Source organism: Solanum dulcamara, chromosome 2 (genome assembly GCF_947179165.1).
Source record: "Solanum dulcamara chromosome 2, daSolDulc1.2, whole genome shotgun sequence".
Classification (NCBI taxonomy): domain Eukaryota; kingdom Viridiplantae; phylum Streptophyta; class Magnoliopsida; order Solanales; family Solanaceae; genus Solanum; species Solanum dulcamara.
The window spans coordinates 70444403-70588581 of NC_077238.1; the positions used below are offsets into that span (position 1 = coordinate 70444403).

Here is a 144179-nt window from a genome sequence, read left to right on the forward strand (position 1 = left end):
TTAGAATGAAAATCCCTATTTTTCTCTTCTCCTTTATTTTTCTTTTCTCCCTTTCTTTTCTTTCTTTCTCCGTATTTTTTTTCCCCAATTTTTCTTCTTCTTCTTTTTTTCGCTGCGCCGCTGTTCTGTCTTTTTGTTTTCGTTATATCTGATGGCATTAGGCCATCAGATTATATATAAAAAAACTTTTCTTTTATTATTTTTTTTTTCTTTTTCCAAACTAATTATGTATTAAAATTTACAAACCCTACTAACCTATTTTAATAAATATAAGAAAAGTGGTATAGGATATTAAATAAATTAACACTTTAGCCCATTAATTAAATTAATTATTTAAAATCACCCATCAATTAATTAAATGAAGTTATCGAATAGTCTAAAATTTACAATTTAAATGTACGGAATGAGTCTTTTATGAAGGGAAGAAGACTCGTTCTCAAAATGACCTAACGGGTCATTACATTATCCACCACTAAAAATCATGTTCGTCTTCGAACATAAAGAAGGAAAAGGAAGAATAGTTGACGTTACCTAAAGCTTGAGTTATTATATTCTAGAGTCGGTGTTCATCCCTCCAAGTGAGCTCCTCCTTAAGACCATTCCATCAAGATCAACTAGTAAGAATTGAATTTTTGAATCAAACCTTGGTAGATTTACAAATCAGGAGTGATTACCAAGCCATAAACTAACCCATGAATTCAATTTGAATCGAAACATATTGAATCATAGCACAACCACCAAGGAGAGTCTTTTCTCACATACTTACGATGAAGTTCTTAATACCGGCTACAACCAGAAGTGAACTTGAACAACCACCATATACTCATAATGTGCAAACCATCACAGGTTTTGTCAAGATTCCATTCTCACTACCAAAGCTTTCCACGATCTTAAGTTATACAAATCTGATCTTTAGGCATTAGGTACTCATTACTGGAGATTATGATTTATCTAACCCAAAGAATGAAATGATTGAATACCCTCCTAGCGAGCGATACACCCAAGCATACAAAACTTCTAATAACACTATCGAAAATGGTAGATCAGTAGTTGTGATTGTAAACAACCCTTAAGAGCGGTAACACTAGACCCATTGGCCCCCCCACATTCTACCATACATAGCCAGAACGAGATCCCGACGAGAGTTAAATCTTAAGACTGTTGGACAATTGTAAATATCCATGGTAGCTCTTCTACAAATTCTTATAAAAAGAATTGTGCATGTAAAATTACTATTATACTTCAACAATCCCTAACAACACCAAATCTATCACAATTGAGATGACCAAGTTTGCAAAAGAATCCTACCCTACCAAAAGGATATCGCAGGATCGGTACACCGATCAACCACTGGGGATCCATCCATTGAAGTAGAAACACGTGTAGGCATAGGCAGCGAATCATATTTCAAATCATGTCCAAAACAAAATAGGTAGTTACATAAGAATATACGAAATCAAGATCGAATAACACAAGATACTTCTCCCATAGTGCTTATATAACACATTTTCATTCATCTGACTCCATCACTTTGATTTATTTTTATTTTTTTTTGCTACCCACAATCAACCAGTCTGTTCTCTATACCAAAACTTCGAGAAGTTCTTGGTCACCTGAATAATCCTATATAATATGAGCACATAGCCTCTATTTACCCTCTAGTGCCTATGTAATGCATCACAATAGTTCGTATAACCCATCAACAGAGTAGTATCAACCCAATTCGATATCCTTAATAACCATGAAGAACTATATCCCATCTTGTCGTGCATCTATAAGTCACCTACCATAATTTGAGAGTCTAACCTTACATAAAACACCTAATCTTCGACACCTCACTATTTGTCATTCAAACCAAAAAAAACCTTCAAAAAGGTCGTTGTTACATCCCTCATAAGTATGTGTCGAACCAATTAACATTGTATAGTCATATCTGAACACAAGGGCAAAAATTCATACAATCTTCAACTTTGAACTAAGGATCTACACATAGTGTCTTATTTCTTATCATTTCTTAGATGCTTCCCATGAAGCAAATTTCAAATACCTTGAATTGTTTAATATATCAGACTCTTATTCCTTTTGCTAACTCATTTACCAACCTTATTCTTTTGAATCAAAATTTTAAGTGAAGCCCTTTCTTAGGCCTTTTAATGATCAAAAGTAACAACCTGTAAGACCCAAACTCTACACAAGTATTTTCAATTGCTCAAGATCTGATGTGATCGATCATTTCTCAGCTTACTAATCTATACCTTGACGAAATCTACTGCCATAATGTAGACTTAAAATGAACAGCTTAAATTTCGAATTCCATCCATGTAATCCAATCCCATTATCTATCAACATTAGCTCATATATTGAAGACCTTTATGAATTCACATATCTTAGCTATCATTGATCGCCTCTCCATTGATCTTATTGTATCCTTCGTTAAAATTTAATTATATCAGTTACCAAACTCGAAACCACAAAAGAACTTATTACCATACTCGAGTCAAACGCCTATAGAGTTATTTCTCAAATCTTATCCAATAATTGGTAACCCATATGAATAACACATAACACTGCCACCATAAACAGAACAAAATAAATAGAACCACGTGTCACTAAATTTAATTCTCCACTCTCTCTGAAGATACATTCGGCCCTTACAACCAGAGAAAATATCATTGTTCTCGCCTTGTTTCGAAGGCTATACTACATTCCACTAATTATTTTTATTTATGGATTTAGATTCTTTCAAATCTATTAGAGCGGTGTCTAAACACATTCTACGACTCTCCATACAACCATGCCACTCATCAAATAGTAGAAAACCAGAAATTTAGATACCTACAAGTCATTATTATCATATCGAATCTATTTAACCAAAAATCCTTAAAGTATGGTTGTGTCCTGATCATAATACATCACAAATTCTTATTACCGTTATGCTCAATAACCATTGCCATCATCTCGAAGTAAACCTTCTCAATCGACAAGACACCTTAAACCCAGTTATACCAATGAAATCCAATGGAATAAGCCAATTTTATGCGCACCCTCACTAAAATTCTTAATTTCCCTCACACAAGTATACTCACTGCTACTTTCTTTAACCATAAGCTTATCATTCTGATATCCATCCACTCCCTTGGAGTTTACGGTTAAATTACAAGTCCTCACTTAGAATTCTCGGGATAATTTCACAACCTAAATGCATTAATCATACCAAAATCCACCACTAAGATCTTCCTTATAACCAATGCTTACTCCAAGCATCCGTAGTAACAAACTAGTTAATTTTTCAAATGTGAATGCAACATCAAATCTCATCATATGAGAAGATGATACAACTGATAACTCTTTAAATAGTCTGTAATCACACTTAATAATCGATGTATTTGTTTTTGTATACCAATAGTAACACACCGTTAAAGTTGGATAGATCCACCACTACAATAAATCATACCCACCATAAAGATCATACCTAGATAGTTTACATCTTCCTAAACATTACGTAACTGTCATACATTACCAACACATTTCAGTTTCCAGTCAAAATCGATATCACTCTTCAATAGGTAAGGTCAATAGCAGAAGCAACACAACCCATAACCCTAACCAAATAATCACAAGTACCGCGGTAGTAGACTTATAATAACCCTTCCTGATATACATCCACCTTATCAAACCGTTGTAGAAATTCTGACCTCGATTAGCGTAAAATCATCCTTATCACACACTATGTAACTCATTCACTCACAACAAACTTCACGGTCTGTAGTCTCCAAGGGCACAATGCTCACAACATAGTCATTCCCCCAATTATACCATTCTCAATTGTAGAACCACTTCAAATATCGGATAGACCAAACAAGCGTCATTCTCGATGCTTAACCACTATCCAGAAATATAAGACGTTTATATAATCCTCCAAACCATTGTTCCTCTTTCTATACCATATCCTCAAAGTACATTATTGAACCATAACCTTACTTACTCCTTTAAAATCGTTGTGCATTACAAGTCTCACCATACATCCTTTCCATAAGTTTATTACTTCCACCTCCAAATTAAATCTAGACCACGTGATGACATTTCAACTACACGCACATAGAATTAGGCAAGAGTCACGACTATATATAAGAGAACGGAGTGAGGCAATAGATAGATCGGATCAAGGACGCACGATAGAGAATCAAAAGGTGAAGATATTTCCTAAAAGTCCTCATAGCCTCTCGAAGATAAGTACAGACGTCTCCGTACCGATCCTCAAGACTCTACTTAGACTCGGCTTGTATACACGTGAGACCTATGAATCTGGGGCTATGATACCATTTTGTCATGACCCGAATCCAGGTGTGATGGCACTCATCTCAACCCACCGAGATAAGTCAGCCTAAAACTCAACGGAAAGTAAATGCGGAAGTAATTGAGATAAAGAAAGGTTTAACTTAGTCAAAAATAAATAAATAATCTCAAAATCTTCCAAGACTGGTTGTCACGTGTACAAGCCACTAATACCTTACCGAAGTACGAAAAAGAATACAGTCACAATGTCTTTGTCTCTAGAATAGGACTAAAACATAATAAAAGAGTAAGAGGTGTCCGCTAGATGGATGTAACAGCTACCTCAACACTCGAGATGATAGCCTCAGATGTGGTAGAGAATACTAAGAGATCAAGAAGGTCCGGGCTCATAACCTACACAAGTGTAGAAGCAAGGGGTGAGTACCAAATAACACGGTACTCAGCAAGTGAATAACTAAAACTAAGCCAAACTTGATAGACACAAGTACTCCTGTCCTCCCAAACGAACCTCCTTAACTACAACCTGCATAAAACCAGTCCAACTCTATACTTGTACAATAACAACAGCAACATAGTCCACGAATACTCATCAATAACCTCATCAATGAATCATCTCCAGTCAAGTTCAGCATATACAGAGCAATAAAGGGGTAAACACGAATTCATAAATATCAACAAAATGCGATGCAATGCAATGACATGATGCATGTCTGTCTTATCGGTACACATCCGCTGAATTAGAGTTCGGAACCCATGGGGGACATTTCTGTCCATGTAACCTGCCACGGAGCGCGTGGCCCGACCCCTTTGTTTCATAATACCTGTCACGAAGCGTATGGCCCGACCCCTTTGTTTCATAATACCTGCACGGAGCGTGTGGCCCGACCCCTTTTGTTTCATATCATTTTCAATGTCAACACAATATGTCAGAACCAATGCAATCAATTCATGTTCATATAATTCACGATAATAATATGACAACAACCATAATTTTTCCTATCTCACATCAACATAGTCACTTCACATGCCCAAAATAAATCCATAATCACAACATATCAATTCCACCAATACATGTCATTAGATCACAATTTTCTACTACTCATCTCTATTTTTAAGGTTAATCATATAGTCAATAACCCATTCTAATTCTCATTACTCCCTAGTACACATAACACGGAAATACAAGCATCTACAAGCTTAAACTGAGGTTTAGAAATTCACTTGCCTTAATTAATCAAGCAATTACACCGGTACTTGAGCCTTCCCTTTTCGTTGGGTCTCCAAATCAATGTAATCTAGTCAAATAAATAACCACAATAAGATTTTGAAACTAACAACACCCATATTATTATATGTCTAGCCTAGACCCAAAACCTACCCAAATCTATAATCAAGTTCTTAATGTTGACGTCAAATAACATGTCAACTCTCATATTTCCAAATTTTAAGCCTAGGGTTAGGTTCTAATTTCCCAAATATTATAAATTTAATGTAATTCATAAAATATAATATACCTAATATTTAATTATCTATTTTAATATATCAAAATTCAGGAACTAACTCATTCTATGTCATTGAAGTCAAATCTGAAATTTTCTTTCCGATTATGTTCACTCATGATAAAATAAACTCACATGTCAAATTTTAGCTAAAACGGATCGTTATTCGACCCTCAAATCAAGATTTTATATGAAGAACCCTAGGGTCATATTTTCTTATTTCAACATTGTTTCTCCACCAATATACCCTAAAAATATGTTCATAATCACATGAAAATTTAATGGAAAGGATGAGAATAATTACCTTGACGCTTTAGAATGAAAATCCCTATTTTTCTCTTCTCCTTTATTTTTCTTTTATCCCTTTCTTTTCTTTCTTTCTCCGTATTTTTTTTCCCCAATTTTTCTTCTTCTTCTTTTTTTCACTGCGCCGCTGTTCTGTCTTTTTGTTTTCGTTATATCTGATGGCATTAGGCCATCAGATTATATATATATAAAAAAACTTTTCTTTTATTCTTTTTTTTTCTTTTTCCAAACTAATTATGTATTAAAATTTACAAACCCTACTAACCTATTTTAATAAATATAAGAAAAATGGTATAGGATATTAAATAAATTAACACTTTAGCCCATCAATTAAATTAATTATTTAAAATCACCCATCAATTAATTAAATGAAGTTATCGAATAGTCTAAAATTTACAATTTAAATGTACGGAATGAGTCTTTTATTAAGGAAAGAAGACTCGTTCTCAAAATGACCTAACGGGTCATTACAAACCATCTCCAACAATATAAACTAAAAGATAATCATCTTTATACTGATTTTAATGAAAAACGACATGAAATAACAAACATGATAGAAACCATTTTAAAATTCAAAGATAACACTATACCTATAAGACTATTGGTTGAACCAGAAGAAAATAATGATATGTTGGAAATACTACTAGGAACCACTTTCCTAGATAGTGTAAAATCATGTGATATACTTGATCATTGTATCAAGATTACTTACGACGATAAGATAATTTTCATATCAAAATGACAAGTCCATATAGTATCTATATCCCAATAGGAATAACTTATAAAGATTACAAAGCAGAATATTTTGCTGCCTATATAGATAACGAATCAGGAATATGTTGTTGTAGACCAGAAGTATTCTCCAAAGAATATCATCAAGAATTACCCATCACTAAGGAAAAAGATATATGTAATAATATCATAACAATGTCTAAAGGTATACTAATAGGATATTTTCTAATAAAATGTCCTCCATTTTATTTCCATAATACTGGACAAGATGTTCTACTAGGAAACAACTTTTTAGAAATATTTCATATTGTTTTATATGATAGAGTTTTATTTCGAATAAAATTCAAAACATCTTGCCAACATATTATTGTGGTAAAACGATTAAAAACTAATTACTCTAAAAGATTACCTATTCACTTTAAATCCCGCACAACCCAGTGTGGTGATATAGGATATCAAAATAGATAATAATTATCTATGGAAGGTTAGAAAATATTTAAAAGATACCCGCTTGTCGAGCCGATCAAGCTATCGAATTTTTGCAAGACGGTAAAGAAAAATGCAAAAAATTGCTATGTTTACTTCTAAAAGATAATAACGAAAACATGAAAGATTCTATTATTAGAACAAAATAAATATTAGATGACTATGACACAGTCATAGAAAATTGCTGGTTCGATAAGTCAAGTATTCGGGTAGGTATATTTTCATATATAATAACATGTTTAACAAGTAAAATAAAGCCTCCTGAGGAGGAATATGTTATGTCTAAAATTAACATAATTTTTTAATTAGAATAATTTTCCAGAGCAACATGATATTATAACAGCATAATATCTTAACTTGAATAAAAAAATAAGGGTCCAACACGCTTCCATACCTGTTCCATTTTGAAAAAAATTACACCAGGTATCCGTCGAGACTTTTATCGGATATTGCAATCCCAACCTGAAAACATGTAACTTCTCTGACGTTCCTTCAGCATAACTCAGCACAACCTTAATTTATTTTCTACTCTAAGGTGTAAGGGTGATATGAAAGAGGAGACTATTCTTTTTATAAAAGAAAAGTAATTATAACAGAAATAATAAAATTTTACTTCAGAAAATACTCACAAACTTTTTAGTTATTATTCATAGTGAAGATATTTGTACAAAGAAAAAGAAGGCTGATGATTTCTTGATGCCCCCTTCGTTTACAGACTGTCTCCTTTTATAGGCAAAGGAGACGAATTTCAACTGCGGACTTCAAACTTACATTCACATATACTTAATAGTTACTTGACAATGACATTTTGTCTACTAGTAAAAGGAAAAAGAAGAAACGACTCTTCTTCCTCATTTTTTCAAAGTAAACAAACTAATTGTCAAACTAGTAGGACACCCTATACTATCACTATTTACAAAATGACAAAAGGGTCATTACCCTACCAAATGCATCCTTATCTTTTTTGAATCCTTATCTTCTATCTTACAAAATGACAAAATTAGCTACCAGTCGCTTTCATCTCCTTATCTTCTTGTCTTGCAATTCTTATCTTCTATGCATCTTCTCAAAAGACAAAATGTTAGCTATCAGTAGCTATCATCCTTTTCTTTCTTCTTCTGCCTTATCTTCTCATCCTTCGTCCATTTGTCTCGTTCCTACAAGGATGATGCCGGGACATCTAAATCAAGTTTACATCCTATACTAAGGCCAACATACCCCACAGTATCAACAATATGCTCATTCAACTCTCCTTATAATATAACAAATAACGACAAGATACATATGCTTCTAAATATCTTAAAACCCGATAATAAGCCTAAAGCATGATTTTCTACCACCTAAGATATACAATCAAACTACCCAACCCAAATTCCAACTATTTCAATATGCTTTCACACATTCCAGCTCAATCTAAAGATAAGGTAAACCGTAGCCTACCTGTAGGCTAAACATGCGAGCTTTAATTCATTTTTCTGGAGCTTTTCCCTTTCGAACGGCCTCGGAATGCTGCCAAGCTGTCAAAAATAGAACCACAATGTCGGTATGGTCGTTTAGATACTAATTTCATAATTTTTGGAGATGGACCAATTTCGGGGTCGAAAACGGGAATTGTGGGACCCACATATGAAATTCTGAATTTGACCCCCAAAACAGGTTCTAAACATCACCCCAAGCTCAAAAATCAGATTTATAACACAATTCGGGGTGAAAAATTACGTAAGACGATCAAACAATCAATTCCCACATTTTCAAACTAAGAAAACAATATAAGGCAGCCTCTTTACACGTCGATTTCTCAAAAACGAAAATCTTTCAATCAAAACATATTACACCATGATGTTCCTTGTGAAAAACACCACAATCTAGCCTCAAGAATCACTCAAAACGGAGATATATTGACCAAGATACACTCTTCCAAAATTCCACAAAATTTCATTCCGAAAATGACTAAATCAGTAACTAAAAACAAATTTATACCTCAAACAAAGATTCTCCTCGCGTTTCTGATATTACCAAGAGATTCCTCACGAAATTATCTTGAATTTAGACCCTTGAATCACCAAAATTGGGTTTATATAGGTCAAGAAACAATTACTCAAAGTTCTTCAAAAACTCAATACGAAAATGGACACAGCTGCAATTAAAATTGCAATTTTTACCTGAATCGAATACTTCAAATCAGTTTTCAATCTCTCCAATGTATTCTCCACGAAAAACCTCATAATTTTGCCTTTTGAATCACCCAATTTGGAGTCCTAATACTCAAGTTATGGGGTTTTAAAGTTGAAGAAAAATCCCAAAAGTGGGACTGCTGCTTGCTGTCATTTTCAGATTTTGGATTTTCCAAAATCTCCGATGGGGTGCTTGGATTCATTCGGAATATGATAAAAATAAACCAAATAGGCTACCCCACTAAATTTGATGTTTCGGACTCAATGACGCATTCATAATTCCCATACGAGATCATTTTAATAAAAAGTGGATCCCACACCCACGAGTCATTTTAAGTCATATTCCACAATGGGCCTCGATATTAGTCCGGAAGCCTTGAAAAGTGAACGAAGGGTCGTTCTAGACCAAAATCAACATCCCGGAACTAACCACACTGTCAGAATTTTCATTCAAGCGCATTTTTCGAGAATGTTGACCAAAGTCAATCATAGACTAAGTTTCATAGTCAAAAGCGCCAAATGGCCCCAAACTCGTATCGATGGCCTCGATAGTCATTCCAATAGTGTTACTAGCCTAATTTGGTCATTCTAGAGCTGATGGAAACATCAGAATTTGAATTCGAGATTTTGTTGACCCAAAATTTGAAAAGTCGTAACTAAACCAACTTAGGTCTTCAAAATACCAAAACTGACTCGGGACCTCTAAAAATTCAACCAACACTTCTTCTAGACCAAAAACCATCACCCGAATCTAACACAGTCATCGGAATTCCATTCCGAGTATCGAAATTCCAAAAGTTGACCAAAGTCAAACCTTGACTTAAAGTTCCTCAAATTCTCAATTCAAGGCCTCAAATCTTCGTTACAACTCCAAAACTGATTCTGTACAGTCTCCTAAGCCTATTTTGACATTTCGGAGCTATTGGAATGGATGGAATTCCATTCCGAGACGCGTAGCTCCAATTGATCTGAAATACCACTTTTTAATACTTAAAGCTTATGAAACTCAAAATTTCCAAGGACTTAACTTTTCATGGGATTTTCTAAAAATCAACACCTGGTAGCAATTAAAAATGTCTCGGGGCATCTAAAGGGAGTGGTAAATGGTCATTTTATAAAAATTCCAAAAAATGACCTTTAGGGTCATTACAACATCCACTACTAAAAGAACTTTCGTCCACAAAAGTAAGGACAAGAGTATACCTGAAGGGTCAAATAAGTTGGGGAACTGCTCCCGCATCTTCTGCTCGGTCTCCCATATAGCCTCCTCAATAGGACGATGGCGCCACTGGACCTTAATCACAGGTATGAACTTAGAACAAAGCTGGCAAACATCTCTAGCTAGAATAGCAACTGACTCCTCAACAAAAGTCAGGCGATCATCCAACTCAACAGAGTCATACTGAAGCACGTGAGACTCATCTGGAATGTACTGGCGCAGCATAGAAACATGAAAAACAGGGTGTATAGCTGAAAATGTTGGTGGCAAAGCCAACTCATAAGCAACCTCTCCAACTCTCCTCAGAATCTCAAACGGCCCGATATACCTGGGGCTAAGCTTACCCCGCCTGCCGAATATCATCACACCCTTCAAGAGAGATACCCGTAAGAACACCTGATCTCCCACCTCAAAGCGTAAGGGCTGACGCTTGCGATCAACATAACTCTGGTGCCAACTCTGAGCTGTCCTCAACCTCTCCTGAATAACCTGAACTCTGGCTATGGCATCCTGAAGTAAATCGGTACTGTGTGGCCCAGGTTTTGAAGACTCAAACCAACCAACTGGAGTACGACAACGCCTACCATATAAGGCTTCAAATGGGGCTATCTGAATACAAGAGTGGTAGCTGTTTGTAACACCCTATATTTTTTTCACCAAGACTCGAACCGTTCTTATTATGCGCATAGGATCGAACTCGATGGTTTAATATCATAATACATCTCTAACACCAAGTTGAGTCCAAAGAATTAGTCTCGGCTAAGTTTTCGAATGAGTTCGTATAAGGTTCAACTTACAACGACCATATCTCTTTAAATATATCGAACTGGGTAACACATGACCTACCAAATTAAAGGTCGTTGAGTCTTCTTTCCAATGCCACTAAGATTTAAATTTTTGGAGTTCAGAGTCAAAAGTTATGATCATTTTACTATAGACTAGTACTGTAGGAATTTCCGGCCAGGGCGACCACTGCAGGAATTTAGGCTTGGCGCTCCAGTGGCGCCCGGCGCACTATAGCGCCAAAAAACAGCCTCAATAGTTTGGTCCTTGGAGCGGCGCGCCACTATTAGGTGTGCAGGGTTTTAAGCCTATTTCGGTTTGGTGCTGCAGTGGCGCGATGGACCATTATTGCGCCAGCAAGATTTTTGCCCAATTTTCTAGATTTTGAAGAAGGGCAAATTTGACTTTTTCCCTAATTATATATACCCGCACTTGGAACATTTTGGGATCATTTTTTCAGTCCCCTCACCTCCCAAAAACCCTAATCTTTATCCCCTCTTCTCTTCCAAACATCTCCAACAAAAAATCCTCTCAAAAGCTCAAGGATTCAAGATCTTCAAGTCATGTCTTTGATTTTCGGTGGGATGTTCTTCATTCCTAGGTATGTAAGGCTTACCTAAAATATGGATTGAGTTCTTCCATATGCCCATAGATGTGATGGATGGAAGTTATGAAATATTTGAACCTTCTATGAATGTTTCTTGAATTTTTTTGTATATAAATCCATATATTAATAATGTTCTTGAGTTGAGTTTGTTGAGATTATGGATTCATGTATTCATTCACATGAAACCAAGATTAGATTTTCTTTTGGGTCATAATTTGTCTTGAGGTTGAGATTGATGGTTTTTATGTATAATAAAAACAATATTTTTTACATAGTGAAATGAGGTATTCTTTTACATGAGTTTGATAAAAATTGATTTTTAGTTATATGAGAATTTTGAGATAGTTATGAATGTTAAGGGCATAAAAAGAAATGAAACTTTGATAGAGTTAGAATGTCCTTTTGTCTCTATAAATTGAACATAGAATTAAATAAGGATTTTGGAGTAGATGTTTGATGATGATGTGATGATGATGTGAATGATGATGTTTGATGATGATGTGAATGATGATATTTGACAATGATGTGAATGAAGAGGTTATGTTGATGAGGATATTATGTGATGAAGTGGATTGGAGTCTAATGTGATTATGTGATATGTGATTTGCATAATTTGATTTGATTGTTGTCTTATGAACATTTTGAAAATAAATGATCTTTTGAGAAGGAGTTTTAAATAAATGATTTGTGAACATTTTTGCATAAACTATTTATACACTATTTTGAGTTTAAAGAGTGATTATTTTCATTCTTGATTTAGAAAGAGTTTAAGCATAAATGGAGTTTGAAAAAGTCTCTTAATTTCTCATTTTTGAACATGAGTATTTGGAGTATAAATGAGTTGAACATTTTTACTTTAAAATGTTGATTTTTGTGATTGAGTTGAGATTGTATAAATTTTAAAGAGAAGAGTTTGATGATTTGAGATGAATCGATTTGAAAGAAGGTCCAATGAGGCCAGATTTGATTTGAGTTTTGAAAAGAGTCCAATGAGACTAAATGAGTTGATTTGAAAGAGTCCGATGAGACTAAGTGAGTATTTTGAGTATTTTTACTCATCTAATAGATATGAGCATATTGAGTCTTGGGAGGAGTATCGAGCATCGAATTGGGTAAGAGTATAGTCCATACTCGAACCAATAAACTACGTCGCCAAACATAGGAGAGGATTGAACCGTTAAAGTAGGATGATTCCTAAATTATTGTCCTGACATGATAGGACTTGGTTGGATTGGATCCATGATTGGTTGATTCGTTCATACCTTGGCAAAGTATGAACGGACGTGGCAACAACGTCGGCTTGTTGTACTATCACTCGCTCATATGGTGATAGTTGTCGGTTAGAGAAACTCCCAATTGAATAGATTGTGCTTGATATGATTGGTTTGATTGTGATTGTAGATGATTGAATTGAATTGTAAAACATTGCATAACTTAATTTGCATATCTATTGAATGGAGTCCTTTGAATTTATGGTGGAGTTGATTTCATATGCTTGGATTGGATTGAATCGGAATATACATAGTTGGATTGGATTGGATGATATGTGATTGGATTATGTATGATTGGATTGGATTAAGTGATATGTGATGGATTGGATTAAATGATATGTGATCAGATAGTGTACGATTGGATTGGATTGAATCGGATTGTATATGATTTGATTGAACTGTATTGTACATGATTGGATTGGATTGTATGGTATATGATTGGTCTTTGTCTAAAAATTATATTCTTACTTTAGACTTATGACACTCTGATTGAGTCTCTCTTATCTTTCTGATTTGAGATATTTGAACCAACGTTATTCTTCCTTGAGGTATGTTTCATTCTGCCATATTACATACTCGTACATTCCATGTACTGACGTCCATTTGGACCTGCATCATTTCATGATGCAGAGATAGGTTTAGGAGATCATCAATAGGAGCACCATTGAGGATCTATACACACTCAGCGTATTGGTGAGTCCTTTCCTTCATTCGGAGGACACCGCTTATGTTATTCTTGCATCGAGTTAGCCCTTTTCATTTTGATTTGAGGTAGCTATGAACATGTTATTGGCACCAATTGGATAGTAGTGATAGAGGCTTCATAGACTAGATAGTGATGGGTCAATTGAGTTTTCTCTTTCCTTGAATTATTCTTGTCAAACTATTTCTAATAAAAAAGATTGGAGTTTGATTTGTTGGCCCACGGCCTTTCTTTCTTGAGTAAGATCGTTGATTTGGATTTCCCACTAGATTATTTCTTTATTTTAAACTTTTCGCTGATTGATTGATATTAACGGATGTGTGATTGGACTAAGTGGTTCCCTTGGGGACCAGCAATAGTCTTCGAGTGCCGGTCACGTCTAGGGTACCCTCTCGGGGTGTGACACTGTTATTGTACCCAAACTCTGCCAAAGCTAAGTACTGCTCCCAATGACCCTTGAACTCTAATACACAAGATCGCAACATATCCTCCAGAACCTGAATAGTACGCTCTGACTGACCATCGGTTTGTGGATGAAATGTCGTACTAAGATCAACCCGGGTGCCCAACTCTCTCTGATAGGCCCTCCAAAAACTGGAAGTAAATTGAGATCCCCTATCTGATATAATGGATATTGGTACCCCGTGCAGATGGACCACCTTCTGAATATAGATTCAAGCTAGATGATCTGCAGTAAAAGTGGACCATACTGGCAAAATATCCAATGACTTGGTCAATCGATCAATGATGACCCAAATACCATCATTATCTTTGGATGATCAAGGCAATCCCATCACGAAGTCCATGGTAATTCATTCCCATTTCCACTCGGGAATGGGTAATCTCTGAAAGACTCCACCAGGCCTCTGATGCTCTGCCTTAACCTGCTGGCAACTTAAACAATGGGATACATACTCAGCTATATCTCTCTTCATACCACTCCACCAGTAATGCTATCTCAAATCCCGATACATCTTCACGGTGCCCGGATGGATAGAATATTTAGAATTGTGGGCCTCGTGAAGGATCAACTGAATGAAGTCTCCAATTCTAGGATCACAAAGGAGACCATTGAACCATAGTATGCCATCCGAATCTATAGAAGCCTGGCCACCCTCACCTCGCAATACTAATTCTCGAAGCTCTACCAATGCTCTATCCTCAAACTGCCGGCCACTAATCTGGTCCAGTAGAGATGATTGAGCTCCCACAAAAGTCAAAATCGGTCCAGAATCTGAGATTTCCAACCTGACCATCCGATTAGCCAAATACTGGATGTCCAAGTCTAGGGGTCGCTTTGCAGCAGATAAGTAAGCTAAACTACCCATACTCCCCATCTTCCGGCTCAAGGCATCCACTACTACATTTGCCTTGCCTGGGTGGTAAAGAATAAAGATGTCATAATCGGCCAGTAGCTCAATCCAATGTCGCTGTCTAGAATTAAGATCTTTTGACTCATAATGTACTGTAAGCTGCGGTGATCTATATATATCTCGCAATGGACTCCGTATAAGTAGTGCCTCCACATCTTGAGCGTGAAAACTACCGCCGCCAATTCTAAGTCATGGGTGGGGCAGTTGCGCTCGTGCACTCTCAACTGTCTGGAAGCATAAGCAATAACTCGGCCACGCTGCATCAGTACACACCCAAGGCCTACACCAGAAGCGTCACAATATACCAAAAAGATCTCTCTCTCAACTAGTAGAGTCAGAATAGGAGCGGTGATAAGAAACTCCTTAAGCTTTCGAAAGCTCGACTCATACTCCTCAAACCACACAAAGGGAACATCTTGGCAGGTCAAATGGGTCAATGGGGCTGCAATGGTAGAGAAACCTTGAATGAATCATCTATAATACCCAGCCAATCGAATGAAACTCCGAATCTCCATAACAGATGTGGGCCTAGCCCAACCACGAATAGCCTCAATCTTCGCTGGATCTACTTTGATACCCTATCTGGACACCACATGTCCCAGAAATTCCACAGACTCCAACCAAAACTCGCATTTTGAGAATTTAGCATAAAGCTGCTGATCTCTCAAAGTCTAGTGCACAACCCTCAAGTGTTGCTCGTGCTCCTCCCTACTTCGCGAGTATACCAGTATGTTATCGATGAATACAATCACGAAGGAGCCAAGATAAGGTCTGAATACTCGAGTCATAAGGTCCAAAAAAGCTGCGGGGGCATTGGTAAGCCCAAAAGACATCACAAGAAACTCATAGTGGCCATAGCAAGTCCAAAAAGCAGTCTTAGGAATGTTGGCTGCTCTAATACGCAACTGATGGTAGCCAGACCTTAAGTCAATCTTAGAAAATATGATCGCACCCTGAAGCTGATCGAATAGATCATCGATATGAGGCATGGGGTAATGGTTTTTCACCGTTACCTTGTTTAATTAGCTGCCTGTAATCAACACACATCTGCATAGTCCCATCCTTCTTCTTTACAATTAAGATGGGCAAACCCCATGGTGACACACTAGGGCGAATAAATCTCTTACCTAGAAGATCCTCAAGCTGCACGCTGAGCTCCTTGAGCTCTGCATGGGCCATACGATAAGGTGGTATAGAAATAGGCTTAGTTCCCAACTCCAAATCTATGGCAAAGTCAATATCTCTCTCTGGGGGTAGACCAGGTAGGTCAGTAGGGAAGACATCACTATACTCCCTAACTATAGGAACTGAATCAATAGTAGGGGCCTCGCTGGACACATTACGGACATAATCTAAGTACGCCAAGCACCCGGATACAACTAGCCATTGGGCCCGTATAAAGGATATGATCCCAGTTGGTGAGCGACTATAAAAACCCTGCCACAAGACCAGGGGAATACCAGGCATGGCTAATGTAAAGGTCTTGGCATAACAGTCCAAAACCACATGATGAGGGGATAGCCAATCCATGCCCAGAATAACATCGAAGTCCAGCATATCAAGTAAAATAAGATCTGCTCGAGTCTCATGCCCCTAAATAGTCACCGCATAGGATCTACAAACCTGATCCACTACTAAAGAATCCTCTACCGGGGTCGAAACATGTAACGGGACCTCAAGCGACTCATAAGGAATACCCAAACGTGGATCAAAACATATAGACACATAGGAATACATGGAACCTAGATCAAATAAAGCTGAAGCAGTCTGCTGACAAATAAGGATATTACCTGTGATAACATCATCTGATGCCTCAGCCTCTGCCCTCGTCGGAGCAGCATAGAAGTGGCCCTGTCGGCCTCTCCCATGAACATTCACCCTACCACCTGACCTGCCTCCCCGGGAACCCCTAATGCCTGGGTCTTTTATCGCTGCCCCCTTGGGCCTGGCGATGAATAATTTCAATCGTGCGGGCATGATCCACCATATCCAGAAAAGAACAGCCCACAAAAATAAGGTGTTTGGTCCCCAACCTCAGGTAAGGTCTCAATCCATGCACAAAACATCGTACCTGCTCCTCCTTAGTGGGTAGAATCATAGTGGCATATCAGGAAAGCTGATGAAATCTAGCCTCGTACCCTACAATCGTCATGTGGCCCTACTCCAACCAAGTAAACTAATCCTAAAGTTAGTCCTGAACACTCCTTAGGATGTATCGAGCCAAGTAAGCCTCTAAGAACTGGGCCCATGTCAATGGTGGTGACCCAACTTGTCTGGACTACAAATAAGAGTGCCACCACTATCTGGCTGCCCCTCTAAGCTGGTGAGCAGTGAAGTCGGCGCCTCTGGACTCCATAAGACTTAAGGAATGGAGCTTCTCTTGACAGGTAGTCAAGAACTCCATGGCATCCTCGCTAGTGGCTCCAAAAAATATCGGGGGTGACAGCCTCTAAAATACCCCTTACATCTTCTGATCTTTTAATGACATCATACCCTCTAGAATTGTTGGCGGGGGTGCAACAACTGGTGGAGGCAGTTGAACTTCAGTTGCCGGCTGAACAAGAGGATCCTGCGGTGTTGGTATGCCCGATACTAGGGTCGGGGCCTATGGTACAACTCCAATAGTCGTGAGGAGCTGCACAATCGCTGCCTGTAGTGCTGGGGTCATAACTGGTGCAGTTGGAGGTTGTGCTGGTGGTGGTGGTCCCTCTGGCTAAGTAGGAATAGGAGCATCTTGATGCTCCTCTACCAGCTCTGGCTCTATCTTTGGGTCGAGAGGTGGGGATGCTCCCCTACCTATCCCATGAGGATGACCTCTAGGCATGCCAGACCTTGGTGCATTATCACGACTGGTGGTACCGCACGTACCAACCATTCCTGCGAAAGACTGGAATAAATGAGATTTCACAAAATCAATAAGACACAACACTGCATGAAATGACACAACATAGAAAATATTCCTAATGACATCATGTAGCCTCCTAAAGATAAGTTACAGACATCTCCGCACCCATCCGCGAGACTCTACTAGACGTTAGTTCTGTACAAGTGAGACCAATAAACCTGGCTCTGATACCAACTTGTCATGACCCAATTCCTTAGGTCATGATGGCACCTACAATAACCCTCTAGTAGGTAAGCCAACCAATCAACCCGTAACTTCAAGTAATGGGTTTGAGGGCAGAAACTAAATAAGAGTATCAAATTGTAAAAGTAAACAGAATGAATAAGAGGAAGTAAACCAAAACATGTTTTAAATAACTAAAGATCCCTCCTAAAACCTAGAAGTCACAAGTACAGAGCTGCTACAAAATAAAATACGAGTACAAGTCCCGAAAGTGGACTGAAAATATATATAACAAATGGATAGTCTCAGAAGGCAAAAGATGGGCCATCCATACTGATGGAGATAGGAATGATCCAAAAATGCCAAATGGCCCCAAACTCATATCGATTGCCTTGATAGTCATTCCAACAATGCTAATATCCTAATTTGGTCATTCCGGAGATGATGGAACCATCGGAATTTGAATTTGAGATTTTGTTGACCCAAAACTCAAAAAATCGCAACTAAACCAACTTAGGCCTTCAAAATACCAAAACGGACTCGGGACCTCTAAAAATTCAACCAACACTTCTTCTAGACCAAAACCCATCTCCCAAATCCAATGGAGTCATCAAAATTCCATTCCGAGCATCAGAACTCCAAAAGTTGACTAGAGTCAAACCTTGGCTTAAAGTTCCTCAAATTCTCTACTCAAGGCCTCAAATCTTCGTTACAACTCCAAAACTGATTCCGTAAATTCTCCAAGCCTATTTCAACATTTTGGAGTTGCTGTAATCAATGGAATTCCATTCCGAGACCCGTAGCTCCAATTGACCCCAAATACCACTTTTTAATACTTAAAGCTTATGAAACCCAAAATTTCCAAGGACTTAACTTTTCATGGGATTTTCTAAAAATCAACACCCGGTAACAATTAGAAATGACTAGGGGCATCTAAAGGGAGGGATAAAATGGTTATTTTATAAAAATTCCAAGAAAATGACCTTTAGGGTCATTACAAAAATAGAGGAATGTATTTTGGTTCCTCCATAAGTTCTAAATCCTTTCTTGAAACTGTGTTCCATATTTTGCAACACAATTCTTAATCCAATAGCAAGTCTATAATAGACATCTTTGTTATTGAACCTTTGAAATATCTTTTCTTGAAAATTATTTACAATATTTAAATCATCAGCCTTTTCAATTTGCATAAAATGGTAGGCAGGATATCTTTCTTCTTTGCAGAAATCTGGTCCGGCAGAAATAAACTTAAGGACCAAAATATCTTTTATAGTAATCGTTGGGTTATTGAGATAACAATCTTTTACTCCGTCTTGTACCTATGACGGTAATCTACTAATTTCTGGAAAATTTGGAGAAGTAAGATAAATAGAATTTATCGCTCCAAAATTATACCAGTATCTAATTTCTTGAGGGGATGAATCTTGCAAGTAATTAAATCAAGGATATATCCCCGTAAAATCGATGTATCTGTTGGGAGTAATTTTAAGAGAAAATAAATCTCTTATTATCTGTTCTTGATCTCCAATGGCTTGAAGTAGCTTATCAAATTTTTTTTATATCCCAAAGTAATTCCTTTTTGAGGCAATTGGGGTCTAAGAGATATTTTTTCATATTTATCTTTTTCCTTCGTATTTGTCAAAGTATTATCATCTTTTTGCGCTTTTATCAAGCTATTAACAATATCATAAAAATAGATGTACTGTCAAATTTTGGACGTTATCTGGGCACATACGCTGATTAATTTATCAGCAATCAGTTGTTCACAATCGAAATTAGCAATTTCGATAATATCCAAAACTGTTGTTTGAATATCTTTAAATCTTTATCAATATCTTGAAGATGTTCTTTAATTCTTTCCATCTATGGTGAGAAAATCTGCTGCAATATTTTTGTCAGTTCGAATAATTTCAATATCAAAAGAGTATTCAGACAAAAGCATTTGACATCTGATAAATCGTTTGTATTCCGATTTTGACGAAAGATTATTATGAACAAAAGTCTTTACTTGAGTATTATCAGTTCTAAGAGTAAATCGTTTTGGTAGTAAGAAGTAATATAATTTTTGACAACTTTTTACTACGGCTAACAATTCTTTTTCATTAATATGATATCTAGTTTGTGTATCTGAAAAGGTTCCGAAACAATATCTGCATAAATTTTCTCCTATCTTAGTTTTATTAAGATCATAATCTATCTTTTTTATTACTCCGCTCTAGCACTGTTTTGAAGCATCTATTTCTAAAATTAAATCATCATTATCTTTTGGTAATTGTAATTTTGGTATATTTTTACAAATAGATTTAATACCTTTTACTTTTTTCATTAAGACTTCATTAAATTCAAAGCTCTTATCTTTTTTTAATAATCCTGAAATGGCCTTCTTAGTTCAGCCAAATTCTAGATATAATTCGAAGCATAGTTAAGTATTCCTAAAAAGCTTTGTACTTGCTTTTTATCGACTAATTTATCTGAGAAAACAGATATCTTTTCGACGATATGGCTTTGTAATTTTATGCCATTTCCATCAATTATCATTCCTAAAAATTCTATCTCATTTTTTAATAAGTTTGCTTTCTTTTTAGAAAGTGTTAATCCATTTTCTAAGCATAAGTTAGTAAATTAATTTTAAGTATATTAAGTGTTCTTCGAGACTATCGGATAGAACTTAAATATCATCAACGTAAATAAACATATAGTCATAATCTTTAAAGATATTATCCATTTTTCTTTAAAATATCTGTGGGGCATTTTTTAATCCAAATGGCATGACTAACCATTCATATTGCCCTTGAGGGGTAGAAAATACAGTATAATGAATACTATCTTTATTCATTTTTATTTGCCAAAATCCGCTTTTACAATCAAACTTAAAAAATATCTTTTTGTTAGTAGTTCTATTAATTAGACTTTCTTTATGAGGAAAGAAATATCCATCAAATATAGTATTATCATTTAATTTTTTATAATTAATAATCATTCTTGGTTTATTTCGTACTATATCTGCATGGTTTCTAACCATGAAGGCTGGTGAACTGTGAGGGGAGTTACTAGGTCTTATTATTCTAAGACTTAATAATTCCTTAATCTGTTTTTGGAATTCTTCTTGGTCATCGGGGTTGTATCTCATAGGTTTTACCCTAATAACTTTATCTTTATCTTTTATTTTTAACTTGGCTTCTATCTTAATTTTATCCCAAAATTCTAAAGGATTTTCTAAAAAATATTGTTCTAGCTTTTTTTAATCATGTCTAAACTTTCTTCTAATTTATTAAAAGTTATTTGATATTCTAACAAGTTGTTAGATGCATTACTAGTTTACACGAGAAAATTTCAAAAAAACATTTTACCCAATATGTAAATTGGTTTGTTAGATTTTGAAGTGTAAGAGATCATTTTTGAAAATCATACTAACAACAACAATATTTCAATAACAATAGTAGTAAGAGCAAAATTAAATATTTCAGTATATAGTAAACATTAAAATAATTGTCCATAGATTTAATAAGTGAATGAAACAACAAAGTTTGAAACAAATAATAAAACACGACAAAAGGACACTCAAATGAGGACAAAGGAAAAGTGATAGAGATTGTTCTATGACATAATCTAGAAATGAAAAATATTAAAAGACATAAACAATTCCATGGACAACAAGGACATAGAATGCAATACTGATTGACAAGACACACATTGGTCCTTAGAAGTTATGGTGTGATTTGGATCTTATACATTAACATTTTTTTTAAAATGGGTCATCCAATAAAGTCATTACGTCATCATTCCAATTCAGTAACCCAGATAATGTAGGACTAGGTGTTAAGGCATCGGATTGTTATTCATTGATGTTGATACATCAATTGAAGGGATATCCTCTGTTGGGTTATTCATTGACGTTGCTACACCAATTAGAGAGATATTTGTTGAAGGTTCCATTTGTAGTGTCGTTGGAGAAAACACTGGAGAATACATTGGAGGAGCCATCACTGGTGAAGGAATCGGAGAATCCAGTATTGTTGATGGCGTTAGAGGGGTCGGTACAGGATTTTCTCTAATAGACATTTGTTGAAGCATTGGAGACAATAATTGTGGACCCACTGGAGGAAACATTTGTGCAAACAACAGAGGAGATGGATCCCTTAGCCCTCCAGAGTTGGTCCTACCTGTTACCATTGATTCAACAATGGGTTGAGAGGCATTCGATGTACAACCCTCTCCATCAACATTTTTCCTCATTAATTCACGAACCTCTTTGAGATTTCTCTTGATCACGCGACTCAGGTCATTCTGATCGTAAGAGTGCATGTTAGTAGAAACCTATTTTCCTTTCTTATTTTTTGTAGTTGTTCCTCCAACTTCTCGATCCTTTGCTCGGTGAACTCTTCTATTGGCACCATATTTTAGGATTTCTCCAACGTCGGCAACTCCTTAAACTTTGTAAAAGTGGTGCGTGCAGAATCATTATTTGGAAATATGTATGGTTCATTTCTATAAGGACCATAGACGACAACAGTCACTTCAACATCACAAAGTGTTTGAGCTCTTCACACTTTTTGAAGAGACCTTTTTGTCTTTTCTGGTATGAGACTTTTCTTTTACTCTCATCTTCAATGAAAGTGAAGTTAACTTTATTTCTTGGCATGATTAAAGGGCAGGAGAAATGTGTTTGTTTGGATATGTGGTATCCAATAGCTTTGTTGTAGTAGTAGTTGTTGTGCTTTTTCTTGCCTAGGATTAACTCCTATTTATATAAAAATATTTGCATTCTCTAAATTTTCGAATAGTTTGAATTTGAAATATTTTTCTTGATAGGAAGAACTATTTTGGAAGAACACTAACTGAGGGAATCTTAGACATACATCTAGATAAAATCAACTTGAAATATATGTATTTTATGGTTCCAGTCTAGTCTTATGTTGACCAAATTATTAGGAAAAATATTAATGATGTTTAATCTATGAAGTCTCCACAAAATATGGTCATCATTTACTCATTTCCTTCATCAGTTTTTTTTTTGAAAAGTATATCTTAATTGAAGGATGAACAAAAGTAAATATTGAAACAAGGTCATTTTAAATATTGGCTAGGAATTTTGAAATATAAATTTTGACAATATTTGAATATGAGAAAAAATAATCAATTTTTTAAAAACACAAATACTTTTTAAGTATCAAACGGCGATTTATGTATGATTGTAGGTGTTACAATGTCTGTAGAAGTACATTATTATTTTTATTAATTTTGGATAAACCATATTTAGTAAAATGTTTATGTTTCTTTCAAATATATTTGAAACTCAATCTTGTTTAAATATTTTTGTTAATGTCTGATACTCACCAACCTGTCACTCGATTCACATTATAATATTTCTAAATTAGTTTTGAGACAGATCAATCTGAAATATTTTCACACATCAAAATGATATGTTTACAATAGTGTAAAAATTAAAAGAAATTTTTTGTTCATTTTAAGAAAAATACTCAAGATTAAGGGAGATTAGTTTCAAAGCGAAGGTGATGTGCCTCCAAATTCTCTTCCCCTACTCTCTTCCAACTCTCTATCATATGGGCTAATTGCCAAATAAATTGCGTTATAATTTCTCTAGGGATTAACACAATGACCCTGTGACCAACTGAGACTATCCCCTAATTGTGAAATAGTGCTTAGATCTAAAAGTGACCCCAACCTAACCTTATGGCCTAGCATGACTCTAAGATATCCAAAACAACAATTGAAGATAATTAAATGAGGAAGATCAACTAGAATAGGTCTATTAAACAAAATTAAAATAGAAAACATATTTGATTTAAAGATATGTTGAATCAAACTGACTGTCTAAAGGCATCTACTAATATGAGTTTCTAGGACAAGCCTCTAGCTAGCTCCGGACGCTAAGAGCTCACTAAATCTCCGAATCCAAGTTTCTCTGTATGAAATACAAAAAAACAATAATAACCCTTACTATGATCTGGAGGGTGCAAAAGTCATAGGTCAACTGAGCTCCACAAATAATAAACAATGTAAATATAAGGTAAGTACCAAATAAGTAACTACACAAGAGATATAATAAGAAAGAAGAAGCAGTAAGAGTGAAGAAGTAGGATACAAGGAGAAAAGATGTTGAGTCAAAGAACGTACCTGAAGACCCAGTCCCAGTAATTCATAAATGACTTGGTGTTGCGAGCTCTAAACGCTGAAAAGATCAAAAAATGGAGGAAATGACCTGGAGGGGTCATTAAAATATATTGCATTGTTAAACACCGAAACTCAAATTTTGATTTAATAAAGGTGTAGACTATATTTTGTTTTAGAACTGCCGTATTGTAGTCTCTAATCTTTAAATTTCACGAGCAATATTACAAGAAAGGTGTATACTCCTAAAATTAAAAAAATAAAATGTTGACCTTCTCCTTGCAACCCTAGAGAGATTTTGAAAGAAATAGTTCCTTATAGAAGCTAATGAAATGTTATATTTAATGAAAATAGATTAATAAATAAACTAAAATTAAATAGAATATGCATTTTCTTCTATTGATCATAATTATCAACATTATTTTTTCAGATTATGACTACTTAAGGATATTATTTACTGCTTGTTAGTATGTATATATTATCATGCATAAAAATGATGATAATCAACTAAGTTTCTTGGAAAAAAGTTTTCTGTTTTCTTTATCAATAATTCTATCAAGGTGGTGTAGAAAGTATAAAAAATTGGAGAGAAGAATTTATTTGATCAGGTCAATTAATTTTGTGGCAATTACATTTTTATTAGTCTTAAGTCAAAACTCCTAAAATATTAATGTATTTTACATGAAAGAAATCTAAAAATAAAACATAAGAAAATTTTGAAAATTCATTTATTCTGTTGAAATCATAAAAGAGTTATGTCAACAATTTCCTCTATTTAAAGTTACATTGAGGTACAAATTGAAAGACGCATCTTTTAAGGCCATGCAAAAGTTTGATGCGATGAAATTTTTGGGATGCCCTTAGATGTTTTGGGCCATCACTATGTACATTATTATATATTAACAATTTTATAAGCTTCTCCGACATACTTTTGATAACCTTAGGGTATTTGTAAATCTATGTTTTAATATTAAATTTTAAGTATTATTAATTTCGTAGTTCAAATTTTACTTAGTAATATGTTATCAACTCCCCCACCTTAATTTTTGGTTTCTTAATCTGAATATTTGTGTCTTCCAATGTAGAAGTAAACATAAAATTCGATTTCTAATGCAAGGGATAAATTGATTTTGTCCAATAAACTTCAAACATGGGACGAATTTCTCGACTTCATAAAGGGAGAAAACAATTAGATAAATAAAAAGAAAAATATAAACATAATGATAAGTTATTAATTTTAAGTTTTTGGAGTGCAAACATCACTTCTATACAAGTACGTTAAAACAGAACAGTTGAAGTTTTTAACATACAAAAGCCAAGAAAGTAATAAATATTGCATTATTACCATATTTTAAAAAAATATGTTAATATTAAATAAGTTTTCTTGATAATATTTTCTTATTCTTTGATTCAATTTTAATTTTAGATGCATTACTAGTTTACTCTAGAAAGTTTCAAAATAAAAATTTACCCAATATGTAAATTGGTTTGTTAGATTTTGAAGTGTAAGAGATCATTTTTGAAAATCATACTAACAAAAACAATATTTCAATAACAATAGTAGTAAGAGCAAAATTAAATATTTCAGTATGTAGTAAACATTAAAATAATTGTCCATAGATTTAATAAATGAATGAAACAACAAAGTTTGAAACAAATAATAAAACACGACAAAAGGACACTCAAATGAGGACAAAGGAAAAGTGATAGAGATTGTTCTATGACACAATCTAGAAATGAAAAATATTAAAATACATAAACAATTCAATGGACAACATGGACATAGAAAACAATACTAATTGACAAGAAACACATTGGTCCTTAGAAGTTATGGTGTGATTTGGATCATGTAGAATAACATTTTTTAAAAAATAGGTCGTCCAGTAAAGTCATTACGTCATCATTCCAATTCAGTAACCCAGATAATGTAGGACTAGGTGATAAGGCACCGGAGTTATTCGAATTGTTATTCATTGACGTTGATACCTCAATTGAAGGGATATCCTCTGTCGGGTTATTCATTGACGTGGCTACACCATTTGGAGGGATATCTGTTGAAGGTTCCATTAGTTGTGTCATTGGAGGAAACACCGGAGAATACATTGGAGGAGCCATCACTAGTGAAGCAATCGGAGAATCCAGTATTGTCGACGGCGTTAGAGGGGTCGGTCCAGGATTTTCTCTAATAGCCATTTGTTGAAGCATTGGAGACAATAATTATGGACCCACTGGAGGAAACATTTGTGCAAACAATAGAGGAGATGGATCCCTTGGCCCTCCAGAGTTGGTCCTACCAGTTACCATTGATTCAACAATGGGTTGAGAGGCATTCGATGTACAACCCTCTCCATCAACATTTTTCCTCATTAATTCACGAACCTCTTTGAGATTTCTCTTGATCACGCAACTCAGGTCATTCTGATCGTAAGGGTGCATGTCAGAAGAAACCTTTTTTTCCCTTAACACCTCATACATATCATTTGTCATTTTCTTGACCCTATTTTCCATTCTTATTTTTTGTAGTTGTTCCTCCAACTTCTCGATCCTTTGCTCGGTCAACTCTTCAATTGTCACCATATTTTTGGATTTCTCCAATGTAGACAACTCCTTAAACTTTATAAAAGTGGTGCGTGCAGCGTCATTATTTGGAAATATGTATGGTTCATTTCTATAAGGACCATAGACAACAACAGCCACTTCAACATCACAAAGTGTTTTGAGCTCTTCACACTTTTTGAAGAGACCTTTTTGTCTTTTCTGGTATGAGACTTTTCTTTTACTCTCATCTTCAAAGAAAGTGAAGTTAACTTTGTTTCTTGGCATGATTAAAGGGCAGGAGAAATGTGTTTGTTTGGATATGTGGTATCCAATAGCTTTGTTGTTGTAGTAGTAGTTGTGCTTTTTCTTTCCTAGGATTAACTCCTATTTACATAAAAATATTTGCATTCTGTAAATTTTTGAATAGTTTGAATTTGACATATTTTTCTTGATAGGAAGAACTATTTTGGAAAAACACTAATTGAGGGGATCTTAGACAGACATCTAGATAAAATCAACTTGAAATATATGTATTTTCTGGTTCCATTCTTATGTTGACCAATTATTAGGAAAAATATTAATGATGTTTAATCTATGTAGTCTCCACAAATATGGTCATAATTTACTCATTTCCTTCATTAATTTTTTTTCAAAAAGGTATATTTTAATTGAAGGATGAACAAAAGTAAATATTGAAACAAGGTCATTTTAAATATTGGCTAGGAATTTGGAAATATCAATTTTGACAATATTTGAATATGGGCAAAAATAAACAATTTTTTTAAAAACACAAATACTTTTTAAGTATCAAACGACGATTTATGTATGATTGTAGATGTTACAATGTCTGTAGAAGCACATTATTATTTTTATTAATTTGGATAAACCATATTTTGTAAAATATTTATGTTGCTTTCAAATATATTTGAAACTCAATCTTGCTTAAATATTTTTGTTAATGTCTGATACTCACCAACCTGTCACTCGATTTACATTATAATATTTCTAAATTAGTTTTGAGACAAATCAATCTGAAATATTTTCACACATCAAAATGATGTGTTTACAATAGTGTGAAAATTAAAAGAATTTTTTTGTTCATTTTAAGAAAAATACTCAAGATGAAGGGAGATTAGTTTCAAATGTCTTTCAATATTTTTTTCAAATGAAGATGTAAATTTATTACTCACATAATTGTTTTTCTTTTTACGGTAAATATGAAAACTTTTAATAATATTAGGATTGATATATAAGTTTCTTTGATCCTTTCTAGCTAATGTCAATCTGTTTAAACCAGAGAGGAAGAAAGAACGACAAATTTATTAAGTTTATGTCATGATTAGTTTAACCCGTTTAAATGTAATGACCTATCCTGTCGTTATTAAAAATACCAGCGATAAAATGCTTGAGCTTAAAAATTTGTCTATCTAGTAGAGTTAGGCTAGGATCCACCCACCTTGGAAAAAAAGTATTTCTCTTACGCAGGAAAATCGGGAAGGATAATTTTTTTTACCAGTGAGACTATGTGGACATTCTCATTTTTGTATAGCTTTTGGACAAGCAGGGGAAAGGGAATATACCTTTTAACCTGCGAGTCCCTCTTAGTGATCATAGCAAAAATCAACTTGCCGATGTATATGAGAAAACCCACAACGATGCCGGCGATTATGATAATTTTTGACATCCCAATTAGTGTCTGATTCTGGGATGCCAGAATCCTATTTTTTACATACCCGAGCTAATCTTTGACCTCTATACTAAAACTATACTTCTTGATGGGCGCTCTGAGTGAGATCAAGACTGGCGTGGTACTAGTTGATGTAAGATGTTCCATAAGCGAAGTTGATGTGCCTCCAAATTCTCTTCCCCTATTCTCCTTCCAACTCTCTATCATATGGGCTAATTGCAAATTAAATTGCATTAATTTCTCTAGGGTTTAACACAATGACCCTATGACGACCAGAGACTATCCCCTAGTTGCGAAATGGTGCTTAGATCATAAAGTGACCCCAAGCTAACCTTATGGCCTTGCATGACTCTAAAATATCCAAAACAACAATTGAAGATAATTAAATGAGAAATATCAACTGGAATAGGTCTATTAAACAACATTGAAATAGAAAACATATTTGATTTAAAGATATGTTGAATCAAACTGACTGTCTAAAGGCATCTACTAATATGAGTTTCTAGGACAAGCCTCTAGCTAGCTCCGGATGCTACGAGCTCACTAAATCTCTGAATCCAAGTTTATCTATATGAAAAACAAATCAACAATGATAACCCTTACTATCATCTGCAGGGTGCAAAATTCATAAGTCAACTGAGTTCCACAAATAATAAACAACGTAAATATAAGGTAAGTACAAAACAAGTAACTACACAAGAGCTATAACAAGAAAGAAGAAGAAGTAAAAGTGAAGAAGTAGGATATAAGGAGAAAGGATGTTGAGTCAAAGAACGTACCTGAAGACCCAGTCCCAGTAAGTCATAAATGACTTGGTGTTGCTAGCTCTAAACCCCGAAAAGATTAAAAAATGAAGGAAATGACCTGGAGGGGTCATTAAAATATATTGAATTGTTAAACACCGAAACTCAAATTTTGATTTAATAAAGGTGTAGACTATATTTTGTTTTAGAACTCCCTTATTGTAGTCTCTAATCTTGAAATTTCACTAGCAATGTTACAATAAAAGTGTATACTTCTAAAATTAAAAAAATAAAATGTTGACCTTCTCCTTGCAACCCTAGAGAGATTTTGAAAGAAATAGTTCCTTATAGAAGCTTATTAAATGTTATATTTAATGAAAATAGATTAATAAATCAATTAAAAATAAACATAAAATGCATTTTCTTCTATTGATTATAATTATCAACATTATGTTTTCAGACTATGACTACTTAAGGATATTAATTACTGCTTGTTAGTATGTATATATTATCATGTTGTCACGACCCATTTCCTTAGGTCATGATAGCACCTACTATAATCCACCTGTAGATAAGCCAACCCGTCAACCCGAAACTTCAAGTAATGGGTTTGATGGAAGAAACTAAACAAGAGTTACGAATTATAAAGATAAGCAGAAAGAATAAGCGGAAGTAAACTAAAACATGATATAAACAACTAAAGATCCCTCCCAAAACCTGGAAGTCACAAGTACAGAGCTGCTACAAAACAAAAGATGAGTACAAGTCCCAAAAGTGGACCGAAAATATATATAAAAACTGACTAGTCTCAAAAGGCAAAAGACGGGTCATTCATACTGAAGGAGACAGGAATGATCCAAAAATGCCAAGTAATCACCCTAGTCTCCGAAGCTGACTGCAACAGGCTCGATCTATCCACGGCGGTAGCTGGTGCTCGGTCCTGCATCACGAAAGTAGATGCAGAGTGTAGTATGAGTACCAAAACAACAGGTACCCAATAGGCATTATAGGCCAACTAAGCAGAAAAGGTAAAAACAATATGAAAAAGAGGAATAACCTAAATAGGAGTCAACAGAAGCATCAAAAAGGGGAAAGAATACTATCTATGAGAACTATAGCTAATTATACCTAACTAGGGCTCCATAAGCCCAATTGGGACACTCGTGCGCAAGTTAAATAAAAACTCGGATGAACCCCCATAAGCCCGCCGAGTACACAGAATAGCTATAACTACCAAGGCTAGAAACCAAGAATCTGCGATGTTAGGAGCCGAAGTACTATATCATATCCAAACCCAAAATCTCCAAGAGTCAATCCATCTAGTGGTGACTTAGGGGTCGAGGCCGAGACTGGGATCCAGATGTTCACCTGAATGTTCAAAGTGGCCAAGGCCGGGGTTGGGTACTTGGATGCTTGCCATAATACATAAGTTCGGTCGAGGCCGGGACTGGGTACCCGGATGTTTGCCGTAATACATCGGTATGATCGAGGCCGAGACTAGGTACTCGGATGCTCTCCATACTAGCAAGCCAATAGAGCCCGAGACTGAGTACCCGGATGCTCCCCGATAATTCAAAATGGAGGCGGGACTTGATACCCAGATGCGCACAGATAATTTATCCCATGATGCCAAACATTCTATTCTCCAACAAGAATACAACAGTACCAAAAAAATCTTATCCCAAATGAGTCAGCCGATATGCCGCCAAAACTGGAACCGAAGCCAAAGTCAACAATCACAAAATCTAATATTTCTGATGCATCACGAAAGTTATGATTATATCGATTTATGGATGAAGATATTTTTAAGAGCAAGGGTAACGCCTAACTAAGGCCAAACTACCAGGCACTAGCCCGCTACACCATTCTACAAGGATCTAAGTCCACCGGAGCAACGCCGGGACATCTAAAGCAAGTTGACATCCTATACGAAGGCCAACATACCCCATAGTATCAACAACATGCTCATTTAACTCTCCTTATAATACTAACAAATAACGATAACAAACACATGCTTCTAAATATTCGAAAACCCGATAATAAGCCTAAAGCATGATTTCTAACACCTAAGATATACAATCAAACTACCCAACCCAAATTCCAACTATTTCAATTTGGTTTCACATATTTCAACTCAATCTAAAGAAAGGTAAACCGTAGTCTATCTGTAGGCTAAACACGCGGGCTCCAAATTACTGTATCGGAGCTTTTCCCTTCTGAACTACCTCGAAATACTATCACACTGTCAAAAACTAAACCACGATGTCAATACGGTCGTTTAGACACTAATTTCATAATTTTTGGAGACAGACTAATTTTGGGGTCTAAAATGGAAATTGTGGGACCCGCATATGAAATTTCAGATTTGACCCCCAAAATAGGTTCCAAACGTCACCCCAAGCTCAAATTTCAGATTTATAACACAATTGGGGGTAGAAAAATAACGCAAGACGATCAAACAATCAATTCCTACATTTTCAAACTAAGAAAACAAACAAGGCAGCCTCTTTACGCGTTGATTTCTCAAAAACCCAATCAAAAAAAATTACACCACAATGATCCTTGCGAAAAACCCCACAATCTAGACTAAACAATCACTCAAAACGGAGTTATATTGACCAAGATACACTCTTCCAAAATTCAACAAAATTTGATTCCGAAAAATACTAAATCTGCAGCTAAAAATTAGTTTATTACCTCTAACGACGTGCCAAAAGCAGATTTTGAAACTTCCAAGATTTTCTCCTCAAAATTCCATGCAAGATAGCCTCTGGAATCACCTAAATCGCATTTATATAGGTCAAGAAATAAATTGTCAAAGTTCTTCAAAAATTCATTCTAAAATTGGATACTGCTGCAAATAATATCACGAGTTTTACCACAATCGAATGCTCCAAATCAGTTTTCCATCTCTCCAATGTGTTCTCCACGAAAAATCTCACAAGTTTGCCTTTTGAATCACCCAATTTGGAGCCCTAATGCTCAAGTTATGGGGTTTTAAAGTTGGAGAACCCCCCCCCCCCCAAAAAAAAAAGGGCTGCTGCTGGCTCAAGCCTGCTGCTGCATTTTCTTTTCAGATTTTGGAATTTTCTGAAATCCCTGATGGGGTGCTCGGAATTCGTTCGGAATCCGATAAAAATAAATTGGATATGGTACCCCACTAAATTCGACGTTCTGGACTCAATGGCGCATTCAGAATTCCCATACGAAATCATTTTAATAAAAAATGGATCCTACATCCAAGAGCCCTTTTAAACCACATTCCACAACGGGCCTCGAGATTAGATCGGAAGCCTCAAAAAGTGAACAAAGGGTCGTTCTAGACCAAAATGACATTTTGAAACTAACTGCACTGTCAAAATTTTCATTCGAGCTTGTTTTCCAAGAATGTTGACCAAAGTCAACCATAGGCTAACTTTCAAAGTCAAAAGTACCAAATGGCCCCAAACTCGTATCGGTTGCCTCGATAGTCATTCCAAAAGTGCTACTAGCCTAATTTGGTCATTCCAAAGCTGATGGAACCATAAGAATTTGAATTCGACATTTCGTTGACCCAAAACTCAAAAAGTCGCAACTAAACCAACTTAGGCCTTCAAAATACCAAAACGGACTCGGGACCTCTAAAAATTCAACCAACACTTCTTCTAGATCAAAAACCATATCCTGAATCCAACGGAGTCCTCGAAATTCCATTCCGAGTATCAAAAATCCAAAAGTTGACCAAAGTCAAATTTTGGATAAAAATTCCTCAAATTCTCAACTCAAGGTCTCAAATCTTCGTTACAACTCCAAAACTGATTCCGTAAAGTCTCCTAACCCAATTTTGACATTTTGGAGCTGCTGGAATTGACGGAATTCCATTCTGAGATCTGTAGCTCTGATTAACCCAAATACCACTTTTTAATACTTAAAACTTATGAAAATTAAAATTTCCAAGGACAACTTTATATAGGATTCTCTAAAAATTAACACCTGGTAACATCAGAAACGACTCGGGGCATCTAAAGGATGGGGTAAAATGGTCATTTTAGAAAAATTCCAAAAATGACATTCATGGTCATTACAACATCCACTACTAAAAGAACTTTCTTCCGTGAAAGTAAGGACAAGAGTATACCTGGAGGGTCAAATAAGCTGGGGACTGCTCCCGCATCTCCTGCTCGGTCTCCCATGTAGGCTCCTCAATCGGATGATGGCGCCACTTGACCTTAATCACAGGGATGGACTTAGAACAAAGCTGGCGAACATCTCTGGCTAGAATAGCAATTGGCTCCTCAACGAAAGCCAAGCGATCATCCAACTCAACAGAGTCATACTGAAGCATGTGAGACTCATCTGAAATGTACCAGCGCAGCATAGAAACATGAAAAACAGGGTGTATAGCTGAAAATGTTGGTGGTAAAGCCAACTCATAAGTAACCCCTCCAACTCTCCTCAGAATCTCAAACGGCCTGATATACCTAGGGCTAAGCTTACCCCGCCTACCAAATCTAATCACGCCCTTCAAGGGTGACACCCGCAAAAACACCTAATCTCCTACCTCGAAGCGCAAGGGTCGACGCCTGCGATAAGCATAACTCTGGTGCCTACTATGAGTTGTCCTTAACCTATCCCGAATAACCCAAACTCTGGCTATGACATCCTGAAGTAAATCGGTACTGTGCGGCCTAGGCTCTGAAGACTCAAACCAACCAACCGGAGTGCGACAATGCCTACCATATAAGGCTTCAAATGGGGCCATCTGAATACTAGAGTGGTAGCTATTATTGTACGCAAACTCTGCCAAAGCTAAGTACTACTCCCAATGACCCTTGAACTCTAATACACAAGCTCGCAGCATATCCTCCAGAACCTGAATAGTACGCTCTGACTGGCCATCGGTCTATGGATGAAATATCGTACTAAGATCAACCCGGGTGCCCAACTCTCTCTGAAAGGCCCTCTAGAAACTGGAAGTAAATTGAGATATCCTATCTAATATAATGATATCAGTACCCCGTGCAGACACACCACCTCCTGAATATAGATTTGAGCTGGACGATCTACGGTAAAAGTGGATCGTACTGGCAAGAAATGTGCTGACTTGGTCAATCGATCAACGATGAACTAAATACCATCATTACCTTTAGATGTTTGAGGCAATCCCATCACGAAGTCCATGGTAATCCATTCCCATTTCCACTCGAGAATAGGTAATCTCTAAAAGACTCCACCAGACCGCTGATGCTCGGCCTTAACCTGCTGGCAACTTAAACAATGGGATATATACTCAGCTATATCTCTCTTTATACCACACCACCAGTAATGCTGTCTCAAATCTTGATACATCTTCGCGGTGCCTGGATGGATAGAATATCAAGAATCATGGGCCTCGTGAAGGATTAACTGAATGAAATCACCAACTTTGGGAACACAAAGGCGACCATCGGACCGTAGTATGCTATCTGAATCTAGAAAAGCCTGTCCACCCTCGCCTCGCAATACTAACTCTAAAAGCTCTACCAATGCTCCATCCTCAAACTGCTAGCCACGAATCTGGTCCAGTAGAGATGATCGAGCTCCACAAAAGTCAAAATCGGTTCGGAATCTAAGATTTCTAACCTGACCATCCGATTAGCCAACTACTGGATATCCAAGGCTAGGGGTTACTCTGCAGCAGACAAGTAAGCTAACCTACCTATACTCCCTATCTTTCGGCTCAAGGCGTCCGCTACTACATTCGCCCTGCCCGAGTGGTAGAGGATAGAGATGTTATAATCGGCTAGTAGCTCAATCCAACGTCGTTGTCTAGAATTAAGATCCTTATGACTCATAATGTATTATAAGCTGTGGTGATCTATATATATCTCGCAATGGACTTCATATAAGTAGTTCCTCCATATCTTGAGCGTGAAAACTACTGCTGCCAGCTCCAGGTCATGGGTGGGGTAGTTGCGCTCATGCACTCTCAAATGTCTGGAAGCATAAGCAATAACTCACCCATGCTGCATCAGGACACACCCAAGACCTACACCAGAAGAGTCATAATATACCGAAAAGATATCTCCCTCATCTGGTAAAGTCAGAATAGGAGCGGTGGTAAGCAACACCTTAAGCTTTCAAAAGCTCAACTCACACTCCTCGGACCACACAAAGGGAATATCCTGATGGGTCAAATGGGTCAATAAGTCTGCAATGGTAGAGAAACCCTCAATGAATCGTCTATAATACCCAACAAATCCAACGAAACTCTGAATCTCCATAACAGATGTGGGCCTAGCCCAACCATGAATAGCCTCAATCTTTATCGGATTTACTCTGTGTCACGACCTCAATCAACCCAGAATGTTCATGTAATGGGTTTGAGGTCAGATACTAAATAAGAGTATCGAATTATAAAAGTAAACAGAATGAATAAGCAGAAGTAAACCAAAAAATATTGTAAACTACTAAAGATCCCTCCCAGAACCTAGAAGTCACAAGTACAGAGCTGCTACAAAATAAAATACGAGTACAAGTCTCAAAAGTGGACTAAAAATATATATAACAACTGGCTAGTCTCAAAAGGCAAAAAATGGGCCATCCATGCTAAAGGAGGCATGAATGATCCAAAAATGCCAAGTACTCACCCTAGTCACCGAAGTTGACTGTAATAGACTCGATTTATCCACGGCGATAGATGGTGCTCGTTCCTGCATCATGAAAGTAGATACAGAGTGTAGTATGAGTACCAAGACAACAGGTACCCAGTAGGCATCATCGTCCGACTGAGCAGAAAAGGTAAAAATAATATAAAATAGGAGAATAGCCTAAATGGGAGTCAACATAAGCATCAAAAGGGAAAAGAGTACTACCTATGAGAACTACAGTTAACTATACCCCACTGAGCCCCCATAAGCCCAGCCGGGACACTCATGCGTAAGTTAAATAAAAAACCGGACGAACCCTCATAAGCCCGCCGAGTACACAGAATAGCTACAACTACCAAGGCTAAAAACCAAGAATCTAATATGTTAGGAGCCAAAGTACTATATCATTTCCAAATCCAGAATCTCTAAGAGTCAATCGATCTACTGGTTACTTAGGCGTCGAGGCCGGGACTGGGACCCAGATGCTCATCCGAATGTTCAAAGTGGCCAAGGCCGAGATTGGGTACCCGGATGCTTGCCATAATACATAAGTGGGGTCGAGGCCGGAACAGGGTACCCGGATGCTCGTCCTAATACATCGGTATGATCGAGGCCGAGACTGGGTACCCGGATGCTCATCATACTAGCAAGTCGGTAGAGGCCGGGTCTGAGTATCCGGATTCTCTCGATAATTCAGAATGGAGGCCGGGACTTGATACCCGGATGCTCATAGATAATTTATCCCATGATGCCAAACATTCTACTCCCAAACTAGAATACAACAGTACCAAAAAAATCTTTTCTCAAATGAGTCAACCGATATGCCGCCAAAGATGGAATCGGAACCAAAGTCAATGATCATGAAATCTAATATTGCCGATGCATCACAAAAGTCGCGATTGTATCGATTTATGGATGAAGATATTTTTAAGAGCAAGGGTAATGCCTAACTAAGGCCAAACTACCAGACACTAGCCCGCTACACCATTCTACAAGGATCTAAGTCCAACGGAGCGATGTCGGGACATCTAAAGCAAGTTTACATCTTATACTAAGGCCAACATAACCCACAGTATCAACAACTTGTTCATTCAACTCTCCTTATAATACTAACAAATAATGACAAGATACACATGCTTCTAAATATCCGAAAAACCGTTAATAAGCCTAAAGCATAATTTCTAACACCTAAGATATACAATCAAACTACCCAACCCAAATTCCAACTATTTCAATATGTTTTCACACATTCCAGCTCAATCTAAAGAAAGGTAAAACCATAGCCTACCTGTAGGCTAAACACGCGGGCTTCAAATCACTATGCCAGAGCTTTTTTCTTCCGAACTACCTTGGAATGTTTCCAAGCTGTCAAAAATAGAACCACAACATATGGTCGTTTAGACACTAATTTCATAATTTTTGGAGATGGACCAATTTTGGAGTCTAAAATGGAAAATGTGGGACCCACATATGAAATTCTGGATTTGACCCCCAAAATAGGTTCTAAACGTCATCCCAAGCTCACAAATTAGATTTACAACATAATTCAGAGTGGGAAATTACGCAAGACGATCAAATAATCAATTCCCATATTTTCAAACTAAGAAAACAAACAAAGCAGCCTCTTTAAACGTCGATTTCTCAAAGAAAAAATCTGTCAACCAAAAAAAATTACACCATGATGTTCTTTGCGAAAAAACCCACAATTTAGCCTTAAAATCACTCAAAACGGAGTTATATTGACCAAGATACACTCTTCCAAAATTTCACAAAATTTCATTCCAAAAAAGACTAAATCAGTAACTAAAAATGCATTTTTACCTCAAATAAAGCTTCTCCTCACATTTCTGAGATTACCACGAGATTCCTCACTAAATTCTCTTGAATTTAACCCTTGAATCACCAAAATTGGGTTTATATAGGTCAAGAAACAATTACTCAAAGTTCTTCAAAAACTCAATCCAAAAATGGACGCAGCTGCAATTAAAATCATGATTTTTACCTGAATCAAATACTCCCAATCAGTTTTCAATCTCTCCAATGCGTTCTTCACAAAAAATTTCACAAGTTTGCCTTTTGAATCGCCCAATTTGGAGCCCTAATGCTCAAGTTATGGGGTTTTAAAGTTGGAGGAAATATCCCCAAAACAAGGGCTGCTGCTGCTGTCTTTTTGCAGATTTTGGAAAATTCCAAAATCTCCGACAGGGTGCTCGGGATTCGTTCGGAATCCGATAAAAATAAACCCGATATGCTACCCCACTAAATTCGACATTCCAGACTCAATGGAGAATTTAGAATTCCCATACGAGATCATTTTAATAAAAAGTGGGTCCCAGATCCAAGAGCCCTTTTAAGCCATATTCCACAACGGGCCTCGATATTAGTCTGAAAATCTTGAAAAGCGAACAAAGGGTCGTTATAGACCAAAATCAACATTCCAAAACTAACCGCGCTGTCAGAATTTTCATTCGAGCGCGTTTTCCAAGAATGTTGACCAAAGTCAACAATAGGCTAACTTTAAAGTCAAAAGCGTCAAATGACCCCAAACTCATATCGATTGCCTCGGTAGTCATTCCGACAGCGCTACCAGCCTAATTTGGTCATTCTTGAGCTGATGGAACCATTAGAATTTGAATTCGAGATCTTGTTGACCCAAAACTTGAAAAGTCGCAACTAAACCAATTAAGGCCTTCAAAATACCAAAACGGACTCGGGACCTCTAAAAATTCAATCAACACTTTTTCTAGACCAAAATCAATCTCCCGAATCCAACAGAGTCATCAGAATTCCATTCCGAGCATCGGAACTACAAAAGTTGACCAAAGTCAAACCTTGGCTTAAAATTCCTCAATTTCTCAACTCAAGGCCTCAAAACTTCGTTACAACTTCAAAACTGATTCCGTAAAGTCTCCTAAGCCAATTTTGATGTTTTGGAGCTGCTGGAATCAAAGGAATCCCGTTCCAAGACCCGTAGCTCCGATTGACCCCAAATACCACTTTTTAATAATTAAATCTTATGAAACTCAATATTTCCAAGGACTTAACTTTTCATGGGATTTTCTAAAAATCAACATTCGGTAACAATCAGAAATGACTCGGGGCATCTAAAGGGAGGGGCAAAATGGTCATTTCACAAAAAATCCAAAAATAACCTTGAGACTTATTACAATATCCACTACTAAAAGAACTTTCGTCCGCGAAAGTAGGGACAAGAGTATACCTGGATGGCCAAATAAGCGGGGGAACTGCTCCTACATCTCTTGCTCAGTCTCCCATGTAGCCTCCTCAATCGCACGATGGCTCCACTGGACCTTAATCACAGGGATAAACTTAGAACGAAGCTGGCGAACATCTCTAGCTAGAATAGCAACTGTCTCCTCAACAAAAGTCAGGCGATCATCCAACTCAATAGAGTCATACTGAAGCACGTGATACTCAACTAGAATGTACCGGCGCAGTATAGAAACATGAAAAATAGGGTGTATAGCTGAAAATGCTGGTGGCAAAGCCAACTCATAAGCAACCTCTCCAACTCTCCTCAGAATCTCAAATGGCCCGATATACCTGGGGCTAAGCTTACCCCTCCTACCGAATCTCATCACACCCTTCAAGGGTGACACCCGCAAGAACACCTGATCTCCTACCTCAAAGCACAAGGGTCGATGCCTGTGATCAGCATAACTTTGGTGCCTACTCTGAGCTGTCCTTAACCTATCCTGAATAACCCAAACTCTGGCTATGACATCCTGAAGTAAATCAGTACTGTGCGGCCTAGGCTCTGAAGACTCATACCAACCAACCGGAGTACGACAATGCTTACCATATAAGGATTCAAACGGGGCAATCTGAATACTAGAGTGGTAGGTGTTGTTGTACACAGACTCTACCAAAGCTAAGTACTGCTCCCAATGACCCTTGAACTCCAATACATAAGCTCGCAGCATATCCTCCAGAACCTGAATAGTGCGCTTTGACTGACCGTCGGTCTATGGATGAAATATCGTACTATGATCAACCCGGGTGCCCAACTCTCTTTGAAAGACCCTTCAGAAACTAGAAGTAAATTGAGATACCCTATCTGATATGATGGATATCCGTATCCCGTGCAGACGGACCCCCTCCTGAATATAGATTCGAGCTAGATGATCTGCAGTAAAAATGGACCGTACAGGCAAGAAATGCGCTGACTTGGTCAATCAATGAACGATGACCCAAATACCATCATTACCTCTGGATAATCGAGGCGATCCCATCATGAAATCCATGGTAATCCATTCCCATTTCTAATCGGGAATGGGTAATCTCTGAAAGACTCCACCAGGTCGTTGATGCTCGGCCTTAACCTTCTAGCAACTTAAATAATGGGATACATACTCAGCTATATCTCTCTTCATACCACACCACCAGTAATGTTATCTTAAATCTCGATACATCTTTGCGGTGCCTGGATGGATAGAATATCTAGACTCGTGGGCCTCATGAAGGATCAACTTAATGAAGTCTCCAACTTTGGGAACACAAAGGCAACCATCAAACTGCAGTATGCCATCTGAATCTATGGAAGCCTAGCCACCCTCACCTCGCAATACTAACTCTCGAAGCTCTACCAATGCTCCATCCTCAAACTGCCGGCCTTGAATTTGATCCAATAAAGATGATCGATCTCCCACAAAAGAAAAAATCAGTCCAAAATCTGAGATTTCCAACCTGACCATCCGATTAGCCAAATACTGGATATCCAAGGCTAGGAGTCGCTTCGCAGCAAACAAGTAAGCTAAACTACCTATACTCCCATTTTTCCAGCTCAAGGCATCCGCTACTACATTCGCCTTGCCCGAGTGGTAGAGGATAGAGAGGTCATAATCGGCCAGTAGCTCAATCCAATGCTGCTGTCTAGTATTAAGATCCTTCTGACTCATAATGTATTGTAAGCTGCGGTGATCTGTATATATCTCACAATGGACTTCGTATAAGTAGTGCCTCCACATCTTGAGTGCAAAAACTACCACCGCCAGTTCCAAGTCATGGGTGGGGTAGTTGTGCTTGTGCACTCTCAACTGTCTGGAAGCATAAGCAATAACTCAGCAACGCTGCATCAGTACACACCCAAGCCCTACACCAGAAGCGTTACAATATACTGAAAAGTTCTCTCCCTCAACTAGAAGAGTCAGAATGGGAGCGGTGGTAAGCAACTTCTTAAGCTTTCGAAAGCTCAACTCACACTTCTCGTACCATACAAAGGGACATCTTGGCGGGTCAAATGGGTCAATGGGGCAGCAATGGTAGAGAAACCCTTAATGAATCGTCTATAATACCCAGCCAATCAAATGAAACTCCAAATCTCTGTAATAGATGTGGGCCTAGCCCAACCACGAATATCCTCAATCCTTGACGGATCCACTCTGATACCCTCTCTGGACACCACATGTCCCAGAAATTCCACTGACTCCAACCAAAACTCACATTTTGAGAATTTAGCATAAAGTTGCTGATCTCTCAAAATCTGGAGCACAACCCTCAAGTGCTTCTCGTGCTTATCCCCACTCCGCGAGTATACCAGTATGTCATTCATGAATACAATCATGAAGGAGTCAAGATAAGATCTGAATACCCAGGTCATAAGGTCCATAAAAGCTACAGAAGCATTGGTTAGCCCAAAAAACATCACAAAAAACTCATAGTGGCCATAGCGAGTCCAAAAACAGTCTTAGGAATGTCGGCTGCTCTAATCCGCAACTAATGGTAGCCAGACCTCAAGTCAATCTTAGAAAACACGATCGCACCCTAAAGCTGATCGAATAGATCATCAATACGAGGCATGGGGTAACTGTTTTTCACTGTCACCTTGTTCAGCTACCTGTAATTAACACACATCCGCATAGTCCCATTCTTCTTCTTAATAAATAAGATGGGCGCACCCCATGGCGACATACTAGGGCGAATAAATCCCTTACCTAGAAGATCCTCAAGCTGCACGCTGAGCTCCTTAAGCTCTGCAAGGGCCATACGATAAGGTGGTATAGAAATAGGCTTAGTTCCCGACTCTAAATCTATGGCAAAGTCAATATCTCTCTCTAGGGGTAGACCAAGTAGGTCAGTAGGAAAGACATTAGTATACTCCCTAACCACAGGAACTGAATCAATAGTAGGGGCCTCGGTAGACACATCATGGACATATGCTAAGTACGCCAAACACCCAGACACAACTAGCCATCGGGCCCGCATAAAGGATATGATCCCAGTCGGTGAGCGACTATAAACACCCTGCCACAAGATCGGGGGAATACCAGGCATGGCTAATGTAACGGTCTTGGCATAACAGTCCAAAACCGCATGATGAGGGAGGTGGTGCTACTACCAACAGTCTAGCCCGGTCGGGACACTCCCTAGCCCAATGCTCCAGTGAGCCATAAACGAAAAATCTTGAAGCTGAGCGACCCGTGATAACTCATTCACTGTAGGAAGAAAGCGAACTTGATCTTCTCGAGCTCTGCCCTGTGGTGGAACCCCCCAAATGGGGATGACTACCCTCAACTGCTGGTAGGGCAGCCTGAATTAGCCGGCTAGACTGACCATCCATGCTGAAGGAGATAGGAATGATCCAAAAATGCCAAGTACTCACCCTAGTCTCTGAAGTTGACTGCAATAGGCTCGATTTATTAATGATGATAGTTGGTGCTCGGTCCTGCATCACAAAAGTAGATGCAGAGTGTAGTATGAGTACCAAGATAATAGGTACCTAGTAGGCATCATAAGCCTACTGAGCAGAAAAGGTAAAAACAATATAAAATAGGAGAATAGCCTAAATAGGAGTCAACATAAGCATCAAAAGGGGAAAGAGTACTACCTATGAGAACTACAGCTAACTATACCCCACTGGGCCCCCATAAGCCCAGCCAGGACACTCGTGCGTAAGTTAAATAAAAACTCAAACGAACTCCTATAAGCACGCCGAGTACACAGAATAGCTACAACTTCCAAGGTTAGGAAACAAGAATCTGCGATGTTAGGAGCCGAAGTACTATATCATTTCCAAATCCAGAATCTCTAAGAGTCAATCGATCTAGTGGTGACTTAGGGGTCGACTCCGGGATTGGGACCCAGATGCTCACCCGAATGTTAAAAGTGGCCAAGGACGAGACTGGGTACCCGGATGCTTGCCATAATATATAAGTGCGGTCGAGGTCAGGACTGGGTACCCATATGCTAGCTGTAATACATCGGTATGATCAAGGCCAAGACTAGGTACCCGGATGCTCGTTATACTAGCAAGTCGGTAAAGGCCGGGGCTGAGTACCCGGATGCTCCCTGATAATTCAAAAAGAAGGCCGGGACTTGATACCCGGATGCTCACAGATAATTTATCCTATGATGCCGAACATTCTACTCCCCAACTAGAATACAATAGTACCAAAAAAATGTTTTCCTAAATGAGTCAACTAATATGCCGCCAAAGCTGGAATCAAAGCCAAAGTCAATGATCATGAAATCTAATATTGCCAACGCATCACAAAAGTCACGATTGTATCAATTTATGGATGAAGATATTTTTAAGAGTAAGGGTAACTCCTAACTAAGGCCAAACTATCAGGCACTAGCCCGCTACACCATTCTACAAGGATCTAAGTCCATTAGAACGACATCGGGACATCTAAATCAAGTTTACATCCTATGCTAAGGCCAACATACCCCACAGTATCAACAACATGCTCATTCAACTCTCCTTATAATACTAACAAATAACGACAAGATACACATGCTTCTAAATATCCAAAAACTTGATAATAAGCCTAAAGCATGATTTCTAACACCTAAGATATACAATCAAACTACCCAACCCCAATTCCAACTATTTCAATATGCTTTCACACATTCCAGCTCAATCTAAAGAAAGGTAAAACCCTAGCCTACTTGTAGGCTAAACACGCGGGCTCCAAATCACTATGCCGGAGCTTTTTCCTTCCGAACTACCATGGAATGTTTCCAAGTTGTCAAAAATAGAACCACAATGTCAATACGCTCGTTTAGACACTAATTTTATAATTTTTGGAGACGGATGAATTTTGGAGTCTAAAATAGAAAATGTGGGATCCATTTATGAAATTCTGGATTTGACCCCCAAAATAGGTTCTAAACGTCAACCCAAGCTCACAAATCAGATTTATAACATAATTCAGGGTGAGAAATTACGCAAGACGATCAAACAATCAATTCGCATATTTTCAAACTAAGAAAACAAACAAAGCAGCCTCTTTAAACGTCGATTTCTCAAAGAAAAACATCTGTCAACCAAAAAAAATTACACCATGATGTTCTTTGCGAAAAAACCCACAATTTAGCCTTAAAATCACTCAAAACGGAGTTATATTGACCAAGATACACTCTTCCAAAATTTCACAAAATTTCATTCCAAAAAAGACTAAATCAGTAACTAAAAATGCATTTTTACCTCAAATGAAGCTTCTCCTCACATTTCTGATATTACCACAAGATTCCTCATGAAATTCTCTTGAATTGAGACCCTTGAATCACCAAAATCGGGTTTATATAGGTCAAGAAACAATTACTCAAAGTTCTTCAAAAACTCAATCCGAAAATGGACACAGCTGCAATTAAAATTATGATTTTTACCTGAATCAAATACTCCAAATCAGTTTTCAATCTCTCCAATGCGTTCTCCACGAAAAATCTCATAAGTGTTCCTTTAGAATCACCTAATTTGGAGGTCTAATGCTCAAGTTATGGGGTTTTAAAGTTGGAGGAAATATCCCCAAAACAAGGACTGTTGCTGCTGTCTTTTTGCAGATTTTGGAAAATTCCAAAATCTCCGACGGGGTGCTCGGGATTCGTTCGAAATCCGATAAAAATAAACCTGATATGATACCCCACTAAATTCGATATTCTGGACTCAATGGCGAATTTAAAATTCCCATACGAGATCATTTTAATAAAAAGTGGGTCCCAGATCCAAGAGCCCTTTTAAACCATATTCCACAACGGGCCTCGATATTAGTCCGGAAGCCTTGAAAAGCGAACGAAGGGTCATTCTAGACCAGTATCAACATTTCAAAACTAAACGAGCTGTCAGAATTTTCATTCGAGTGCGTTTTCCAAGAATATTGACCAAAGTCAGTAATAGGCTAACTTTCAAAGTTAAAAGCACCAAATGGCCCCAAACTCGTATCGATTGCCTCGATAGTCATTCTGACAGCGCTACTAGCCTAATTTGGTCATTCCAGAGCTGATGGAACCATCAGAATTTGAATTTGAGATCTCATTGACCCAAAACTCAAAAAGTCACAACTAAACCAACTTAGGCCTTCAAAATACCAAAACGTTCTCGGGACCTCTAAAAATTCAACCAACACTTTTTCTAGACCAAAATCAATCTCCCGAATCCAACAGAGTCGTCGGAATTCCATTTCGAGCATCGTAACTTCAAAATTTGACCAAAGTCAAACCTTGGCTTAAAATTCTCCAATTTCTCAACTCAAAGCCTCAAAACTTCATTACAACACCAAAACTGATTCTGTAAAGTCTCCTAAGCCAATTTCGATGTTTTGGAGCTGCTGGAATTGAAGGAATTCCATTCCAAGACTCATAGCTCCGATTGACCCCAAATACCACTTTTTAATACTTAAAGCTTATGAAACTCAAAATTTCCAAGGACTTAACTTTTCATGGGATTTTCTAAAAATCAACACCGGGTAACAATCAGAAATGGCTAGGGGCATCTAAAGGGAGAGGGAAAATGGTCATTTTACAAAAATTCCAAAAATGACCTTGAGGGTCATTACACTCTAATACCCTCTCTGTACACCACATGTCTCAGAAATGCCACATACTCCAACCAAAACTCGCATTTTGAGAATTTAGCATAAAGCTGCTGATCTCTCAAAGTCTGGAGCACAACCCTTAAGTGTTGCGTGTGCTCCTACCTACTCTACGAGTATACCAGTATGTCATCGATGAATACAATCACGAAGGAATCAAGATAAGGCCTGAATACTCGAGTCATAAGGTCCATAAAAGCTGCAGGGGCATTAGTAAGCCCAAAAGACATGTCACGCCTCGAGAAGGTATCCTAGGTGTGGCCGACACTTGAAAGTCATTTCTGTCCACCAAGCGAACCACCTGGTCTAGTCACACATTTATTCAAACATATTCTCTCAGTGGAATACTCAATCAAATATGTACTATTCATAATTTAGGGCCAAAGGCCAAACACTATCAACTCATCAAGACAAGTACAATAAGACTCCTCAAATTAACAGTCCAACCTCCCCACACTCTAGTCAATGAAGACTCTATCAAGTCTAGGAGGGGACAATGACAAGCCCATAGCTACCAACAATCAAATAAAGGAAAACAACACAAAACTATACAAGGAGCTCAACATCCTCCGAAAACTAGGAGGACTTACCAAGTAGCTGGAAGTGTGTAGATCTTCAATGATACGCCGGTTGATGATCTCTGGTACCTGTCTCTGCATCATGAAATGATGCAGGCCAAATGGCGTCAGTACGTAGAATGTATGAGTATGTAAAATGGTCGAATGAAACGGACATCAAGAAAGAATCAAATCAACTCGAAATCTCAACTTAAGAGAAATAACAACTCAATCAAGTGTCCTAAGTCTAAACAAGAATATTATTTAGACGGGACCAATCATAGACAATTCAACTCAATCTGACTTAGAGTACTATCAAGACCTATTTGGGAGTTTCTCTTATCCGACAACCATCACTTATGAGCCAGTGAAAGTACAACAAACCGATGTTGTTGCCGCGTCCATTCATACTTTGCCAGGGTATGAATGAATAAACCAATCATGGATCTAATCCAACCAAGTCCTATAATGTCAGGACAATAAATTTGGGGAAACATCCGACTTTAATGGTTCAATCCCCTCCTACGTTTGGCAATGTAGTTTTTGGGTTCGAGTATGGACTATACTCTTGTCCAATTCGGTGCTCGATACTCCTCCCAAGACTCAATGCTCATAAAACTCCATCCAATCAACTCAATCAAATCGTATCGACAAGTCTCATTACAACCTTGTCAACTCATCAACTCTATCACAATCAAATCTCTCCCAACCATACTATCCGATCAATCTCAACCATATCTTTCAATAGTAGATTTAATGTGCATTTATGATAACATATAAACCTATCCAATCGTTCCTCTATTCATTGAATAAATCTTTTGGGACTCAACACAACTCCAAGGTTTTAACTCAACAATTTCAAGAATAGGCAACACATTTAAGAAGATAGACATTTCGTTATCATAATCAACATAGTTAAGAAATTAACAATATAAGTTCGACACCTCATCTCAATCAACTCATACTGATATAAAGGCTCTTTTTAGAAGTTTCTTGACTCAACCTCATCAATATAGAAGGAATCAATTTAATAGATAACAAAACACATTTGAACATAACCCTAGCAAGAAACTCATTCCTATGGACGTTTATTCTTAAAGAAGGTATAGGGCACATGGGTGGACTCAACCCATATTTTAGATAGACTTATATACCTTAGTGAAGACCTGAAGAAAACGTTGATGTTGGGTCTTCAATGGAGAACTCGAATCTTGAAGATCTTGGAGGCAAATCTTGTTGAAGGAGGATTTGGAGAAGAAGAGAGGAGAGGGAAATTTTCTAGGGCTTTTCTAAAGAGAGAGAGAGGCTAAAAATATGTTCCCAAAATGTTCAAGGATAATACATATTTAATTTGGGATGAATTCCCAAATTGCCCTTTCTCCAGAATTCTGAAAAAAAATAGGCTAAAACGCTTTTGGCGCGATAGTTGCGCATCGCGCCATTGCAGCGCCAGGTCGATTTGGACTAAAACCTACACATCTTTTAGTGGCGCGCCGCGCCAAGGACTAAACTACTGATGCATGTTCTTGGCGTGATAGTGGCGTGTCGCGCCCTTATAGCGCCAAGGCCATATTTTCTGGGTTCTAGAAATAGGCTTGAAAACCCTGCACACCTCGTAGTGGTGCACCCCGCCAGGGGCCAAACTACTGAGGCTTGTTCCTAGCGCGATAGTGGCGCATCGCGCCACTGTGACGCCAAGCCTAGATTCCCAGCAGTTGCACCCCAGGCCTGAAATTCCTGCCGTGCTAGTTCGTCTTAGGATCGTCATATCTTTTGACTCTGAACTCCAAAAATTACATTCTTGGTGGCGTTGGAAAGAAGACTCGACGACCTTTAATTTAATAGGTCGTGAGCCACCCAAATTGTCGTCTTTCAAAAGATAGGGTCGTTAGAAGCCGACCCTTTAAACGAACTCATCCAAAAACTTAGCCACGATGAACCTTTTGGACTTAGCTTGGTCCTAGGGGTCCTTTGTGACCCCACATCACCTCCAACACTTTCAATTACTCAGGGACTCATCTTAACTCAAGCATATACTTCACAATAATTGAGTTAGACCCTACATATATACAAGAAAGGTTCGAATCTTAGGGAAAAATTTTGAGGGGTGTTACAAGACATCACAAGGAATTCATAGTGGCCATAGTGAGTCCGAAAAGCAGTCTTAGGAATGTCAGCTACTCTAATCTGTAACTGGTGGTAGCCAGACCTCAAGTCAATATTAGAAAACACGGTCGCACACTGAAGTTGATCTAATAGATCATCGATATGAGGCATACGGTAACGGTTTTTCACCGTCACCTTGTTCAACTGCCTGTAATCAAATCATATCTGCATAGTACTATCCTTTTTCTAAACAAATAAGATGGTCACACCCCACGACAACATACTCGGGAAAATAAATCCCTTACCTAGAAGATCCTCAATCTGCACGCTGAGCTCCTTGAGGTCTAAAGGGGTTATACGATAAGGTGGTATAGAAATAGGCTTAGTTCCCGGCTCCAAATCAATGGCAAAGTCAATATCTCTATCTGGGGTAGACCAGGTAGGTCAGTGGGGAAGACATCAGTATACTCCCTAACCATAGGGACTGAATCAATAGTAGGGGCCTCGCTGGACACATCACGGATATATGTTAAGTATGCTAAGCACCCGAACGCAATTAGACATCGGGCCCGCATAAAGGATATGATCCCAATCGGTGAGCGACTATAAATACCCTACCATAAGACTGGGGGAATACCAAGCATGGCTAATGTAGCGGTCTTGGCATAACAGTCCAAAACTGCATGATGAGAGGATAGCCAATCCATGCCTAGAATAATATCAAAGTCCAGCATATCAAGTAAAATAAGATCTGCCCGAGTCTCATGCCTTTGAATAGTCACCGCATAGGATCTAAAAACTTGATCCACTATTAAAGAATCCCCTATCGGGGTTGAATCATATAATAGGACCTCAAGTGAGTCATAAGGAATATCTAAACGTGGAGCAAAATATATAGAGATATAGGAATATGTGGAACCTGGATCAAATAAAGCTGAAGTAGTCTATTGACAAATAAGGATAGTATCTGTGATAACATCATCTAATGCCTTAGCCTCTACCCTCGCCAAAGCAGCATAGAAGTGGCCTTGTCATCCTCCCCTATGAACATTTGCCCTACCACCTGACCTGCCTCCCTGAGAACCTTCCCGAATACCCTGCTGACCATCTCTACGACCATGACCCCAATCTATACATCTTGGTGGAGGTGGTGCTACTATCAATGGTTTAGCTCGACTGGGACACTTCCTAGCCCAGTGCTCCAATGAGCCATAATCGAAGCATCATAAAGTTGAATGACCCATGTTAACTCATCCGCAGTAGGAAGAAAGCAGACCTAATTCCCTTGAGCTCTGCCCTGTAGTGGAACCCCCTGAATGAGGTTGACTACCCTCAACTACTGATAGAGCAACCTAAATCGGCCGGCTAGATTGACCCTATTGGTACCTATCCTACTGGAACTGCTGGCGGGGCCTATTATAACTGTCATGGCCTCTAGAATGAGACCTACTGTAGCTACCCTGATGCCTGGGTCTCTTATCACTACCCCTTTGGGCCTGATGATGAATAATCTCAATCGTGTTGGCATGATCCACTACATCCAAAAAAGAGCGGCCCACAGAAATAAGATGCTCGATCCCCAACCTCAGGTAAGGTCTCAATCCATGCACAAATCATTATACCCGCTCCTCCTCGATAGGTAGAATCATAGCGGCATATTGGAAAAGCTGATAAAATCTAGCCTCGTACTTTGTAATCGTCTAGTGGCCCTACTCCAACTGAGTAAATTGATCTCGAAGTTAGTCCCGAACACTCCTAGGGATATATCGAGCCAAGTAAGCCTCCGAGAACTGGGCCCATGTCAATGGTGGTGATCCAGCTGGTCTGGACTATAAATAAGAGCGCCACCACTATCTGGTTGCCCTTCTGAACTAGTGAGAAGTAAAGTCAGCGCCTCTGGACTCCATAAGACCCAAGGAATGGAGCTGCTTTTGACAGGTAGTCAAGAACTCCATGGCATCCTCGCCAATGGCTCCAAAAAATGTCGGGGGTGACAGCCTCTAAAATACCCCTAACATCTTCTGATCCTATAATGACATCATGCCCTCTGGAACTGCTGGTGGGGGATCAATAACTGGTGGAGGCAGTTGAACCTCAGGTGCTAGCTGGACAGGAAGATCTTGCGGTGCTGATATGCCTTCTACTGGGGTTGGGTCCTGTGGTACAACCCCAATAGCCATGAGGAGCTGCAAAATCGCTGCCTATAGTGCTGGGGTCATAACTGGTGTAGTTGGGGGCTGTGCTGGTGGTGGTGGTCCCTCTGGCTGCATAGGAATAGGAGTATCCTGATGCTCCTCTACCAGCTCCAACTCTATCTTTGGGTTGGGAGCTGGTGCTGCTCCCCTCCCTGTCCCATAAGGATGACCTCTAGGCATGCCAAGCCTTGGGGCATTATCACGACTAGTGATACCGTGCATACGAACCATCCCTGCGAAAGAGTGGAACAAATCAGATTTCATGAAATCAATAAGACACAACACTACACAAAATAATACAACATAGAGGATGTTCCTAATGACATCCTGTAGCCTCCCGAAGATAAGTTACGGATGTCTCTGCACCCATTCGCGAGACTCTACTAAACGTTAGCTCTGTACAAGTGAGACCAATGAACCTGGACCTCTAATACCAACTTGTCATGACCCAATTCCTTAGGTCATGATGGCACCTACTATAACCCACTAATAGGTAAGCCAACCCGTCAATCCGGAACTTCAAGTAATGAGTTTGAGGACAGAAACTAAATAAGAGTTACGAATTATAAAGATAAGCAGAAAGAATAAGCGGAAGTAAACCAAAACATGATATAAAGAACTAAAGATCCCTCCCAAAACCTGGAAGTCACAAGTACAGAGCTGCTACAAAATAAAAGATGAGTATAAGTCCCAAAAGTGGACCAAAAATATATATAACAGCTGACTAGTCTCAAAAGGAAAAAGATGGGTCATTCATACTGAAGAAGACATGAATGATCCAAAATCACCAAGTACTCACCCTAGTCTCCGAAGCTGACTGCAACAAGCTCGATCTATTCATAGAGGTAGCTGGTGCTCGGTCCTGCATCACGAAAGTAGATGCAGAGTGTAATATGAGTACCAAAACAATAGATACCTAGTAGGCATCATAGGCTGACTAAGCAGAAAAGATAAAAACAATATGAAAAAGAGGAATAGGCTAAATAGGAGTCAACATAAGCATCAAAAAGGGGAAAGAGTACTATCTATGAGAACTATAGGTAACTATACCCAACTGGGCCCCCATAAGCCCAGCTGGGACACTCGTGCGCAAGTTAAATAAAAACCCGAACGAATCCCCATAAGCCCGCCGAGTACATAGAATAGCTACAACTACCAAGGCTAGGAACCAAGAATCTGCGATGCTAGGAGCCAAAGTACTATATCATTTCCAAACCCAGAATCTCCAAGAGTCAATCGATCTAGTGGTAACTTAGGGGTCGAGGTCAGAACTGGGACCCAGATGCTCACCTGAATGTTCAAAGTGGCCAAGGCCAGGACTGGGTACCTGGATGCTTGCCATAATACATAAGTGTAGTCGAGGCCGGGACTGGGTACCCGGATGCTCGCCGTAATATATCGGTATGATCGAGGCTGAGACAGGGTACCCGGATGCTCTTTATACTAGCAAGCCAGTAGAGGCCGGGACTGAGTACCTGGATGCTCCCCGATAATTCAGAACGGAGGCTGGGACTTGATACCAGGATGCTCACAGATAATTTATCCCATGATTCCAAACATTCTACTCTCCAACTAGAATACAACAGTACCAAAAACATCTTTTCCCAAATGATTTAACCGATATGCCGTCAAAACTGGAACCGAAGCCAATGTCAATGATCACGAAATCTAATATTGCCGACGTATCACGAAAGTCATGATTATATCGATTTATGGATGAAGATATTTTTAAGAGCAAGGGTAACGCCTAACTAAGGCCAAACTACCAAGCACTAGCCCGCTACACCATTCTACAAGGATCTAAGTCCACCGGAGCGACGTCGGGACATCTAAAGCAAGTTAACATCCTATAATAAGGCCAACATACCCCAAAGTATCAACAACATGCTCATTCAACTCTCCTTATAATACTAACAAATAACGACAAGATACACATGCTTCTAAATATCCGGAAACCCAATAATAAGCCTAAACCATGATTTCTAACACCTAAAATATACAATCAAACTACTCAACCCAAATTCCAACTATTTCAATATGCTTTCACACATTCCAGCTCAATCTAAAGAAAGGTAATCCGTAGCCTACCTGTAGGCTAAACACGCGGGCTCCAAATTATTGTATCGGAGCTTTTCCCTTCCGAACTACATCGGAATACTGTCATGTTGTCAAAAACTAAACCACGACGTCAATAAAGTCATTTAGACACTAATTTCATAATTTTTGGAGACAGTCCAAATTTAGGGTCTAAAATGGGAATTGTGGGATCCGCATACGAAATTTCAGATTTGACCCCCAAAATAGGTTCCAAACGTCACTCCAAGCTCCAAATTCAGATTTATAACATAATTTGGGGTGGAAAAATAACACAAGACGATCAAACAATCAATTCCCACATTTTCAAACTAAGAAAACAAACAAGGCAGCCTCTTTACGCGCTGATTTCTCAAAAATAAAAATCTCCCAATCAAAAAAAATTACACCATGATGATCCTTGCGAAAAACCCCATAATCTAGCCTCAAGAATCATGCAAAACAGAGTTATATTGACCAAGATACACTCTTCCAAAGTTCAACAAAATTTGATTTCGAAAAATACTAAATCTGCAGCTAAAAATCAGTTTATTACCTCTAACGACGTGCCAAAAGCAGATTTTGAAACTTCCAAGATTTTCTCCTCAAAATTCCATGCAAGATAGCCTCTGGAATCACCTAAATCGCATTTATATAGGTCAAGAAATAAATTGTCAAAGTTCTTCAAAAATTCATTCTAAAATTGGATACTGCTGCAAATAATATCACGAGTTTTACTACAATCGAATGCTCCAAATCAGTTTTCCATCTCTCCAATGTGTTCTCCACGAAAAATCTCACAAGTTTGCCTTTTGAATCACCCAATTTGGAGCCCTAATGCTCAAGTTATGGGGTTTTAAAGTTGGAGAAAAACGCAAAAAAGGGCTGCTGCTGGTTCAAGCCTGCTGCTACATTTTCTTTTCAGATTTTGGAATTTTCCAAAATCTCCAATGGGGTGCTCGGGATTCGTTCAAAATACGATAAAAATAAACCAGATATGATACCCAACTAAATTCAATGTTCTAGACTCAATGGCGCATTCAGAATTTCCATACGAAATCATTTTAATAAAAAATGGGTCCCACATCCAAGAGCCCTTTTAAACCACATTCCACAACGGGCCTCGAGATTAGACCGGAAGCCTTGGAAAGTGAACGAAGGGTCGTTCTAGACCAAAATCGACATTCCAAAACTAACCGCGCTGTCAGAATTTTCATTTGAGCTTGTTTTCCAAGAATATTGACCAAAGTCAACCATAGGCTAACTTTCAAAGTCAAAAACTCCAAATGGCCCCAAACTCGTATCGGTTGCCTCGATAGTCATTCCAAAAGTACTACTAGACTAATTTGGTCATTCCGAAGAAGATGGAACCATCAGAATTTGAATTCGAGATCTCATTGACTCAAAACTCAAAAAGTCGCAACTAAACCAACTTAGGTCTTCAAAATACCAAAATGGACTCGGGACCTCTAAATATTCAACCAACATTCTTTTAGACCAAAAACCATATCCCGAATCCAACGGAGTCCTCGAAATTCCATTCCGAGCATCAGAACTCCAAAAGTTGACCAAAGCCAAATCTTGGATAAAAATTCCTCAAATTCTCAACTCAAGGCCTCAAATCTTTGTTACAACTCCAAAACTGATTCCGTAAAGTCTCCTTACCCAATTTTGACATTTTAGAGCTGCTGCAATTGACGGAATTCCATTACGAGATCTGTAGCTCTGATTAACCCAAATACCACTTTTTAATTGTTAAAGCTTATGAAAATCAAAATTTCCAAGGACTTAACTTTTTATAGGATTCTCTAAAAATCAACACCCGACAACAATCAGCAATGACTCGAGGCATCTAAAGGGTGGGGTAAAATGGTCATTTTAAAAAAATTCCAAAAATGACCTCCAGCGTCATTACACATGTATAAACATGATGAGAATCACAAAGTTTCTTGGAAAAAAGTTTTTTGTTTTCTTTATCAATAATTCGATTAAGGTGGTGTTGAAAGTATAAAAAATTGGAGAGAAGAATTTATTTGATCAGATCAATTAATTTTGTGGAAATTACATTTTTATTAGTCTTAAGTCAAAACTCCTAAAATATTATTATATTTTACACATAAGAAATCTAAAAATAAAACAGAAGAAAATTTTGAAAATTCATTTATCCTATTGAAATCGTAAGAGAGTTATGTTAACAATTTCCTCTCTTTAAAGTTATATTGAGGTAAAAATTGAAAGACTCAGCTTTTAAGGCCATGCAAAAGTTTGATGCAATAAATTTTTTTTGATGCCCTTAGATGTTTTGGGCCATCACTAGGTACATTATAATATATCAACAATTTTATAACCTTCACCGACATGCTTCGATAACCTTAGGGTATTTGTAAATCTATGTTTTAATATTAAATTTTAAGTATTATTAATTTCATAGTTCAAATTTTACTTATTAATATGTTATCATCTCCCCCACCTTAATTTTTGATTTCTTAATCTGAATATTTGTGTCTTCCAATGTAGAAGTAAACATAAAATTCTATTTCTAATGCAAGGGATAAATTGATTTTATCCAATAAACTTCAAACATGGGACGAATTTCTCGACTTCATAAAGGGAGAAAAAATTTAGATAAATAAAAAGAAAAATATAAACATGATGATAAATTATTAATTTTAAGTTTTTGGAGTGCAAATATCACTTCTACACAAGTACGTTAAAACAGAACATACAAAAGCCAAGAAAGTAATAAATATTGCATTATTACCATATTTAAAAAAAATATGTTAATATTAAATAGGTCTTCTTGATAATATTTTTTGATTCTTTGATTCAATTTTAAATTTAGATGCATTACTAGTTTACACTAGAAAGTTTCAAAATAAAAATTTACCCAATATGTAAATTGGTTTGTTAGATTTTGAAGTGTAAGAGGTCATTTTTGAAAATCATACTAACAACAACAATATTTCAATAACAATAGTAGTAAGAGCAAAAATAAATATTTCAGTATGTTGTAAACATTAAAATAATTGTCCATAGATTTAATAAGTGAATGAAACAACAAAGTTTGAAACAAATAATAAAACACGACAGAAGGATACTCAAATGAGGACAAAGGAAAAGTGATAGAGATTGTTCTATGACACAATCTAGAAATGAAAAATATTAAAAGACAAACAATTCAATGGACAACATGGACATAGAAAACAATACTAATTGACAAGAAACATATTGGTCCTTAGAAGTTATGGTGGGATTTGGATCTTGTACATTAACATTTTAAAAAAAAATAGGTCATCCAGTAAATTCATTACGTCATCATTCTAATTCAGTAACCCAGATAATGTAGGACTAGGTGATAGGGCATCAGAGTTATTTGGATTGTTATTCATTGACGTTGATACATCAATTGAAGGGATATCCTCTGTAGGGTTATTCATTGACGTTGCTACACCAATTGGAGGAATATCTGTTGAAGGTTCCATTTGTTGTGTCGTTGGAGGAAACACTGGAGAATACATTGGAGGAGCCATCATTGGTGAAGGCATCGGGGAATCCACTATTGTTGACGGCGTTAGAGGGGAAATTCTAGGATTTTCTCTAATAGCCATTTGTTGAGGCATTGGAGAAAATAATATTGGACCCACTAGAGGAAACATTTATGCAAACAATAGAGGAGAAGGATTCGTAGGCCCTCCAGAGTTGGTCCTACCAGTTACCCTTGATTCAACAATGGGTTGAGAGGCATTCGATGTAGAACCCTCTCCATCAATAATTTTCCTCATTAATTCACGAACCTCTTTGAGATTTTTCTTGATCACGTGACTCAGGTCATTCTGATCGTAAGGGTGCATGTCAGCAGAAACTTTTTTTCCACTTAACACCTCATACATCTCATTTGTCATTTTCTTGACTCTATTTTCCTTTCTTATTTTTTGTAGTTGTTCCTCCAACTTCTCGATCCTTTGCTCGGTGAACTCTTCAATTGTCACCATATTTTTGGATTTCTCCAATGTAGACAACTCTTTAAACTTTATAAAAGTGGTGCGTGCAGCGTCATTATTTTGAAATATGTATAGTTCATTTCTATAAGGACCATAGACAACAGCAGCCACTTCAACATCACAAAGTGTTTTGAGCTCTTCACACTTTTTGAAGAGACCTTTTTGTCTTTTCTTGTATGAGACTTTTCTTTTACTCTCATCTTCAATCAAAGTGAAGTTAACTTTGTTTCTTGGCATGATTAAAGGGCATGAGATTTGTGTTTGTTTGGATATGTGGTATCCAATAGCTTTGTTGTTGTAGTAGTAGGTGTGCTTTTCTTGCCTAGGATTAACTCCTATTTTTATAAAAATATTTGCATACTCTAATTTTTGAATAGTTTGAATTTGACAGATTTTTCTTGATAGGAAGAACTATTTTGGAAAAACACTAATTGAGGGGATCTTAGACATACCGCTAGATTAAATCAACTTGAAATATATGTATTTTATGGTTTCAGTCTTATGTTGACCAACTTATTAGGAAAAATATTAATGATGTTTAATCTATGTAGTCTCCACAAAATATGGTCATAATTTACTCATTTCCTTCATTAATTTTTTTTCAAAAAGGTATATTTTAATTGAAGGATGAACAAAAGTAAATATTGAAACAAGGTCATTTTAAATATTGGCTAGGAATTTTGAAATATCAATTTTGACAATATTTGATTATGAGCAAAAATAATCAATTTTTTAAAAACACAAATACTTTTTAAGTATCAAACGGCGATTTATGTATGATTGTAGATGTTACAATGTCTGTAGAAGCACATTGTTATTTTTATTAATTTTGGATAAACCATATTTAATAAAATATTTATGTTGCTTTCAAAAATAATTGAAACGCAATCTTTCTTAAATATTTTTGTTAATGTCTGATACTCACCAACCTGTCACTCGATTCACATTTTAATATTTCTAAATTAGTTTTGAGAAAAATTAATCTGAAATATTTTCACACATCAAAATGATGTGTTTACAATAGTGTGAAAATTAAAAGAAATTTTTTGTTCATTTTAAGAAAAATACTCAAGTTGAAGGGAGATTAGTTTGAAATGTCTTACAATTTTTTTTCAAATGAAGATGTAAATTTATTACTCACATGAATGTTTTTCTTTTTATGGTAAATAAGAAAACTTTTAATAATATTAGGATTGATATATAAGTTTCTTTGATCCTTTCTAGCTAATGTCAATCTTTTTAAACCAGAGAGGAAGAAAGAACGAGAAATTTATTAAGTTTATGTCATGATTAGTTTAACCCGTTTAAATGTAATGACCTATCCTGTCGTTATTAAAAATACCAACGATAAAATGCTTGAGCTTAAAAATTTGTCTATCTAATAGAGTTAGGCTGGGATCCGCCCTACCTTGGAAAAGAAATATTTCTCTTACGCAGGAAAATCGGAAAGGATAATGTTTTTTACCAGTGAGACTATGTGGACATTCTCATTTTTGTATAGCTTTTGGACAAGCAGGGGAAAGGGAATATACCTTTTAACCTGCGATTCCCTCTTAGTGATCATAGCAAAAATCAACTTGCCGATGTATATGAGAAAACCCTCAACGATGCCGACGATTATGATAATTTTTGACATCCCAATTAGTGTCTGATTCTGGGATGCCAAAATCCTATTTTTTACATACCCGAGCTAATCTTTGACCTCTGTACTAAAACTATACTTCTTGATGGGCGCTTTGAGTGAGATCCAGACTGGCGTGGTACTAGTTGATGTAAGATGTTCCATAAGCGAAGTGGATTTGCCTCCAAATTCTCTTCCCCTATTCTCCTTCCAACTCTCTATTATATGGGCTAATTGCAAATTAAATTGCATTAATTTCTCTAGGGTTTAACACAATGACCCTGTGACGACCTGAGACTATCCCCTAATTGCAAAATGGTGCTTAGATCAAAAAGTGACCCCAAGCTAACCTTATGGCCTTGCATGACTCTAAGATATCCAAAACAACAATTGAAGATAATTAAATGAGAAATATCAACGGGAATAGGTCTATTAAACAACATTGAAATAGAAAACATATTTGATTTAAAGATATGTTGAATCAAACTAATTGTCTAAAGGCCTCTACTAATATGAGTTTGGACACTAAAAGCTCACTAAATCTCTGAATCCAAGTTTTTGTATATGAAATACAAATCAACAATGATAACCCTTATTATCATTTGCAGGGTGCAAAAGTCATAGGTCGACTGAGTTCCATAAATAATAAACAACATAAATATAAGGTAAGTACAAAACAAGTAACTACACAAGAGCTATAATAAGAAAGAAGAAGAAGTAAGAGTGAAGAAGTAGGATACAAGGAGAAAGGATGTTGAGTCAAAGAACGTACCTTAAGACCTAGTCCCAGTAAATCATAAATGACTTGCTGTTGCTAGCTCTAAACGCCGAAAAGATCAAAAAATGGAGGAAATGACCTGGAGTGGGTATTAAAATATATTGCATTGTTAAACACCGAAACTCAAATTTTTATTTAATAAAGGTGTAGACTATATTTTTTTTAGAACTCCCTTATTGTAGTCACTAATCTTGAAATTTCACAAGCAATATTACAATAAAGGTGTATACTCCTAAAATTAAAAAAATAAAATGTTGACCTTGTCCTTACAGCCCTAGAGAGATTTTGAAAGAAATAGTTCCTTATAGAAGCTAATGAAATGTTATATTTAATGAAAATAGATTATAAATAAACTGAAAATGCATTTTGTTATATTGATCATAATTATCAACATTATTTTTTCAGATTATGACTACTTAAGGATATTAATTACTGCTTGTTAGTATGTATATATTATCATGTATAAACATGATGAGAATCAACAAAGTTTCTTGGAAAAAAGTTTTTTGTTTTCTTTATCAATAATTCCATCAAGGTGGTGTAGAAAGTACAAAAAATTGGAGAGAAGAGTTTATTTGATCAGATCAATTAATTTTGTGGCAATTACATTTTTATTAGTCTTAAGTCAAAACTCCTAAAATATTATTATATTTTACAAGTAAAAAATCTAAAAATAAAACATAAGAAAATTTTGAAAATTTATTTATTCTATTGAAATCGTAAGAGAGTTATGTCAACAATTTCCTCTCTTAAAGTTATATTGAAGTAAAAATTGAAAGACTCAGCATTTAAGGCCATGCAAAAGTTTGATGCAATAAATTTTTTGTGGTACCCTCAGATGTTTGGGCCATCACTAGGTACATTATAATATATCAACAATTTTATAACCTTCACCGACATGCTTTGATAACCTTAGGGTATTTGTAAATCTATGTTTTAACATTAAATTTTAAGTATTATTAATTTCATAGTTCAAATTTTACTTATTAATATGTTATCATCTCCCCCACCTTAATTTTTGGTTTCTTAATCTGAATATTTGTGTGTTCCAATGTAGAAGTAAACATAAAATTCTATTTCTAATGCAAGGGATAAATTGATTTTTTCCAATAAACTTCAAACATGGTACGAATTTCTCGACTTCATTAAGGGAAAAATAATTTAGATAAATAAAAAGAAAAATATAAACATGATGATAAATTATTAATTTTAAGTTTTTGGAGTGCAAACATCACTTCTATACAAGTACGTTAAAACAAAAGAGTTGAAGTTTTTAACATACAAAAGCCAAGAAAGTAATAAATATTGCATCATTACCATAATTTAAGAAAATATGTTAATCTTAAATAAGTCTTCTTGATAATATTTTTTGATTCTTTGGTTCATTTTTAAATTTAGATGCATTACTAGTTTACCATTGATTCAACAATGGATTGAGAGGCATTCGATGTAGAACCCTCTCCATCAACAATTTTTCTCATTAATTCACGAACATCTTTGAGGTTTTTCTTGATCACGCGACTCAGGTCATTCTGATCGTAAGGGTGCATGTCAGCAGAAACCTTTTTTCCACTTAGCACCTCATACATCTCATTTGTCATTTTCTTGACTCTATTTTTCTTTCTTATTTTTTGTAGTTGTTCCCCAAACTTCTCAATCCTTTGCTCGGTGAACTCTTCTATTGTCACCATATTTTTGGATTTCTCCAATGTCGACAACTCCTTAAACTTTATAAAAGTGGTGCGTGCAGTGTCATTATTTTGAAATATGTATGGTTCATTTCTATATGGACCATAGACAACAGCAACTACTTCAACATCACAAAGTGTTTTGAGCTCTTCACACTTTTTGAAGAGACCTTTTTGTCTTTTCTGGTATGAGACTTTTCTTTTACTCTCATCTTCAATCAAAGTGAAGTTAACTTTGTTTCTTGGCATGATTAAAGGGCAGAAGAAATGTGTTTGTTTGGCTATGTGGTATCCAATATCTTTGTTGTTGTAGTAGTTGTTGTGCTTTTCTTGCCTAGGATTAACTCCTATTTATATAAAAATATTTGCATTCTCTAAATTTTGAATAGTTTGAATTTGAAATATTTTTCTCTATAGGAAGAACTATTTTGGAAAAACACTAACTGATGGGATCTTAGACATACATCTAGATAAAATCAACTTGAAATATATGTATTTTATGGTTCCAGTCTTATGTTGAACAACTTATTAGGAAAAATATTAATGATGTTTAATCTATGTAGTCTCCACAAAATATGGTCATAATTTACCCATTTCCTTCATCTAAGTTTTTTTTTTTGTGAAAGGTATATTTTAATTGAGGGATGAACAAAAGTAAATATTGAAACAAGGTCATTTTAAATATTGGCTAGGAATTTTCAAATATCAATTTTGACAATATTTGAATATGAGCAAAAATAATCAATTTTTTAAAAACACAAATACTTTTTAAGTATCAAACGGCGATTTATGTATGATTGTAGATGTTACAATGTCTGTAGAAGCACATTATTATTTTTATTAATTTTTGATAAACCATAAGTAGTAAAATATTTATGTTGCTTTCAAATATATTTGAAACTCAATTTTGCTTAAATATTTTTTTTAATGTCTGATACTCACCAACCTTTCACTCGATTCACATTATAATATTTCTAAATTAGTTTTGAGACAAATCAATCTAAAATATTTTCACACATCAAAATGATGTGTTTACAATAGTGTGAAAATTAAAAGAAATTTTTTGTTCATTTAAAGAAAAATACTCAAGATGAAGGGAGATTAGTTTCAAATGTCTTATAAAATTTTTTTCAAATGAAGATGTAAATTTATTACTCACATGAATTTTTTTCTTTTTATGGTAAATAAGAAAAGTTTTAATAATAATAGGATTGATATATAAGTTTCTTTGATTCTTTCTAGCTAATGTCAATCTGTTTAAACCAGAGAGGAAGAAAGAACGATAAATTTATTAAGTTTATGTCATGATTAGTTTAACCCCTTGAAATGTAATGACCTATCTTGTCGTTATTAAAAATATCAATGATAAAATGCTTGAGCTTAAAAATTTATTTATCTAGTAGAGTTAGGCTGGGATCCGCCCCACCTTGGAAAAAAATATATCTCTTACGGAGAAAAATCAGAAAGGATCATTTTTTTACCAGTGAGACTATGTGGACATTCTCATTTTTGTATAGCTTTTGGACAAGCGGGGGAAAGGAAATATACCTTTTAAACTGCCAGGCCCTCTTAGTGATCATAGCAAAAATCAACTTGCTGATGTATATGAGAAAACCCGCAATGATGCCTGCGAATATGTTCATTTTTGACATCCCAATTAGTGCAAGATTACCCGAGCTAATCTTTGACCTCTATACTAAAACTATACTTCTTGATGGGCGCCCCGAGTGAGATCCTGACTGGCGTGGTACTAGTTGATGTAAGATGTTCCATAAGCGAAGGCGATGTGCCTCCAAATTCTCTTCCCCTATTCTCCTTCCAACTCTCTATCATATGGGCTAATTGCCAAATAAATTGCATTAATTTCTCTAGGGTTTAAAACAATGACCCTGTGATGACCTGAGACTATCCCCTAGTTGCGAAATGGTGCTTAGATCTAAAAGTTACTCCAAGCTAACCTTATGGCCTTGCATGACTCTAAGATATCCAAAACAACAATTAAAGATAATTAAATGAGGAAGACTAACTGGAATAGGTCTATTAAACAAAATAGAAATAGAAAACATATTTGATTTAAAGATATGCTGAATTAAGTTGACTGTCTAAAGGCCTCTACTAATATGATTTTCTAGGACAAGTGTAACACCCCTCAAAATTTTTCCCTAAGATTCGGACCTTCCCTGTATACGTGTGGGGTCTAACTCAATTATTGTGAAGTATATGCTTGAGTTAAGATGAGTCCCTGAGTAATTGAAGAGTGTAGGAGGTGATGTGGGGTCACAAAGGACCCCAAGGACCAAGCTAAGTCCAAAAGGTTCATCGTGGCTAAAGTTTTTGGATGAGTTCGTTTAAGGGGTCGGCTTCTAATGACCCTATCTTTTGAAAGACGATAATCTGGGTGGCCCATGACCTATTAAATTAAAGGTCGTCGAATCTTCTTTCCAACACCACCAAGAATGTAATTTTTGGAGTTCAGACTCAAAAGATATGACGATCCTAAGATGAACTAGCATGATAGAAATTATAGGCCTAGGCTGCAACTGCTTAAGATCTAGGCTTGGTGCCGCAGTGGCGCGATGCGCTACTATCCCGCCAGGAACACGCCTCAGTAGTTTGGTGTAACACCCCTCAAAATTTTCCCCTAGAATTCAAACCCTTCTTGTATACGGGTAGGGTCAAACTCGAGTATTGAGGAGCGTATGCATGAGTCGAAATGAGTCTTTGAGAATTTGAGCAGCGTTAGAGGTAAGGTAGGGTCATGAAGGACCCCTAGGATCAAATTAAATCCAAAAGATTCGTCGTGGCTAAGTTTGGGTAGGAGTTCGCATAAGGGGTCGACTTCTAACGAACCTATCTTTTGAAAGACGACAATCTGGGTGGCCCATGACCTATCAAATCAAAGGTCGTTGAGTCTTCTTTCCAATGCCACCAAGAACGTAAATTTTGGAGTTCAGAGTCAAAAGATATGACGATCCTAAGATGAACTAGCACGGCAGGAATTTCATTTCTGGCCTGGGTTGCAACTGCTGGGGAAATGGCCTTGGCGCTGTAAGGGTGCGATGCGCCACTATCGCGCCATAAACATGCCTCAGTAGTTTGGTCGTTGGCGCGACGCGCCACTAAAAGTTGTGCAGGGTTTTTCAGGCCAAATTTCCAGAACCTAGAAAATATGGCCTTGGCGCTGTAAGGGCGCGACGCGCCACTATCGCGCCAGAAATATGGCTCAGTAGTTTGGTCTCTGGCGCGGCGCGCCACTACGAGGTGTGCAGGTTTTAGGCGTATTCAGCCTGGCGCTGCAATGGCGTGACGCGCCACTATCGCGCCAGGTGTGTTTTTAGCCTATTTTCAAAACTTTTGAGGAGGGGTAATTTGGGAACTTACCCAAATTATATATATGTTACCCTTGGTCTTTTGGGAACACACTTTGCAGCCTCACCCTCTCTCTAAAAAGCCCTAGCTTCTCTCTCTTTTCTTCTTCTTATTCTTCTCCATTTCCAACAAAAAGGAGTCCAAGAGCTTCAAGATTTGAGTCCTCCATTGAAGACCCAACCACAAGGTTTTCTTCAAGTCTTCACTAAGGTATGTAAGGCTATGTAAAACATGGGTTGAGTCCACCCATGTGCCCTATTCTTGCTTTGAGGTTAGATGTCCATAGAAATGGAGTTTCTTGGTATGGTTTATGCTTGTATGAACTTTGTCCCCTATGTATTTGATTCTATATGTGTTGATGTTGTTGAGCCAAGAAGTTCCTAAATTGAGCCTTTATGTGAGTATGAGTCGATGAAGATGAGTTGTTAAATATGTTTTATTGATCTTCTTAATTATGTGGATTATGATGAAGAATGTTATTTTCTTAAAAATGTTGCTTATCTTAAATTGTTGACTTAAAGCCTTGGAGTGGTGATAAGTTTCAAAGATTGAGTAAATGGATAGAGGAAATGATTGGTTGTGCTTATATGTTGCTATAATGTGCATTCAAATTTCTTTTGAAAGATATGACTGAGATTGACCGGATAGTATGATTGGAAAAGATTTGATCATAATAGAGTTGATGAGTTAACGAGGTTGTAATGAGACTTGTTGATATGATTTGATTGAGTTGATTGGATGGAGTTTTATGAGAATTGAGTCTTGGGAGGAGTATCAAGCACCGAATTGGGCAAGAGTAAAGTCCATACTCGAACCCAATAACTACGTCGCCAAACATAAGGGGGATTGAACCGTTAAAGTCAGATGCTTCCCCAAGATGTTTGTCCTGACATTATAGGACTTGGTTGGATTGGATCCATGATTGGTTGATTCGTTCATACCCTGGCAAGGTATGAATGGACGCAGCAACAACGTCGGTTTGTTGTACTTTCATTGGCTCATAAGTGATGGTTGTCGAGTAAGAGAAACTCCCAAATAGGTCTTGATAGTACTCTGAGTCAGATTGAGTTGAATTGTATGTGATTGGTCCCGTATAAATCATATTCTTGTTTAGACTTAGGACATTTGATTGAGTCATTATTCCTCTTGAGTTGAGCTTTCGAGTTGATTAATTCTTTCGTGATGTTCGTTGTATTCGGCCATTTTACATACTCGTACATTCCATGTACTGATGCCATTTGGCCTGCATCATTTCATGATGCAGAGACAGGTACTAGAGGTCATCAACAGATGCTCCATTGAAGATCCACCTATGCTCCCAGCTAGTTGGTGAGTCCTCCTAGTTCCCGGAGGATGTTGAGTCTTCTTGTACAGTTTTGTTGTCATTTCCTTTATTTTGATTATTGGTAGCCATGGACTTGTCATCGGCAGCTCTTAGACTTTGATAGAGGCTTAATAGATTGGAGTGTGGGGAGGTTGAACGGTTATTTTTTTGAGGAGTCTTATTTTATGTGTTTGTCGGGCTTATAAATGTTTGGCCTTCGGCCCCCATATATAAATAGTATTTCTTTAATTGAGTTTCTGCTAAGAGAATGTGACTGAATGAATGTGTGACTGGACCAGGTGGTTCGCTCGAAGGTCAGAAATGGTCTTCGGGTGCCAGTTACATCTAGAGTACCCTCCCAGGGCGTGACAAATATGGTATCAGAGCACAGAGTTCAAGTGTCCTAGGGAGTCTATGAAGCCGTGTCTAGTAGAGTCTTGCTTATGGGTGTGTTGTACACCACACTTATAAGCAGGAGGCTATAGGACATTAGGAATTGTTTCACTTCTATCATACTCTGGACTCATGCGATAGAGTCAAACTCTATAAAACTCCTTTCTAATTCGTGCATTTATACGTTACAGATAATGCCTCCTAAACGTACCGCTAGCTAGAGGAATGTTGATAATACAGGGATGCCATAGTCCGAGGCACGCCTGGCAAGGGCTAGAGGCCGACCTGCGAGATACTCGGAGGCACCCCAAGTGCCATCTACTCCACCTGCACCCACATCAGAGGTAGAATTTCGAGGGGCTATTGCAATGCTCACGCAACTAATGGCTGCCCGAAGTGGTAATCAGAGTTTGCCGACTCTTAGCTCTAGCTCCCAAGAGCCATCTGCTGCCACTATAATTAGAGACTTTCTGAGAATGAATCCGCTGGCATTCACGGGTTCTAAGGTCGATGAAGACCCCCAAAACTTTATCGATGAGATATGGAAGATTCTGAAAGCTATGCATGCTACGGAAGATGCTGAACCTGCTAGGTGGGATGAATTTGAGGGAGCTTTTCTTGATCACTTCTTTCCCCAAGAATTGAGGGAAGCGAAGGTGGAGGAATTTGTTAATCTGAAACAAGAGGGAATGACAGTTAAGAAGTATGGCCTGAAGTTCATCCAGCTATCCAGGTATGCTCCAGAAATGATTCCTGATGTGAGGTCAAAGATGAGGAAGTTCGTCTCCGGATTAGGGAGGCATGTGAAGAAGGAGTGCAAAGCAGCATTGTTGATCTCGGACATGGATATTTTGAGACTAATGGTGTATGCTCAACAGGTGAAGGATAAGAAAAGAAAAGACAGAGAAGAGCACCTGAGCAAGAAGGCAAAATCAGCGGGCCCTGAGGGTGAACTGAGGCAAAGCAAGGGCAACAGGTTCTTCTTCCAGAAGAGGCCTTCCAACTATGCCTCATCTACCGCTAGTGAACCGATGCCACAAAACAGGTATGATCGGCAGGGACAAGGCCGCCAGAATTTCAGACCCCAGGGTTCTCAATCCCAAGCTAGCATGGGTCAAGATGCGCAAGGGAAGCTACTATGCGTCAAGTGTGGTAAGTTTCACTTGGGAGAGTGTAGAGTGGGAAGGATGGGTTGATATAAATGTGGCCAAATAGACCATTTTCAGAAGGAGTGTCCAGTATGGAAGAACAGGGCCCAACATTCTACCACCGCACCACCGACTAGAGGTAATCAAAGGGGCACTACTTCAGGCACCGGCAGAGGTACAAATCATTTATATGCCATGGGTAGTCGCCAAGATCAAGAGGACTCTCCAAATGTCGTGATGGGTATGATTCGAGTCTCTTCTTTTGATTGTTATGTATTGATGGATCCGGGTGCCACCCTATCTTTTGTGACTCCTTATGTGGCTAGTAAATTCGATAAAATTCCTGAACGTCTTCTTGAGCCTTTTAGTGTGGCCACTCCTGTCGGTGATTCTGTCTTAGATGAGAGAGTCTATAGAGATTGCACTATGTCCATTTATCACAGGGATACCTTAGCCAACCTAGTTGAGTTGGACATGGTTCACTTTGACGTGATCCTTGGCATGGACTGGCTCTATGTCTGTTATGCCTCTATTGATTGTAGAACTCAGATTGTCATATTCAAATTCCCGAATGAGGCTGTCATAGAGTGGAAGGGTAGTCCGATTACCCCTAAGGGTAAGTTTATTTCATACCTTAGGGCCAAGAAGCTAATCTCAAAAGGGTGTGTTTATCACATTATCCGAGTGAAAGGTGACAATATTGAGTCTCCATCCCTTAAGTTGGTTCCGATTGTCAATGAGTTTCTGGATGTCTTTCCTGAAGATCTGCCTAGAGTCCCTCCTGATAGGGAGATCGACTTCGAGATTGATGTTCTTCCTGATACCCAGCCTATCTCAATTCCTCCTTATAGAATGGCCCCAGCCGAGTTGAAAGAGTTGAAGGAGCAGTTGAAGGACTTGTTAGATAAGGGATTTATTAGGCCGAGTGTCTCGCCATGGGGAGCTCCGGTCCTATTTTTTCGGAAGAAAGATGGGTCTCTTAGAATGTGTATTGACTACATGCAACTGAATAAGGTCACCGTAAAGAACAAATACCCTTTCCCCAGAATAGATGATTTATTTGATCAACTTCAGGGTGCCACGTGTTTCTCGAAGATAGACTTGAGATTCGGTTACCACCAGTTGAAGGTAAGAGAATGTGATATTCCGAAGACTGCTTTACGGACTCGTTATGGCCACTTTGAATTTTTGGTCATGTCCTTTGGGTTGACTAATGCCCCCGCCGCTTTTATGGATCTCATGAACCGAGTATTCAAACCATATCTTGATATGTTTGTGATTGTATTCATAGATGATATTCTAGTCTACTCAAAGAATGAGGAGGAGCATGCCCATCATCTTAGAGTCATCTTGCAAACTTTGAGAGACCAGGTATTGTATGTAAAGTTCTCCAAATGTGAATTTTGGCTTGCATCAGTGGCCTTCCTAGGCCACATTATATTTGGAGATGGTGTTCAGGTTGATGCTCAGAAAATTGAGGCAGTGAAGGGTTGGCCCAGACCCACATCCCCGATAGAGATAAAGAGCTTCTTGGGTTTGGCTGGCTATTATCGAAGGTTCGTAGAGGGATTCTCCTCCATATCATCTCCATTGACTAAGATGACTCAAAAGAAGGCTAAGTTCCAATGGTCCGAGGCTTGTGAGGAGAGTTTCCAGATATTGAAGACTAAGCTGACCACTGCCCCTGTTCTAACCTTGCCCGATGGTACAGAGGGCTTTGTGATTTATTGTGATACATCCAGAATCGGGTTGGGTTGTGTACTGATGCAAAGGGGAAAGGTGATAGCCTATGCTTCGAGACAACTTAAGGTTCATGATAAGAATTACCCAACTCATGAACTTGAGCTGGCAGCTGTGGTGTTCACGCTTAAAATTTGGCGCCACTACCTGTATGGAGTGCATGTTGATGTATTCACCGATCACAAGAGCTTGCAATACGTCTTTAGCCAGAAGGAACTCAACCTGAGGCAAAGGAGATGGCTTGAGCTACTCAAGAACTATGATATGAGCATCCTCTACCATCCAGGTAAAGCTAATGTTGTAGCTGATGCTCTTAGCAGGTTGTCTATGGGTAGCACTGCCCATGTGGAGGAAGGAAGGAGAGAATTGGCGAAAGAGGTACACAGATTAGCCCGATTGGGAGTTCATCTGGAAGAGAACAATAAAGGCGGAGTTACTATTTAGGATGGGTCTACATCCTCACTTATGGCAGAGGTAAAGGAGAAGCAAGACCAAGACCCCATCCTTCTCCAATTGAAGGGAATCGTTCACAAACAAGAGGTGATGGTTTTCACCAAAGGGGGAGATGGTGTGTTAAGGTACCAAAATAGATTATGTGTGCCGGATGTCGATGATGTTCGAGAGAGGATTTTGGCCGAAGCGCATAGTTCTAGGTACTCCATTCATCCAGGCTCTACGAAAATATATCATGACCTGAGGGAAATCTATTGGTGGAGTGGGATGAAGAGGGATATTGCGGAATTTGATTCCAAGTGCCCGAATTGCCAACAGGTAAAGGTTGAGCATCAAAGGCCATGTGGTTTAGCCCAAAACATAGAAAATCTAGAATGGAAATGGGAGATGATCAACATGGACTTTATTACAGGCTTGCCGAAGTCTCGAAAGCAACATGATTCCATTTGGGTGATTGTGGATAGAATGACGAAATCAGCTCACTTCTTGGCGGTTAAGACTACTGATACCGCAGAAGATTATGCAAAGTTGTACATCCAAGAGATCGTCAGATTTCATAGGGTTCCCTTGTCTATTATCTCAGACAGAGGAGCTCAATTCACTTCCCAATTTTGGAAATCCTTTCAGAAGGGATTAGGTTCGAGGGTGAACTTGAGTACCGCCTTCTATCCCTAAACAGATGGCCAAGCAGAGTGCACCATCCAGACATTGGAAGATATGTTGAGGGCATGTGTGCTTGACTTCAAGGGAAATTGGGATGATCACCTACCTCTCATAGAGTTTGCATACAACAATAGCTATCATGCAAGCATTCAAATGGCTCCTTATAAAGCTTTGTATGGGAGGAGGTGTAGATCTCCCATTAGATGGTTTGAAGTTGGTGAAGCAGAGTTGATTGGGCCTGACCTTTTTCACCAAACCATGGAGAATGTGAGAGTTATCCAAGATAGGCTAAAGACAGCCCAAAGCAGCCAAAAATCTTACACTGATGTGAGAAGGAGAGACTTAGAGTTTGAGGTGGGTGATTGGGTGTATTTGAAAGTATCACCCATAAAGGGTGTCATGGGGTTTGGAAAGAAGGGGAAGCTTAGTCCTCGATATATTGGTCCTTACTAGATCTTGAGACGGATTGGGAGTGTTGCTTATGAGTTGGAGTTGCTGTCGGAGCTAGCCTCTATTCATTCGGTATTCCACATTTCGATGTTGAAAAAGTGCTTGGGCGATCCCTCGTTGGTAGTCCCCATTGATAGCATTGGAATTAAGGATAGCTTGGCTTATGAAGAGGTTCTGGTCCAAATTCTTGATCGCCAAGTTCACAAACTGAGGAACAAAGAAGTCGCCTCAGTCAAAGTCCTGTAGAGAAACCAATTTGTTGAGGAAGCCACATGGGAAGCGGAGGAAGCCATGAAATCTAAATATCCCCATCTATTCGTGCCTACCGAGGAGAATGTTGAAGGTAACGACATTTCCTTGACTTGAATTCATTAGTGCATTTTAAGTTTTGATTGATATTTGTTTGAAAATTTAATTGATTGAATGATTGGATGTTGATTGTGATTTGTACCCTGAGTCTATTCCTAGCCACTCGTCATTCGAGGACGAATGATCCCAAGGGGGAGATAATGTAACACCCCTCAAAATTTTCCCCTAGAATTCAAACCCTTCTTGTATACGGGTAGGGTCGAACTCGAGTATTGAGGAGCGTATGCATGAGTCGAAATGAGTCTTTGAGAATTTGAGCAGCGTTAGAGGTGAGGCAGGGTCATGAAGAACCCCTAGGATCAAATTAAATCCAAAAGATTCGTCGTGGCTAAGTTTGGGTAGGAGTTCGCATAAAGGGTCGACTTCTAACGACCCTATCTTTTGAAAGATGACAATCTGGGTGGCCCATGAACCATCAAATCAAAAGTCGTTGAGTCTTCTTTCCAATGCCACCAAGAACGTAAATTTTGGAGTTTGGAGTCAAAAGATATGACGATCCTAAGATGAACTAGCACGGTAGGAATTTCATTTCTAGCCTGGGTTGCAGTTGCTGGGGAAATGGCCTTGGCGCTATAAGGGCGCGAAGCACCACTATCGCGCCATAATTATGCCTCAGTAGTTTGGTCCTTGGCGCGACGCGCCACTAAAAGTTGTGCAGGGTTTTTCAAGCCAAATTTCCAGAACCCAGAAAAATATAGCCTTGGCGCTGTAAGGGCGCGACGCGCCACTATCGCGCCAGAAACATGCCTCAGTAGTTTGGTCTCTGGCGTGGCACGCCACTACGAGGTGTGCATGTTTTAGGCATATTCAGCCTGGCGCTGCAATGGCGCGACGTGCCACTATTGCGCCAGGTGCATTTTTAGCCTATTTTCAGAACTTTTGAGGAGGGGTAATTTGGGAACTTACCCAAATTATATCTATGTTACCCTTGGTCCTTCGGGAACACACTTTGCAGCCTCACCCTCTCTCTAAAAAGCCCTAGCTTCTCTCTCTTTTCTTCTTCTTCTCCATTCCCAACAAAAAGGAGTCCAAGAGCTTCAAGATTTGAGTCCTCCATTGAAGACCCAACCACAAGGTTTTCTTCAAGTCTTCACTAAGGTATGTAAGGCTATCTAAAACATGGGTTGAGTCCACCCATGTGCCCTATTCTTGCTTTGAGGTTAGATGTCCATAGAAATGGAGTTTCTTGGTATGGTTTATGCTTGTATGAACTTTGTCCCCTATGTATTTGATTCTATATGTGTTTATGTTGTTGAGCCAAAAAGTTCCTAAATTGAGCCTTTATGTGAGTATGAGTCGATGAAGATGAGTTGTTAAATATGTTTTATTGATCTTCTTAATTATGTGGATTATGATGAAGGATGTTATTTTCTTTAAAATGTTGCTTATCTTAAATTGTTGACTTAAAGCCTTGGAGTTGTGATGAGTTTCAAAGATTGAGTAAATGGATTGAGGAAATGATTGGTTGTGCTTATATGTTGCTATAAATGTGCATTCAAATTTCTTTTGAAAGATATGACTGAGATTGACCGGATAGTATGATTGGAAAAGATTTGATCATGATAGAGTTGATGAGTTGATGAGGTTGTAATGAGACTTGTCAATATGATTTGATTGAGTTGATTGGATGGAGTTTTATGAGCATTGAGTCTTTGGAGGAGTATCGAGCACCGAATTGGGCAAGAGTAAAGTCCATACTCGAACCCAATAACTACGTCGCCAAACATAGGGGGGATTGAACCGTTAAAGTCAGATGCTTCCCCGAGATGTTTGTCCTGACATTATAGGACTTGGTTGGATTGGATCCATGATTGGTTGATTCGTTCATACCCTAGCAATGTATGAACGGACGCAGCAACAACGTCGGTTTGTTGTACTTTTATTGGCTCATAAGTGATGGTTGTCGGGTAAGAGAAACTCCCAAATAGGTCTTGATAGTACTCTGAGTCAGATTGAGTTGAATTGTATGTGATTGGTCCCATCTAAATCATATTCTTGTTTAGACTTAGGACATTTGATTGAGTCATTATTCCTCTTGAGTTGAGCTTCCAAGTTGATTAATTCTTTCGTGATATTCGTTGTATTCGGCCATTTTACATACTCGTATATTCCATGTACTAATGCCATTTGGCTTGCATCATTTCATGATGCAGAGACAGGTACTAGAGGTCATCAACCGGCGCTACATTGAAGATCCACCTACGCTCTCAGCTAGTTGGTGAGTCCTCCTAGTTCCCGGAGGATGTTGAGTCTTCTTGTACAGTTTTGTTGTCATTTCCTTTATTTTGATTATTGGTAGCCATGGACTTGTCATCGGCACCTCTTAGACCTTGATATAGGCTTCATAGACTAGAGTGTGGGGAGGTTGAACGGTTATTTTTTTGAGGAGTCTTATATTATGTGTTTGTCGGGCTTATAAATGTTTGGCCTTCGACCCCCATATATAAATAGTATTTCTTTAATTGAGTTTCCACTAACAGAATGTGACTGAATGAATGTGTGACTGGACTAGGTGGTTCGCTCGGATGTCAGAAATGGTCTTTGGGTGCCGGTTACGTCTAGGGTACCCTCCTGGGGCATGACATTTGGCCCCTGGCGCAGCGCGCCACTACGAGGTGTGCAGGGTTTTTCAAGCCAAATTTTCAAAACTCAGAAAATATGGCCTTGGCGCTGTAAGGGCGTGATGCGCCACTATCGCGCCAAGAATGTGCCTCAGTAGTTTGGTCTTTGGCATGGCACGCCACTAACTGATGTGCAGGTTTTTAGGCGTAATTGACCGGCGCTGCAAGGGCGCGATGCGCCACTATCGCGCCAGGAGCATTTTAGCCTATTTTTCAGAACTTTTGAGAAGGGTCAGTTTGGGAATTGTCCCAAATTATATATGTTTCATCCTTGACCAATTTGGGAATATATTTTCAGCCCTCTCTCTCTCTCTAAAAGCCCTAGGAGATTCTCTCTCTCTCTCTTCTTCTTCTTCTCCATTACCAACAAGAAGTGTTCCAAGAGTTTCAAGATTTGAGTTCTCCATTAAAGACCCAACATCAAGGTTTTCTCCAAGTCTTCACTAAGGTATCTAAGGCTATCTAAAACATGGGTTGAGTCCACCCATGTTCCCTATGCCTTCTTTGAGAATAAACGTCCATAGGAATGAAGTTTCTTGGTATGGTTTATGTTTGAATGAGCTTTGTCCCCTATTAATTTGATTCCCTATGTGTTGATGTTGTTGAGCTAAGAGGTTCCTAAAATCTTTATGTTAGTATAAGTTGATGGGGATGACTCGTTAATATGTTTTGTTGATCTCTTTAACCATGTGATTATGTGGTATAAGTCATTTTCCTTAAATGTGTTATTCTACTTGAATTGTTGGGCGAAAGCCATAGAGTTGTGATGAGTCTTGAGTAGATGTCATAAATGCTTATCTAAATGAGGCTTAATTGAGTTGATTGGAGGATAGAATTGACGAGTGGATGAAGTCCTAAATGAGACTTGCCATTGTGACTTAATTGAGTTGAAATGAGAATAGAATTGATGAGTTGGCAAGGTCCTAAATGAAACTAGCCATGAGGTCTTGTTTGAGATGATTGGATGAAGTCTTATGAGCATAGAGTAATGGGAGGAGTATCGAGCACCGAGGTGGGCGAGAGTATAGTCCGTACTCGAACACCAGAAACTACGCCGCCAATGTAGTTAGGGATGGAACCGTTAAAGTCGGATGCTTCTCGTGGGATCGAACTACTAAAGTCGGATGTTTCCCATTTTTTTTATTGTCCTGAAATGATAAGACTTGACTAATCGATGGTATCCATGATTAGGGAGGCGTTCATGCCCTGACAAGGTATGGACGGACGTGGCAACTACGTCTGATTGTTGTACTATCACTGGCTCATAGGTGATGGTTGTCGGATAAGAGAAACTCCTATTTAGGTTTTGATGGTGCTCCGAGTCAATTGAGTTGAGTGGCTTATGAGCTAGTCCCATCTAAACCATTTCTTGTTAGACTTAGGACACTAGAGTGAGTTGTTATGTATTTATATATATGAGTTGAGATCTTGAGTTGATATTGATATTTTCTTAATGTTTTATTCATCCGGCCATTTTACATACTCGTACATTCCACGTACTGACGCCATTTGGCCTGCATCGTTTCATGATGCAGAGACAAGTACCAGAGATCATCAACCGGCGCACCGTTGATTATCCACACACTTCCAGCTACTTGGTGAGTCCTCCTAGTTCCAGAGGATCTTGAGCTCCCTGTATAGTTTCGTTTTGTCTCCTTATTTTGATTGTTGGTAGGCATGGGCTTGTCATTGGCACCTCCTAGACTTTGATAGAGGCTTCATAGACTAGAGTGTGGAAAGGTTGGACTATTTTTTTTTTGAGAAGTCTTATTACTTTTGTTTTGATGAGTTGATAGTGATTGGCCCTCGGCCCTTATATTATGAATAGTGTATCTATGATTGAGTCTTCCTCTAAGTGAATGTGAATGAATAATAGTGTAACTGAATAAGGTGATTCGCTTGAAGGCCAGAAATGGCTTTAGAGTGCCGGTCACGCCAAGGGTACCCTCTCGGGGCATGACAAACATATGAATGATAGTGTGACTGAATTAGGTGGTTCGCTTGAAGGCCAGAAATGGCTTTTGAGTGCCGGTCACACCTAGGGTACCCTCCCGGGGCGTGACAAACATGGTATCAGAGCATAGAGTTCAAGTGTCCTAGGGAGTCTATGAAGCCGTGTCTGGTAGAGTCTTGTTTATGGGTGTGTTGTGCACCACATTTATAATCAGGAGGCTATAAGACATTAAGAATTGTTTCACTTCTTTCATACTCTGGAATTCGTGCGATAGAGTTAAACTCTATAAAACTCCTTTCTAATTCGTGTGTTATACGTTACAGATAATGTCTCTTAAACGCATGGCTAGCCAGAGATATGTTGATAACGCCGAGATGCCCCAATCAGAGGTACATCCAGCAAGGGCTAGAGGCTGACCTGCAAGTTATGCGGAGGCACCCCAAGTGCCTGCTACTCCGCCTGCACCCACTTTAGAGGCAGAATTTCGAGGGGCAATTGCTATGCTCACTCAATTAGTGGCTGCTCGAAATGGTAACCAGAGTTCACCGACTCTTAGCTCTAGTTCCCAAGAGCAGTCTACTACCACTAGAATTAGAGACTTTCTAAGGATGAATCTACCAGCATTCACGGGTTCTAGGGTTGATGAAGACCCCCAAAACTTTATTGATGAGATGTGGAAAATTCTGAAAGCTATGCATGCTACGGAAATTGAGGGGGTTGAGTTGGTGTCCTACCAGCTCAAGGATGTGGCAAACATCTAGTATAACCAATGGGAACAAAGTAGAGGTGAGGATGCTGAACCTACTATGTGGGATGAATTTGAGGGAGCCTTTCTTGACCACTTCTTTCCCCGAGAATTAAGGGAAGCGAAAGTGGAGGAGTTTGTGAATCTAAAACCAGAAGGCATGACTGTTAAAGAGTACAACCTAAAGTTCATCCAGCTGTCCAGGTATGCTGTAGAGATGATCCCGAATGTGAGGTCGAAGATGAGGAAGTTCATCTCCGGATTAGGGAGGCATGTGAAGAAGGAGTGAAAAGTAGCATTGTTGATCTCGGACATGGATATTTCGAGATTAATGGTGTATTCTCAATAGGTGGAGGATGAGAAAAGAAAAGACAAAGAGGAGCATCTGAGCAAGATGGCAAGATCAGCGGGCCATGAGAATGAACAGAGGCAAAACAAGGGCAACAGGTCCTTCTTCCAGAAGAGGCCTCCCAATTATGTCTCATCTACCGCCAGTACACCTATGCCACAAAACAAGTATGATCGGCAAGGACAGAGTCGCCAGAATTTCAGACCTCAAGGTTCTCAATCCCAAGCCAGCATAAGTCAAGGCTCGAGAGGGAAGCCACCATGCGGCAAGTGTGGTAGGCTTCACTTGGGAGAATATAGAGTGGGAAGGGTTGGTTGTTATAAATGCAGCCAAATAGACCATTTCCAGAGGGAGTGTCCAATAGGGGGAAATAGAGTCCAGCATTCTGCCACTGCACCACCGGCTAGAGGTAATTAGAGGGGCACTACTTCGGGTATGAATGGAGGTACAAACCGCCTATATACCATGGGTAGTCATCAAGATCAAGAGAACTCTCCAAATGTCATAATGGGTATTATTCGAGTCTCTTCTCTTGATTGCTATGTTTTGATGGATCCGGGTGCCACCCTATCTTTTGTGACTCCTTACGTGGCTAGTAAATTCAATAAAATTCCTGAATGTCTTTTTGAGCCTTTCAGTATAGCTACTCTTATCGGTGATTTTGTCTTAGCTGAGAGAGTCTATAAAGATTGCACTGTGTCAATTCATCATAGGGATACCTTGGCTGACTTGGTTGAGTTGGACATGGTTGATTTCGATATGATCCTCGGCATAGACTGGCTTTATGTCTGTTATACCTCAGTTGATTGTAGGACTCAGATTGTCACATTCAAATTTCTGAATGAGGCTGTCATAGAGTGGAAGGGTAGTCCTATTATGCCTAGGGGTAAGTTTATTTCTTACCTTAGGGCCAGGAAGCTAATCTCTAAAGGGTGTATCTATCACATTGTCTGAGTGAAAGACGATAATGTTGAGTCTCCATCCCTCGAGTCGGTCCCGATTATCAATGAGTTTCCCGAAGTATTTCCTGAAGACCTGCCCGGAGTCCCTCCTGATAGAGAGATTGACTTTGGGATTGATGTTCTTCTTGATACCCAGCCTATCTCAATCCTTCTATATATAATGGCTCCGGCTGAGTTGAAAGAGTTGAAAGAACAGTTGAAGGACTTGTTAGATAAGCGATTCATTAGGCCGAGTGTCTCACCATGGGGTGCTCCGGTCCTATTTGTGCGAAAGAAAGATGGGTCCCTTAGAATGTGTATTGACTACAGGCAGCTGAACAAGGTCACCATAAAGAACAAATACCCTCTCCCCAAAATAGATGACTTATTTGATCAACTTCAGGGTGCCACTTGCTTCTCAAAGATAGACCTGAGATCCAGCTACCACTAGTTGAAAGTGAGGGAGTGCGATATTCCAAAGACAGCGTTTCAAACCCGTTATGGCCACTTTGAATTTTTGGTCATGTCCTTTGGGCTGACTAATGCCCTCGCAGCTTTTATGGATCTCATGAACCGGGTATTTAAACCATATCTTGATATGTTTGTGATTGTATTCATATATGATATTTTGGTTTACTCTAAGAATGAGGAGGAGCACGCCCATCATGTTAGATTCGTCTTGCAAACTCTAAAGGACCAGGTATTGTATGCAAAGTTCTCCAAATATGAATTCTATCTTGCATCAGTGGCTTTCCTGGGCCACATTATATCTGGAGATGGTATTCAGGTTGATGCTCAGAAAATTGAGGCAGTAAAGAATTGGCCCAGACCCACATCCCCGACAGAGATAAGGAGCTTCTTGGGTTTGGCCGGATATTATCGAAATTTTGTAAAGGGATTCTCATCCATATCATCACTATTGACTAAGCTGACCCAAAAGAAGGCTAAGTTCCAATGGTCCGATACTTGTGAGGAGAGTTTCCAGAAATTGAAGACTAAGCTAACCACTGCTCTTGTCTTGACTTTGCCCGATGGAACAGAGGGCTTTGTGATCTATTGTGATGCATCTAGAATTGGGTTGGGCTATGTACTGATGAAGAAGGGAAAGGTGATAGCCTATGCTTCAAGACAGCTTAAGGTTCATGAGAGGAACTACCCAACTCATGACCTTGAGCTGGCAGCTGTGATATTTGCGCTTAAAATTTGGCGCCACTACTTGTATGGAGTGCATGTTGATGTATTCACCAATCACAAGGACTATGATATGAGCATCCTCTACCCTTGAGGCAAAGGAGATGGCTCGAGCTACTCAAGGACTATGATATGAGCATCCTCTACCATCCAGGTAAAGCTAATATTGTTGCTGATGCTCTTAGCAGGTTGTCTATTGGTAGCACTACCCATATAGACGAGGGAAGGAGGGAATTGGCAAATGAGGTACATAGATTAGCCTAATTGGGAGTTCATCTGGAAGAGAACAATGAAGGCGGAGTTACTGTTCAGGATGGGTCTACATCCTCACTTGTGGCAGAGGTAAAGGAGAAACAAGACCAAGACCCCATCCTTCTCCAATTGAAGGGAGTTGTTCACAAATAAAAGGTAATGGTTTTTACCAAAGGGGGAGATGGTGTGTTGAGGTACAAAAATAGATTATGTGTACATGACGTCAATGATGTTCGAGGAAGGATTATGTCCGAAGCGCATAGTTCCAGGTACTCTATTCATCCGGGCTCCACAAAAATGTATCATGACTTGAGGGAAATCTATTGGTGGAGTGGGATGAAGAGAGATATTGCAGCATTCATTTCCAAGTGTCCGAATTGCCAACAGGTGAAAGTTGAGCATCAAAGGCCATGTGGCTTGACTCAAAATATCTACATTCCAGAATGGAGGTAGGAGATGATCAACATGGACTTTATTATGGGTTTACCGAGGTCCCAAAAGCAACATGATTCGATTTGGGTGATTGTGGATAGAATAATGAAATCAGCTCACTTCTTGGCAGTTAAGACTACTGACACTACAGAGGATTATGCGAAATTATATATACAGAAGATCGTCAGATTACATGGGGTCCCCTGTCTATCATCTCAGACAGAGGATCTTAATTCACTTCCCAATTTTTGAAATCCTTTCAGAAGGGACTGGGTTCAAAGGTAAACCTTAGTACAGCCTTTCATCCCCAGACGGATGGCCAAGCGGAACGCACCATTCAGACGTTGGAGGTTATATTGAGGGCATGTGTGCTTGACTTCAAAGGAAATTGGGATGATCACTTACCCCTCATAGAGTTTACATATAATAATAACTATCATACAAGCATTCAAATGGCTCCTTATGAAGCTTTGTATGGGAGGAGGTGTAGATCACCCATTGGGTGGTTTGAAGTTGGTGAAGTTGAGTTAATTAGGCCCGATTTTGTTCACCAAGCCATGGAGAAGGTGAGAGTTATTCGAGATAGGCTGAAGACAGCCCAAAGCCGCATAAAATCTTACACCGATGTGAGGAGGAGAGACTTCGAGTTTGATGTGGGTGATTGGGTATACTTGAAAGTGTCACCCATGAAGGGTATCATGAGGTTTAGAAGGAAGGGGAAGCTCATTCCTCGATATATTGGTCCTTACCAGATTTCGAGACGGATTGGGAGTATTGCTAGCCTTTATTCATCCAGTATTCCACGTTTTGATGTTGAAGAAGTGCTTAGGCGATCCCTCGTTGATAGTCCCCACTGATAGTATTGGAGTTAAGGATAGCCTATCCTACAAAGAGGTTCCGGTCCAAATTTTTGATCGCCAAATCCGCAAATTGAGGAAGAAAGAGATCGCCTTAGTTAAAGTCCTGTGGAGGAATCAATTTGTTGAGGAAGCCACGTGGGAAGCAGAGGAAGACATGAAATCTAAATATCCCCATCTATTTGTGCCTACCGATAGAAATGCTGAAGGTAATGTCCATTTTCTTGACTTAAAAATTATTTGCGCATTATGAGTTTGATTGGTAAATTGTTTGAGAATTTGATTGACTGAATGACTGAATTCTGATTTTGATTTGTACCCCGAGTCCATTCTTGGTTACTCGTCATTCGAGGACGAATGATCCCAAGGGGGAGATAATGTAACACCCCTCAAATTTTTTTCCTAAGATTCGGACCTTCCCTGTATACATGTGGGGTCTAACTTAATTATTGTGAAGTATATGCTTGAGTTAAGATGAGTCCCTGAGTAATTGAAGAGTGTTGGAGGTGATGTGGGGTCACAAAGGACCCTAGAACTCCCTTATTGTAGTCTCTAATCTTGAAATTTCACTAGTAATATTACAAGAAAGGTGTATACTCCTAAAATTAAAAAAATAAAAAGTTGACCTTCTCCTTGCAACCCTAGAGAGATTTTGAAAGAAATAGTTCCTTGTAGAAGCTAATGAAATGTTATATTTAATGAAAATAGATTAATAAATAAATTAAAAATAAACAGAAAATGCATTTTCTTCTATTGATCACAATTATCAACATTATTTTTTCAGATTATGACTACTTAAGGATATTAATTACTGCTTGTTAGTATGTATATATTATCATGTATAAACATGATGAGAATCAACAAAGTTTCTTGCAAAAAAGTTTTTTGTTTTCTTTATCAATAATTCCATCAAGGTGGTGTAGAAAGTATAAAAAATTGGAGAGAAGAGTTTATTTGATCAGATCAATTAATTTTGTGGCAATTACATTTTTATTAGTCTTAAGTCAAAACTCCTAAAATATTATTATATTTTACACGTAAGAAATCTAAAAATAAAACATAAGAAAATTTTGAAAATTCATTTACTCTATTGAAATCGTAAGAGAGTTATGTTAACAATTTCCTCTCTTTAAAGTTATATTGAGGTAAAAATTGAAAGACTCGGCATTTAAGGCCATGCAAAAGTTTGATGCAATAATTTTTTTGTGATGCCCTCAGATGTTTGGGCCATCACTAGGTACATTATAATATATCAACAATTTTATAACCTTCACGGACATGCTTCGATAACCTTAGGGTATTTGTAAATCTATGTTTTAACATTTAATTTTAAGTATTATTAATTTCATAGTTCAAATTTTACTTATTAATATGTTATCATCTCCCCCACCTTAATTTTTGGTTTCTGAATCTGAATATTTGTGTGTTCCAATGTAGAAGTAAACATAAAATTCTATTTCTAAAGCAAGGGATAAATTGATTTTTTCCAATAAACTTCAAACATGGTACGAATTTCTCGACTTCATTAAGGGAAAAATAATTTAGATAAATAAAAAGAAACATATAAACATGATGATAAATTATTAATTTTAAGTTTTTGGAGTGCAAACATCACTTCTATACAAGTACGTTAAAACAAAAGGGTTGAAGTTTTTAACATACAAAAGCCAAGAAAGTAATAAATATTGCATCATTACCATATTTTAAAGAAATATGTTAATATTAAATAAGTCTTCTTGATAATAATTTTTGATTCTTTGATTCAATTTTAATTTTAGATGCATTACTAGTTTACACTAGAAAGTTTCAAAATAAAATTTTACCCAATATGTAAATTGGTTTGTTAGATTTTGAAGTGTAAGAGATAATTTTTGAAAATCATACTAACAACAAAAATATTTCAATAACAATAGTAGTAAGAGCAAAAACAAATATTTCAGTATGTAGTAAACATTAAAATAATTATCCATAGACTTAATAAATGAATGAAACAACAAAGTTTGAAACAAATAATAAAACACGATAGAAGGACACTCAAATGAGGACAAAGGAAAAGTGATACAGATTGTTCTATGACACAATCTAAAAATGGAAAATATTAAAAGACATAAACAATTCAATGGACAACATGGACATAGAAAACAATATTAATTGACAAGAAACACATTGGTCCTTAGAAGTTATGGTGTGATTTGGATATTGTACATTAACATTTTTTTAAAAATGGGTCATCCAGTAAAGTCATGACGTCATCATTCCAATTCAGTAACCCAAATAATGTAGTACTAGGTGATAGAGCATCAGAGTTATTTGGATTGTTATTCATTGACGTTGATACATCAATTGATGGGATATCCTCTGTAGGGTTATTCATTGACGTTGCTACACCAATTGGAGGAATATCTGTTGAAGGTTCCATTTGTTGTGTCGTTGGAGGAAACACTGGAGAATACATTGGAGGATCCATCATTTGTGAAGGCATCAGAGAATCCACTATTGTTGACGGCGTTAGAGGGGCAATTCCTGGATTTTCTCTAATACCCATTTGTTGAGGCATTGGAGACAATAATTGTGGACCCATTGGAGTAAACATTTGTGCAAACAAAAGAGGAGATGGATCCCTTGGCCCTCCAGAGTTGGTCCTACCAGTTACCACTGATTCAACAATGGGTTGAGAGGCATTCGATGTAGAACCCTCTCCATCAACATTTTTCCTCAGTAATTCACGAACCACTTTGAGGTTTTTCTTGATCACGCGACTCAGGTCATTTTGATCGTAAGGGTGCATGTCAGTAGAAACTTTTTTTCCACTTAACACCTCACACATCTCATTTGTCATTTTCTTGACTCTATTTTCCTTTCTTATTTTTTGTAGTTGTTCCTCCAACTTCTCGATCCTTTGCTCGGTAAACTCTTCTATTGTCACCATATTTTTGGATTTCTCCAACGTCGGCAACTCCTTAAACTTTATAAAAGTGGTGCGTGCAGCATCATTATTTGGAAATATGTATGGTTCATTTCTATAAGGACCATAGACAACAAGAGCCACTTCAACATCACAAAGTGTTTTGAGCTCTTCACACTTTTTGAAGAGACCTTTTTGTCTTTTCTGGTATGAGACTTTTCTTTTACTCTCATCTTCAATCAAAGTGAAGTTAACTTTGTTTCTTGGCATGATTAAAGGGCAGGAGAAATGTGTTTGCTTGAATTTGTGGTATCCAATAGCTTTGTTGTTGTAGTAGTAGGTGTGCTTTTTTTGCCTAGTATTAACTCCTATTTATATAAAAATATTTGCATTCTCTAAATTTTTGAATAGTTTGAATTTGACAGATTTTTCTTGATAGAAAGAACTATTTTGGAAAAACACTAACTGAGGGGATCTTAGACATACATCTAGATAAAATCAACTTGAAACATATGTATTTTAGGGTTCTAGTCTTATGTTGACCAATTTATTAGAAAAAATATTAATGATGTTTAATCTATGTAGTCTCCACAAAATATGGTCATAATTTACCCATTTCCTTCATCTAAGTTTTTTTTTTTGAAAAAATATTTTAATTGAAGGATGAACAAATGTAAATATTGAAACAAGGTCATTTTAAATATTGGCTAGGAATTTTGAAATATCAATTTTGACAATATTTGAATATGAACAAAAAAAATCATTTTTTTAAAAACACAAATACTTTTTAAGTATCAAACGGCGATTTTTGTATGATTGTAGATGTTACAATGTCTGTAGAAGCACATTATTATTTTTATTAATTTTTGATAAACAATATTTAGTAAAATATTTATGTTGCTTTCAAATATATTTGAAACTCAATCTGGCTTAAATATTTTTGTTAATGTCAGATACTCACCAACCTTTCACTCGATTCACATTATAATATTTCTAAATTAGTTTTGAGACAAATCAATCTGAAATATTTTCACACATCAAAATGATGTGTTTACAATAGTGTGAAAATTAAAAGAAAATTTTTGTTCATTTAAAGAAAAATACTCAAGATGAAGGGAGATTAGTTTCAAATGTCTTATAATTTTTTTTTCAAATGAAGATGTAAATTTATTACTCACATGAATTTTTTTCTTTTTATGGTAAATAATAAAATTTTTAATAATAATAGGATTGATATATAAGTTTCTTTGGTCCTTTCTACTAATGTCAATCTGTTTAAACGAGAGAGGAAGAAAGAACGATAAATTTATTAAGTTTATGTCATGATTAGTTTAACCCCTTGAAATGTAATGACCTATCTTGCCGTTATTAAAAATACCAGTGTTAAAATTCTTGAGCTTAAAAATTTATCTATCTAGTAGAGTTAGGCTGGGATCCGCCCCACCTTGGAAAAAAAATATATCTCTTACGTAGGAAAATCGGGAAGGATCATTTTTTTTACCAGTGAGACTATGTGGACATTCTCATTTTTGTATAGCTTTTGGACAAGCGGGGGAAAGGAAATATACCTTTTAAACTATCAGGCCCTCTTAGTGATCATAGCAAAAATCAACTTGCTGATGTATATGAGAAAACCCGCAATGATGCCTGCGATTATGATCATTTTTGACATCCCAATTAGTGTCTGATTTTGGGATGACCGGATCCTATTTTTTACATACCCGAGCTAATCTTTGACCTCTATACTAAAACTATACTTCTTGATGGGCGCTCCGAGTGAGAGCCAGACTGGCGTGGTACAAGTTGATGTTCGCTGATGTGCCTCCAAATTCTCTTCCCCTATTCTCCTTCCAACTCTCTATCATATGGGCTAATTGCCAAATAAATTGCATTAATTTCTCTAGGGTTTAACACAATGACCCTATGACGACTTGAGATTATCCCCTAGTTGTGAAATGGTGCTTAGATCTAAAAGTGACCCCAAGCTAACCATATGGCCTTGCATGACTCTAACATATCCAAAACAACAATTGAAATTAAATGAGGAAGATCAACTGGAATAGGTCTATTAAATCAATTTGAAATAGAAAACATATTTGATTTAAAGATATGTTGAATCAAACTGACTGTCTAAAGGCCTCTACTAATATGAGTTTCTAGGACAAGCCTCTAGCTAGCTACGGACGCTATGAGCTCACTAAATCTCCGAATTCAAGTTTCTCTGTATGAAATACAAATCAACAATGATAACCCTTACTATGATATGCAGGGTGCAAAAGTCATAGGTCAACTGAGCTCCACAAATAATAAACAACGTAAATATAAGGTAAATACAACACAAGTAACTACACAAGGGCTATAATAAGAAAGAAGAAGCAGTAAGAGTGAAGAAGTAGGATACACGGAGAAAAGATGTTGAGTCAAACAACGTAGATGAAGACCCAGTCCCAGTAAGTCATAAATGACTTGCTGTTGCTAGCTCCAAATGCCGAAAAGATCAAAAATTGGAGGAAATGACCTGGAGTGGTCAGTAAAATATATTGCATTGTTGAACACCGAAACTCAAATTTTGATTTAATAAAGGTGTAGAGTATATTTTTTTAGAACTCCCTTATTGTAGTCTCTAATCTTGAAATTTCACTAGTAATATTACAAGAAAGGTGTATACTCCTAAAATTAAAAAAATAAAATGTGGACCTTCTCCTTGCAACCATAGAGAGATTTTGAAAGAAATAGTTCCTTATAGAAGCTAATTAAATGTTATATTTAATGAAAATAGATTAATAAATCAATTAAAAATAATGCATTTTATTCTATTAATCATAATTATCAACATTATTTTTTCAGATTATGACTACTTAAGGATATTAATTACTTCTTGTTAGTATGTATATATTATCATGTATAAACATGATGAGAATCAACAAAGTTTCTTGAAAAAAGGTTTTTTGTTTTCTTTAACAATAATTCCATCAAGGTGGTGTAGAAAGTATAAAAAATTGGAGAGAAGAATTTATTTGATCAGATCAGTTAATTTTGTGGCAATTACATTTTTATTAGTCTTAAGTCAAAACTCCTAAAATATTATTATAGTTTACACGTAAGTAATCTAAAAATAAAATATAAGAAAATTTTAAAAATTCATTTATTCTATTGAAATCGTAAGAGAGTTATGTTAACAATTTCCTCTCTTTAAAGTTATATTGAGGTAAAAATTAAAAGACTCAGCTTTTAAGGCCATGCAAAAGTTTGGCGCAATAAAAATTTTGTGATGCCCTTAGATGTTTTGGGCCGTCACTAGGTACTTTATAATATATCAACAATTTTATAACCTTCACCGATATTGTCACGCCTCGAGAGGGTACCCTAGACGTGACCGGCACTCCGGAACCATTTTTGGCTCCCAAGCGAACCACATAGCTTGATCACACATTCGTTCATTCGTTCAGTCAGCGAAAAGTTTAAAATAAAGAAATAATTTGGTGGGCAATCCAAATCAACGATCTAACTCAAGAAAGAAAGGCCATGGGCCAAAAAATCAAACTCTAATCTTTGTCATAAAAATAGTTTGACAAAAATAATTCAAGGAATTAAAATACTCAATCGACCCATCACTATCTAGTCTATGAAGTCTCTATCACTACTATCTAATTGTTGCCAATGACATGTTCATGGCTACCTCAAATCAAAATGAAAAAGGCTAACTCGACGCAAGAATAACATAAACGGTGTCCTCCGAATGTAGGGGAGGACTCACCAATACGCTGAGTGGGAATAGATCCTCATTGGTGCTCCCATTGACGATCTCTTAAACCTGTCGCTGCATCATGAAACGATGCAGGTCCAAATGGACGACAGTACATTTAATGTATGAGTATGTAATATGGCAGAATAAAACATACCTCAAGGAAGAATAACGTTGGTTCGAATATCTCACTTCAGAAAAATAAGAGAGACTCAATCAAAGTATCATAAGTCCAAAGTAAGAATACATTTTAGACAACGACCAATCACACACCATACAATCCAATCCAATCCTATCATGTACAATACAGTTCAAATCCAATCATATACGATTCTATTCAATCCAATCACATATCACCTAATCCAATCCATCACACATCATCTAATCCAATCCAATCGTACACAATTCGATTACCTATCATCTAATCCAATCCGATCATATACAATCAACTCAAAGGACTCAACTCAATAAATATGCAAATTAAATTATGCAATGTTTTACGATTCAACTCAATCAGCTACAATCACAATCGAACCAATCATATCATGCACAATCCACTCAATTTGGGAGTTTCTCTAATCAACAACAATCCCACCACCTATATATAGGTGATGCACAATGAGTCACGCCGTTGCTCCGTTCGTTCATACTTGCCAGGGTATGAACGACTCAAACCAATCATGGATCCGTCAATCAATCAAGTCCTATCATTTCAGTACAATGAAATAGGGAAACATCCGACACGGCACAATCCCTTTCTACGTTGGCGGCGTAGTTTATGGAATTCGAGTATGGACTATACTCTTACCCAATTCGGTGCTCAATACTCCTCCCAAGACTCAATACGCGCATAGATATTAAGTGAGTAAAATATTTAAAATACTCATTTAGTCTCTTAGGACTTAATTTCAAATCAACTCATTTAGTATTATTGGACTCTTTTCAAAACTCAATCAATCTGGTCTCATTGGACCTTCTTTCAAATCAACTCATCTCAATCATCAAACTCTTCTCTTCAATTTTTATACCATCTCAACTCAATGGATGTAGAAAATATTATGCTTTTAAAATATAATTCCAACTCCTCAACTCAAACTCAAAATAGATATTTTAATGTAAAAATACTCAACTCATTTATACTCAAAATATTCATGTTCAAAACGATAATTTAGAGGCTCCTCAAACTCAACTCATACTTAAACTCCTTTTTAAATCAAAGATAAAAATAATCATTCTTTAAAATTCAAAATAGTGTATAAGTAGTTTATGCGAAAATGCTCACAATCATTTATTTAAAACTCCTTCTCAAAAGATCATTTATTTTCAAAATGCTCATAAGACTCCAATCAAATCAATTTATGCAAATCACATATCACATAATCACATTAGACTCCAATCTACTTCATCACACAACATCCTCATCAACATAACCTCTTCATTCACATCATCGTCAAACATCATCATCGCATCATCATCAAATATCATCATCACATCGTAACTATTCCATTTAATTCTTTTCATTTCAATCAATACACATACATAAACCATCCATCTCAAACTCAAGACAAATTATGACCAAAAGAAATCTCATCTTGGGTTCACGTGAATGAATACATGAATCCATACTCTCAACAAAACTCAACTCAAGAACCCCATCAATACATATGAATTTATATACAAAATTTATTTGTAGTCAACAATATGAAATATAACTCTTTAGTCATTCAAGTCATGAAAATCGCCAATCAATTTCTAGTACATAAAAATATTCTAGAGTTTAGGAAAATTTCAAGAAAAATCTTCATAAAAGGTTCAAATCTTTCACAACTTCTACCTAACACATCTATGGGCATATGGAAGAACTCAATCCATATTTTAGGTTAGCCTTACATACCTTAGAGTAGCTTTTGAGGAAACCTTGTTGTTGGGTCTTCAATGGGAAGCTTGAATCCTTGAATTTTTTAGGGCAAATCTTGTTGGAGATATTTGGAAGAGAAGAGGGGATGAAGATTAGGGTTTTCGGGAGGTGAGGAGGCTGAAAATATCATCCCAAAATATCCCAAGTTGGGTATATATAATTAGGGAAAAAGTCCAGGTTGCCCCTCTTCAAAAATCTGGAAAACTGGGCAAAAATCTTGTTGGCGCTATAGTGGCCCGTCGCGCCACTGCAGTGCCAAGCCAAAATAGGCTTAAAACCCTGCACATCTAATAGTGGCGCGTCGCGCCAAGGACCAAACTACTGAGGCTGTTTTCTGGCACTATAGTGGCGTGTCGCACCACTGGGGCGCCAAGCCTAAATTTCCTGCAGTGGTCGCCCAGGCCTGAAATTCTTACAGTACTAGTCTGTAGTAAAATGGTCATAACTTTTGACTCCGAACTCCAAAAATTATAATCTTGATGGCGTTGGAAAGAAGACTCAAAGACCTTTAATTTGGTCAACACCCAGTTCATTATAACCTATGAGATATGGTCGTTTGAAGTTGACCCTTATACTAACTCATCTGAAAACGTAATTGATTGGAAATCTTTGGACTCGATTTGGCGTTGGAGATCCCTTATGACCCCTAAACACATCTAACACACTTAAAATACTTAGGAATTAATCCTAACTTATATATATAATTACAAGTCCTTCGGTTCGAGGCTACACACACGTGAAGAAATGTTCGAGTCTTTGCGAAAATTTTCCGGGGTGTTACAGATATGCTTCGATAACCTTAGGGTATTTGTAAATCTATGTTTTAATATTAAATTTTAAGTATTATTAATTTCATAGTTCAAATTTTACTTATTAATATGTTATCATCTCCCCCACCTTAATTTTTGGTTTCTTAATCTGAATATTTGTGTGTTCCTGTGTAGAAGTAAACATAAAATTCTATTTCTAATGCAAGGGATAAATTGATTTTATCCAATAAACTGCAAACATGGGACGAATTTCTCGACTTCATAAAGGGAGAAAAAATTTAGATAAATAAAAAGAAAAATATAAACATGATGATAAATTATTAATTTTAAGTTTTTGGAGTGCAAACATCACTTCTATACGTTGAAACAGAACATACAAAAGCCAAGAAAGTAATAAATATTGCATTATTACCATATTTTAAGAAAATATGTTAATCTTAAATAAGTCTTTTTGATAATATTTTTTATTCTTTGATTCAATTTTAAATTTAGATGCATTACTAGTTTACACTAGAAAGTTTTAAAATAAAAATTTACCCAATATGTAAATTGGTTTGTTAAATTTTGAAGTGTAAGAGATCCTTTTTGAAAATCATATGTAAAATGGTTTGTTAGATTTTGAAGTGTAAGAGATCATTTTTGAAAATCATACTAACAACAACAATATTTCAATAACAATAGTAGTAAGAGCAAAAATAAATATTTCAGTATGTAGTAAACATTAAAATAATTATCCATAGATTTAATAACTGAATAAAACAACAAAGTTTGAAACAAATAATAAAACACGACAGAAGGATACTCAAATGAGGACAAAGGAAAAGTGATACAGATTGTTCTATGACACAATCGAGAAATGAAAAATATTAAAAGACAAACAATTCAATGGACAACATGGACATAGAAAACAATACTAATTGACAAGAAACACATTGGTCATTAGAAGTTATGGTGGGATTTGGATCTTGTACATTAACATTTTTAAAAAAATAGGTCATCCAGTAAAGTCATTACGTCATCATTCCAATTCAGTAACCCAGATAATGTAGGACTAGGTGATAAGGCATCGGAGTTATTCGGATTGTTATTCATTGACGTTGATACATCAATTAAAGGGATATCCTCTGTAGGGTTATTCATTGACGTTGCTACACCAATTGGAGGGATATCTGTTGAAGGTTTCATTTATTGTGTCGTTGGAGGAAACACTGGAGAATACATTGGAGGAGCCATCATTGGTGAAGGCATCGGAGAATCCACTATTGTTGACGGCGTTAGAGGGGCCATTCCAGGATTTTCTCTAATAGCCATTTGTTGAGGCATTGGAGACAATAATTGTGGACCCACTGGAGGAAACATTTATGCAAACAATAGAGGATATGGATCCCTTGGCCCTCCAGAGTTGGTCCTACCAGTTACCATTGATTCAACAATGGGTTGAGAGGCATTCGATGTAGAACCCTCTCTATCAATATTTTTCCTCATTAATTCACGAACCTTTTTGCGGTTTTTCTTCATCACGCGACTCAGGTCATTCTGATCGTAAGGGTGCATGTCAGCTGAATTTTGTTTTCCACTTAACACCTCATACATCTCATTTGTCATTTTCTTGACTCTATTTTCCTTTCTTATTTTTGGTAGTTTTTCCTCCAACTTCTGGATCCTTTGCTCAGTGAACTCTTCTATTGTCACCATATTTTTGGATTTCTCCAATGGAGGCAACTCCTTAAACTTTATAATAGTGGTGCGTGCAGCATCATTATTTGGAAATATGTATGATTCATTTCAATAAGGACCATAGACAACAGCAGCAACTTCAACATCACAAAGTGTTTTGAGCTCTTCACACTTTTTGAAGAGACCTTTTAGTCTTTTCTCGTATGAGACTTTTCTTTTACTCTCATCTTCAATCAAAGTGAAGTTAACTTTGTTTCTTGGCATGATTAAAGGGCAGGCGAAATGTGTTTGTTTGGATATGTGGTATCCAATAGCTTTGTTGTTGTAGTAGTTGTTGTACTTTTCTTGCCTAGGATTAACTCCTATTTATATAAAAACATTTGCATTCTGTAAATTTTTGAATAGTTTGAATTTGACAGATTTTTCTTGATAGGAAGAACTATTTTGGAAAAACACTAATTGAGGGGATCTTAGACATACATCTAGATAAAATCAACTTAAAATATATATATTTTATGGTTCCAATCTTATGTTGACCAACTTATTAGGAAAAATATTAATGATGTTTAATCTATGTAGTCTCCACAAAATATGGTCATAATTTACTCATTTCCTTCATCAAGTTTTTTTTGAAAAGTATAGTTTAATTGAAGGATGAAAAAAAGTAAATATTGAAACAAGGTCATTTTAAATATTGGCTAGGAATTTTGAAATATCAATTTTGACAATATTTGAATATAAGCAAAAATAATCAATTTTTAAATAACAGAAATACTTTTTAAGTATCAAACGACGATTTATGTATGATTGTAGATGTTACAATGTCTGTAGAAGCACATTATTATTTTTATTAATTTTGGATAAACCATATTTAGTAAAATATTTATGTTGCTTTCAAATATATTTGAAACTCAATCTTGCTTAAATATTTTTGTTAATGTCTGATACTCACCAACCTGTCACTCGATTCACATTATAATATTTCTAAATTAGTTTTGAGACAACTCAATCTGAAATATTTTCACAAATCAAAATGATGTGTTTACAATAGTGTGAAATTTAAAAGAAAATTTTTGTTCATTTAAAGAAAAATACTCAAGATGAAGGGAGATTAGTTTCAAATGTCTTACAATTTTTTTTTCAAATGAAGATGTAAATTTGTTACTCACATGAATTTTTTTCTTTTTATGGTAAATAAGAAAACTTTTAATAATATTAGGATTGATATATAAGTTTCTTTGATCCTTTCTTGCTAATGCCAATCTTTTTAAACTAGAGAGGTAGAAAGAATGACAAATTTATTAAGTTTATGTCATGATTAGTTTAACCCGTTTAAATGTAATGACCTATCCCGTCATTATTAAAAATACTAGCGATAAAATGCTTGAGCTTAAAAATTTATCTATCTAGTAGAGTTGGGCTGGGATCCGCCCCATCATGGGAAAAAATATTTCTCTTACGCAGGAAAATCGGGAAGGATCATTTTTTTTATCAGTGAGACTATATGGACATTCTTATTTTTGTATAGCTTTTGGACAAGCGGGGGAAAGGAAATATACCTTTTAGCAAGGTCATAGACTATGCTTCTAGGCAATTAAAGGTGCATGAGCGTAACTACCCTACCCATGACCTTGAATTGGCGGCCGTTGTTTTTGCTCTGAAGATTTGGAGGCATTACCTCTATGGGGTGCATGTGGATGTGTATACTGATCATAAGAGTCTTCAATATGTGTTCACCCAAAATGACCTTAATCTAAGGCAAAGGAGGTGGCTAGAACTCCTTAAGGACTATGACATGAGTGTGCACTATCATTCGGGTAAAGCTAATGTGGTTGCTGATGCACTTAGTAGAGTGTCTATGGGGAGTGTGGCCCATGTGGATGAAAGTAAGAGGGAGTTGGTGAAAGATGTTCACCGATTGGCTAGATTAGGGGTGAAGTTGTGTGGTACTAATGATGGGGGTATGGTTGTTCAAAATAGGTCTGAATCCTCTTTGGTAGTGGATGTTAAATCCAAGCAAGATCTTGACCCAAAGTTTATCGAGTTAAAGAAGTTGGTAAAGGAAAAGAAGATAGAGGTCTTTTCCCAAGGGGGAGATGGGGTACTATACTATCAAGGTCGGATATATGTTCCAAATGTTGATGGCCTAAGGAGTTTGATCATGATGGAGGCTCATAATTCTACATACTCCATTCATCCCGGTTCAACGAAAATGTACCGAGACTTAAAGGAGTTGTATTGGTGGGGTTGCATGAAGAAGGACATAGCAAGGTTTGTGTCCGAATGTACGAATTGCCAACAAGTGAAGGCCGAACATCAAAGGCCGGGTGGCCTAGCCCAAGACATTGAAATCCCAACTTGGAAGTGGGAAGATGTGAATATGGATTTTATAGTGGGTTTGCCTCATACCTCGAAGCGTCATGACTCGATTTGGGTAATTGTTGATAGAATGACTAAGTCAGCTCACTTCCTACCGGTTAAAACTTCCTATAGTGCCGAAGACTATGCCAACTTGTATATTCGGGAGTTGGTGAGGTTGCATGGTGTGCCATTATCCATTATTTTGGATCGTGGTACCCAATTCACTTCTCACTTCTGGAGATCATTTCAAAAAGGCCTCGGTACTAAGGTAAAGTTGAGCACAGCATTCCATCCTCAAACGGATGGGCAAGCCGAAAGGATGATTCAAATAGTAGAGGATATGTTAAGGGCTTGTGTGTTGGAGTTTAAAGGGAATTGGGATGATCATCTACCTCTCATCGAGTTTGCCTATAATAATAGTTACCACTCAAGTATTGAGATGGCGCCGTTTGAGGCTTTGTATGGGAGACGATGTAGATCACCGGTTGGTTGGTTCGAAGTAGGTGAGATGACCTTGTTGGGACCCGATTTGGTACTTGATGCTTTAGAGAAGGTGAAGATCATTAGAGAAAGGTTGAAGATGGTTCAAAGTCATCAAAAGTCTTATTCTGACACTAGAAGAAGGGATCTTGAGTTTAATGTAGATGATTGGGTGTATCTGAAGGTTTCACCCATGAAAGGTGTGGTTCAATTTGGTAAGAAAGGGAAATTGAGCCCTAGGTACGTAGGGCCTTATAGAATCGTGAGACGTGTTGGTAAGGTTGCATATGAGTTGGAATTACCATTGGAAATGGCCATGGTTCATCCGGTGTTTCACGTGTCTATGTTGAAAAAAAGTGTGGGTGATCCTAGTTCCATTGTACCTATGAGAGTAGTGAATATTGAAGAAAACTTGACCTATGAAGAAGTTCCTGTGGAAATTTTGGATCGGCAAGTTAAGAGATTGAGGAACAAAGAAGTTGCATCTGTTAAAGTCCTTTGGAGGAATCAACAAATAAAAAGTGCAACATGGGAAGCGGAAGCGGATATGATTAAGAGATACCCTCATCTTTTCCCCTCTACCCAAACCTAAGGTATTAAGTTGTCCTTGCTCAATTACTTGAAATCTTTGCATCTTAACGTTTCTTGTCATATGCTTGCAAAATTATAAAATATGTTTTAAACGATGTTTTAAATTACACTATTGCATTAATGATAGGTTGTTGGTTTACACTCTACTCTACTCAAGCTAAGTCTTTCCTCATTCGAGGACGAATGTTCCCAAGGGGGAGATAATGTAACATCCCCTAAAAATGTTGTATACGATGTTTCAATTCTTGCCTAAATATGATACAACCTCTGTATTTTGGGCATAGCTTTTCATAGTAATATCCAAATTGGGTGATTCAAATTTCTGCGTAACCACAATATATTTACCTACAACTCTTGTGAAGATCATATTTTAAGTTTCGGAGGTTACGTAGGTCAAATAAATTAATTATTGTAAGACAGAATGTTGTGACAGAAAGGAGTGTTTATAGAAGAAAAATCATATCTTACTGTAGGATTATCCAAATTGGTTGATTCTTGAACTACATAAAACTAGACTTCTATATCTACAATACTTATGAAGACACCAAATCCTAATAAGGAATTTATCCTGTTCAAACGCAGCTCCAAAAAGGAGTATTCTGTCAAAGATAACTCATTTCACCTACCATAGAAAGATCTAGATACATTTGACATCACTCATGACATAAATTGTCCTCCATTTAACATCATCCATGACATCAATATATTCCATTAAATTTTCAGATTTTTCTTTATAATTATTTTATTTATTGTTAGGTCTCTCTTTCCCACCTATAAATACCCACCTTATTTCCTCATTTTATTCATCAAGTTTTCTCAAGCAAGTCTTCTCTCTATACACTTCTTTACACATTCTCAAATATAGTTTTAGTTCTTAGTAGTGAAAAAATACTATTTCGGTAATTCATATACTCCGGGTAGTACACAAAACATTCCGGCGGGAAGAAAAGTTAGGACTCAAGAGTGTTCATTAAGTCTTTCGGTTCCGACTAAAGCTTCGGATACCAGGTATGTAAGGCTTTAATGAGAGTATTCCTTCCACTCTCATGTCTAAATTATTTTGATTATATGATAAATTATATTTATTTTCTTTAAGCTCTACTCTAAGTTATGTGTGTGTTTATCTATGGGTTCTTCCACCCATGTAGTCCAAAAACTCTTTCAATTAAATATCTTGATTTCAAGTAATATTTTCTTACGGTAAATTCTTATTTTTACTTAATAGTATGAATAATGGTTAAACTAATGATTATTGCTCTATTTTGATGCAACATAATTTCATATATATGAATTGATGGTTTACAAGTAATTCCTCTATTTATCTATTTAAAGGCTCTTGAAATTCATGGTGGGTTGTTTAAAGCATGATTTTTAATTAATGGATTTCAAAGTATTTATGAATATTTATTTACATACATATTTGCAAGTTGAAGTGATTTGAACCCACCTAGTTTTACTATGTGTTTAATAAAGTTTGACTTGAAAGCTTTGATTCCAAATAAATGTTTATAAAAGCAATATCTATGATAAAAAAGGGAGTCTTATGAAATGAAAGAATGATGAAATGATATGAATGATGGATTCTTTATGCAATAAGGACAATTCTTGCATATTTGAATTATCAAATGTTTTAATGAGCTATTCTACCGAATATGATGTTTGAATTCTCAAGTTATATGCTATGAATATTTTGAAGTATTAAACTATTCCGTGGGAATGACTTAGCACCGAATGAGGCATTGAGGTGGGATTCGGTAAGGGAATCCTAGTAGCAACCCCTTGTCTCATTAACTATGTGCCAACATAGGAGCCCTTGTAGGCTTAGGCTAATGGATCCATAAATAGCCCTTAAAGTTAAAGTTAAAGAAATGAATGAAGTTGACAGAGTTCTACCCGGCAAGTAGTCTCCCCGGCCAACGTAGGGGGTTATGTTGGATTCCATGTAATAGCTCGCATGGTCTTAAATGTCGGTTATGGTTAATTTCCCACAAAATGAATGTTTTAAAGGATATATATATGATTTATTATACATACATTAAATTATGTTCCATATTACATAAATGTTTTAATGTTTTCCTCAATGTTCATGCATCCTTACATACTTAGTATATTCAAAGTACTAACACATACTCTTTTGCCTACATGATATCACCATGTAGGGATCAGTGCTCCTCCTCGTTCTCCTCCACATGGCTAGTTGATATTCCATTGAAGACTACTTTTGGTGAGTTCCTATGATCCGGGAACAATACTCCTTTATCTTTCTAGCTTATGATATATTAAGATATTTTACTATGACATTTCTTCTATTATAATTGAGGGTGAGCTAGGAACTTGTCTTAGCCCCATTAAATCTAATAGTTAGAGGTATTGTTGGATATATGTAAGTTGAAGATTTACTATTATGATTTTCTCTTATTTATTTATCATCATTACCTATGAAAGGCTAAAAGAATGCTAAGAGGCCTTATTGAGGTACTTTCGGGTTCCTCATTCGCCATGTCACGTCTAGGCCCTAGGCTTGGGTCGTGACAGAGGCCCTCTTAGTGATCATAGCAAAAATCAACTTGCCAATGTATATGAGAAAACCCGTAATGATGCCGCCAATTATGATAATTTTTGACATCCCAATTAGTGTCTGATTCTGGAATGCCAGAATCCTATTTTTTACATACCCGAGCTAATCTTTGACCTCTATACTAAAACTATACTTCTTGATGGGCGCTCTGAGTGAGATCCAGACTGGTGTGATACAAGTTGATGTAAGATGTTCCATAAGCGAAGGTGATGTGCCTCTAAATTCTCTTCCCCTATTCTCCTTCCAACTCTCTATCATATGGGCTAATTGCCAAATAAATTACATTAATTTATCTAGGGTTTAACACAATGACCCTGTGACGACCTGAGACTATCCCCTAGTTGTGAAATGGTGCTTAGATCTACAAGTGACCCCAAGCAAACCTTATGGCCTTGCATGACTCTAAGATATCCAAAACAACAATTGAAGATTATTAAATGAGGAAGATAAACTGGAATAGGTCTATTAAACAAAATTGAAATAGAAAACATATTTGATTTAAAGATATGTTGAATCAAACTGACTGTCTAAAGGCCTCTACTAATATGAGTTTCTAGGACAGGCCTCTAGCTAGCTCCGGACGCTAAGAGCTCACTAAATCTCCGAATCCAAGTTTCTCTGTATGAAATATAAATAAACAAAGATAACCCTTACTATGATGTGTAGGGTGCAAAAGTCATAGGTCAACTGAGTTCCACAAATAATATACAACGTAAATATAAGGTAAATACAACACAAGTAACTACACAAGAGCTATAATAAGAAACAACAAGCAGTAAGAGTGAAAAAGTAGGATACAAGGAGAAAAGATGTTGAGTCAAAGAACGTACATGAAGTCCCAGTCCCAGTAAATCATAAATGACGTGGTGTTGCTAGCTCTAAACGCCAAAAAGATCAAAAAATAGAGGAAATGACCTGGAGGGGTCATTAAAATATATTGCATTGTTAAACACCGAAACTCAAATTTTGATTTAATAAAGGTGTAGACTATATTTTGTTTTAGAACTCCCTTATTGTAGTCTCTAATCTTGAAATTTCACTAGCAATATTACAAGAAAGGTGTATACTCCTAAAATTAAAAAAAATAAAATGTTGACCTTCTCCTTGCAACCCTAGGGAGATTTTGAAAGAAATAGTTCCTTATAGAAGCTAATGAAATATTATATTTAATGAAAATAGATTAATAAATAAACTGAAAATGCATTTTCTTCTATTGATCATAATTATCAATATTATTTTTTCAGATTATGACTACTTAAGGATATTAATTAATGCTTGTTAGTATGTATATATTATCATGTATAAAAATAATGATAATCAACTAAGTTTCTTGGAAAAACATTTTTTGATTTCTTTATCAATAATTCCATCAAGGTGGTGTAGAAAGTATAAATAATTGGAGAGAAGAATTTATTTGATCAGATCAATTAATTTTGTGGCAATTACATTTGTATTAGTCTTACGTCAAAACTCCTAAAATATTAATATATTTTATGAAAGAAAAGTCAACAAAGGCTGCTAAGTAAAGTCCAATTCAAAGAAGGAAAAAGTAGACAGAAAAAGTAAGCAGAAAAGGAAAAGAATTTCCTAGTATAATTGAGTTTTCCTTTTCCTAAAAGGAAAACACAAAGTTTCAATATATTTGACTAGTCCTTTTCTTATAGGAAAATGTTTATCACTGTATAAATATAAGCTCATTCCTTCTAACATGACAACACTCATAATGTAATCCAAAGAGAATTCACAATGTAGTCCTAAGGGCTTGAAGAGTTTTGTGTAGAGCATCCACAATTCAGAAAGAGAGAGAGTAAGAATACAAAGAGAGTTATACACCAAGATAAATATTGTAGTCTTGAGTGTCCTCTTTAGTGAGTTGTTCCTTTTACAAGAGAGAAGTGTTAATTGTTGTTTTCTCCTTGTATTTGAGAGCGGTGTACTCCATATCATAATAGTAAAAATCCTTCTACCCCATGGTTTTTTCCCTCTATTTATTTGAGGGTTTCCACGTAAAATTCTTCTGTCTAATTTATTTTTATTATTTATCATCATATCAAACTTTAGTTGTGGTGCTTCCTCCCCCCAACAGTGGTATCAGATCCCTCGGTTATTATATCTATTTTATGCGAAGGTACTATTCATGAATAGTAACTTTTTGTGAACAGTAAATTCGATGAAAAGTACTATTCACGTGAATAGTAAATTTTCGTGATGGTGCAGTTTGTCACGATTGTTTGCAAAAATATTCAGAAATGGTCTAGAAGGGTGTGAAGCAAATAACAATGTCGAATACAACAAAGTTTGATGTTGAAAAATTCAATGGGACTAATTTCTCATTGTGGAAAATGAAAATAAAAGCGATATTAAGAAAAAACAATTGCTTAGCTGCAATTGAAGGCAGACCCACAAATTTTACTGATGACAGCAAGTGGAATGACATAGACAGCAATGCAATTGCCGATCTACACTTGGCACTAGCTGATCAAGTGTTGTCTAGTGTGGCTGAAAAATGGACGGCGAAGGGAATATGGGATACTCTTACAGGATTGTATGAGACCAAGTCTTTGCATGATAAAATCTTCTTAAAAAGAAGATTGTATACTCTTCAAATGGCAGAGTCCATGTCAGTTACTGAACACATCAATACTTTGAATACTCTGTTTTTGTGACTTACAACAATGGGTTGCAAAATAAAGGGGGACTGAACGTGCAGAGCTTCTACTTCAAAGTCTGCCTGACTCGTATGATCAACTTATCATCAACCTGATGAACAATACAGACAGTTTAGTTTTCGATGAAATTGCAGCCGGTGTCTTAGAAGAAGAAAATCGGCGCAAAAATAAGGAAGATAGACAAGCAAGTTCGCAACAAGCTGAAGCTTTGATGATGGTGAGAGGAAGACCAATGGAACATGGCCCCAGTGGGAGTCACAATCATGGTAGATCTCAATCAAGAAATAAAAAGAATATCAAGTGCTACAACTGTGGCAAGAAAGGGCACTTCAAGAAAGATTGTCGGTTCAAAAAGACGAGTGAACACCCTGAGCCATCAAATGCTCAAGGGAATGTTGAATGTACCTCGGATGATGGCAATATTTTATGTAGTGAAGTAATATCAAATAATGAAGGCAGAAAATGTTTCACTGATGTTTGGATCATGGACACAAGAGCAACATGCATATGACTTCCTTGAGAGAATGGTTCCATCAATATAATCCTATCTCAGGAGGGTCTGTGTTCATGGGAGACGATTATGCTTTGGATGTTATTGGTATTGGGTCTATCAAAATAAAAATGTATGATGGCACAATACGCACCATCCAGGAGGTACGACATGTAAAAGACTTGAAGAAGAATCTATTGTCTTTAGGACAACTAGATGATAATGGATGTTCGTATAAGACTCATGGTGGAGTCATGAGAATATCAAAAGGAGCGCTTGTCGTAATAAAAGCAGAAAAACTTGATGCAAATCTATATGTGCTTAAAGGTGAAACACATCAAGAAGGAGAAACATCAATCGCGTCAGCAAGTTCATTTGAAGAATCAACGATGATATGGAATCGTAAACTTGGCCATATGTCGGAATGAGGTTTGAATATTTTTGCTGAGCAAAAGCTTCTTCCAGGGCTCAAAAAGGTTTCACTACCCTTTTGTGAGAATTGTGTTACCAGTAAGCAAAATAGACTGAATTTTAGCAGTTCCTCTGCTAAGAGCAAGGAAATACTAGATCTAGTCCATTCTGATGTCTGGCAAGCACCGGTGGAGTCCCTAGGAGGAGCGAAATATTTTATGTCATTTATTGACAATTTCTCCAGGAAATTGGGTGTATCCAATCAAGAGAAAGGCAAATGTTTTTTCAGTTTTCAAACAGTTCAAAGCGCAGGTGGAACTTGAATCTGAGAAAAAGATCAAGTGTTTGAGGACAGATAATGGAGTAGAATACACCGATGATGAATTTGATAACTTCTATAAACAAGAAGGTATTAAAAGGTAGTTCACGGTGGAATATACTCCACAACAAAATGGAGTAGCAGAGCGGATGAACAGAACCTTGTTAGAACGGACAAGAGCTATTTTGGCAACTGTAGGGTTGGAAAAACCATTCTGGGCAGAAGCAGTCAAAACCGCCTGTTATATGATCAATCGATCACCAACAACCGCATTTGATCTAAAAATGCCAATGTAGATGTGGACATTAAAACCAGCTCATTATTCTCACTTACATATATTCGGAAGTTCTGCTTATGTTATGTACAACACCCAAGAAAAATCAAAGTTGGATCCAAAATCTAGGGAATGCATTTTCTTAGGGTATGCTGATGGAGTCAAGGAGTATCACTTGTGGGATCCCACTGCCCGCAAGGTGGTAATCAGCAGGGATGTTGTGTTTGTTGAAAACAAGATACAAGTAAAAGAAGGTAGCACTTCAAAAGAAAAATCAGAGACTACTATAGTTGAAGTTGAAGAAATAAAAGAAGTCCCAATTTCTACTGAAGCAGTACCAGAGCACAAACAACAAAAGCAAGCTGAGATTGAAACTCCACAAGTTCGACAGTCCACTAGGGAGAGAAGAAAACCAGCTTGGCACTCAAATTATTCTATGGAGAGCAATGTTGCATACTATCTATTAACAGAAGATGGAGAGCCTTCAACTTTTCACGAGGCTATGCAAGGCCAAGAATCATCTCTGTGGATGGCAGCAATGCAAGAAGAAATTGAAGCTCTTCATAATAATAAAACATGGGATCTTGTTCAATTACCACAAGGATGGAAGACCATTAGAAATAAATGGGTCTACAAAATCAAACGCAATGATAATGATCAAATGGGAAAGTATCGTGCAAGATTGGTGGTGAAAGGATTTGCTCATAAAGAAGGTATAGACGTCAATAAGATATTTTCTTCGGTGGTTTGACTCACAACAATTCGAGTAATCCTAGAGATGTGTGCTACATTTGACTTGTACTTACAGTAGTTAGATGTCAAAACTGCATTTCTTTATGGAGAATTTGAAGAAAAAATCTACATGCTCCAACTAAAAGGTTTTGAAGAATAGGGAAAAGAGAACTTGTTTTGCAGGTTGAACAAATCTCTATATGGTCTCAAACAGGTGCCGAGGTGTTGGTATAAGAGATTTGATTCCTTCATTATAAGCCTTAGATACAACAGACATAGTTCAGATCCTTGTGTTTATTACAAGAGATTTGGTGATGAAGATTTTGTTATTTTGCTGTTGTATGTTGATGACATGTTGGTAGCAGGCCCTAACAAAGATCGTCTTACAAATTTAAAGGCACAGTTGGCTAGGGAGTTTGAAATGAAGGACTTGGGACCAGTAAACAAGATTCTAGGGATGTAAATTCACCGAGATAAAAATAATAGGAAGATTTGGCTTTCTCAAAAGAACTACTTAAAGAAAATCTTGAGATTCTTCAAGATGCAAGATTGTAAGTCAATTTCTACCTCACTTCCTATTAATTTCAAGTTATCCTCAAGTATGAGTTCTAGCAATGAAGTAGAGAGGATGGAGATATCTCGAGTATCGTATGCATCTATAGTGGAAAGTTTAATGTTCGCCATGGTATGTACAAGACCTGACATTGCACAAGCAGTGGGAGTGGTTAGTCGATACATGGCTAATCTGGGTAGAGAGCATTGGAATACTGTTAAGAGGATCCTGAGATATATCAAGGGTACCTCAGATGTTGCAATGTGTTATGGAGGATCAGACTTTACTGTTAAAGGTTATGTTGATTCAAATTATGCAGGTGATCTTGATAAAAGTAAGTCCACCATAGGTTATGTGTTTAATCTTGTTGGAGGAGCTATAAGGTGGGTTTCAAAACTGCAATCTATCATGGCTACATCTACGATGAAAGCAAAATATGTAGAAGCTGCATAAGCTAGCAAAGAGGCAATATGGATGCATATGTTACTGGAGGAGCTCGGACATAAACAAGAGAAGGTTGCTCTGTTTTGTGACAGTCAGAGCGCTTTACATCTTGCAAAGAATCCGGCATTTCATTCAAGGACAAAGAACATACGAGTTCAGTATTACTTTGTCCATGAGAAGGTGGAAGAAGGCAGTGTGGATATCCAGAAAATTCACACTAATGAAAACCTAGCAGATATGTTTATAAAGACGATCAACAGTAACAAGTTTAAATGGTGTCGATCTTCTATTGGCCTAGCAGAAATGTAACATTGCAGTAATTGGGTAGAAAGGATAGTGTGAAGACTTAATTGATTCTCAATTAAATCTTCAAGTGGGAGAATGAAAGAAAAGTCAACAAAGGCTGCTAAGTAAAGTCCAATTCAAAGAAGGAAAAAGTAGACAGAAAAAGTAAGCAGAAAAGGAAAAGAATTTCCTAGTATAATTGAGTTTTCCTTTTCCTAAAAGGAAAACACAAAGTTTCTATATATTTGGCTAGTCCTTTTCTTATAGGAAAAAGTTTATCACTCTATAAATATAAGCTCATTCCTTCTAACATGACAGCACTCATAATGTAATCCAAAGAGCATTCACAATGTAGTCCTAAGGGCTTAAAAAGTTTTGTGTAGAGCATCCACAATTCAGAAAGAGAGAGAGTAAGAATACAAAGAGAGTTATACACCAAGATAAATATTGTAGTCTTGAGTTTCCTCTTTAGTGAGTTGTTCCTTTTACAAAAGAGAAGTGTTAATTGTTGTTTTCTCCTTGTATTTGAGAGTGGTGTACTCCATATCATAATAGTAAAAATCCTTCTACCCCGTGGTTTTTTCCCTCTATTTGTTTGAGGGTTTTCTCGTAAAATTCTCGTGTCTAATTTATTTTCATTATTTATCATCATATCAAACTTTAGTTGTGGTGTTTCCTCCCCCCAACATTTTACACGTAAGAAATCTAAAAATAAAACATAAGAAAATTTTGAAAATTCATTTATTCTGTTGAAATCGTAAGAAAGTTATGTTAACAATTTCCTCTCTTTAAAGTTATATTGAGGTAAAAATTGAAAGACTCAGGTTTTAAGTCCATGCAAAAGTTTGATGCAATAATTTTTTTGTGATGCCCTTAGATGTTTTGGGCCATCACTAGGTGCACTATAATATATCAACAATTTTATAACCGTCACCGACATGCTTCGATAACCTTAGGGTATTTGTAAATCTATGTTTTAACATTAAATTTTAAGTATTATTAATTTGGTAGTTCAAATTTTACTTAGTAATATGTTATCATCTCCCCCACCTTAATTTATGGTTTCTTAATCTGAATATTTGTGTCTTCCAGTGTAGAAGTAAACATAAAATTCTATTTCTAATGCAAAGGATAAATTGATTTTATCCAATAAACTTCAAACATGGGACGAATTTCTCGACTTCATAAAGGGAGAAAACATTTAGATAAATAAAAAGAAAAATATAAACATGATGATAAATTATTAATTTTATGGTTTTGGAGTGCAAACATCACTTCTATACAAGTATGTTTAAACAGAACAATTGAAGTTTTTAACAACAAAAGCCAAGAAAGTAATAAATATTGCATTATTACCATATTTTAAAAAAATATGTTAATATTAAATAAGTCTTCTTGATAATATTTTTTTATTCTTTAATTCAATTTTAATTTTAGATGCATTAATAGTTTACACTAGAAAGTTTCAAAATAAAAATTTACCCAATATGTAAATTGGTTTGTTAGATTTTGAAGTGTAAGAGATCGTTTTTGAAAATCATACTAACAACAACAATATTTCAATAACAATAGTAGTAAGAGCAACAATAAATATTTCAATATGTAGTAAACATTAAAATAATTGTCCATAGATTTAATAAGTAAATGAAACAACAAAGTTTGAAACAAATAATAAAACACAACAGAAGGACACTCAAATGAGAACAAAGGAAAAGTGATACAGATTGTTCTATGACACAATGTAGAAATGAAAAATATTAAAAGACATAAACAATTCAATGGACAACATGGACATAGAAAACAATACTAATTGAGAAGAAACACATTGGTCCTTAGAAGTTATGGTGGGATTTGGATCTTGTACATTAACATTTTTAAAAAAAAGGGTCATCCAGTAAAGTCATTACGTCATCATTCCAATTCAGTAACCCAGATAATGTAGGACTAGGTGATAAGGAATCGGAGTTATTCGGATTGTTATTCATTGACGTTGATACACCAATTGAAGGGATATCCTCTGTAGGGTTATTCATTGACGTTGCTACACCAATTGGAGGGATATCTGTTGAAGGTTCCATTTGTTGTGTCGTTGGAGGAAACACTGGAGAATACATTGGAGGAGCCATCATTGGTCAAGGCATTGGAGAATTCACTATTGTTGACGGCGTAAGAGGGGCCATTCCAGGATTTTCTCTAATAGCAATTTGTTGAGGCATTGGAGACAATAATTGTGGACCCATTGGAGTAAACATTTGTGCAAACAAAAGAGGAGATGGATCCCTTGGCCCTCCAGAGTTGGTCCTACCAGTTACCACTGATTCAACAATGGGTTGAGAGACATTCGATGTAGAACCCTCTCCATCAACATTTTTCCTCAGTAATTCACGAACCACTTTGAGGTTTTTCTTGATCACGCGACTCAGGTCATTTTGATCGTAAGGGTGCATGTCAGCAGAATCTTTTTTTCCACTTAACACCTCATACATCTCATTTGTCATTTTCTTGACTCTATTTTCCTTTCTTATTTTTGTAGTTTTTCCTCCAACTTCTCGATTCTTTGCTCGGTGGACTCTTCTATTGTCACCATATTTTTGGATTTCTCCGATAACGGCAACTCCTTAAACTTTATAAAAGTGGTGCGTGCAGCATCATTATTTGGAAATATGTATGGTTCATTTCTATAAGGACCATAGAAAACAGCAGCCACTTCAACATCACAGTGTTTTGAGCTCTTCACACTTTTTGAAGAGACCTTTTATTCTTTTCTGGTATGAGACTTTTCTTTTACTCTCATATTCAATCAAAGTGAAGTTAACTTTGTTTCTTGGCATGATTAAAGGGCAGGAGAAATGTGTTTGTTTGGATTTGTGGTATCCAATAGCTTTGTTGTTGTAGTAGTTGGTGTGCTTTTCTTTCCTAGTATTAACTCCTATTTATATAAAAATATTTGCATTCTCTAAATTTTCGAATAGTTTGAATTTGACATATTTTTCTTTATAGGAAGAACTATTTTGGAAAAACACTAACTGAGGGGATCTTAGACATACATCTAGATAAAATCTACTTGAAATATATGTATTTTATGTTTCCAGTCTTATGTTGACCAACTTATTAGGAAAAATATTAATGATGTTTAATCTATGTAATAAATACTTTTGAAGTATCAAACAGCGATTTATGTATGATTGTAGATGTTACAATGTCTGTAGAAGCACATTATTATTTTTATTAATTTTGGATAAACCATATTTAATAAAATATTTATGTTGCTTTCAAATATATTTGAAACTCAATCTTTCTTAAATATTTTTGTTAATGTCTGATACTCACCAACCTGTCATTAGATTCACATTATAATATTTCTAAATTAGTTTTTAGACAAATCAACCTAAAATATTTTCACACATAAAAATGATGTGTTTACAATAGTGTGAAAATTAAAAGAAATGGTGCTTAGATCTAAAAGTGACCCCAAGCTAACCTTATGACCGTGCATGACTCTAAGATATCCAAAACAACAATTGAAGATAAGTAAATGAGGAAGATCAACTGGAATAGGTCTATTAAACAACATTGAAATAGAAAACATATTTCATTTAAACATATGTTGAATCAAACTGACTGTCTAAAGGCCTCCACTAATATGAGTTTCTAGGAAAAGCCTCTAGCTAGCTTCGGATGCTAAGAGCTTACTAAATCTCCGAATCTAAGTTTTTCTGTATGAAATACAAATAAACAATGATAACCCTTACTATGATCTGCAGGGTGCAAAAGTCGTAGGTTAATTGAGCTCCACAAATAATAAACAACGTAAATTATAATGACTCGTTAGATAATTTTGAGAATGAGTCCTCCTCCTTTCATAGAATACCCTCTTTGTAAATTTAAGTTCAAAATTTTGGACCTTTCGGTAACTTCAATTAATTAGTTGAGGGATAATTTTAGAGAATTAATTTAATTAGTGGGCTAAAGTATTAATTTATTTGATTATATTCATTGATTTGGAGGCCCAACGAAAAAGGAAGGCTCAAGTCCCAAAGTGATGGCTTGACTAATTAAGGCAAGTGAATTTCTAAACCTCAATTTAAGCTTGTAGATGCTTGTATTTTCGTGTTATGTGTACTGGGGAGTAATGAGAGTTAGACTGGGTTATTGACTATATGATTGACCTTAAAAATGGAGATGAGGGGTAGAAAATTGTGATCTAATGATATGTATTGGTGGAATTGACATGTTGTGATTATGAATTTATTTTGGACATGTGAAATGACTATGTTGATGTGAGATAGGAAAAATTATTGTTGTTGTCATGTTATTATCGTGAATTATATGAAAATGAATTAATTGCATTAGTTCTGACATATTGTGTTGAGACTAAAAATAATATAAAACAAAAAGGGTCGGGCCACATGCTTCGTGGCAGGTATTATGAAATAAAGAGGTAGGTCCACATGCTTAGTGGCAGGATATATTTATTGAGGGGATGGGCCACACACTCTGTGGCAGGTTACATGGACAGAAATGTCCTCCATGGGTTCCGGACTGTAATTTCAGCAGATGTGTACCGATAGGACATGCATGCATCATCTTATTGCATTGATCACATTTTGTTGATATTTGTGAATTCGTGTTTACCCCTTTATTGCTCTATAAATGCTAAACTTGACTTGATATGATTCATTGATAAGACTATTGATGAGTATTCGTGGACTGTATTACTATTATTATTGTACAAGTGTAGAGTTGGGCTGGTTATATGCAGGTTGTAGTTAGGATTTTCGGTTGGGAGGACAAGAGTACTTATATCTATTGAGCTTTGCTTAGTTTTAGTTATCCACTTGCTGAGTACCGTGTTATTTGGTACTCACCCCTTGCTTCTACACTTGTGTAGGTTGTGAGCCCGGACCTGCTTGATCTTCTAGTATTCCTATCAATTCCGAGGCTATCATCTCAAGTGTTGAGGTAGTTGTTACATCCATCTAGCGGACACCTCTTACTCTTTTATTATGTTTTAGTCCTATTCTAGAGACAAAGACATTGTGACTATATTTTCTTTCGTACTTCAGTAATGTATTAGTGGCTTGTACATATGACAATCAATCTTAGGGGAATTTGAGTTTGTTTTATGTATTTTTAATTAAGTTAAATTTCAATTTATTTCATTTTCTTCCACATCTACTTTCCGTTGGGTATTAGGCTGACTTGTCTCGGTGGGTTGAGATGAGTGCCATCACATCCAGATTTGGGTTATGACAAAAATGGTATCAGAGCCCCAAGTTCATAGGTCTTACTTGTATATAAGCCGAGTCTAAGTAGAGTCCTGAGGATCGATACAGAGATGTTTGTACTTATGTTTAAGAGGCTATGAAGACTTTCAAGAAATATCTTCACCTTTTGATTTTCTATCGTGCGTCCTTGATCCAATCTCTTTTCTATTACCTCACTCCATTCTCACATATATAATGGTGACTCTTGCCTGATTCTATGTGTGTGTAGTTAAAATGTCATCACATGGTCTAGATCTAATTTGGAGGTTGAAGTAATAGACTTATGGAAAGGATGTATGGTGAGACTTGTAATGCACAATGATTTTAAAAGAGTGAGTAAGGTTATGGTTCAATAATGTACTTTGAGGATATGGTATAGGAAGAGGAACAATGGTTTGAAGGATTATATGAACGTCTTATATTTTTGGATAGTGGTTAAGCATCGAGAATGATGCTTGTTTAGCCTACCCGATGTTTGAAGTGGTTCTACAATTGAGAATGGTATATTTAGGAAACTGACTATGTTGTGAGCACTGTGCCCTCGTAGACTACAGACTGTGAAGTTCATCGTGAAAGAATGAGTTATATAGTGTATGATGAGGATGGTTTTGCGCTAATCGAGATCAGAATTTCTATAGCGGTTTGATAGGGTTGATGTATATCAGGAAGGGTTATTATAAGTCTACTACCGCGATACTTTTAATTATTTGGTTAGGATTATGGGTTGGGTTGCTTCTGCTATTGACCTTACCTACGGAAGGGTGGTATCGATTTTGACTGGAGACTAAAATATGTTGGTAATGCATGACACTTACGTAACGGATAGGAAGGTGTAGACTATCTAGGTACGATCTTTATGGTGGGTATGATGTATTCTAGTGGTGCATCTATCAAACTTTCACAATGTGGTACTAGTGGTATACAAAAACAAATACATCAATTATCAAGTGTGATTACTAACTACTTAGGAGTTATCAGTTGTATCATCTTCTTATATAATGAGATTTGATGTTGCATTCACATTTGAAAAACCAACTAGTTTGTTACTACGGATGCTTGGGGTAAGCATTGTTTATAAGAAAGATCTTAGTGGTGGATTTTGGTATGATTAATGCGTTTAGGTTGTGAAGTGTATTCCGAGAATTCTATGTGAGGACTTGTAATTTAACCATAAACTCCAAGGGAGTTGATCGATATTAGGACACAACCATATGTTAAAAAATTTTGGTTAAATAGATTTGATATGATAATAATGACTTGCAGGTATCTAAATTGCAATTTTCTACTATTTGGTGAGTGGCGTGGTTGTATGGAAAGTCATAGAATGTGTTGAGACACCACTTGGATAGAATTGAAAAAAATTTAGATTCATAAATGAAAATAATTAGTGGAATGTAGTTTAGCCTTCAAAACAAGGTGACAATAATGATATTTACTCTGATTATAAGGGATGAATGTATCTTCAGAGAGAGTGGAGAATTAAATTTAGTGAAATGTGGTTCTGTTTATTTTGCTCTTTTTATGGTGGCAGTGTTATGTGTTATTCATATGAGTTAACAATTATTCGATAAGATTTGATAAATAACTCTATAGGAGTTTGACTCGAGTGTGATAATAAGTTCTTTTGTTTTTTCGAGTTTGGTAACTGATATAATTAAATTTTAACGAAAGATACGATAAGATCAATGGAGAGGTGATCAATGATAGATAAGATACGTGAATTCATAAAGGTCTTCAATGTATGAGCTAATGTTGATAGATAATGGGATTGGGTTACATGGATGGAATTCAAAATTCAAGTTGTTCATTTTAAGTCTATATTATGGCGGTAGGTTTCATCAAAGTATAGATCGGCAAGATGAATATTGATCGAACACATGGGGTATTGAGCAGTTGAAAGAACTTGTACAGGGTTTGGATCGTAGAGTTTATCGTTTTTGATCATTAAAAGGCTTAAAGGGCTTCACTTAAGGTTTTGATTCAAAAGATGAGGTAAAATGTCATGAGTTGTTGGTCAAAGAATACGGTTGGTAAACGAGTTAGCAAAAGGAACAAGAGTCTGGTATATTGAATAGCTTAAGGTATTTGGAATTTGTGTCATGAGAAGCATCTAATAAATGATAAGAAATAAGACACCATGTGTAGATCCTTAGTTCAAAGTGGAAGATTCTATGAATTTTTACCCGTACTTGGATTCTTTTGTGAAAGTATTCATTAATGACATCTTGGTGTATTCCAAGACTGAGGAAGATCATGTCTACCATTTGAGGTTGGTACTTCAGAAGTTGAGGGAAGAAAAGTTGTATGCAAAGTTCTCCAAGTGTGAATATTGGCTTGATTCTGTGACATTTTTAGGACACATGGTGTCCAAAAAGGGGATTAGAGTGGTTCCAGCTAAGATTGAGGCAGTTTGAGATTGGACAAGTCCTACTTCTCCTACTAAGATTCTAGTTTTATGGGGTTAACCGGTTATTACAGATAGTTCGTGCAGGGCTTCTCCACTATTATGGCTCCATTGACTAGATTAACTCAGAAGGTCATGGATTTTCATTGGTCCGATGAGTGTGAGGCGAGCTTCCAAAATCTCAAGAATTTATTGACTTCAACTCCTGTTTTGACGCTACCTGAGGAGGTGTGGGCTTTACTGTATATTATGATGCTTCCAGTGTTGGTTTAGGCGGTGTGTTGATGTAAAAGGGGAAAGTGATTTCCTATGCTTCGAGATAGTTGAATGCCCATGAGAAAAACTATCCTACTCATGATTTGGAGTTAGCGACCATGGTTTTTGTGCTTAAGTTGTGGTATTATTACCTATATGGTGTGCATTACGAGGTCTTCACCGATCATAAATGTAACAACCCTCAAAATGTTTCCCTAAGATTCTGACCTTCCTTGTACACGTGTGGGGTCTAACTCAATTATTGTGAAGTATATGCTTGAGTTAAGATGAGTCCCTGAGTAATTGAAGAGTTTTGGAGGTGATGTGGGGTCACAAAGGACCCCTAGGACCAAGCTAAGTCCAAAAGGTTCGTCGTGGCTAAAGTTTTTGTATGAGTTTGTTTAAGGGGTCGGCTTCTAACGACCCTATCTTTTGAAATACGATAATTTGGGTGGCCCACAACCTATTAAATTAAAGGTCATCGAGTCTTCTTTCCAACGCCACCAAGAATGTAATTTTTGGAGTTCGGAGTCAAAAGATATGACGATTCTAAGACGAACTAGCACAGTAGGAATTTCAGGCCTGGGTGCAACTGCTGGGAATCTGGGCTTGGCGCCGCGGTGGTGCGATGCGCTAGGAACAAGCCTCAGTAGTTTGGCCCCTGGCACGACGTGCCACTACGAGGTGTGCAGGGTTTTCAAGCCAATTTCCAGAATCCAGAAAATATGGCCTTGGCTGTGTAAGGGCGCAATGCACCACAATCACGCTAAGAATGTGCCTCAGTAGTTGTCTTTGGCGCGGTGCGCCACAAACTGATGTGCAGGGTTTTAGGCACAATCGACCTGGCGCTGTAAGGGCGCGATGCGCCACTATCACGCTAGGAGCGTTTTAGCCTATTTTTTAGAACTTTTGAGGTGGGGCAATTTGGGAAATTGTCCCAAATTATATATGTATCATCCTTGAGCATTTGGGAATATAATTTTCAGCCTCCCTCTCTCTCTCGAAAAGCCTTAGAAAATTTCCCTCTCCTCTCTTCTTCTCCAAATCCTCTTCCAACAAAATTTGCCTCCAAGAGCTTCAAGATTCGAGCTTTCCATTGAAGACCCAAAAAGAAGGTTTTCTTCAAGTCTTCACTAAGGTATGTAAGGCTATCTAAAACATGGGTTGAGTCCACCCATGTGCCCTATGCCTTCTTTGAGAATAAACGTCCATAGGAATGGAGTTTCTTGCTAGGGTTATGTTCAAATGAGTCTTGTCATCTATTAAATTGATTCTTGCTATGTTGATGAGGTTGAGTCGAGAAACTTCTAAAAAGACCCTTTATGTGAGTATGAGTTGATAAAGATGAGTTGTTAAATATGCTTTATTGATCTTCTTAACTATGTAGATTATGATAGAGGATGTTATTTTTCTTTAAAATGTTGCTTATTTTGAAGTGTCGATTTAAAGCCTTGAAGTTGTGATGAGTCTCAAAGATTAATCAAATGGATGGAGGAAATGATTGGTTATGTCTATATGTTGCTATAAATGTGCATTTAAATTACTTTTGAAAGATATAATTAAGATTGATCGGATAGTATGATTGAGAGAGATTTGATTGTGATAGAGTTGATGAGTTGACAAGGTTGTAATGAGACTTGTCGATATGATTTGATTGAGTTAATTGGATGGAGTTTTATAAGCATTGAGTCTTGGGAGGAGTATCGAGAACCGAATTGGGTAAGAGTATAGTCCATACTCGATCCCAATAACTACGTTGCCAAACGTAAGAGGGGATTGAACCGTTAAAGTCGGATGCTTCCCCAAGTTTATTGTCCTGACATTATAGGACTTGGTTGGATTGGATCCATGATTGGTTGATTCGTTCATATCCTGGCAAAGTATGAACGGACGCGGCAATAATGTCGGTTTGTTATACTTTCACTGGCTCATAAGTGATGGTTGTCAGATAAGAGAAACTCCCAAATAGGTCTTGATAGTACTCTGAGTCGTATTGAGTTGATTTGTATATGATTTAGTCTCGTCTAAACTATATTCTTGCTTAGACTTAGGATACTTTATTGAGTTATTATTTCTCTTAAGTTGAGATTCTGAGTTGATTTGATTCTTCCTTGATGTTCGTTTCATTCGGCCATTTTACATACTCGTACATTCCATTTACTGACGTCATTTGGCCTGCATCATTTCATGATGCAGAGATAGGTACTAGAGACATCAACTGACGCACCATTGAAGATCCACACACTTCGAGCTAGTTGGTGAGTCCTCCTAGTTTTCGGAGGATGTTGAGTTTTCTGTATAGTTTTGTGTTGTTCCTGTATTTTGATCGTGGGTAGCCATGGGCTTGTCATTGGTACCTCCTAGATTGTTGATAGAGGCTTCATAGACCAGAGCGTAGAAATGTTGGATTGTTTTTTTGAGTAGATCCTCTATAACTGTTTTGTTGGTTTGATAGTTATTTGGCCTTTGGCACTGAATTATGACTAGTACCTTATTGATTGAGTCTTCTAATGAGAGAATGTGTTTGTATAAATGTGTGACTGGACTAGGTGGTTCGCTTTGAAGCCAGAAATGACTTTCGAGTGCCCTCCATGCCTAGGGTACCCTCCCGGGGCATGACAAATATGGTATCAGAGCACAGAGTTCAAGTGTCCTAAGGAGTCTATGAAGCCATGTCTAGTAGAATCTTGCTTATGGGTGTGTTGTGTACCACACTTATAAGCAGGAGGCTATAAGACATTAGGAATTGTTTCAGTTCTTTCATACTCTGAAATCATGCGATAGAGTTAAACTCTATAAAACTCCTTTCTAATTCGTGCGTTTATACATTATAGATAATGCCTCCTAAACGTACGGCTAGCCAGAGGAATGTTGATAACACAGAGATGCCCCAGTCAGAGGTACGCCCAACGAGGTCTAGATGCCGACCCGCAAGATATGCGAAGGCACCCCAAGTGCTTGCTACTCCGCCTGCACCCACTTCAGAGGCAAAATTTTGAGGGGCAATTGCTATGCTCACTCAATTAGTGGCTGCTCGAAATGGTAACCAGAGTTCGCCGACTCTTAGCTCTAGTTCCCAAGAACCGTTTGCTGCCACTAGAATTAGAGACTTTCTGAGAATGAATCCGCCGGCATTCACTGGTTCTAAGGTTGATGAAGATCCCTAAAATTTTATTGATAAGATATGGAAAATTCTGAGAGATATGCATGCTACGGAAATTAAGGGGGTTGAGTTGGTATCTTATCAACTCAAGGATGTGGCAAACATTTGGAATAACTAATGGGAACAAGGTAGAGGTGAGGATGCTGAACCTGCTATATGGGATGAATTTGAGGGAGCCTTTCTTGACCACTTCTTTCCCCGAGAATTGAGGGAAGTGAAAGTGGAGGAGTTTGTGAATCTAAAACAAGAAGGCATGACTGTTAAAGAGTATGGCCTGAAGTTCATCCAGCTATTCAGGTATGCTCCAGAGATGATCCCGGATGTGAGGTCAAAAATAAGGAAGTTTGTCTCCAGTTTGGGAAGACATGTGAAGAAGGAGTGCAAAACGGCATTGTTAATCTCCGATATGGATATTTCAAGGTTAATGGTGTACGCCCAACAGGTGGAAGATGAGAAGAGAAAATATAGAGAGGAGCATCTGAGAAATAAGGCAAGATCAGCGGGCCATGAAAATGAATAGAGGCAAAACAAAGACAACAGGTCCTTTTTCCATAAGAGGCCTTCCAACTATGCCTCATCCACCGCCAGTGAACCTATGCCGTAGAATAGGTATGATCGACAAGGATAGAGTCGCCAGAATTTCAAACCCTAGGGTTCTCAATCCCAAGCTAGCATGGTTCAAGGATCGCAAAGGAAGCCACCATATGTTAAGTGTGGTAAGCTCCACTTGGGAGAGTTCAGAGAGGGAAGGGTTGGTTGTTATAAATGCGGCCAAATAGACTATTTCTAGAAGGAATGTCCAGCATGGGAGAAAAGAGCCTACTATTCTACCACCGCACCACCAGCTAGAGGTAATCAGAGGGGCACCACTTCAAGTACGAGTGGAGGTACAAACCGTCTATACGCCATGGGTAGTCACCAAGATCAAGAGGACTCTCCAAACATCGTGATGGGTATGATTTGAGTCCTTTCTCTTGACTCTTATATTCTGATGGATCCGGGTGCCACACTATCTTTTGTGACTCCTTACGTGGCTAGTCAATTCAATAAAATTTCTGAATGTCTTCTTGAGCCTTTCAGTATAGCTACTCCTATCGGTGATTTTGTCTTAGCTGAGAGAGCCTATAGAGATTGCACTGTGTCAATTCATCCCAGGGATACCTTGGCTGACTTGGTTGAGTTGGACATGGTTGATTTCGATGTGATCCTTGGTATGGAATGGCTTTATGTCTGTTATGCCTCTATTGATTGTAGGACTCAGATTGTCATGTTCAAATTCCCGAATGAGGCTATCATAGAGTGGAAGGGTAGTCCTGTTATGCCTAAGGGTAAGTTTATTTCATATCTTAGGGCCAGGAAGGTAATCTCAAAAGGGTGCATTTATCACCTTGTCCGAGTGAAAGATGACAATATTGAGTCTCCATCCCTTGAGTCGGTTCCAATTGTCAACAAGTTTCTGGATATCTTTCCTGAATATCTGCCTGGAGTCTCTCCTGATAGAGAGATTGACTTTGGGATTGATGTTCTTCCTGATACCTAGCCTATATCAATCCCTACCTATAGAATGGCTCCAGCTGAGTTGAAGGAGTTGAAGGACTTGTTAGATAAGGGATTCATTAGGCCGAGTGTCTCACCATGGGGTGCTCCGGTCCTATTTGTGCGAAAAAAAGATGGGTCCCTTAGAATGTGTATTGACTATAGGTAGCTGAACAAGATCACCATAAAGAACAAATACCCTCTCCCCAGAATAGACGATTTATTTGATCAACTTCAGGGTGCCACCTGTTTCTCAAAGATAGACCTAAGATCGGGCTACCTTTAGTTAAAGGTAAGGGAGTGTGATGTCCTAAAGACAGCTTTTTGGACCCGCTATGGCTACTTTGAGTTCTTGGTGATATCCTTCAGGTTGACTAATGCCCCCGCAACTTTTATAGATCTCATGAACCAAGTATTTAAACCGTACCTTAATATGTTTGTGATTGTATTCATAGATGATATCTTGGTTTACTCCAAAAATGAGGAGGAGCACGCCCATCATCTTAGAGTTATCTTGCAAACTTTGAAGGACCAGGTATTGTATGCAAAGTTCTCCAAGTGTGATTTTTGGCTTGCATTAGTGGCTTTCCTAGGACACATTATATTTGGAGATGGTATTCAGGTTGATGCTCAAAATATTGAGGCAGTAAAGAATTGGCCCATACCCATATCCCCGACAGAGATAAGAAACTTCTTGTGTTTAGCCAGCTATTATCGAAGGTTTGTAGGGGATTCTCATCCATATCATCACCATTGACTAAGATGACCCAAAAAAGGCTAAGTTCCAATAGTACGATGCTTGTGAGGAGAGTTTCCAGAAATTGAAGACCAAGCTAACCACTGCTCCTGTCCTGACTTTATCGGATGGAACAGAGGGCTTTGTGATCTATTGTGATGCATCTAGAATTGGGTTGGGCTGTGTGTTGATGTAGAGGGGGAAGTAAATAGCCTATGCTTCATGACAACTTAAGGTTCATAAGAGGAACTACCCAACTCATGACCTTGAGCTGGCAGCTGTGGTGTTTGCACTTAAAATTTGGCGCCACTACTTGTATAGAGTGCATGTTGATGTGTTCACTGATTACAAGAGCTTACAATATGTCTTTAGCCAGAGGGAACTCAACCTGAGGCAAAGGAGATGGCTTGAACTACTCAAAGATTATGATATGAGCATCCTCTACCATCCAGATAGAGCTAATGTTGTTGCTGATGCTCTTAGTAGGTTGTCTATGAGTAGCACTACCCATGTAGAGGAAGGAAGGAGGGAATTGGCAAAGGAGGTACATAGATTAGCCCGATTGGGAGTTCATCTGGAAGAGAACAATGAAGGCAGAGTTACTATTCAGGATGGGTCTACATCCTCACTGGTGGCAGAGGTAAAGGAGAAACAAGACCATGATCCTATGCTTCTCCAATTGAAGGGGGTTGTTCACAAACAAAAGGTAATGGTTTTTACCAAAGGGGGAGATGGTGTGTTGAGGTACCAAAATAGATTGTGTGTGCCTGATGTCGATGATATTCGAGAGAGGATTATGGACGAAGTGCACAGTTCTAGATATTCTATTCATCCGGGCTATACAAAAATATACCATGACTTGAGGGAAATCTATTGGTGGAGTGGGATGAAGAGAGGTATTGCCGAATTCGTTCCAAGTGCCCGAATTACCAACAGGTGAAGTTTGAGCACCAAAGGCCATGTGGTTTAGCTCAAAATATAGAAATTCTGGAATGGAAGTAGGAAATGATTAACATGGACTTTATTACAGGTCTATCTAGGTCTCAAAAACAACATGATTCAATTTGGGTGATTATGGATAGAATGACAAAATCAGCTCACTTCTTGGAAGTTAAGACTACTGACACCGTAGAGGATTATGCAAAATTATATATACAGGAGATCGTCAGATTGCATGGGGTCCCCTTATCTATCATCTCAGATAGAGGAGCTCAATTCACTTCCCAATTTTGGAAATCCTTTCAGAAGGGATTAGGGTCGAAGGTGAACTTGAGTACGACCTTTCATCCCTAGACCGATGGCCAAGTAGAGCGCACCATCTAAACATTGGAAGATATGTTGAGGGCATATGTGCTGGACTTCAAATGAAATTGGGACGATCACTTACCTCTCATAGAGTTTGCATATAATAATAGCTATCATGGAAGCATCCAAATGTCTCCTTATGAAGCTTTGTATGGGAGGAGATATAGATCGCCAATTAGATGGTTTGAAGTTGGTGAAGCTGAGTTGATTGGGCCCGATCTTGTTCACCAAGCCATGGAGAAGGTGGGAGTCATTCAAGACAGGCTAAAGACAGCCCAAAGCTGCCAAAAATCTTACATCGACGTGAGAAGGAGAGACTTAGAGTTTGAGGTGGATAATTGGGTGTACTTGAAAGTGTCACCCATGAAGGGCGTCATGAGGTTTGGAAGGAAGAGGAAGCTCAGTCCTCGATATATTGGTCCTTACCAGATTTCGAGGTAAGTTGAGAGTGTTGCCTATGAGTTGGAGTTACCCTCAGAGCTGGCCTCTATTCATCCGGTATTCCATGTTTCGATGTTGAAGAAGTGCTTAGGCGATCCCTCATTGGTAGTCCTCATTGATAGTATTGGAGTTAAGGATAGCTTATCCTATGAAGAGGTTCCGGTCTAAATTCTTGATCGCCAAATCTGCAATTTGAGGAACAAAGAGATCGCCTCAGTTAAAGTCCTGTAGAGGAATCAATTTGTTGAGGAAGACACGTGGGAAGCGGAGGAATACATGAAATCTAAATATCCCCATCTATTTGTGCCTACTGACGAGATTGTTGAAGGTAATGTCCATTTCCTTGACTTAAAAATTGTTTGCGCATTATGAGTTTGATTGGTAAATTGTTTGAGAATTTGATTGATTGAATGACTGAATTCTGATTGTGATTTGTACCCGAGTCTATTCTTGGTTACTCGTCATTCTAGGATGAATGATCCTAAGGGGGAGATAATATAACACCCCTCAAAAATTTTCCCTAAGATTCAGACCTTTCTTGTATACATGTGGGGTCTAACTCAATTATTGTGAAGTATATTCTTGAGTTAAGATGATGCCCTGAGTAATTGAAGAGTGTTGGAGGTCATGTGGGGTCACAAAGGACCCCTAGGACCAAGCTAAATCCAAAAGGTTCATCGTGGCTAAAGTTTTTGGATGAGTTTGTTTAAGGGGTCGGCTTCTAACGACCCTATATTTTGAAAGAAGACAATCCGGGTGGCCCACGACCTATTAAATTAAAGGTTGTTGAGTCTTCTTTCCAACGTCACCAAGAATGTAATTTTTGGAGTTCGGAGTCAAAAGATATGACGATCCTAAGACGAACTAGCATGGTAGGAATTTCAGGCCCAGGGTGCAACTGCTGGGAATCTAGGCTTGGCGCCGTAGTGGAGCGACGCGCCACTATCATGCCAGGAACAAGCCTCAGTAGTTTGTCCCCTTGCGCGGTGCGCCACTACGAGGTGTGCAGGGTTTTCAAGCTAATTTCCAGAACCCAAAAAATATGGCCTTAGCGCTGTAAGGGCGCGACGCGCTACTATCGCGCCAAAAATGTGCCTCAGTAGTTTGCTCTTTGGCGCGGTGCACCACTAACCGATGTGGAGGTTTTTAGGCGTAATCGACCTGGCGCTGCAAGGGCGCGATGCGCCACTATCGCGCCAGTAGCGTTTTAGCCTATTTTTCAGAACTTTTAAGGAGGAGCAATTTGGGAAATTGTCCCAAATTATATATGTATCATCCTTGAGCATTTGGGAATATAATTTTCATCCTCCCTCTCTCTCTAGAAAAGCCTTAGAAAATTTCCCTCTCATCTCATCTTCTCCAAATCCTCCTTCAACAAGATTTGCCTCCAAGAGCTTCAAGATTCGAGTTTCCATTGAAGACCCAACAACAAGGTTTTCTTCAAGTCTTCACTAAGGTATGTAAGGCTATCTAAAACATGGGTTGAGTCCACCCATGTGCCCTATGCCTTCTTTGAGAATAAACGTCCATAGGAATGGAGTTTCTTGTTAGGGTTATGTTCAAATGAGTCTTGTCATCTATTAAATTGATTCTTGCTATGTTGATGAGGTTGAGTCAAGAAACTTCTAAAAAGAGCCTTTATGTGAGTATGAGTTGATGAAGATGAGTTGTTAAATATGCTTTATTGATCTTCTTAACTATGTAGATTATGATAGAGGATGTTATTTTTCTTTAAAATGTTGCTTATTTTGAAGTGTCGATTTAAAGCCTTGAAGTTGTGATGAGTCTCAAAGATTAATCAAATGGATGGAGGAAATGATTGGTTATGTTTATATGTTACTATAAATGTGTATTTAAATTACTTTTGAAAGATATGATTGAGATTGATCGGATAGTATGATTGAGAGAGATTTGATTGTGATAGAGTTGATGAGTTGACAAGGTTGTAATGAGACTTGTCGATATGATTTGATTTAGTTGATTGGATGGAGTTTTATGAGCATTGAGTCTTGGGAGGAGTATCGAGCACCGAATTGGGTAAGAGTATAGTCCATACTCAAACCCAATAACTACATCGCCAAACGTAGGAGGGGATTGAACCGTTAAAGTCAGATGCTTCCCCAAATTTATTGTCCTGACATTATAGGACTTGGTTGGATTGGATCCATGATTGGTTGATTCGTTCATACCCTGGCAAAGTATGAACGGACGCGGCAACAACTTCGGTTTGTTGTAATTTCACTGGCTCATAAGTGATGGTTGTCGGATAAGAGAAACTCCAAAATAGGTCTTGATAGTACTCTGAGTCGTATTGAGTTGATTTGTATATGATTTGGTCTAGTGTAAACTATATTCTTGCTTAGACTTAGGACACTTAATTGAGTTGTTATTTCTCTTGAGTTGAGATTCCGAGTTGATTTGATTCTTCCTTGATGTTCATTTCATTTGGCCATTTTACATACTCGTACATTCCATGTTCTGACGCCATTTGGCCTACATCGTTTCATGATGCAGAGACAGGTACTAGAGATTATCAACTGGCGCACCGTTGAAGATCCACACACTTCTAGCTAGTTGGTGAGTCCTCCTAGTTTCCGGAGGATGTTGAGTTTCTTGTATAGTTTTGTGTTGTTCCTGTATTTTGATCGTGGGTAGCCATGGGCTTGTCATTGGTACCTCCTAGATTGTTGATAAAGGCTTCATAGACCAGAGCGTAGAAATGTTGGATTGTTCTTTTGAGTAGTTCCTCTATAACTTTTTTGTTGGTTTGATAGTTATTTGGCCTTTGGCACTGAATTATGACTAGTAGTTCATTGATTGAGTCTTCCACTGAGAGAATGTGTTTGTATAAATATGTGACTACACTAGGTGGTTCGCTTGTAAGCCAGAAATGGCTTTCGAGTGCCGGCCACGCCTAGGATACCCTCCCAGGGCATGACAATAAGAGTCTTTAGTATATATTCAGTCAGAGAGATATGAACTTGAGGCAACATAGATGACTTGGGTTGCTGAAGGACTACGACATGACTATCTTGTATCACCCAAGAAAAGCTAATGTTGTGGCGGATGCCTTGAGTATGAAGTCCTCTAGTATAGGGAGTCTTTTTGCGATCCGAGTTGAGGAGAGACCATTGGCTAGAGATGTTTAGAGGTTGGCTAATAGCCTTGTCTAGTAGCAGATTTCACCGGATGGTGGTGTTCTTGCCTTTGTGGAGGCACGTTCTTCCTTGGTTGAGCAGATTCGGGAGAGACAGGTTAAGGATGAGAAGTTATGTATCATTCAATACAGGTACTAAGAGGTGAAGCTAAGAAGGTGGTACTTGATCCAAAAGGAATATTGAGGATTGGCGGCAGAATTTATATGCCGAAGGTGGGTGACCTGACTAGACTTATTTTGGAAGAGGCTTATTATTCAAGGCATTCCATCCATCTAGGAGTGGCCAATATATATCATGATCTGTGCCAGCACTATTGGTGGTGTGGGATGAAGAAGGATATCGCAGAGTTTGTGTCCAAGTATTTGACTTGCCAACAGGTAAAGTGTGAGCACCAGCGGCCTGGGTGTGTGAGTCAGAGGATGCCTATTCCTACTTTGAAGTGGAAAATGATCACCATGGACTTCATTGTGGGTTTACCTCCCACCGTGGGTGGTTATGATTCTATATGGGTAGTGGGTGACAGACTAACCAAGTCCACCCATTTTATTCCAGTTAAGGTGAGGTACACAGTGGATAAGCTAGCCCAATTGTATATTAGCCATATCGTTCGGCTTCATAGTGTCCCAATATCCATTGTTTTAGATCGAGGTTCAGTATTTACTTCGCACTTTTGGCAGGCATTAGAGCATGGTTTGGGCATAAGACTTGATATGAGTACAACTTTTCACCCACAAACCGATGGTTAGTCCGAGCGGACTATCCAGGTGTTGAAGGACATGCTTTGAGCTTGTGTTATTGATTTTGGTGCTAGATGGAATCAACACTTTCCCCTAGCGGAGTTTGCCTACAACAACAGTTATCACTTTAGAATTCAGATGGCTCTATTTAAAGTTTTGTATGGTAGGCGGTGTCGATCCCCTATTAGATGGTTTGACTTAGCTGAGATGGACTCCTTAGACACAGACTTACTTAGAGATGCTATGGAGCAGGTTTGTAGGATTCAGGATAGACTCTTGACAGCCTAAAGTAGGCAGAAGATTTATGCATACTGGAGAGTTCGACCATTGAAGTTCATGGTGGGTGATCATATTTGGCTTTGAGTGTCGCCCATGAAGGGCGTGATGCTGTTCGGGAGAAGGGGAAAGCTCAGCCCTCGATTTATTGGCCCATTTGAGATTTTGGTGTGAGTTGGAGAGATAGCTTATAGATTGGTCTTACCACCTTTCTTATCGGCTGTGCATAACATGTTTCATATTTCTATGCTCCGGAAGTATGTTCCAGATGAGTCCCATGTGTTATCACTCGATTCAGTGGAGTTGAGTCCAGACCTGACATTTGAGGAGGAGCCTATAGCTATTCTAGATAGGCAGGTTCATAAGCTTAGAACCAAGGAGATAGCTTCAGTGAAGGTACAATGAAAGCACCGTTCAATTAGAGAGGCGACTTAGGAGATGGAGGGTGATATGCGTGCTAAATATCCTCAGCTTTTCGAAACTTCAGGTACTTTCTTTTACTTTATGTTCGAGGACGAACATGGTTTTTAGTGGTGGATGATGTAATGACCCGTTAGGTAATTTTAAAAATGAGTCCTCATCCTTTCATAGAAGACCCTCTTCGTAAATTTAAGTTGAAAATTTTGGACCTTTCGATAACTTCGGTTAATTAGTAGAGGAATAATTTTAGAGAATTAATTTAATTAGTGGGCTAAAATATTAATTTATTTGACTAGATTTGTTGATTTGGAGGCCCAATGAAAAGGGAAGGCTCAAGTCCCAGATGATGGCTTGATAAATTAAGGCAAGTGAATTTCTAAACATTAGTTTAAGCTTGCAGATGCTTGTATTTCCATGTTATGTGTATTGGGGAGTAATGAGAGTTAGACTGGGTTATTGACTGTATGATTGACCTTAAAAATGGAGATGAGGTATATAAAATGGTGATCTAATGACATGTATTGGTGGAATTGACATGTTGTGATTATGGATTTATTTTGGACATGTGAAATGACTATGTTGATGTGAGATAGGAAAAATTATTGTTGTTGTCATGTTATTCTCGTGAATTATATGAACATGAACTGATTGCATTGGTTCTGACATATTGTGTTGAGACTAAAAATGATATGAAACAAAAGGGGTTGGGTCATACGCTCCGTGGCAGGTATAATAAAATAAAGGGGTTGGGACACACGCTCCGTGACAGGTATTATGAAATAAAGGGGTCTATCCACACGCTCCGTGGCAGGATATATATATTGAGGGGATGGGCCACACGCGCCGTGATAGGTTACATGGACAAAAATGTCCCCCATGGGTTCCGGACTGTAATTCAGCGGATGTGTACTAATAGGGAAAGCATGCAATATCTCAATGCATTGATCACATTTTGTTGATATTTCTGAACTCGTGTTTACCCCTTTATTGCTCTGTATACGCTGAACTTGACTTGATATGATTCATTGGTGAGACTATTAATGATATTCGTGGACTGTATTACTGTTATTATTGTACAAGTGTAGAGTTGGGCAGGTTTTATGCAGGTTGTAGTTAAGGAGGTTCGGTTGGGAGGACAGGAGTACTTGTATCTATTGAGCTTTGCTTAGTTTTAGTTATCCACTTGCTGAGTACCATGTTGTTTGGGATTCACCCCTTGCTTCTACACTTGTGTAGGTTGTGAGACTGGACCTGCTTGATCTCCTAGTGTTTCCTACCAATTCCGAGGCTATCATTTCGAGTGTTAAGGTAGTTGTTACATCCACCTAGCAGACACCTCTTACTCTTTTATTATGTTTTAGTCCTATTCTAGAGATAAAGACTTTGTGACTGTATTTTCTTTCGTATTTCGATAATGTATTAGTGGCTTGTACACATGACAATCAATCTTAGGGGAATTTGAGTTTGTTTTATGTATTTTTAATTAAGTTAAATTTCAATTTATTTCATTTTCTTCCGCATCTACTTTTCGTTGGGTATTAGGCTGACTTGTCTCGGTGGATTGAGATAACTGCCATCACATCCGGATTTGGACCATGACATAAATATAAGGTAAGTACAAAAAAAGTAACTACACAAGAGCTATAATAAAAAGAAGAAGAAGTAAGAGTGAAGAAGTAGGATACAAGGAGAAAGGATGTTGAGTCAAAGAAGGTATCTGAAGACCCAGTCCCAGTATGTCATAAAGGACTTGGTGTTGCTAGCTCTAAACGCCGAAAAGATCAAAAAATGGAGGAAAGGACCTGGAGGGGTCATTAAAATATATTGAATTGTTAAACACCGAAACTCAAATTTTTATTTAATAAAGGAGTAGACTATATTTTGTTTTAGAATTCCCTTATTGTAGTCTCTAATCTTGAAATTTCACTAGCAATATTACAATAAAGGTGTATACTCCTAAAATTAAAAAAATAAAATGCTGTCCTTCTCCTTTCAACCCTAGAGAGATTTTGAAAGAAATAGTTCCATATAGAAGCTAATGAAATGTTATATTTAATGAAAATAGATTAATAAATAAACTAAAAATAAACAGAAAATGCATTTTCTTCTATTGATCACAATTATCAATATTATTTTTTCAGATTAGACTACTTGAGGATATTAATTACTACTTGTTAGTATGTATATATTATCATGTATAAAAATGATGAGAATCAACTAAGTTTTTTGAAAAAATGTTTTTTGTTTTCTTTATCAATAATTCCATCAAGGTGGTGTAGAAAGTATAAAAAATTGGAGAAAAGAATTTATTTCATCAGATCAATTAATTTTGTGGCAATTACAATTTTTATTAGTCATAAGTCAAAACTCCTAAAATATTATTATATTTTACACGTAAGAAATCTAAAAATAAAACATAAGAAAATTTTGAAAATTCATTTATTCTGTTGAAATCGTAAAAGAGTTATGTTAACAATTTCCTCTGTTTAAAGTTACATTGAAGTATAAATTGAAAGACTCAGCATTTAAGGCCATGCAAAAGTTTGATGCAATGAAGTTTTTGTGATGGCCTTAGATGTTTTGGGCCATCACTATGTACATTATAATATATCAATAATTTTATAAGATTCACCGACAAGCTTCGATAACCTTAGGGTATTTGTAAATCTATGTTTTAATATTAAATTTTAAGTATTATTAATTTCGTAGTTCAAATTTTACTTAGTAATATGTTATCATCTGCCCCACCTTAATTTTTGGTTTCTTAATCTGAATATTTGTGTCTTCCAATGTCGAAGTAAACATAAAATTCTATTTCTAATGCAAGGGATAAATTGATTTTTTCCTATAAACTTCAAACATGGGACGAATTTCTCTACTTCATCAAGGGAGAAAAAAATTAGATAAATAAAAAGAAAAATATAAACATGATGATAAATTATTAATTTTAAGTTTTTGGAGTGCAACCATCACTTCTATACAAGTACGTTAAAACAGAACAGTTGAAGTTTTTAAAATACAAAAGCCAAGAAAGTAATAAATATTGCATTATTACCATATTTAAAAAAAATATGTTAATATTAAATAAGTCTTCTTGATAATATTTTTTTGATTCTTTGATTCAATTTTAATTTTAGATGCATTACTAGTTTACACTAGAAAGTTTCAAAATAAAAATTTACCCAATATCTAAATTAGTTTGTTAGATTTTGAAGTGTAAGAGATCATTTTTGAAAATCATACTAACAACAACAATATTTCAATAACAATAGTAGTAAGAGCAAAAATAAATATTTCAGTATGTAGTAAATATTAAACTAATTGTCCATAGATTTAATAAGTGAATGAAACAACAAAGTTTGAAACAAATAATAAAACACGACAGAAGGATACTCAAATGAGGACAAAGGAAAAGTGATACAGATTGTTCTATGACACAATCTAGAAATGAAAAATATTAAAAGACATAAATAATTCAATGGACATAGAAAACAATACTAATTGACAAGAAACACATTGGTCCTTAGACGTTATGGTGTGATTTGGATCTTGTACATTAACATTTTTAAAAAAATGGGTCATCCAGTAAAGTTATTACGTCATCATTCCAATTCAGTAACCCAGATAATGTAAGACTAGGTGATAAGGCACCAGAGTTATTCAGATTGTTATTCATTGACGTTGATACATCAATTGAAGGGATATCCTCTGTAGGGTTATTCATTGACGTTGCTAGACCAATTGGAGGGATATCTGTTGAAGGTTCCATTTGTTGTGTCGTTGGAGGAAACAGTGGGGAATACATTGGAGGAGCCATCATTGGTGAAGGCATCGGAGAATCCACTATTGTTGATGGAGTTAGAGGGGCCATTCCAGGATTTTCTCTAATAGCCATTTGTTGAGCCATTGGAGATAATAATATTGGACCCACTGGAGGAAACATTTTTGCAAACAATAGAGGAGAAGGATTCCTAGGCCCTCCAGAGTTGGTCCTACCAGTTACCATTGATTCAACAATGGGTTGAGAGGCATTCGATGTAGAACCCTCTCCATCAACAATTTTCCTCATTAATTCACGAACCTCTTTGAGTTTTTTCTTGATCACGCGACTCAGGTCATTCTGATCGTAAGGATGCATGTCAGCAGAAACATTTTTTCCACTTAACACCTCATACATCTCATTTGTCATTTTCTTGACTCTATTTTCCTTTCTTATTTTTTGTAGTTGTTCCTCCAACTTCTCTATCCTTTGCTCGGTGAACTCTTCTATTGTCACCATATTTTGGATTTTTCCAACGTCGGCAACTCCTTAAACTTTATAAAAGTGGTGCGTGCAGCGTTATTATTTGGAAATATGTATGGTTCATTTCTATAAGGACCATAGACAACAGCAGCCACTTGAACATCACAAAGTGTTTTGAGCTCTTCACACTTTTTGAAGAGACCTTTTTGTCTTTTCTGGTATGAGACTTTTCTTTTACTCTCATCTTCAATCAAAGTGAAGTTAACTTTGTTTCTTGGCATGATTAAAGGGCAGGAGAAATGTGTTTGTTTGGATACGTGGTATCCAATAGCTTTGTTGTTGTAGTAGTAGGTGTGCTTTTTCTTGCCTAGGATTAACTCCTATTTATATAAAAATATTTGCATTCTCTAAATTTTGAATAGTTTGAATTTGACATATTTTTCTCTATAGGAAGAACTATTTTGGAAAAACACTAACTGAGGGGATCTTAGACATACATCTAGATAAAATCAACTTGAAATATATGTATTTTATGGTTCCAGTCTTATGTTGACCAACTTATTAGGAAAAATATTAATGATGTTTAATCTATGTAGTCTCCACAAAATATGGTCATAATTTACTCATTTCCTTCATCAAGTTTTTTTTTTGAAAAGTATATTTTAATTGAAGGATGAACAGAAGTAAATATTGAAACAAGGTCATTTTAAATATTGGCTAGGAATTTTGAAATATCAATTTTAACAATATCTGAATATGAGCAAAAATAATCAATTTTTTAAAAACACAAATACTTTTTAAGTATCAAACGGCGATTTATATATGATTGTAGATGTTACAATATCTGTAGAAGCACATTATTATTTTTATTAATTTTGGATAAACCATATTTAGTTAAATATTTATGTTGCTTTCAAATATATTTGAAACTCAATCTTGCTTAAATATTTTTGTTAATGTCTCATACTCACCAACCTGTCACTCGATTCACATTATAATATTTCTAAATTAGTTTTGAGACAAATCAATCTGAAATATTTTCACACATCAAAATGATGTGTTTTACAATAGTGTGAAATTTAAAAGAAATGTTTTGTTCATTTTAAGAAAAATACTCAAGATGAAGGGAGATTAGTTTCAAATGTCTTACAATATTTTTTTCAAATGTAGATGTAAATTTATTACTCACATGAATTTTTTTCTTTTTATGGTAAATAAGAAAACTTTTAATAATATTAGGATTGATATATAAGTTTCTTTGATCCTTTCTAGCTAATGTGAATCTGTTTAAACAAGAGAAGAAGAAAGAACGACAAATTTATTAAGTTTATGTCATGATTAGTTTAACCCGTTTAAATATAATGACCTATCCTGTCGTTATTAAAAATACCAGCGATAAAATAATTGAGCTTAAAAATTTGTCTATCTGGTAGAGTTAGGTTGGGATCCACCCCACCTTGGAAAAAAAGTATTTCACTTACACAGAAAAATCGGGAAGGATCATTTTTTTTTACCAGTGAGACTATGTGGACATTCTCATTTTGGTAAGCTTTTGGACAAGCGGGGGAAGGGAATATACCTTTTAACCTGCGAGGCCCTCTTCGTTATCATAGCAAAAATCAACTTGCCGATGTATATGAGAAAACCCGCAATGATATCGGCTATTATGATCATTTTTAACATCCCAATTACTGTCTGATTCTGGGACGCCCGAATCCTATTTTTTACATACCCGAGCTAATCTTTGACCTCTATACTAAAACTATACTTCTTGATGGGTGCTCCGAGTGAGATCCAGACTGGCATGGTACTAGTTGATGTAAGATGTTCCATAAGCGGAGGTGATGTGCCTCCAAATTCTCTTCTCCTATTCTCCTTCCAACTCTTTATCATATGGGCTAATTGCCAAATAAATTGCATTAATTTATCTAGGGTTTAACACAATGACCCTGTGAAGACCCGAGACTATCCCCTAGTTGTGAAATAGTACTTAGATCTAAAAGTGACCCCAAGCTAACCTTATGGCCGTGCATGGCTCTAATATATCCAAAACAACAATTGAAGATAATTAAATGAGAAAGATCAATTGGAATAGGTCTATTAAACAACATTAAAATAGAAAACATATTTGATTTAAAGATATGTTGAATCAAACTAACTGTCTAAAGGCCTCTACTAATATGAGTTTCTAGGACAAGCCTCTATCTAGCTCCGGACGCTAAGAGCTCACTAAATCGCTGAATTCAAGTTTCTCTATATGAAATACAAATCAACAATGATAACCCTTACTATCATCTGAATGGTGAAAAAGTCATATGTCGACTGAGTTCCACAAATAATAAACAACGTATATATAAGGTAAGTACAAAAAAAGTAACTACACAAGAGCTATAATAAAAAGAAGAAGAAGTAAGAGTGAAGAAGTAGGATACAAGGAGAAAGGATGTTGAGTCAAAGAACGTATCTGAAGACCCAGTCCCAGTATGTCATAAAGGACTTGGTGTTGCTAGCTCTAAACGCCGAAAAGATCAAAAAATGGAGGAAAGGACCTGGAGGGATCATTAAAATATATTGAATTGTTAAACACCGAAACTCAAATTTTGATTTAATAAAGGAGTAGACTATATTTTGTTTTAGATCTCCCTTATTGTAGTCTCTAATCTTGAAATTTCACTAGCAATATTACAATAAAGGTGTATACTCCTAAAATTTAAAAAATAAAATGTTGACCTTCTCCTTTCAACCCTAGAGAGATTTTGAAAGAAATAGTTCCTTATAGAAGCTAATGAAATGTTATATTTAATGAAAATAGATTAATGAATAAACTACAAATAAATAGAAAATGCATTTTCTTCTATTGATCTGTAACGACCCATTAAGTCGTTTTGAGTACTAGTGTCACGACCCAACCCCGTAGGCTGCGACTGGGGTCCGACCTAGACCCCCGTTTACGTAACTGTCGACTATAGTCAAATTGGACTATGTATAACGTGATACTGCTCACAAAAACCTCAATGGGTTAAAACTTTTTCATGTTCATATAGCCTCCTAGATATAGGAACCAAACACATAAGCCTAGTGGGTGATAAAATATTCATACACGTGTGGCCTCTTTCATTTGCATCATGTCATGAAAGGGAATGCAAGCCGATAAGGCTGCCATGTCATAAGAACATTTACAACTGAACAAACTCACAACAACCCACATACACATATGTCTACAGACCTCTAAAAATAGGAACGACAACATATGGCGGGACAGGGCCCCCGCCGTACCCTTGCATAAACAAATATATACATCGCAGGACCAGTACTCAAAAGTTAGGCTCCGAAATGGTGAAACACTTCCAACATAGCTGAGCAAAAGTCCTAAGCTGGCGGATCTTCAAAATGAACATCTGTACCTGTGGGCATGAAACGCAGCCCCCCCGAAGAAAGGGGGGTCAGTACGAAAAATGTACCGAGTATATAAAGCATGGACTATAATAAGTAAAGTCATTACCAGAGCAGAATGTGCAAAAATGAGCAAAATATCCAGAATATCAAAATGTTTTTCATAATCACCGATAATGTATGCAGAAAAACATATGCCACATCCGGCCCCATTAAGGGACACGGTGAACAAATACAAAACGTGGTCGCCGCCCCTTCACTGGCGCCACAGCACATCATAACACCACAGTAGGGAATATCTTCGTAACAAATCATATCATATCAGATCATATCATACCATATGTGTACATGTCACATCATAACTCCACAAAACCCATGTACAGGTCGTACCTGCCCCCTCACGTCGTGGCACGGCGAACAATGCAGAGAAGTACGCACGATAACAAAACCTGGCCCAGGCTCGGTGAAGGAAATATTGAGGCATCCACGAGTGGAGTAGTGAGAAACCATATGCAATTTAAATCATATTTGAGACTCGATGGAATAATCAAAATGAGCTTTCCTTCAAAATCGAGACAAAAGTCATATCAAGTACCTTTTGAAAGTCACTATGGACTATATCAAAATAGAAATTCTAGGAGTCATATATATGTATCAAGGCATAACAAAATATCTTTTGGAAGTCGAAAAATTGGCCACCCTAGTGGCTTTAAGAATAGGACTTCTTGGGAATCATATGGAAATTATATACTTGTTTCATAAAAACCATGCCAAAAAGGGAGATTTGCTTTATATACTTATGTCAAATCATGCTAAGAGAAGGAATAAGATTTACATACTTATGCCAAAGAAATACTAAAATAAAGTATAAGCCTTACATACGTATGCCAAAACATGCCAAAAGAAGGAAACGTTAGCTTTACATACCTCTTATGAGTTACTCTTTATTCCATTTGCCTCATCGTCCTTTGAACCTATTCAACATGAAAGTAATACGAATATCACCACTCTTAACTTTCCAGCATCTTAGGTTGCACCTTAGTATTAATGGAATCTATTTCCTTAGTCGTTTCCCCGACTAGTTCTGTTATTTGCTAAGGCGTCGACGAAAATTGGGAAGCACCTCCCCTATAATGTGCCCTATCCAAATTTCCAATTAGGTCCCTAATACCTACAGCCAACCAACCACAACAACCTGCAGCAATTCACACCAACAATATACAACATAAACTCCAAATGACTTATTCAAAAATACGGTAGCATTATATGCAACGAGGGGTCGTGTGGATTCAACCAGCAGCACCCTAACCCACATTAGAACATATTTAGGCCCTAAAACAACACATCACACCCCTTCAGAAGCACCTCACACGAACAACACTATCCTTCGATGACAATTTAACTATAGCAATTCCAATTTAGTTTATTTCGAACGTCGAGCATTTCTACGACATTCTTAAACTTCCAGCAGAATACAAGGGGTGTAATACACCATATAACAACACCATAAACTTCAAATTGAAAGTAAAAACCTTACCTTTCCCAAAATTGACCAAAACTCGCCAAACCGATCAAAACGTGAATTCTGGACAGCCCACTGTCTTATATTGTCGCTTAGTTTCGGAGGGGTAATTGAGGGAAACAGGATTTGTGGCCTCAATGAAAGTTATATACATGTGTATCAAGGTCGCAAAAAATTTTGAATTACCCCTACAGAAATTTTGTACGAAAAGATATGCCCAAAATACCCACAGCTGTCCGTGTAGGATTTCCAAAACAAAATCTGGGCAGTACCTCCTCTACACTTCATCACCCTTTTTCGCGACGCTAAAAGCAAAACTGGATTTTAAAGTATAAATAATAGTTATAGACCTATGAAATACCTTTCCAAAACATATTGAATCACCCGAAACTTAGCTATACACAAGAAGTTATACCAATATTACTAACAACTGTCCCCTCCAAAAATGGGTCTGTTCCCTAGCGTTTTCTCTTTACGTTTCTCTTAGTTTTCCAAGTGAAGAACTAAAAATATGGTTCCATAGGCATCTTAATATACATATATACACCTTCACGTAATTGAGAAACAACGTAGATAATTAATTCACGGAAGAAAAGTGAAGAACTTACCTTAATTTCCTCCAATTTGTGGCTGTTGTTGTGAGCTCTCTTTCTCTCACATTTTTCTCTCTATATTTGTTCAAGTTTTTGGCTAAAAATGACTTAATAGTCATCCATACATATATATATATCTTTTTGGAGAGTGACACATGTAAGCCCCTAAGGGTGACACGTGTCACACTCTTAGGCAGCCACCTCAATTATGCAATCAATCCATGGCTGCTACATGTCAGGTGGGGTCCACCCCATGGTGTCTCACCTGCTGCTATGTGTCACTTTCATGTGATGCCATGTGTACCTATCACATGCTGCCATGTGTCAAGTAGGTGAGTCACCTACTTGCTTTAAGTAGGTGCGCCGTTTCCTTATTTCTCTTCCGTGGGTTCTTAATTTCATCGCACTTTAAGATCCTATATATTCCTTGCTACTTAGTCTCAACACGCACTCGAGTAGCTTAAGTACGTAAGACCTCCAAGTTGGTAGTTTACGCGAGTCAATCGAGTCCTATGACTCATTTCTCGACCTCCAATTCCTTTCAAATTTTTATAACCCTATTTCCAATCTTCCTTATTATGAAGCATTTCATTCTCCTTTCCTTGGAGTTATTTGATAGCATTATAAACTATCCGACTAACATAACGACTTTTAAGAAACTTAAGAGCCTTCCCAGAAACTTGAGACGTTTAAGAAGCATTCTAAGATACCAAAGTACGGGGTGTAACAACTAGGGCCTTTTTATTTCATAAAAGACTCATCCCGTAAATTTTTAATTGGGTATTTTGGACTATTCGATAACTATGATTATTTAGTGGAGGGATAACTTTAGATAAATAATTTAGTTAATGGGCTAAAGTGAGAATTTATTTAATGTCCTATACCACTTGTTCAATCCATATAAAAATATATTAGTGGGTTTAGCTTTTATTTATTAATTAATTCATGATTAGTTGCCCTAATTAATTAAAACAAAACAAGCAAGGAGAGAAAGAAACCTACCTGCGGCGTGGTCAGGGAATTACTTGTGTGATTCAGGTAAACATTCAACTTGAATGTATATGAATAGGAAAACTTGTATGCTGTAGTCCACGTAATTACTATCCAAAATTAATTGCTTGTTGAAAAGTTAGTAGGGAAAGAGAATGTAATAATGACAAGGGTGTTAGTTGTTCATTGGATCAGAAAGCAAAAGTTACTTTCTATCCATATCTAAATGTCAACAATTTCCAAATTGCTTTGAAAATATGCAATAATTCGTGAAACAGAAACTTAGTGCTCTTTTCGTCATATTTATTCAATGTGAGGGGGAAACAGCAGGTGGAAAATATATAAAATTTACTTATATTTTACTCGTTAGTTTATTGGAAATTTGTGAGTATCTCATAGTTAAATTGGTTTTAACATGTTGGTATATATTAAAATATTAATGGATGGTATCATATGAATATCATTAGATTTATCAGGAGAAAATTAAGACTTAATTCTAGGTTTGAGTTTAAGGAATTGATTATAGAGATGGATGAGTAGTTGTGGTCTATGTTCAATATATATATTATTGGTGTCTACGAATTCATTTTCTCATGAATATTTTATACTTCATAGATTGGAAACATTTTGAGGCATCGAAGAAAGGAAAATCACTAGTGAATTAGCTTGCTTAACTTTGGTTCTTCGGTTGAGGTAGGTTATGGTTTTTTTATTCTATATCATAGATAGACTCTTAATAGTGATTGATATTCATTGAGTAATGTGTGAAGTTTACTACGCATTCAATTATTGTGGTTTGGATGGTTGATATGTTGTTGTGATTGGTCTGAAATCCCGAGGCCATAAAATTCATAATCTTGAACTTTCCCTATCAAAAATGGTGCCTTGAATATAGAAGGCTTGATGCATTATTATTAATGAAGTGGAATGTATTAATAAAGAATGATAAAGTAATTATATCTGGATCGGGTGTCATATTCCGACACGGTATATTTGGATCGGGTGTCACATTCCAGCATGGTAATATTAAAGGAAAATAAATTAAAATGACTTAATACTACCCAATCTCCAATAATCCATTTTCCAAAAGAGTGTCATGTGGAGGCTTGAGTCCTCATGTGTGATCTTGATATTGTTGACTGGTTTTGAGGTTATTCATTGTGTTGTCACTTGATCTTGTTGGTTGCCACCTGTTAAGTGCTACGGTTGATTTCTCGCTATTACTTATGCATATTGATTTCTATTTTGAGTCGACTGATGATACCTACTCAGTACATGTTGTCTTGTACTGACCCCTACTTGTATCTTTTCTTGTTTTATTTTGTGGAGTGCAACGAGTGTTCCACCGACTTCGACTCGACCTCAGCTCTAGTCGGTCTCCAGTCCATCGAATTGTAGGGTGAGCTATCCTTCTAGCTGATGATGGATTCTCTTAGTCATGACATGATGTCCTTAGTGTTTGGACACGAACTATGTCACTTATTTTGTTTTAGTGTTTGACATTCTAGACTTAGTATTTTAGAATTATATGTTCTTGATGTGATGACTTTTAGATTTTGGGGAACGTTATGTAGTAAACTCTCATGGGATTGTTATTTCTTACTTTATAAGTTTGAGCTTCCATGTTATTATTATACTTTATAAGTTGGGGTTTATATTGTTGGTTCTCCCACCTAGCAGGTTAACTGTGGGTGCCTCTCACGGCCCATTTTGGGTCGTGACAAACTTGGTATCAGAGCTTTAGGTTCGGTTATCTCATCACACAATGACAAATCTAGTAGAGTCTTATGGAATGGTACGGGGACGCCTTTACTTTTCTTTGAGAGGCTACGAAACTTTAGGAAAACTCTATTCCTTCTTTCTTTTATGCTATTACTTGAATCCAACTGGTATCTAGGTGATACAAATTGGTATCTGACCTTGTTCAATTTACTTTCGCAGATGGTTAGAACTATAGCAACAAGAGCACCTAAGCCAGCCGCTGGGGCTGTGGGTAGAGGAGGAGTAGTGATGAGAGGCCGTGGTAGAGGTCGCGGGAGAAAGCCCACCAGAGGTAGGGTCCAGATAGCTGGGCCAGCCAGGGAAAGAGCAGCGACCCTTCCACCAGCTGATGAGGTAGTTAGAGATGATGTTGAGGTGGAGGAGGAGCAGGTTCATAAGAGAGAAGCACCACCCCAGCCTACTCCAGAGATAATCCACCAGGTTCTCACCTATCTTAGTGGGTTATCCGATCAGGGACAAGCTCCCCCAGTACCTTATATTCCAGTACTCCTGTTGTGGCTCCTCGTATGACGGCACCCTCGGGAACAAACATGTTTCCTCAATTGACTACAGGTTCGGTAATGACGAGTGACCAGCACGATCTCTTTGTTAAGTTCTTAAAGTTGAAACCCCCAGTCTTTAGGGGTACTGAATCTAAGGATGCTTACGATTTTCTTATTGACTGTCATGAGCTACTTCATAAAATGGATATAGTAGATCGATTTGGTGTTGAGTTTGTGACATATAAATTTCAAGGAGACGCCAAAATATAGTGGCGGTCTCACATTGAGTGTCGACCAGCAGAGGCACCACCTATGACCTAGGCCACCTTTTTTGGCTATTTCATGGAGAAGTATATTCCCCGGACCTTGAGGGACAGGAGGAGAGATGAGTTCCTGAATATAGAGCAGAGGAGGATGTCTGTTGCCGCTTATGAGGACAAGTTTCGTGTCTTAGCCAGATATGCTACTCAGCTTTGCTTTAGTTCAGAAGAGAGGATTTGCCGCTTTGTGAAGGGATTGAGGTCAGATTTATGGATTCCAGCTTTACAGATTGATGCTTTAGCAAAATCTTTTTAGGAAGTGGTTGATTTTGTGATAGAAGTGGAGGGGATGAAGCCAGATAACTTCGCTAAGGAGACAACGTTCAAGAAGTTTCGTAAGGGAGGTGAGCTTAGTGGTTCTTACTCCAGAGGATAGAGTTCTGGAGATTATTCGACCCATCCTATTCCGTCTTCATTACAGGTTTTAGATGGAGGTCCATTAAAGACTAGTCAGCCCTTTTCTATTTTTGGGGGTTATCTTCTGTCTTCTTCGTCTTCACAAAGACCCATTCTTGACCCTAAGACTTGTTACGGATGTGGTGAGCCTGGGCATATCAGAAAATATTGTCCAAGATAGAGTTAGACTTAGCATAACCAGGGTTATAGAGCCCCAATAATTAGAGGTGGAGGCGACGGCTATGGTAGGGGCCGTCATTCTAGAGGACGTGGTGGCCAAGGTCGTAGTGGTCGCCAGTCCAGTCGGGGTGACGGGTAGGTTGGAACTACTAGAGAACAGCCCAGCAAGGGAAATGGTCAGACAGGCGATAGAGCCCATTGTTATGCTTTCCTCGGGAGGTCAGAGGCAGAGGCATCCGATGCTGTTATCATAGGTACTCTTCTAGTCTGTGATAACTTGGCTTTCGTATTGTTTGATCCTGGATCCATATTTTCTTATATATCTTCCGCATTTGCTGATAGACTTGATTTACACTGTGACTTACTTGACATGCCTATTCGTGTTTCTAAACCTGTTGGTGAGTCTGTGCTAGTTGAGAAAATGTATAGGTCTTGTCTTGTGACTTTTGTGGGGAGCAGAACTTATGTAGATTTGCTTATTCTGGAGATGGTTGACTTTGATGTAATCTTGGGTATGACTTAGCTCTCTCCAAATTTTGCTATCTTAGACTGCAATGCTAAGACTGTGACATTAGCCAAGCCTGGGATGGATCAGTTGGTGTGAGAGGGTAACTATCTTCCCACCCCAGTTCGGATTATCTCTTTTCTTTGTGCTAAAAGGTTGGTGAGTAAGGGTTGTTTAGCCTTTCTAGCACATCTTAGGGATAATAGTTCTGAAGTGCCATCAATTGAGTCTATTTCGATAGTGCGTGAGTTTATGGATGTTTTCCCCGCAGACTTACCTAGTATGCCACCTGATAGGGACATAGATTTTTGTATCAACTTAGAGCCCGACACTTGCCCTATTTCTATTCCACCTTATAGAATGGCCCCAGCTGAGTTGAGGGAGTTGAAGGCCCAACTTCAGGAGTTGTTGGGTAAAGGTTTTATTAGACCGAGTGCCTCACCTTGGGGTGCTCCAGTTTTATTTGTGAAGAAGAAGGACGGTAGCCTTCGTATGTGCATAGACTACAGGCAGCTGAACAAGGTGACTATTAAAAATAAGTATCCCCTTCCTTGTATTGATGACTTATTCGATCAGTTGGAGGGTGCTTGTATTTTCTCAAAAATTGATTTGAGGTCCGATTACCATCAGCTGAAAATACGGGCAACAGATGTACCAAAGACTGCTTTTTGAACTAGGTATGGACACTATGAATTTTTGGTAATGTCTTTTAGGCTTACAAATGCGCCTACTACTTTCATGAGTCTAATGAATGGAATATTTAAGCCATATTTGGACCTCTTTGTTATTGTTTTTATTGATGATATATTGATCTACTCAAAGAGCAGAAAAGAACATGAAGAGCATCTGAGAATTGTTCTGGGATTGTTAAGGGAGAGAAGGTTATATGCCAAATTCTCCAAGTGTGAGTTCTGGCTTGATGGTGGATCCCCAGAAGATTGAAGAAGTGAAGAGTTGGGCAAGATCTACTAATGTCTCAGAGCTAAGGAGCTTTATTGGTTTGGCTAGCTACTATCGCCGGTTTGTCAAGGGATTTGCTTCCATTGCTTCCCAGCTGACCAATCTGACCAAGCAGAAAGTTCCCTTTATGTGGTCGGACGAGTGTGAAGAGAGTTTTCTGAAACTCAAGACCTTATTGACTACTGCACCAATTCTTGCCCTGCCAGTAGAAGGTAAGAATTTTATTGTTTATTGTGATGCATCATATTCTAGTTTAGGCGCAGTGCTAATACAGGAAAAGAGTGTAATTGCCTATGCTTCAAGGCAATTGAAGGTGCATGAACGTAATTACCCTACTCATGATTTGGAATTAGCTGCGGTTGTATTTACATTAAAGCAGTGGAGACATTATTTATATGGGGTAAAGTTTGAAGTGTATACAGATCATCGCAGCTTACAACATGTGTTCACTCAGAAAGACTTGAATTTGAGGCAGAGGAGGTGGATGGAATTGCTAAAGGACTATGATATCACTATTCTTTATCATCCAAGAAAAGCTAATATAGTGGCCGATGCCTTGAGTAGAAAAGCAGGGAGCATGAGAAGTTTAGCTCATTTGCAGGTTTCCAGACGTCTATTGGCTAGAGAAGTTCAGACTCTGGCTAACTACTTTATAAGGCTGGAGGTAACTGAAAATGGAGGATTCTTAGCCTATGTGGAGGCAAGATCTTCTTTCCTTGATAAGATTAAAGAAAAGCAGTTTGATGATGAGAAGCTGAGCCGGATTCATGATATGGTCTTGCAGGGGGAGGCCAAAGAGGTTGTGATCGATGAGGAAGGCGTGTTGAGGATTAAGGGGCGAGTATGTATGCCCCTTATTGATAATTTGATTCAGACTATTCTTGTAGAGGCTCACAGTGTGAGGTACTCTATACATCCTGGTGCAACCAAGATGTATCACGATCTGAGACAATATTATTGGTGGAGCAGATTGAAGCGTGACATTGTTGATTTTGTTGCCCATTTCCCTAATTGTCAGCAGGTAAAATATGAGCACCAAAGGCCTGGAGGGACACTTCAAAGAATGCCCATTCCTGAATGGAAGTGGGAAAGGATTGCAATGGATTTTGTGGTCGGCCTTCCAAAGACATTGGGTAAGTTTGATTCGATATGGGTGATTGTTGATAGGTTAACTAAGTCTGCTCATTTCATTCCAGTCAAGGTGACTTATAATGCTGAAAAGTTAGCCAAACTCTATATCCGCGAGATTATTCGATTACATGGAGTTCCGGTTTCTATCATATCATATAGAGGTACGCAATTTACATCTAACTTTTGGAGGACCTTGCATGCTGAGTTAGGTACTAGATTGGATCTTAGTACTGCATTTCACCCTCAGACCGATGGGCAGTCTAAGAGGACAATTCAAGTTCTGGAGGATATGCTTTGTGCATGCGTGATAGATTTTAATGGTCATTGGGATCAGTTCCTATCTTTGGCAGAGTTTTCATATAATAATAGCTATTACTCGAGTATTTATATGGCTTTATTTGAGGCATTGTATGGGAGGAGATGTAGGTCTCCTATTGGTTGGCTTGATGCGTTTGAGGTGAGACCTTGGGGAGCTGATCTTTTGAGGGAATCATTAGAGAAGGTGAAATTCATTCAAGAGAAGCTTCTAGCAACTCAGAGCAGGCAGAAAGAGTATGCAGACTGAAAGGTCAGGGACATGGATTTTATGGAGGGAGAGAAAGTGTTGTTGAAGGTTTCACCGATGAAGGGTGTGGTGAGATTTGGTAAGCGAGGTAAGCTCAGTCCGAGGTATATTGGGCCGTTTAAAGTTCTTAAGCGTGTTGGAGAGGTAGCCTATGAACTGGATTTACCTCCAGGTTTGTCTGGAGTGCACCCAGTATTTCATGTGTCTATGATAAAGAAATATCATGGGGATGGAAACTATATTATTCGTTGGGATTCGGTCTTGCTTGATGAGAATTTGTCATACGAAGAGGAGCCTGTAGCTATTCTTGATAGGGAGGTCCGCAAGTTGAGGTCAAGGGAGATTGCATCCGTGAAGGTCCAGTAGAGGAATCGCCATTTTGAGGAGTCCAAATGGGAGATTGAGATGGATATTCGTGAAAGATATCCACAGTTGTTCGTCGAGTCAGGTACCTTTTTCAACCCTCGCTCTTCTTTTGACCATTCGGGGACGAACGGTGGGTAAATTGGTATCTATTGTAACGACCCATTAAGTTGTTTTGAGTACTAGGGCCTTTTTATTTCATAAAAGACTCATTCTGTAAATTTTTAATTGGGTATTTTGAATTATTCGATAACTATGATTATTTAGTGGAGGGATAACTTTAGATAAATAATTTAGTTAATGGGCTAAAGTGAGAATTTATTTAATGTCCTATACCACTTGTTCAATCCATAAAAAATATATTAGTGGGTTTAGCTTTTATTTATTTATTAATTCATGATTAGTTGCCCTAATTAATTAAAAGAAAACAAGCAAGGAGAGAAAGAAACCTACCTGCGGCGTGGTCGGGGAATTACTTGTGTGATTCAGGTAAACATTCAACTTGAATGTATATGAATAGGAAAACTTGTATGCTGCAGTCCACGTAATTACTATCCAAAATTAATTGCTTGTTGAAAAATTAGTAGGGAAAGAGAATGTAATAATGACAAGGGTGTTAGTTGTTCATTGGATCAGAAAGCAAAAGTTACTTTCTATCCATATCTAAATGTCAACAATTTCCAAATTGCTTTGAAAATATGCAATAATTAGTGAAACAGAAACTTAGTGCTCTTTTCTTCAGATTTATTCAACGTGAGGGGGAAACAGCAGATGGAAAATATATAAAATTTACTTATATTTTACTCGTTAGTTTATTGGAAATTTGTGAGTATCTCATAGTTAAATTGGTTTTAACATGTTGGTATATTTTAAAATATTAAGGGATGGTATCATATGAATATCATTAGATTTATCAGGAGAAAATTAAGACTTAACTCTAGGTTTGAGTTTAGGGAATCGATTATAGAGATGGATGAGTAGTTGTGGTCTAAGTTCAATATATATATTATTGGTGTCTACGAATTCGTTTTCTCATGAATATTTTATACTTCATAGATTGGAAACGTTTTGAGGCATCGAAGAAAGAAAAATCACCAGTCAATTAGCTTGCTTAAATTTGGTTCTTCGGTTGAGGTAGGTTATGGTTTTTTTATTCTATATCATAGTTAGACTCTTAATAGTGATTGATATTCATTGACTAATGTGTGAAGTTTACTAGTGAGTGATATTCATTGTTGTGAGTGATATTCATTGTTGTGATTGGTCTGAAATCCCGAGGCCATGAAATCCATAATCTTGAACTTGCCCTATCAAAAATGGTGCCTTGAATATAGAAGGCTTGATGAATTATTATTAATGAAGTGGAATGTATTAATAAAGAATGATAAAGTAATTATATCTGGATCGGGTGTTACGTTCCGACATGGTATATTTGAATCAGGTGTCACATTCCGACACGGTATATTTGGATCGGGTGTCATATTCCGACACGGTATATTTGGATCGGATGTCACATTCCGGCATGGTAATATTAAAGGAAAATAAATTAAAATGACTTAATACTACCCAATCTCCAATAATCCATTTTCCAAAAGAGTGTCATGTGGAGGCTTGAGTCCTCATGTGTGATCTTGATATTGTTGACTGGTTATGAGATTGTTCATTGTGTTGTCACTTGATCTTGTTGGTTGCCACCTGTTAAGTGCTACGGTTGATTTCCCGCTATTACTTATGCATATTGATTTCTATTTTGAGTCGATCGATAATACCTACTCAGTACATGTTGTCCTGTGCTGACCCCTACTTGTACGTTTTCTTGTTTTATTTTGTGTAGTGCAGTGAGTGTTCCACCGACTTCGACTCGACCTCAGCTCTAGTCGGTCTCCATTCAATCGAATTGCAGGGTGAGCTATCCTTCTAGCTGACGATGGATTCTCTTAGTCATGACATAATGTCCTTAGTGTTTGGACACGAACTATGTCACTTATTTTGTTTTAGTGTTTGACATTCTAGACTTAGTATTTTAGAATTATATGTCCTTGATGTGATGAATTTCAGATTTTGGAGAACGTTATGTAGTAAACTCTCATGGGATTGTTATTTCTTACTTTATAAGTTTGAGCTTCCATGTTATTATTATACTTTATAAGTTGGAGTTTGTATTGTTGGTTTTCCCACCTAGGAGGTTAACTGTGGGTGCCACTCACGGCCCATTTTGGGTCGTGACATGATCACAATTATCAACATTATTTTTTCAGATTAGACTACTTAAGGATATTAATTACTGCTTGTTATTATGTATATATTATCATGTATAAAAATGATGAGAATCAACTAAGTTTTTTGATTTTTTGTTTTGTTTTCTTTATCAATATTTCCATCAAGGTGGTGTAGAAAGTATAAATAATTAGAGAGAAGAATTTATTACATCAGATCAATTAATTTTGTGAAAATTATAATTTTTATTATTCATAAGTCAAAACTCCTAAAATATTATTATATTTTACACGTAAGAAATCTAAAAATAAAACATAAGAAAATTTTGAAAATTCATTTATTCTGTTGAAATCGTAAAAGAGTTATGTTAACAATTTCCTCTGTTTAAAGTTACATTGAGATACTAATTGAAAGACTCAGCATTTAAGGCCATGCAAAAGTTTGATGCAATGAAGTTTTTGTGATGGCCTTAGATGTTTTGGGCCATCACTATGTACATTATAATATATCAATAATTTTATAAGATTCACCGACAAGCTTCGATAACCTTAGGGTATTTGTAAATCTATGTTTTAATATTAAATTTTAAGTATTATTAATTTCGTAGTTCAAATTTTACTTAGTAATATGTTATCATCTGCCCCACCTTAATTTTTGGTTTCTTAATCTGAATATATGTGTCTTCCAATGTCAAAGTAAACATAAAATTCTATTTCTAATGCAAGGGATAAATTGATTTTTTCCAATAAACTTCAAACATGGGACGAATTTCTCTACTTCATCAAGGGAGAAAAATTTTAGATAAATAAAAAGAAAAATATAAACATGATGATAAATTATTAATTTTAAGTTTTTGGAGTGCAAACATCACTTCTATACAAGTACGTTAAAACAGAACAGTTGAAGTTTTTAACATACAAAAGCCAAGAAAGTAATAAGTCTTCTTGATAATATTTTTTTGATTCTTTGATTCAATTTTAATTTTAGATGCATTACTAGTTTACACTAGAAAGTTTCAAAATAAAAATTTACCCAATATCTAAATTAGTTTGTTAGATTTTGAAGTGTAAGAGATCATTTTTGAAAATCATACTAACAACAACAATATTTCAATAACAATAGTAGTAAGAGCAAAAATAAATATTTCAGTATGTAGTAAATATTAAACTAATTGTCCATAGATTTAATAAGTGAATGAAACAACAAAGTTTGAAACAAATAATAAAACACGACAGAAGGATACTCAAATGAGGACAAAGGAAAAGTGATACAGATTGTTCTATGACACAATCTAGAAATGAAAAATATTA

General features: G+C 37.2%; 5 protein-coding genes across 5 annotated transcripts; all 5 read right to left on the minus strand.

Annotated features, from left to right (window-relative positions):
• Nucleotides 1-50921: 50921 nt before the first annotated feature.
• LOC129872649 (pollen-specific leucine-rich repeat extensin-like protein 2) lies at nt 50922-56596 on the minus strand. The gene is made up of 4 exons (XM_055947584.1): nt 56322-56596; nt 53545-53617; nt 51711-51777; nt 50922-51148 (listed from the first exon to the last, which is right to left on the minus strand). Exons 1-4 carry the CDS (start codon nt 56594-56596, stop codon nt 50922-50924), a joined length of 642 nt encoding a protein of 213 aa, XP_055803559.1.
• Nucleotides 56597-56644: 48 nt separating this feature from the next.
• Nucleotides 56645-57226, minus strand: LOC129872656 (agamous-like MADS-box protein AGL80). Its single transcript, XM_055947589.1, has one exon. The coding sequence runs from the start codon at nt 57224-57226 to the stop codon at nt 56645-56647; it is 582 nt and encodes a 193-aa protein (XP_055803564.1).
• Nucleotides 57227-60794: 3568 nt separating this feature from the next.
• Nucleotides 60795-61325, minus strand: LOC129872666 (agamous-like MADS-box protein AGL80). The gene has a single exon (XM_055947597.1). It carries the CDS (start codon nt 61323-61325, stop codon nt 60795-60797), a length of 531 nt encoding a protein of 176 aa, XP_055803572.1.
• Nucleotides 61326-82533: 21208 nt separating this feature from the next.
• LOC129872673 (MADS-box transcription factor PHERES 2-like) lies at nt 82534-83502 on the minus strand. Its single transcript, XM_055947605.1, has one exon. The coding sequence runs from the start codon at nt 83500-83502 to the stop codon at nt 82534-82536; it is 969 nt and encodes a 322-aa protein (XP_055803580.1).
• A 7522-nt stretch (nt 83503-91024) lies between these two features.
• Nucleotides 91025-91360, minus strand: LOC129872680 (uncharacterized). The gene has a single exon (XM_055947611.1). The coding sequence runs from the start codon at nt 91358-91360 to the stop codon at nt 91025-91027; it is 336 nt and encodes a 111-aa protein (XP_055803586.1).
• Between the last annotated feature and the right edge of the window lie 52819 nt (nt 91361-144179).

Excerpts from the sequence above, each read along its gene's own strand:
- LOC129872656 (XM_055947589.1), bottom strand. The coding sequence starts at position 57,226 with ATGCCAAGAAACAAAGTTAACTTCACTTTGATTGAAGATGAGAGTAAA.
- LOC129872649 (XM_055947584.1), bottom strand. The coding sequence starts at position 56,596 with ATGGCTATTAGAGAAAATCCTAGAATTTCCCCTCTAACGCCGTCAACA. Across the intron at positions 53,618-56,321 it reads CCTAGTCCTACATTATCTGG|AGGCTATCTTGCATGGAATT; the intron begins GTTACTGAATTA and ends AGGTGATTCCAG. Across the intron at positions 51,149-51,710 it reads AGCTTCGGAGACTAGGGTGA|GGATGGTTCGTATGCACGGT; the intron begins GTACTTGGTGAT and ends ACTCTTTCGCAG.
- LOC129872680 (XM_055947611.1), bottom strand. The coding sequence starts at position 91,360 with ATGGTGACAATAGAAGAGTTCACTGAGCAAAGGATCCAGAAGTTGGAG.
- LOC129872666 (XM_055947597.1), bottom strand. The coding sequence starts at position 61,325 with ATGCCAAGAAACAAAGTTAACTTCACTTTGATTGAAGATGAGAGTAAA.
- LOC129872673 (XM_055947605.1), bottom strand. The coding sequence starts at position 83,502 with ATGCCAAGAAACAAAGTTAACTTCACTTTGATTGAAGATGAGAGTAAA.